Here is a 142,324-nt window from a genome sequence, read left to right on the forward strand (position 1 = left end):
CATATTGCAGTGAGGGTCTGGCAGAGGCTCTTGCATTATTTAGCAATCTGTCTCGGCTGGGTCCAGCACTAGTGAGGGGGGAATAATTATCTCAGGAGAAAGGACTAACTCCTTATATCCATGTGTCCCTTCTTACTTTGGAGGTGAAGCCTTTGGCTGCTTGTGAGTAAGAATCTGACTGTTCTTTATGTCTCTCAGACAAGAGTTCCAGGAAGGAATGCTTACTCCGTATTTCCTTCAAAGGACTTATTTTCCTCCAGGAATTCTCCATCTATCCAGATCCTGGTCAAACAGGTGTCAAAAGGCCTGATGATGTTAGTCAAAGACATGAATTCTCTCTGTCCATATCTCATTACAGATGCTTTAAGCTCAGAAACCCACTGGTGATAGACAGGACAGGTCACACATCGAGATAAAAACTCCTTAAAGTACTGAAAGGAAAGGAAGGTCCATTAGTTCATGGATTAGTGTACTTCCTTCCACTTGACTCTATCAGAACTTATAACAGTTCCCACCCAGCACACTCACTCAGGGTTAGGGGAACAAGGAGGAGTTATTAGTGGCAAGTAGGATGAGAAGTTGTTTTGAAATATAGAGGAACTAGAATGTCTTAGACCCAGAAGGCAAGACTGTAGAGAGATGTATCAAATTATAGACTTGTCAGAGTGGGTTCAAATGTTAACATTTTAATGGTACTGGGTGGTAGCTGTGCAAAGGCTTCTGCTGCCCTTGGATACAGTCCTGACTTATATGCAAGGATATCTGGGAGGGCATGTGAGTTCAGTGGAAAGAATTCCTAGATGGGAAAAAGGGGGTTCAAGGGGTAAAAAGAGGCAGAGGCAACAAAGAGAAGAGTAAGGGACAGGTGCAGGTGGCAGAAAGAGTACTTACTGCAGGGTCAAACTGCAACTTAAGTGTTAGCTGAAGGACAGTAGAGAAACAGGTACCTTTATGACTTGACCCTGAGTCTCCGGGCGGATGTGCATGAAGACACCCTCTGGCATTTTCTGCAACATTAGCACGTGACACTCCAAGAAGCGGACAAAGCCATGTGAACCAAAGAGGGAGGCATTGGTTCTTTTTACCAACTGGCGAGCCTTGGAGAAGTGGTGCTCGAACAGAGTCCACTGTGAATCCTGGGCAAACCTGGAAGAAAAAAAAATCACAGCTCTCAGCTCTGTCCCCTGCTCACCAACCATCTTCCATAGACACATTATTTCTTTAAGGCTCTAAAATTTCCTTGATAGTGAGAACTGTGATGCCGGAAAGTAGCCAAGGCTACTAACTTGCATGCAAGGAGACCAATGATATTCAGCCTTGCCATGGGTTATCTAGCACTGAAATGCAACCCTAAACTTAATCTTCAACCTGTAGGTCTAACACCATTAATGAAAAAGCAGAAAAGAATCCTTCTAATAAGATGGGAGTGGGAAGTAAATGGTATTTAGAAGTGGGTTAGAGATGTGAAATAATGCCTTCATGATGTCCTTAAATTCTACCCTTTCTCATAGACCCCACATTACCACATGGCCAGAGAGGAGTGGATCCCCAGCATGACATTGCTCTGAGAAGTTAGAATGCAGCTATGCTCATAGTATTGAATGAAACGCAGACACTTTTCAAAGGGCCGATACAGCAGTCCTGTGGACAGAGAAGGTAACCAGGCTACTAGAAGGTGTGCACGTAGGAACTGGTTTCGAAGGTGTATGGTACAAGGGAGGAGACGACATCTGAAAGGCAGGCCCCCCCTGAATCACAATGTGGTTCCTAGACTTTATAGAGCCAGGGACTGGGAGCAGAGGCCATGCCAGAGGGACAGGCTCATGACTGCTTCTGTTCCAACCTAGGGCCCCATCTAAGGTCTGAATCCTGCAGGAGTACAAAAGGGCCCTGCATAATATTTACCTTTTCCATACAGCAGCAGATCTAAGCAAGCAGAATAGAAGCAAGCCAGGCCAAGGATATCATGACCCTGGGAAATGAGTGCCCACTGACTGTCCAGCACACGGACACATAGATCAAATCTGCCAAGAGACAGAGCCACTGGGTTCAGCTAGGAAGAGGGGACCATGGTGAAGGACAGGAGGGGATCTTACAACTTCAAAGCAGCCTAACATCTGGTACACCTTTTCTCCACAGCTCTATTTATAGAGAGAGCATCTGTGCTTGGGATCAGAGCTGTCTCTAAGCAAAGGAAGTGGGAAAATACCTCTAAGAGAGTTTCCAGGGTCTAGGACTACTGCAATTCTCTACCTCCCTAAATAAAAATGCAAAAATGTAAAAAAAAAAAAAGTAGCAGCCCAGAATCCACTCCTGACCCCCACACACTTAAGGTAATGCTTCCTGAAGTGACTAGAGAAGAGACAGCCCTGGCTGTGGAAATGAACACCATCTCCCTCTCCTCTATAAACTTCTCTGGGAGATCATACCCTCCCTTCTTAGGAACAAATAAAAATGACAAAAAATGATCTCAATACTTCTTTTTCAGAAATGCAGATCTGAAGAGAACTGAGAGAACCAGATTCTCCAGAGCTGGTTTCTTGAGATGTCTGCATATCTCATGAGCTTGAAAACCTAAGGAGGTAAAAGAGCATTGTGTGAGGTCTAGTTGTGAACTTGGCCTCTAAAGCCTTAAGCCCACCAACCCAACCTCTATTACCCAGCTTGATGGAGAAGTCAAGATGGCCGAGGCAGAGCTTGGTGAAGGCCAAGGCCTGCATGAGCTGGGCTGTGGCCAACAATCCCTCCCTGGAGAACCAACATAGGCTGCTTTTCTGAATGGCCATTCGCTCACAGTGCAGCCACTTCTGCCTGTCACCCACGTTCTGGGAGAACTGGGAGAGGGCCACATAGGTGGAGACAACCTGCAGGGCAACAAACACAGGGCAAAATATTCTGACTGTACATTCACACTACATTTCTGTCTTGTCCCTCTTCTGCACGAGTGCCCACGTTGGTGCCATGCTGCTCATTCTATCTGGACTCCACTGTCCCTACCACTTACCTCCACTCCGGCTATGAAAACATACTCACACTTCTAATTTGATTATTCTCACTGCCTGTTCTTTATACAAACCACTTTCTCAACCTGCCCCTCTTCTTTTTCTCTAATCCAAGACTTTTTCTTTCAAAACAGTGGCCAAACCTTACGTGTTTTCTCTAATTAAGGTCTCTGACTTTAATTCCTCCCAGCTCTTCAGAATTGCTACTAGATCTCTGTCATAAATATGTGCACTTTTGACATAACTGATGCCTCACTTCTCAGAATCATCTTTACTAGGTTTCCAGGACACCATGATCTCTTGGTTTTTCTCCTGCTTCTCTGACAACTTCTCATGTTCTTGTGCTGGTTTTTCCTTATGACCCTGAACCCTTAAGGCTGGATCTGTTCACTCAGTCCTTGGACCTTTTCTCATTCTCTTAGTGATCTTACTAAGTTTCATGGCTTTAAATGCCATTTACACACTAATGATTCCATATTTCTATCTCCAGGCCAGACCTCTCTCATGAACCTCCAGATCTCTCTCATGAACCCCACACTTGTATATTCAACTGCCCACTCAACATCTCCACCTGGATGTCTAATGGGAACCTTGAATTAAATCTGTCCTTGTGGCCAATCTTCCCCCAAATCTGTTTCTTCTACAGACTTCCCCATCCCATTTAAGAGCATTTCTAGCCATTTAGTAGTCCACATTGCAAATCTTGGATTATCCTTTACTCTTTTCTTTCTTTCACATCCTGGAATTAATCCATGAGTGAAACCTCCTGGCTCTCCTGACAGAAAACCACTTCTCCTCTCTTCCTCTGCCACCACAATCCAAGCCAACCACTGCTTGCCTGCATTATTGTAATAACCTCCTAACTGGCCTCCCTGCTTTCTCTCTTGCCCACTTCAGTTTATTCTAAATACAATTACCAGAATAATCTTTTTAATAAAATATTTTATTTGTTTATCTTTAGAGAGAGGGGAAGGGAAGGAGAAAGAGAGGGGGAGAAACATCAAAGTATGGTTGCCTCTCACATGTCCCCTACTGGGGACCTGGCCTGCAGCCCAGGCTTGTGCTCTGGCTGGGAATCGAAACTTCGACCCTTTAGTTCACAGCTGGCACTCAATCCACTGAGCCACACCAGCTAGGGCAAGAATAATCTTATTAAAATGTAAGTAGACACTGTCATTCTCTTCTAAGAAGCCACCAAAGGCTTCCAATCTCTAGAGAAGAGGCTGAAACCCCTATAGTGGTCTACAAGGACTGTATAATCTGCCATCCCCCCCAACCCCAGTCCCTCTGATTTATATCCTTCCTCTCTCTCCTCCCCTTCTTCCCATCTAGTCATACTGGCTTCCTCCCTGTTCCTCAAACACAGAGGGCATGCCTTATGTATTCACTGTGCACTCTGCCTGTACACTCTTCAACCAGATAGCCATGTGGCTTACTTTCTCACCTTCTTCAGATATTCACTCAAATGTCACCTGCTCAGTGAGGCTTTCTCTGACCACCTTGGAACCCATCAGCTCCTAGAACCTCATGTCCCACTGTCTCCATTTAATTTTTCTCCATGGCATTTATTATCACCTAACATACTAAGTATTTCACTTATTTATTTTCTATTTCCCTGAAACTGAGATCAGTGCCTGGCATATAATAGGTATTCATCAGTTATTATTTGTTGAACAAATGGATGAGACAGAGAGACAGAGAGAGACAAACAGACAGACTAAAATTAGGAAGACACGTTTCTCTTCCTTCTTCTTTTCTAAGTCACCAATTTGAATCCTTTTTTAGATCATGAACAACTCTGAGAATCTATGAAAGCTATGACTCCTTCCCAACCTCCCACCACTCCCCCAATGCTCTTATGAACACGCACATAAAGTTCTACATTTAATTCAGGGAGTTCACAAGTAGCCTCATGCCTGGAAAACCCATCTATAAACTGTAAGTTGAGAAACCCCTGCTCAAACCCATGGTGTCTTGTTAAATCTGGGTTATTGTGGAAGCATGCAAACCAGTAAGTTGGCAGTGTCCCTCTCCCTAGCATTTTAAGTTTCTGAGTGAGGTCTGGAGGTAAAGCAAGAACTTTTTTTTTTTTAACCTGGGCTTCATTTGCAAACTCCTCAGCTGAATTCTTCTGCATCAGAGTGGCCAGGCAGGCAAACCTGCGGCTGCTGGCTGTGGCCTCCAGGTTATAGAGCTGCCAGAGCAGGGAGAGGCAGTGCACCTGCTGCTGCAGGACTGCCGACCTCTTCTTACTGTTGTGAACACAGGGTGGTTAGCATACCTTATTCTTTAACAATGCCCAACTATCCCTCCCCACAAGAAATCCAAGTCAAACTCAGAAATATTTTTGGGATACCACTAATTTAAATCCCACTGACTTTTTTAACTCATCCCTCTTGACTAGGAAAAGTTCAGAGAGGTTTTTTATAAAAGTCCATTCTTTGAATTGTTCTTTTGGTTACATATATTTCCTATAAATTATTAGAGCTCAATAACTAGGAAGCAATTTAATATTTTTATATCAGAGAAATAATATTAAATTGCCACCTAGTTATATATCTATGTATGTACACACACCCCTATCTTTATTTGAAAGAGACAGGGAAACACCACATTTCAAAAACAAAAGTCCTCATTCTGTTACATGTAATTGGTTGGGGAAGTGAGGCGAACTAGAACTGTCTGCGATATGCTTGAAAAGAGCAGTCTCGGGTCAATGTGGCAAAACTGTAGGCTGGGGCCTACTTTAGTCCTCTGCGGCCCTAAAGGGGACCAGGGCAACTTGGTCAGTCTTCTCACTTCTCACTAGGATTGTTTGGATGTTGGTTCAGGGAGCAGGAATGCCAATATTTTTCCAGGAATGTTTGGAAAAGAACACCAAACCAGGTCCAAGGGAAATTCCTTTTTAGCAGTCGAAGGGCTTGCCTAGCCAGTTTTTTGGCCAAGGTGATCTGTCCCATGTTTAAACAGACCTGGACATAAGAAAATAAAAAAGATTAATGTAAATGTGGGTAGAATACTATGGATATAACACACTGACTCTTTCATTTTGGGATGTGTACTTGGGGCCACTGAGGTGCCTGAGTGAACACAGCTGGAGCAGAGCCTGTCCACATTAACAAGCATGGGTAGGGCCATGATCAAGTGAAGGAGTGAAAAAATAGGATTAAGGAGAAAGCACCCTCATTTCTCATCTCCCACACACTTGTCAGTGAGCAGTAGACAAAGACTGTGATTTAGAAACTGCCTCCACACTGAGGTAGGATTGGGCAGGGATTCAGATGCTTCAAATGCATCTGGGAATATCGCCACATCCCACACCTCTTTTCCTAAACAGGCTGCACCACCATAGTCATTGTGGGATAGGAACTGGAGACCTCCCTAAAATTATCATATACCTTCATGTTCTAAGGCTAAACCCTTCAAAAAAGTGATCAAGTCTATGGTGATTCTAGAATAATTGTGGGAAGACTGAACAATAACTTCTTATAAAGGAAAGAAATAATTATTTCACTTTGCTCCAAAGACAACTTGGTTAAAACACAAATAATACAATACCATGGACAACTCTAACATTTTCTTTGGCATTCAAAGGCATTATACACATTAGCTTTATTCTCCTAACCAGATTATCTTAAGGTTCACATGAAAATTTGTTTTTATATTTTCAATTAAAAAAAATTTAAAGCTCAGCCCTCTAACAAAACATCTCCATCTCCTATGAGGCCATTATTTATAAGCTGTTAAATAATTATCCCAACACATTACATTCTGTTCAGTTTCATAGTAATAAGGCTTTGAGAAGTTGCTGAGCTGTCCTAAGTTGCTCGTACGCAATAAATAAGTTTGCTCCTATGTGTCCTTTGAAAATGGAGTATCTTACAGTGTGCTTTCCCCAGAGTTTCTTTTTGTTACACAAATCTCATTTCTGGGTGAAATTTGTTATACTATAGAATTATATGATTTTTTTAAAAAAAGGCAAGCTAAAAAAGGAAGGGGGAGCCTATATATATTTATGTATGCTGAGCCCCTCTGATGGAAGACATAAAGACACGTAGCACTGGGGAAGGGGCACGGACTTAGTGACAGGGTTGGGGAGACTTTCAACTGTACGATTTTTTTTCTTCTAGCTTTACTTAGTATTTTTGACACATGATATAGTAATGTCAGTTTAATGTGGGCAATGTGACTTTTAAACTGAGATATAACTGGCATATAACACTTTTAGTTTTAGTTGTACAACACAATGATTTGTTATATTTACATATTGCAAACCATGATACTCACCATAATAAGTTTAGTTAACATCGATCACCTTACATTGTTACAATTTTTTTCTTGTGATGAGAACTTTGAAGATCTACTCTCTTCACAACTTTCAAATATACACTACAGTTTTATTAACTATATTCACTACACTATACATTATATCCCCATGACTTACTTAGCTTATAACTTGACGTTTATACCTTTTGACCACCCTTACTCATTGTTTCCCACTTGGCCCCAACACATACATACTATATATATATTAGTTTATGTATACTGCAATAAGCAAAGGGCATTACTAGGTAATTCACAGAAAAATAAAGGACCAATAAACATGTAAAAATAATACATCATACTAATAAAAAACAGATACTAAAATATAATATAACTTTCATCTATGTATTAGCAAGTTTTAAAAAGGCTAATATCTGATGTTGGTAAGGATATAAAGAAATGGAAAACACCTGAACTGATATATTTTTGGTGGACAATTTGGCAGTATATTTACTAAATGTAAAATCATTCATATCTCCTGCCTTATTATTTCCACATCTGAAAATATCTCTTACAGAAACGCTCTCACAAAAGGAAAAAGAGATATTTACAAGGATATTCACCATAGCAATGTTTATAATAATAAAAAAATCAGAGACAACCTAAATGCACAGGAAGCAGGGAACGGCTGATATATGCATACAATGTAGTACTCGGCAGCTGTAACTATAATTAGATGTACATCAATGTGCACATACATTCAATCTGTACTATTAAAAATAAAAGTCAGCTACAGAAGACAGTAAGCAATAGGATCCTATTTAAAAAATAGAAAAACAGGACTTCCTGTCAAGATGGTGGCAGAGGCAGATATGGCTTGTTTTTTTGTACAACCACATCAAAATTACAACTAAAATAGAAAACAACCATCACTTAGAACCATCAGAAATTGAGTTGAATGGAAGTCTGACAACTATGGAATTAAAGAAACCATATCCATCCACACTGGTAGAAGGAGTACAGACACAGAACGGTCTGGTCCCACGCCTGTGTGTGGTGGATAAAAATCTCGGAGGGCTATCTTGGAAGGAATCCCAGCCCCACACCAGGACCCCCAGCCCAGGGTTTCTAGTGCTAGGATGATAAATCCCCACAACTTCTGGCTACAAAACGCAGCAAGGACGGAGTCAGTGGAAGAAACTTCTGGGGCCCCAAGCAGTTCCTCTTAAAGAACCCACACATAGACTCAACTATGCAGACTCATTCCCTCTGAGCTCCAGCACTGGGATAGCAGCTTGAAAAGCATCAGTAATATACAGGGAGGAACTAAAGTGTCTAGCATCAAAGTAAGCAGAGACCATTGTCCCTTTACTAAACCTTTCCCCAACACAGCTGGCAAGCTGGTGCCATATCTGAGACTCCATTAAACCTGGCTAACACTCTTTGACCTGCCTTGGAGATCCTCAGAGACTCTACCCCATCCAACTTATAAGCCCACCCAAGCTGCTATTTCATATGAATGGCTGGTCTTGGCTCATGCTTCACAACTTCCTAAATCCTATCAAATAAGCAACAGCTGGCCTCAGTGAGCCCCAGGCCAGGTACTAGCAGTAGCCAGCCTAGATTCATAGGTTGACTTCCCCTAGGAATCTCCAAGCCCAGGACAAACAGTAGCCATCTCAGATTGCTTTATAGCTCAAGCAGGGTGCCTCAGGAAAAACACAGGTCAGGGCTGACCTTGGCCTGCACCCCCAGGGAAACCACAGGGCCAGCACACCCAGTGGACAGCTACCAATTACACTGAAGCAGCACCATCCTGCTCCTGCACAGCTGATCCTCCATGGAGGGCAGAGGTTGGTGGTCAGTGGTCACAGCCAATCCTTGCAGCTGACTGACCTGGGTAAATCTCTCCCTTGACATGCCAACAGCAACCAAGACTCAACTACAAGAGGGTGTACTCAGCCCACACGAAGGGCACACTTTGAGTACCCAGTTTGGGTGATAGGAGAGGGTGTGCCACTGGACCCTACAGAACATCTACTACATTAGGCCACACTATCAAGATATGGAGTCAAATCAGTTCTACCTAATACATAGAAACAAATACAGGGAGGCTACAAAAATAAGGAGACAGAGAAACATGGTCCATATGAAAGAACAGATCAAAACTCCAGAAAAAGAACTCAACAAAATGGAGAAAAACAATCTATCAGATGCAGAGTTCAAAACACTGGTTATAAGGATGCTCAAAGAGCTCAGTGAGGACTTCAGCAGCATAAAAAAGATACAATCAGAAACAACAGATACACTAAATGAAATAAAAAACAATTTACAGGGAAACAGCAGTAGAGTGGATGAAGCTGAGAATCCAATCAATGATTTGGATGTGAGGGAACAAAAACCAACCAATTAGAACAACAAGAAGAAAAAAGAATACAAAAACATGCGATAGTATAAGCAGCCTGTGGGACAACTTCAAGAGGTACAACATTTGCATCATAGGGGTGCCAGAAGGAGAAGAGAAAGGGCAAGAGATTGGAAATCTGTTTGAAAAAATAATGAAAGAAACCTTCCCTAATTTGGTGAAAGAAATAGACATGCAAGTCCAGGAAGCAGAGAGAGTCCCAAACAAGATGGATGCAAAGAGGCCCATGCCAAGACACATCATAATTAAATAGCCAAAGGTTAAAGATAAAGAGGAAATCTTAAAAGCAGCAAGAGAAAAGAAGTTACCTATAGGGGAGTTCCTATAGGACTGTCATATGATTTCACAAAACAAACTTTGCAGGAAGTAGAAGGGACTGGCAAGAAATATTCTCAGTCATGAAATGCAGGGACCTGCAGCCAACATTGCTCTACCTAGCAAGGCTATCCTTTGGAATTGAAGGACAGATAAAGAGCTTCCCAGTCAGGAAACAGCTAAAGGAGTTTATCATTGTCAAACCATTATTATAAGAAATGTTAAAGGGACTTATTTAAGAAAAAGAAGATCAAAACTATAAGCAATAAAGTGGGAAAAATATGTATATATCAACAATTGAATCTTAAAAACAAATGAAACAAACAAGAAGAGTAGAGACAGAATCATGGATATGGAGAACGTTTTGATGGTTGCCAGATGGGGAGGGTTTCAGGGAGTGGGTGAAGAGGTCAGGGGATTAAGAAGCACAAATAGGTAGTTACGGAATAGCCATGGGGATGTAAAGTACAGTATAGGAAATGGAGTAGCCGAAGAATTTGTATGAGACCCATTGACATCAACAATGGTGGGAGGATTGCCTGAGGGAGTGGGAGAGCTAGGAGGAAGGGGGGGGGAGGAGGAAAAATCAGAGCAACTGTAATAGCATAATCAATACAATATAATTAAAAAACAGCAAAACAATCATCATCTGACTATGTGTCCATAGCCAGTGGAATTTGCACCGGATTATTAACTACACTTGGGGTAGCATGAGATTAGGGAGGGCTGTTTCACTTTCAACATATATATTTTTATGTTTTGAATTTGTACACCTTTTAATCACATTATCACATTTATAACTGCACGCACAAAAGGGATTTTTAAAAGAAACACCAGGGTAACCCTCAGCGAGAAATAATCCAGACTTCAAGATCAGCCCCCGTCCTCACCTCTGACCGAAGACAGCAGAAAGTGGCCTCCTCAAACTGACAGATCTTCACCTTGTGCTTTTTAAAAAATGAGAGTGCTGAGGGCTGGCCCAGAAGACTGCTTGCCTTCCTCAAATAAAAGAAGGCCTCCGAAGGAGACAAGAGACGGAGAAACTGGATTAGGATTCTGATGATGCTAGCTGTACGATAAGGGTGAACGAAGGCTGCAGTAAGGTTATAATGAGGGTCAAGATTTGCACTTCGCTCTGGTTGGATTTCGAGTTAGAAACGATGAGCTGGACTGCATGTGCGAGGCAGGAGCAGGGCTGCCAGTTGGTGCTCTTTCACTACCTCATCCCCATTCATGTTTTCTGCTAAACCCCTCTAACTCCTTTTGCTTTCCCACTTTCTTTCACTCTTCTCTCCAGGTAACTTGAGAGTAAAAAATTCCAGTTGAACTCCCCAAGTAAAAGAGCTCAGTTCAGGGACAGACTGCAGAGCCTGCTCACCATGTAATTATCTGACAGATCCAAGGAGGCAGCAGCAGCCTCCAGCAGGTAATAAAATGCACATGTGTTTTCTCCGATGACCAGGCAGTGTTGGGTAAGGGGCAGGAGCACTAACTTCAGAATTTCCTCACAGTGACAGGGCTTCACGGTCAGCATGTCTTTCTCCGGGCTGGTCTGAGCCAGCTTCCTGCTCACTTGATCCAGGAACTCTTCCTCTGTTCTTTGTGGGGAGAAGATGAAAAAACGAGGGTGATCAGGCAGCAGCCACTTTTGCTGAAGCATTACCAGGTCTCCGGCCCACTTTTTTCAGGATGTTTTCCTTTAAGATTTATTAATTCTATGTCTAACCTTTTCCTTCATCACTGCATAAATTTTTGAAAGTCAGGGACCTGATCTTACAATGGTAAAGTCCTATTTCAGATTTTTAAAAACCTAAAGCCAATCTAAGTACCTCACAAACTAAATACCTCACAAATTAAATGGATAAATGACCACACCTGAAGAGTAAACTAACAATGTGTGAATAAAAACATAAAAGTAGTACAAAGCAATAACTATATATTTATCTATTAATATATCTGAACTTTGTCACAGCATATCTGAATATTATTTTATATACCACCACCATCTTATCCTGCCACAACCCTGTCATTCTGGCAGGCAAAAGTCACTGCCCTTTTGCAAAGGAAAAAATTGAGGCTCAGACAGCTTAAGTAACATATTTGACCTCATAGCTACTGAATAAAAACAAAACTAGAGCTCACCTCTCAGACTACTGGTCCAATGAACTTTCCACAGGTACCATGAGTTCAAAAGAGGTCAGATCTCTCTGAGATAGAATAATCGAAAAAAAGTGGGCACTGAGGAGGGCTTTGAAGGATGGTGAACATTCTGGTAAGTGGAAGGATATGGAGGTCACTTAGGATTTTAAAAATAGGGAATTGTGAGAGGGATACACACAGGTGTGTGTGAAGGTGAATCATGTTAAGTATAGATAGGTTTTCGTTTGAAAAGTAGGATAGCCTTAGCTGGTGTGGCTCAGTGGATTGAGTGTCAGCCTGCAAACTGAAAGGTTGCCGGTTTGATTCCCAGTCAGGGCACATGCCTGGATTGTGGGCCAGGTCCCCGGTTGGGGCGTGTGAGAGGCAGCCAATGGATGTATCTCTCACGCATTACTGTTTCTTTCCCTCTCTTTCTCTCTCCCTTTCCCTCTCCGTATAAGTAAATAAATAAAATGGTTTTTTTTTAAAGAAAGAAAAATAGGATATCAAGTTGTATAAGAGAGATAGGAAACCATAGCATGTCTGGTGAACTCAAGGTAGGAGTATTTAAAATTGATGGGATAGGCATTCGAAAACCAGAAGGTACATGGCTGGGAAATGTAAGCTCATTTTAATATCAGTTGGGGTCAAAAATAACTGAGAAGGCAAATTTATATCTGAAAAAAATCCTGCTATGTGTACAATACACTTGAGAGCTATTAAAGCTTTTCTTAACCACTAACAAATAATTTCTCCAAATACCATATGATCTCACCTGTAAGTAGAGCCTTATGAACAAAACAAACAAATGAGCAAAATAGAACCAGAGACACGGAAATAAAGAACTGACGGTGACCAGAGGGGCGGGGGTAATGGGGGAAAGAAGGGGAAGGGTCAAATCAAGAAACACGTACAAAGGACTCACGGACAAGGGCAGTGGGGTAGGGGCTAGATGGGGCAGAGGAGAGCAACAGGGGGAAAATGCGGACAACTGTAACTGAACAACAATAAAAATATATAAAACTAGGATGAGAACTAAAGCCATTTTATTGAACATAAAAATCATTTTACCAAAAAAAATAGTTTCTCTACAGAGTATCAGAACTGTCTTTAAAAATCTCTATTTAAACTTAAATTTTAGGCTGACTACAAGAGTCACTACTTCTGGGTGTCAGATGCTTTCCTGTTCTGCAGGTGGGGAGAGTGCCCCAGTTGGACAGTGGGTGTGTCTCACTTTCTGGGCCCCTTCATGCATCTCCACCTACCTGCAGTGCTCACTTGTGAAGGCCTCCTGACTTCTAGATGGTTTTGTCTGGAACTGAAAACAATCTGTAGGGAGAAAAAGATGACTATCTTTAATTATCCATGTTTGTTCAACTGAGGACATTTTAAACCCCTAAGTACCTTTCCTTTGCCGCTTAGTTATGACATTATTGCCCCCCTCACTATAATAAGGATAAATTTAGGTTTAATATTTTCCTACACCCAAAATTAGTATGGTAGCTTGCAAATTTCTTAATGGCATCTATTTGGGATTCATATAGTAACCCCTTTTATTCTCATTCCCCCCAAACCAGTTCCTAATTCGCAGAAGGCACTTGCTATTTGGTAAATAAGTAAGTAAGTAAGTAAGTAAATAAATAAATAAATAAATAAATAAAATGTCTATTTGGTCTGATGGCTACTTCTAACAGTAGAAACCCCTGAAAATGTATAGAACAGATTTATGAACAGATCAGAGAAAATCACAGAACCTATGACCTAGTGAAGAAAATCATGAGAGCACAAGATGTAGCCACTCTGGTGGCCTGCAGAGGTTTTCAACTTTACCTAGTTGGTCTTAATTAGCCTTTGTCCTCTAAAGCTGCCTTCTCAAAGATCAAAAAGCAAAACTGGGAATAAGGTTGACATGTTACATGTTAGGGCTCAGAAGTATGTGTGGTGGATTGAAAGAGTCTAAGAAAACTGCCATGGGGAGGACTGATGCTCAGGACTGACTCTCTGATAATTTAATGTCAAATGAGGTCAGGTAAGGATAAAATGAGGACACTGGAGTTTGGCAGCACCACTGCAATGCACAATCCCTAGGGCACCATAATGTCACAGCCTGTGTGAATAGCACCCTCTAGACTGTGCAGTACCTGTTGTGCGTAGCCATGGACAGAGGCCCGGGGTCTGAGAAGCCTCCTCAGGTTTCAGCTTTGCTGGGAAGGTCTTGAGCCTGTCTCAGACAGATTGATCAGGTTGTCTGATCTAAAGCTGACACTGACCTCTTAAAAACAAAGGTCATATAGGAAGTGTGAATGATAGCACAATTTCATCACAGTAACAGACTAGGACATTCACCGTTATCATCACAAAGTGCAAAAGTACAAATGCTCATAGTGTTTATCAATCAATGACCAATTCTCCAAGTTACTAGTCTACCTTCACAGAGTCATCATACTGTTACAGCTACAAGAGGTATTAGGATCATAGGTCATATCTTTCATTTTAGTCCTTTACCACCAATCCTTCATCATTTCTCTATCCCTTTCCCCTGCCTACACCAATACCAACTTCTCTTCTATCTTGACAGCTGTCTTCAGCTATAGAAGAAGGCTCAACTCTGAAAAAACAGGTGATGTTGTAAGAAGGTAGATTTCATACTGATAAAAAGATGAAAGAAGAAACTTTCTAATAGCTGTTTGCAATGAATGGGATGTTCTGTAAGGGAAACTAAAAAAGTTAAAAGAAAGATGAATAAACTCGTATTTGGAATGTGATAGAAGGGTTAGAGGCTTAGGGGACCACCCGTCCACTAATCCCATCTTCTTCAAGTAGCTAAATCCTACTTACCCTTCAAGTCTAACTCCTGATAGTATCTCCTTCAAGGGACAGTCCTCTCCTACTCATCCCTTAGGAAGGATGACTTAATGGCCCCTTCTCTAGGTACCCACCCTCCATGTATACCATTTTCATCACCAGTATAATATTTTCATGTTATACTGGAATTGTCTGTCTCTGTATCACCCCCTAAAACTGGTCATTTTAGGGACCAAGGCTCATTCATTTTGTATTTTTTAAAAGATTTTGTTTATTTATTTAGAGAGAGAGGAAGGTGGGGAGAAAGAGAGGGAGAGAAACATTGATGCCAGAGAGAAACATCAGTTGCCTCTTGCACGTGCCCCAGGGACCAGGCCTGCAGCCCAGGCAAGCACCCTGACCGGGAACTGAACTGGTGACCTTCGCTTTGTGGGAGGATACCCAACCAAATGAGCTGCACCAGCCAGAGCTCATTTTTGTATTCTTAACACATAGTTGCAGTATCTGATACACACAGACTCCATATATTTGTGCTAAGTGGAATAATTATAATAAAAAATAACTAAAATGTACTGTGTATTAACCATGTGCCTAGCACTATTCAAAGCACATTATATATTTTAACTCATTTAATCCTCACAACGACCCTATCAAGGTGGTATTGTCATTTTTCTCAATGAATTGAGGTTAAGGAATTTGCCTAAGATTGCCAACGAAAACAAGTATGACTTCTAAAGTTCCTTTTAACTTAGAGATTACGTTTTTTTTTTTTTTTTTTTTAAATCTCAGGGATAAATGGCTCTTTCTACCTATTTTTTTCTCTCTAATGTGATTTCAACTTTTGAATGAAGAGCTCCAAGTTAATGGCTAAAGAGAAGTGCTATCCGCATGTCATCTTTCTGCCCCCCTGGGTTTACCTTGGAGAGAAGGCAGCTGCAATTTGTCTGTGATCACTTGTGTTAGCACTGAGCCAGTATCTTTGTAACTACAGAATCGGGATGTCCCTCTGGAGCTCTTAACAGAACAGATGGCAAAACGATGGAAGGGGACAAAGTCCCCACCATGGCAGCTCTCACAGCGGCAGGCCAGATCTCGGAGAAAGCAGGCACACTCAAGATGCAGGGCTATTTGCTGTGCCTTGGGCCACAGCTCCCAAGCAGCTTCCCGTAATAGAGGCACTTCAAATTCTAGCACTTCGGGTTGAGGTAGAGATGGTTCCTGTTTTAGCCTGAGAGGAGAGCCACCATCTGAAACAGAAAAATCCGAGTGTCTCTCTTAGTCTTTGTATGCTACTATGTAGCAAACTCCCAAGCACATGCTGCTAGTTTTTAAGAAATTTCATTTACCATTCCACTTTGTATTACCGCCTACCTTAGAGAAAGAATTTTACACCAATCTGAGAGTGCTATTGACCATATCTAGTATAAAGTACCATGGAAAAGGAATGATCATGGGTACAGAAGTACACTTGGATAGATTTCTTAGTTCCTTCTAAAATGAGCTTTTGTACTGCAATCATAAATGTCAAACCATCAGAAATGCTCTATTCAAATATAAGATCCAAACATATTTCAAAGTCAAGAGGAAATATTTGTGGACTACATGTACTTCAGGTATTCCATGCCACAATTTTATTCTTTCATGTGGAGAATTTGAGATTGCAAACTAATGTATCTTGCTTTGTTCATGTCTGTTTCAGTATCACATGTATTTATCTTCTTGTGAATTTCTAAAATTTGAAATAGTTTATTCTTCTTTCTTATTATTTATACCTAGACACTAATAAAGGATTATGGCAATATTTTGTGAACCCAAAATCAAAACACAAATACTTAACAAAGAGCTAGAATTCTTGAAATTAATATAATTCTGAAAAATACAAGTTACTCATTCACTAAAATCATGGTTCCCTCATGATAAAATAACTGTTTCTCTCCATTTCTTAGCTATAAGCTGTAAGGGACTGAGGCCCTTGATGTATGATACTGATGCTCTTTCTCAACACAGATTCCTCCCAACCCCCACTAAAGGCTCTCTATTTGGGCCTGAGAACAAGGGAGCAACTCTTCCTTACCTGACTTTTTCTTTTCCTCTTTTGATTTTTCAATAATATCAATAGAAGAAGGCACTAATACTGGCTCAGCAAGCTCCTGGGTCTTGTCACACCAGCGGAGCACGTGTGTATCTACAAGAGCCCTCAGCACCTGAAGGAGCGTATGTTTGTCCCAGCCAGGTAGCAGGTGCTGCAGCAGATCTACGTGGAAGGAGTCACCAATGACCGCGGCACACTTAACCAGCAACTGTTCTTCTGGGCTTAACTGATCCAGTTGGTTTACTGCTATTTCTGGCAGAAAAAAGTCAGTAGTGAACAAGCATTCTATCAACATAGAATACATTTGTTGATAATCTGTTCATTTAAAAAACATATGTAAAGGCTTGCTTTGTTCCCACCCCTTCTTCACTCAGCCCAATCTCTTAGAAGAGACTTATCTCCATGTCCTCATTCCTCATTCATTGTTCAACCAACAATTAGATTTTCACATCACTGAAACTCTTCACTCATGGTCAACAAAACCTTTTGTTTGTAAACCCAATGCTATGCTCTGAATCATTCAGCTGTACTAACAATTCTTCTCATTTTCATGACTAGTAAGTACCTAGACTCTTTGCTTCAGACTAAACATGGAGGGCCAGACTTCCTGGTCTTGGAACTCTAATAATTATAATGGTCTTAATAACTTCTAAGCATTAGAGTGAATCTCTCCATACTATGACCCATACATTAAAGCAGTCTGTATTGAACCAGTAAATCACCAAGCCCAAAATCTTGGAATAATTCTGCACCTTTTTCTTTCCCTGATAACCAACTGGTCACCTCACTCATCCTTCTTCTAAATTCTCTTGCATATATTTCCTCCTAATAAGCAGCCATTTTCTCCAAGACCACTATACCACCCTGTTTTGAATATCTTCAATTTCCTATCATTCTTTTTTAAATATATTTTATTGATTATGCCATTACAATTGTCCCATTTTCCACTTAATTCCCCTCCCCCCTGCACACCCCCTCCCACCCACCTTCCCCCCTTTAGTTCATGTCCATGTGTCATAAGTTCTTTAGCTTCTACATTTCCCACACTACTTTTGCCCTCCCCCCTGTCTATTTTCTCCCCACCATCTATGCTACTTATTCTCTGTACTTTTTCCCCCTTCTCCTCCTCCCACTCCCCTATTGCTAACCCTCCACGTGATCTCCATTTCTGTGACTCCACTCCTGATCTAGCTGTCTGCTTAGTTTGCTTTTGTTTTAGGTGTGGTTGTTAATAACTGTGAGATTGCTGTCCTTTCACTGTCCATATTTTTTAACTCTTTTTTCTTAGGCAAGTCCTTTTAACATTTCATATAATAAGGGCTTAGTGATGATGAACTCCTGGAATTTGGCCTTATCTGAGAAGCACTTTATCTGCCCTTCCATTCTAAATGAAAGCTTTGCTGGATAGAGCAATCTTGAATGTAGGTCTTTGGATTTCATGACTTGGAATACTTCTTTCCAGTCCCTTCTTGCCTGTCAGGTCTCTTTTGAGAAATCAGCTGACAGTCTGATGGGAACTCCTTTGTAGGTGACTGTCCCCTTATCTCTTGCTGCTTCTAGGATTCTCTCCTTCATTTTCATCTTGGCTAATGTAATTATGATGTGCCTTGGTGTGTTCCTCGGGTCCACCTTCTTTGGGACTGAGCTTCTTGGACTTCTTGGAAGTCTATTTCCTTTGCCAGATTGGGGAAGTTCTCCTTTATTATTTGTTCAAATAAGTTTTCCACTTGTTGCTCTTCCTCTTCCCCTCCTGGTACCCCTATAATTTGGATGTTGGAACATTTAAAGATGTCTTAGAGGTTCTTAAGCCTCTCCTCATTGTTTTGAATTCTTATTTCTTCGTTCATTTGTTTCTTTCTTCCTTCTGGACCACTCCATTGATTTGAGTCCCAGTTTTTGTTCTATCACTATTGGTTCCCTGTGCATTTTCCATTTCACTTAGTTTAGCCTTCATTTTTTCACCTAACTTGCAACCAAAATCAATCTCTTCTGTGAGCATCCTGATCATCAGTGTTTTGAAACTGTGCATCTGATAGGTTGGCTAGCTCTTTGTTGCTTAGAAGTATTGGCTCTGGGGCTTTGATCTGTTCTGTTTGAGCCATAATGTTTTTGTCTGTTTGCACCTGTTATGTATGAGGGGCAGAGTCTTAGGTGTTCACCAGAGTGGGGCAACCCAGTTGCTGGGTTGTGATACTGTACATGGGGGTGGGGTCGGAGAGGGAGCAATGGTGCTTGTTCTGCTCTCTCTCAAATTTCAGTCCCCTCTGCCACTTTCCACAAGCAAATTGGGCCCTTCTGGTGCTGGTTCCCAGGTAGGTGGGCTTGTGTATGTTCTAGGACCCTGTGGGTCTCTCCGATGAACTGTCTTGTGAGGCTGGAAGCCTCTCCTGGGACCTCAACCCCTGAAAGTTTTTCTAATCAGTGCTTTTAGGCTTTATTTCCCATCGCTGGGGTCCTGGGTTGTGCGGTCTGTCTCACTGCCCATTTTTTTTTGCCAGGTTTATGTGCATGCAAATGTGTGTCCACGGTCAGCCAACCAACCACCCTGTGCACCTCACTGGGTTGGGTCTGCTTGTTTCCTCCCCATGCCTGCATCTGCCAACCACTGCCTCTTTCTGCTGGGACCCCTCTCCTCCGGCTGCTGACTCTGCCCCTCTTACTGGTCTGGATGAATGGTTCATTGTTGTTGGACTTTAGTACAGTTCAATTTTCTATTCTGGTTGTGTTCTTGTTTCTAAATCTTTGTTGTCCTTAGTTTGGTTGTGCAAGGAGGTACAGTATTTCCACCTACGCCTCCACCTTGGCCCAGAAGTCTCAATTTCCTCTCATTCTTATCCCAATAACATATTAGCTATTGGCAGAATTATATACTAAAAGTACAAATATAATCATGTCAGTCTTCTTCTTAAATACTTTTATAACTTATGTGGCCTTTCATAATCTAACTTTGGCCTTTCAATTAGACCTTGGGTTTGCAGACTGAGCCATTCATTTTAGCTTATGAATTAATATAACTTTTTTCCTTCTCTGTGGATAATGCTGAACTTGGGTTAACTTTCTAGTGCTTTCTCAGGATCCTGATAAAATGAGAATGCCCAGCTGAGTTACCAGGTAATAGTACTTACACTAAAAATGATCTCTCCCCCATAGCTAAGGCTAAGTGAGCAACCTTTCCCACCATAAGCTACTAAAAAGACAAAGTTTATCCCTCTGGCAGGGGCTTCGCCTCTGCTCCTTTTACTTCACCCTGCCTGGTCCCCAGTGCTTGCTCAGTTAGCTAGTGACAGGTAAGACTCCTCAAGGGAGGGATGACCTAAAACAGGTACTATCATGGAGCCCCTAGGGAAGGACTTGGGGGCTACAGAAAAGGGTTGATGAACCCTCATCCCTTGGCTTTGACATAGCCTGAGTCCTCATTCTGTCTTCAAGAAGTCTGCTAATCTCTTGGCTGCCTTACTTCTCCTGCCTGATTTAAGCCTGAAGCAATGCCAGTGGTGGGCGCAGCCCTGTGCTGGAAAGGGTGGGTTTCCTAAGGCAGTCAGGCCTAAGAAAGAATATGTAAAATCCTGTGAAACCTGCTTTGTTCAGAATGCTCTCAATTAAATGATAAGGGTCCAAGCAGGAAGTTACTTTGTTCCTCAAAGTTTTATAGCCCTTTAGCTATCTGACCCTGACTCAAAATAGGCCCTCAGAGTTCCTTGTATGTTATCTATTGTTTGATCCTTACTGCCTGACAATGATTAATGAGCTTTACCTAGATCCAATAAAAGCTTGTCAAGGCAAGGGTCTTGGTGCTCTCCTCTTGAGAGAGTGGCCATGCTGTCCCTTTTCCTCCATAGGGGAAAAAATTATCTCTCATTGGAAACCAAACTTGGATTAGAAAACTGTGAATGAACTATAAATATCTAGGGGTAAGCCACAGCTTTGGGATTCCTTGGGTATAGTAAATCTTGTAACAGGTCACGTCCCTTGCAGGGCCTGGAAGTTATGCTGTTATAAGAGATACAACTTTTTACCTGGGGCGTGGGGCTTCTATGTACCTATCCATCATTGTCTCATTCCATCACACCTAAGCTGTTCCTTCAGGCTCCAGAGAAGAGCAGTGAAAACTGTTGTGAGGATACCCATTAAAAAAACCAGCAGCTGCTGTTCTATTATCACGCTGTATTTCCTGACCTGTGTCCTTCTAAGTTAAGAAAGCCATTGCCAAGTGTGGCCTGTCATAGTTGTAGGAGTATGCACTGTGTACATGGACTTAAAACCCCCCGAATGAATAGCTTATAAAAGTTAATATTCACTGAACATTTATTACGTGTCATGACTTATTTCATTTAATCTTTAGCTAACCCTATGAATTAGGAGTTATCATTACCTTCATTTGAATGATGAGAAGACTAAAACTTACATAAGTTAATTTATCTAAGGTTCACAGCCAGTAGAGGAGCCAACAGTCTCCTCCCCTAAGTCTTTCTAACTCCAGGGTCCTGGCTTTTTTTCTTTCTTTTTTTTAGAGGTGGGGAAAAGGGGAGAGTGGGAGAAAAAACAGAGAGAAAGAAACATTGATGTGAGAGAGAAACATCAATGGCTGCCTCCCATATGTTTCCCAACTGGGGATGGAACTCGCAACCTAGGCATGTGCCCAGATTGGGAATTGAACTGGTGACTTGGGAATTGAACCAGCGACTCTTCCGGTACAGGGGACAATGCTCCAATCAACTGAGCCATACCAGTCAGGGTCAGAGACCTGGCTCTTAACTACCATTGTGTTCTGTACTGCTATTTTATACGCATGTCACATATTTTCAGCAAGGCCATCTATGACTTGAAGTATGCTTATTCATCATCATAACCCTCCCGAGGGCTTAATATAGTACACTGCCCACCAAACTCTTGAATATTTTTAAAAAACTCATCTCTAAAAAGAAGAGCATCCCTGTCCAATTATGCCTAACTAATTCTAATGGCTTCTTTATCGCACAAGTCATTATAAACTTACTTTGCACTCTTTTTATTAAACTACTGCTATGTGCATAACACTGTCTCTTCACTAGTAACATAAATTTTCTTAAATTTCACCAACATTATCTCTCTTGCTTACTGTTCCTCCAGCATAGGAATATGCACAAAGGGAAGCTCAGGACATAATTTTTATTAAACAACTAAAAAAACTTTTCCAGATAACCACTTATCCCCAAAGAACAATGTGCTCACTTAAGTAAACCATTACTCAAGTAACACCATAAGTCTTTAAAGGGCTCTCTTGGCAGTATCAGAACTTATTTCTGGAAAACAGGTTTTTTTTTTTTTTTTTTAAAGAAAATGAAGCTGGCATGATGATAAGAGACGTATACTCAATGACCCACCAAATGCCTAATTACATTAACAACTGTCATTGGTTCACTTAAGTTTTTCAAGGGACCTGCCTTTTAACAATGGTGGGAGAAGCACTGTATTCAAGTTCACATCATCCTTAATGATGCAGACATTAAGTTCCTGGTTTTCTTCAGAGCTGGCAGGGGAAATATTATGCATTGTGGATTTCATGGCACTGGCTGTAGAGAAAGAAAACAATGACTGAGGAAATCACCATGCTCAGTGACTGTAGTTTTAATGGAACAAAAATACAAGAATTTAGTCAAGAAACAAACGATGAAGATGAATGGAGCATATCACATTTAAAGTGGTTTACCCCCACCCATCCTGCCTGTTCTCTAATTTTCTCTTAGAAACTAACATTTTCTGCACCATATGGTATGACACTCTCTCTTCCTGTTTACCTTTCAATAGCCCTCACTTCTATTATATCACAACTGTAGGATGCCCTTCTAGATTTACACATACTTCCTTTCTTCTCTTCCACTCTCCTTCCTTCTCCCATTTCAGCCATCCAAATAAATCCTCAAGTCATCCTTCTCTTAAGTAGTGTGACATTCTATATTGAATTTTCATGTTTATAAATCCCCTCTAGTGACTGTCACGTTTCTAGATCCCATTTTCCCATTCCCACCACCTGCGCTGCTCAAAAAGGAATTACAGTAGGTTGATAGACTCAGGTTATCTGAGGCAGGTATTTAGTATTTTCACCCTAGCTGTGTATTATTTATATAGTTCCCTTAGCTAGGAAAGCCTACTCCTACCTATAAGGTCAGAAGAGAATAAGCATGTACCTTATAAGGGTGGGGTGATGCAGCTGGACCAGGGTAGAACCCTGGGAAGCTAGGCTTACCTGAGAGGGTCTCCCACTTGTTGTTCTCCTCCTCCTCCTTTTGTAGGTCATGAAAGAGCAGTATGTCCTTTGAGAGAAGGTCCTGGCATAGGACCTCACAGTAAAGGGGGTTCCCCAAGCATCTGCGGAGAAGGTAGCTGTAGAGATATAAGTGAGCGCTGACTAAAGATACCCACTTGAAGAGAGCCAATCATGAGGGTATTTCATAGTGGGACTTTCTTCTTTTGTTGAAGTCAGCTTTTGATATACACTAACTGCTGCTGAGAAAAGCAGCAGCACAGAAATATAAAAAAAATTCTGATTGGCTATAAAAAGTATTTTGGCAGTAACTATTCTTTCTTAACTATTTTGCTTCTATCAGTGTTAAAACAAACTAAGGTCCACTTGCTAAATGGCCTGGCAGAAACTGGCCTGACTACATATAACTGATACATTAAGTAAGCCATCCAAGTCCTGTGGATAACTGCCCTGTGAAAGCCTGGTGGATAGCCCAGAGAAGTAGCCCCTTACTGGTTTAGGACACTGTCTACCCTTACATCTAGACTTGGGTCTCACCATGGTTACTAATGCCATTCCTCCCTTAATGAAGTGTCCAGCTAGCCCTAGCCACTCACGTTTGCAGCTCTCGGGGGATGCTCACCACCCCCAGTTCCCAACACGCCATTCTCAAAAGTGAGTTTGCTGCTAACTGCGAAATGGGCATCAGCGTAGCCTGAGGGCTCTGCAGGAAGTGCTGGGCCCCGCCACACAGGGAGAAGGTAGGCGTCAATGTCATCACCATGATGATAGGCACACTGGAGAGCAATGTTCCCAAAAACTCCCAGGAAGCTGCATCCATATGCTGTGCCTCGTCAATGAGGAAAATCAGTGGTGTTTCCCTCACTGCCTGGAAATAACAGCAAAAAGACAATGACAACCTCTGATTAGAGGTGAAGTCACCCAATTTGCGAATCTACTGTGAATTTCCCATCAACAATTTAAATAAAATGTCAACACATTTATTTATTTATACAGGCTGAGGTTTTCAGAGTAAAATGTATCCTAAGTCCAGGTAATATTTTACTTTGTAAATATAAAATATAGCCTGTATATTTAATTCCTAAAGAAATCTACTGAGTTCCTTGGACAAGAAAATACTCTGACAATAAGATAAAGTAAGTATCAAAATATTCTCCAGATCAAACAAAGCTTTCAAATATTTCATTTGCAAAGGCTTCAAATTGTGTGGAAATTCACACTTTAAATTAGTAATTTCCAAAGCAGGTTACAAATCAGAATTTCCTGGGAGTGCTGCTCAAACTACCAATTACTAGGCCCCACTCATGCAGACTTCTAAAAAATGTATTTACTTTTATCCACTTTCCCCATTTAATGAAGTGTCCATTTTAATGTGTTTATCATTTAACCTTATGTTTGTATTTTGTTTTATAAGCATGCATGGTTGTTTTGTCAGTAATATTACTTTTACATAAGTGGTACTGTATTGCAGATCCCATTATTTGTCTCTCTTTGTTAAGGACTGTACGATCACCTGTGTTACTGTTATTGTCTATTTCCTTACTTGTAACTTCCCCATTTAGTCCATAGTGTTCATCCATGAGTTCATGTCAGTGCCTCCCTGGCCACCACAAACAAACACTGTAATAAATAGACTCCCTGGAATATATATCTAGGAGTGGAATTGCTGGGTCTAGAAAATGTGTGTTCTTAAAATTTGAGTTATTACTTTTACATTGCTTTCCAGAATGGCTATATCAGTTTCTGCTCTTACAGATTCTATAATTCTGGGTTGAGGGCCTTAGTATCTGTATTTTTCATAGCTCTCAATCTGTACTTAGAAACTACTGTTTTAAATTATTAGAATTTCATTAAGAAACAGGGTCAAAAACCAAAGCGGGGTAGGATCAAGAATGGGAAATGGGATGGCTAGGGTGGGGGGAAAATGGAGACAACTGTACTTGAACAATAATAAAAAAAAAGCTAAAAAGAAAAAGAAGTGGTTAGAAAAGAGCAAAGACCTTTATTGTATGCTGTGCTATATGATGGATTCAAGGTTAAAGACAGAAACAATGAAGATATCAACAAACAGACAGGTGAAGAAATACCTAAATCCAGTTTGATATGGATAGATTAAAATAAGCATAAACCATTTCCATATATTAAGAGTTAATGGTATGTAACAAAAGTACCCACCTTCTGTAGCACTTGAAAAAAACATGCTTTAATTTTCTTTTGTTTGGCCAGGTCATCCATGTGTGAAACTTTGAAGGATAAGGAAAACTGACCAGAAAAATTATTCATATATTAGCATTCAAAATGACAATCTAATAAAAATATACAAGTTCCCCAAAGGAAATAGAAAATTACCCTATTTTGAGTGAGAATGGGTTTCTATAGCACTGGGCATAGTGTCACAAACACCCATATGTAGTGCAGAGGGTCAGACTGGAAGTCCACTGGCGGTTAGAGACAGAGAGCTACTTTCCATACCAGACTCCGGCAAACCCTTTAAGGTCATGACTAATGAATGAAATAATAGGTGGGGCTTAGCAATGTCACCATGGACAGCTCCAGTACCCCAATTATTCCAAGTAAACCAGGATGAATGTATACATGAATCTTATCAGAAACAATTGTCCCTGGCTGGTGTAGCTCAGTGGATTGAGCATGGGCCTGTGAAGCAAAGGGTCACTGGTTCAATTCTCAGTCAGGGCACATGCCTGGGTTGTAGGCCAGGTCCCCAGTAGGGGAAACATGAGAGGCAACCACACATTGATGTTTCTCTTCCTCTCTTTCTCTTTCCCTTCCCCTCTCTCTAAATAAATAAATAAATAAATAAATAAATAAATAAATAAATAAATAAATAAATTTAAAAAAGAAAAGAAACAATTGCAATGGACATCACCTAACATTGTTTCTTGTGCTAGACCAAGGCACATTAGCTACCGTGGACCTGAGAGCTAATGTAGGGCTACTCCTTAACCACGGGCCAGAGCCAGAGCCCTAGGCAAGGCCTATGTTAAGACACGGTTATGCTGAGGGATTGAACAGATTTTAATTTTCTCTATTTGCCATTAAATATAGTGCTTTATAGGCTGGGTAGATCAGGAGAAGTGATGGAGGATAAAAAGATGAAAATAGTGGACCAGGGAATTCTTAGCCTACTCTCCACTGGGTTCCACATGCACCCTAGACCACTGGAAGCTTTTGAGATTCAGCTGCCAGTTTAAGAGACATACTCCATGGCTAGGGAAAGTAAAGGTAGGTTTAAAGAACAAAACATTGCAAACTGACTAGAGAATGCATGAACACAATTCCTGGGGATGCTTGATTGGTCAGGATCATCTTGATGGATTTAGCACTTTCACCTTTACAATGGAATCTCTTATATACCATCATCTTGGAAATCCATGCAAAAACCATATAAATACTACGCTTGTCATTTCTATAGGTGAAAAGAAATTGAGGCTCAGAGAGGCAAAGTGATTTGTGCCAGGACACACAACTAGCAAGTGTCAGAGTCAGTCCTAGAATTCACTCTCCTCAAACAAGAGAAATACTGGACTTTGGTGTCTAAGGGATTTCAAATCTCACTCCTGCCACTGCTAACCATGTGTTCTTAGGCCATATATACATCAACATCAGTAATCCAATTCAGAAAGCCACTGCTTTCATTACCTTGACAAAGAAGAGCTCATTAAAAAGGCAGTGAAGTGGTTCCTCCACCACCCCATGGAGCTGTTTGTATAGGCACTCTTGCCGGTAGTAGGCTGGGCATATGTCGATCTCAAAGAAGATGGCCATGAGGGTCTGGATGGCATAGAAGCACTGCTTGGAATCTGCTTCCTTCAGCTTCAATGACAACACCCTGGTGAATGTTACTATAGTCACAGAGAGTCCTCTGACCCATAAAGAGGTTACTCACTCTACCAGCCCAAGGATGCTAAACCTAATAATACAAGAGTCTCACCAAGAAGGGAAAGGAGCCCCAAGAGAAGCACATGTTAACTGAGAAAGCAGGAGTCTTTACCTGTGCCCTTCCTTCTGGGCCAGTAAGTTTATTTCAGCTAATAGCTGGCTTTTTCCATAGCCCTTTCCACCTTCATACAGAACTGCTTGTCCCTTCTTCTGGTGCAAGCATCCCTGCTGTGCCATTCGGAAGGCTTCCAGTTCTTTCTCCCGGTCTGTACAGAGATAGGCAGCACCTAACACTCCAGTGCTTTTTTCAGTAGACAATCTATTTATTTAAATTAACTTGAAAAATTAAGCCTCAGAATGTGTTCCCATCCACCCCCTCCAGAATTCTTGGCAAAGAATCCCATTCTTTGGTGAGGCTTCAGATATCTTTCTAGAAAATTAACTCTGGACTATACAGACATGTGTGCTGGGCTTGGTGGTTTGCTACAGAGCCTAAGCAATGACATTCTGGACAGTCAGGTACCACGTGGACATATGGCTACTTTATCTTCTTAGCTTTCCATAAAAGTTTCCATATTAACAATTTTAGTTGAAGTCCATTACTGCTATATACAGAGAGTTAATGATCTAATAGATATAGATAAAATAAATATAAAGGTAGAAAATTTGTAGTGTAAGTGGCAACAATTTTGGTTCTATCTTCACTATCTAAGGGCAAGGAATTTCCCTAGAAAGGTGTGCCGCAACAAGCTGGTCGGATCTCAATAGCTGAACTCTGACTCACAAAGATGCTCACGAAATGTTGGTACTTCTCAGGCAAAGTGATTGGGCTCTACCTAACATTGAAAGAGTCAGTATGAAAAATAAATGGTGAGTCCTCTTCAAAATGACCATGAATTCACTAAGAAGGCTGCTATCTATTTTTAATACAGTTTAGAAGCATTCAGTTTTGAATTGTTTTTTAATCACATTAACCATCTATAGCTGAAAAAAAAATACAATTTAAGGTAGAAAAGAAAACGCACCTAACAAAGGGTGATTTTTATTTCTCTCTCTGACCAAATGTCTCTTCCCAAACATTCTAGGGAAAAAGACAAAGGGAAATGTATCTATTAAAAATAGACTGGAATAAATAAATAATACTCATATCTCTAAATAGACAGAGGGAAAATTGTCCTTATATGCAAATACTTTCAGATCACTCAAGAGATGCAGAATTCTGTACAAAAGGGATTTGTAAAATCTAAAAAGTTTTGGGAGAAGGGAAGAAGTATTATTGATTGTTCTAGGTTCAGGGAAGTATGAAGTACACAAAGAAAAAAGAACATCTAGAATAATGAACTATTGCTATTCTCTTCCTATTAGAAAACAAGAAGTTCACTGAGGAACTAGCTAAAACTAAACATAAATGAAGGTCTCAGACACAAAGCTCTCCTCTTATGTCTCTTATTTCAGCAGACTGGTACTAGAAGCATCTTTCTAATTTCATACCATCACTGATTACTCCTATGCCCTGATCTGAATGAATGATCACACAATGACACTCACATACATCTTCTATGGCCAAGATATTCATACATCTTCCCAGGGTTGGAGATGTTTTTCATCATCTTCTCTGGAAGTTTCTTGAAGTTGTATGCAGGTAGCATGGATCTTAGGTAAGTTACTTCATCACAAGACACCAAACCTGGATAAGCAGTTATCATTCTGGCCACAAGGTTCACTTTTGGGCCAATAACTATGTCACGGAGACAGAAAAGAAAAGGATGCAGAATTTTGGATCGCCTCCTCCACCTTTACCCCCTAAGTCAGGGCACTAACAGTCCAGCGTCCTGTTCTACCTGTATATTCATGTCTTGCTATTGCCCCAACCACGCCACAGAACACTGGTCCATTGGTGATACTGATGGAAACAAGCCTGGGGATCAGAAAAGCAACAATGGGTAAATACTCAGTCAGATGCCTATAGGTCAGGCACTAGATCTGCTACTATCTAGATCCAGAAGACTAGTTTTAGAGGCCAGAATGGAAAAGGCCAGAGGCTGCTGTTAGTCATTAGCACATCATGGGTACAAAGTACTGAATATTAGGGAAATAACCAAAAGGAACAAAATGGTCCCTCTAATCCAGGAGTTTTAGTTGGGGAGTAATTGTTAGTAAAAAAACCTAAAAATAGGTTTTATATCTGTCAGATACTTTATAAGCTTTTTGAAGTACTTTCAAATTGATTACTTCACCTGATTCTTTAAGGGATACTTAACAACAAACATGTGAAATATATAGGGCACATATTTGAACCCCATTTGACAAAAAAAAAAAAAAAAAAAAAAAAAAGAACCCACAGGAACAACAAGGAGCTAATTTTCTTTCCCAGAGTTACACAGCAGAAGTCATGAATATAATCAGAATGAGAATCCAGGCCTCCTGACTCCTGGACCAATGTTATTTCTACTATACACCACACTGCCTCAGATAAAACCCCAAAATTAAATAGATCAACAAATGTTAGAACAGAGTTAATGGATTGAATAATGCTAGAATGTCAGAGTAAGGAATAACCAGAAGGTCACACTGCTGATGGAAGGCTTCCTAAAGCAAATTAGATATTAAAATAAATTTTAAAAATTAAATAAAAATTTTTAATCCATTCATACATGCATACGTTCATTCATTTAACAAGCTGAGAAGTATGTACAGTACCAAGCACTGGGCTGGATATGTAAACAATGAGACCTGTACAAATACACGCTTCCCTGGAGAAGTTCAGTCTGGTGAGGAGGGTGGTAGGGAATGAGGAAAGTGAAAAGGCATATTCATAGTTTAACAAGACAAATACTACATATTAGTGATTGGTACAGCAAATTAACAGAGCAAATAGGAGGGAAGCATTACCTGCAGAGTAGAAAAAGTATTTCATAAAGGAGAGGACATGTGATCATACCTTGAAAATGCCAAAGTGGGGCAAAAGCATTCTGTTTAGTGGAAAAAGGCATAGGCTTTGAGGGGTCTGACACGCTTCTGCAAAACTAAATATTGTATTTTGCTGTGTATAATGAGCTCCCCATGTACAGTGTGCACCCACGTTTTTGGCCCAGAATTTCGAGGAACAAATCTTTCATTTTAATTTTTAAATCCAATTATTTATTTATTTATATTTAAAAACAAAATTGATGATCATATTCTAGGATATTATTTTGCATATGGATGTCATTTTGCTTTCTACAGTTATACTTTTAATGCATTAGCATATATAAAAGAACTAAAATCATTTATATAGAACAGAATTAGTACTACCCATGTATAATGTGCATCCTTATTCTTTACTCAAAAATTTGGGCAAAAAAATATGCATTATACATGGCAAAATATGGTAGTTCAATAAGGCTAGAGCACAAAAGGTGTTTAGAGTAGGGAAACATGAATGGAGAAGTGGCTCTACATCAGCCGTGGATGGAAAAGCACTGGAAGTATGAATTATTTTTTAAAAGGGCATATACAGTTCTAGGTGAGGCAAAGGCTCAAAGGTGGCAACGGACAGAGAATAGGTTTACTTGATTGATATGAAAATTTCCTGTGACAGGTAACAAGATGTATGGATGGAGAATGAGGGTGCAGTGAGCAGTTTTAAGTTAAATGTACAAATAAACAATTTTCAGTTGCTCATAAAGCATGAACAGTGACAACATTCCTAGCATTACTGTTTTCTGAGACATTAAAATTCTCTTGCAGAATTTACAGAAATGATAGGATTGAAGACTCTTACCATTCATTCACTGGGCCCATTGCCCAGGATGACTACAAGAGATACTCAAGACAAGAACCAGGCAGTTGGTTCTGCTACCATACCAAGGACAAAACTAAAAATCTTCTAAAGTTTCATCATGCTTCCTTTGTCTAAAACATCGTTTCCCACTTTCTCCACCTACTGAACTTGCTTTCTTGTCAACCTGGCTTGAAAGTCATTTCTATAGTCAAGACATCTCTGGCATCTCTGGTGAGAATTAACTGTTTCTTCCCATAGCAGTTTGTTGCAGCTCCTACAGCATTTTATTCCTGCAGTTATTTTTCTTGTTTCCTTTTAAATTAAATTTATTGGGGGTAACACTGGTTGATAACATTATATAAGTTTTACATGTGCATCATCATCTGCATATTCCACTGTGTACTCACTGCAGTTATATTTCAATGTATTAAAGATAGTTGTTTACTTAGCTGAGGTAAGTAGTGTCTCACTTCTCTATGTCCATGAAACCTAGCACAATAAATGGCTCATAGTTGTGTTCAACCAATGTTTGTTGCATGCATGCAGTTATGCATGCAAGAAACTCAGCTATTCACAAGATAGTGATAAGGAAAAATAATACTTTTCTCACTTGGTTACTTCTTATTTCTTTTTTTTTTTTTGTATTTTACAATCCCTCTGGCAGTCCATGTTCCTTTCTTCTTTTAAAAAATGTTCTTCATTGATGAAGAATATATTCTTTCTTCATTATATATAAATATACAAGTCAATGCACAATTTAATAGCAGAATAGCCCATCACTGGATGGGATGGCCCAGCACACCCACAGTGGAGATAAGATTTGAAAGTAGGTTGTAGTAGCATCTGCAGATCCCACATGCCTGAAAGAAATGTCAACACATATCTGTCTTGGGCTAAGAGTCTGAGTATATACGAAGCAACTGTAGCATCTTTTTTATCTGTAAAATAAGGAGTTGGATCAGATAATCTAAATTTTTTCAATTCTAACATTTTATGAGTATGTCTTTACAATTATATCACATTGGTAATATATGTTATTCTTTTGGGGGAGTATTTGCATTTTATAAGAGGCAGTGGTGGGATAATGAAAATGACAGAACTGGAGGACAGAAGATCTGGGTCTCATTACCAGCTCTGCTACATGCTAGTAATTTCTCTTCTGTGGTCTTAGTTTCCTCATGTGGAAAAGAGGAATAAAAATTTTCACATGAGTAGCATACATGAAAGTATTCTGTAAATTTTAAAGTGCTATATAAATGTGTGATATAATTTTATTTATCTTGAATAAGTATAGCAAGCAAATAAATCTTTAACTTAATGTTAACAGTAGAAATAACTGGTTTTCAAATTCATTCATGTTACACTTTCCCCATAGTTTTCTGGTGGAGGAAAAAAAAGTTATTTGAGAAATTTCAACCAACCTTGTCATTGTGAGACTAGTGGAAAAATGGAATTTTCTCTACCTATATTAGGACTAGGAGTTTATAGAAGGTGGGAGGGTGAGGTAGGTGCATAGGAGGGTGATCATATCAGTGTGGATTCCAGAAAAACTAATGGGTCTGGAAAAGACCAAGAGCGAAAGCCAGAAGGAGAGCATTAACCAGCTGTGGTTCCTTCCTACCTGGGTAACTGCCCCTACCTCCCTCCCTAGTAGGTAGACAGGCAGACTTTGTTCTACGTTCCCTCCGCAAAGACATATTATTTATTTTATATTAATTTACACACCTGCTTGTTCCTTTGCAGTGTTCTCGAATCTTGCTATGTGTATTCTGTTCCCTCCCTCTCTTACCCCAGGGATGGAAACTGATCTTCATTTACTGTGGATATCTAGTGCATTGTTCTGTAACTAATGATTTCTGAATAGATCTTGTTTTCTGACTTCCCTTAGCAGATTCTCTTCCCTTTAGGAATTTTCTGGATATCCTAAAGCCCTGCTACTTGTTACTGCCTCCTACCCTGCCTGAAGAGTCCCCTGGGACCTGAGAAGCTCCCCTCTACCCCACCTTCCTCCTTACTTGGTCTCAGCAAGATTCTCCCAACAGTAGCTGAAGATGCTGAAGGAGCTCTCCAGGGCATGTGCACTCTCATCTGGCTTCTTATCCCCAGGAAGGCCAAAAACACAGAGGAACATGCAACCCTGGGACGGAGGACAAAGAAAGAAAGAATTTACCTGGGGAAGGAATATGGCTTGCCACAAATGAATTGACTCCTTTGAATGAAGCCAGACCCTTTCTTCACTGGTCTTCTGTTGGGAATGTAGGATTCTATGATTCATAAAATGACCACTCTAGGTCACACCAACATGGAAACTTTAAGAAATAAAATCTTAATTTAACTATTCAAAAATTTAACATTTAAAACATGAAAGAAATTAATGCCAAGAGCCTTTTCAAAACTTCAATCTCTAGTGTATACTTTAAGCTAAATCTATGTGCCCACATTGTCTTCATTCATTCTATAATGTTAAATATTGATACTGCCTCTTTTCAAGCTCTTTAATTAACTGAGAAAGAGCTGATTACATTTACTCTACTATTAGAGCCAGAAAAACATCTTTATGCTTTCACAATTGTTTTTCAACAAGAATTGAATTTAAAAAATACAGAGAATAACCCTCGATTACCCTGACAATTAACTATTAGTTACATTTTTAATGTAAAATAGCTTGTTACAAAATAAGTAACAGGGAACCTGACTTATGCCTGTGTTATATGAGAGGTAAACTGGTCATATAAAACCAGTATAATCTAACTAAAGTTATGAGAGATGTCATCACAGTAATTGGTATAGATGGGGAAATCTGCTTGTATACACTGGGGTGCAGGAGACAAATTGGATCAATACAAAAAAGGTCATCACATATAAATGTACACCTGTTTACATTCTTCACTCACCATTACTGTTGATGGGTCAGGTTCCCTTATACTTACTTTCTCAAACATAAAGACCCGGCACAGCTGGCCACCCCCTTTTTCTATAACTTTGGAGATGTATAATGTAGCCTTCTGGATAAGATGACACAAATACAACATCCTTGCTGTCTTGTGGAACTGTAGGCTGACCAGAACCATAGTCACAGTGCGAAATTCGGATATATACTCCACAGGCTCGCCTTCATCAATCTATAAAGACAGTGAGTTACCTTGCCTGCATCTTCAATTGTCAGTATTGTGTTTAGGAATTTTAATTCTATATTCCACGGTGAGTATGAAAAAATAAGTTAGGGTGTCAGACCAAATCTTAAAAGAAAATTCAGGTTTGAGAGATATAAAAGATATACAAACCAGTAAAAGGAATGAAAACTGTTTGACTTTAAACCTAATTCACTGTGGAAACTTGTCAATATTTTATATTTTCTAAGAGTTTGATAACTCTTAGAAAAGAGTCTCCATTAGTCATTACATCTCTTACAAAGGGATTCACATATGTTTACATATAAACAATAAGTCAACACATATTTACCAAGCATATACTTACTACTCTATACCATACCATACAGTATACTATACTAGTATAGTGTATACTATACAGTATGCTAGTTTCTTGAGGGACAAACTGAAAAACAAATACAACTTTTACTTTCTAGGATTGAGAAATCTAACTAAGGTTATGAGAGATGTCATCACAGTAATTGGTATAGATGGGGAAATCTGTTGGTATACACTGGGGTGCAGGAGACAAACTGGATCAATACAGAAAAGGCCATCACATATAAATGTACACCTGTTTAAAATACATGCACAGTTTACACAATGACTCAAGAACTAGGAAATAACCTTCTTCAAAAGATTTTTCATTATGTGCTTCCGCAGAGTTTGCTCAAGTGCAGGGTCTGGATCCAGTTCCAGGGCAGTTCTTAGAGTGTCTGAGAAAAGGAAAACAAACAAGATATCTCCAGTCATGTTGAAAATTAATCTTTAAATTCTGAGCTTGGGTAGAAAGGACAAAGTAACTTACCAGCATTTGTGTGGTAATGTGGCAGATATTCGAGGCACTTGTCAAAATGCTCATCAAAATCAAATGGGTCAATGATCCGCATATCTCTTAACTATGAAAAGAAAACTACTCAATTCTGTGCCTACCCGCCAACAGGATTACCTTTGGTTTTTTTAACACAGGGGCAGAGGATGCCACCCCTGATTATAATTTTTCTTTCCAGCCTTACTGTTCTGCCTTGTGTATCTTTCTGGGAGAATATCCCGCACCTCCTTCCAAAATAGAGTTCCAATGGTTGTTGTTTTGGTCAGGAAGCATGTGACCACCACCAGAGCACTGACTGCTGTGTGTAATAGAATGGCCTTTTCAGAATGGGCAATGGATGGGACCAGACTCCTACCTTCACAGCTTCATCCTCCTTCATGATTTCCACTTCAAACATGTACTGCTCACAGAGCATCCAACAGTGCCAGGACAAAACAATCTCATTTGCCTGGGCCAAACGCTGAGCTAACCGGACATCATCTACATCCCGCCCAGTCACCAAGAGGTACTGTTGCTGCTCATCTCCAACAATAACCTGGGAAATCCGACCTGCAGACAGACCTATTCAGAAAAAAGGGGAGAAGTGATGAATAGCCAAACTCAATTAATTATGCAAAGGAAAAGATATGGAATCTTCATACTGCTTTCTGCATTATGCCAATCTTGTTATTCTCCACAATTGCAGAAGTATTTGGTGAACTCATGTTGAAAAATAATATCTTGCCTCAGATTTCCTTCTGTCTCAAACATACCTAGAGATAGACATTCAAACAAGTCTGCGTTGTATAGAGGAAGAAACAAGAGATACTAGGCTTCTAAGAGTCTTGTCTTTGAGCTGCCTTTTAAATGGACTCTCCTGGTCCATCCTAGGTCTCTCCTGCTGGCAGAGACTTAATGGTTATGCTCAGAAAGTGTTATCATGGTGACCACACCATCCCTCCTTACATATAACCAGGGCTGATGAGTAGGAAATCAGTATTTTAATGGACATGGTCTAAGTCATCCAATCCAGGCTAAAAACAAAAGTTTTGAGAGAACAGCAGAGACATCTCTTGGCCAAGATAGAAAACAGATAATGAATTTTCCATAATGCTTGGAACAATTAATAAACTGATAAAATACACAAAGTAATTTTCAAGATATTGGCATGTCTAGTAATGGAGCACAATGATGCCTGAGAGATGGAAAAACAAGGTGAATCCTCTGATACCCCAGCTACTGTCTGGAGAGTTTCCAGGACACATCTCAGGGAGTAGACACTCAGACACAACTCAGAAGACTTCCTGAGTTGAAAATATAAAGATAGGAGTGAGTCTGAGGAGGCCAAGGTGGCTGGAGGTCACAGGGAACTGTGAATACTGAAGAGAAGTGTATACAGACAGAACTCCAGCAATCTGTACAAGAACCCCCTCAAGTTTTTAGCTGAATACTGATAAGTGCATTGATGTGAGGAAACCACCTCAGGTCAGGGGCAAAAAAACACATGAAAAGATATGAAGGGACAATCCCCAATATCACATAAGGCTGGGAATTGTTCCTGTTCCCACTGGCCAGAGTGTCAAACTTAATAATTCACAGGACTTTGAAGGGGTTTGCCTCAGGAATGGGTCAGAACTAGCCTTAGATTAAATACAACTCTTGTCTCATACAACAAAGTCTAAAAGCAAAACCTGAAAGGATCAAGATACCCAGATCTCAGAATGAAGTTTGAGAGTATTCATTATGACAATATTTTATAAATCTAGCACTCAACAATATAGAATTTATAATGCCTAGCACCCACCAAAAATTACCAGGCATGCAAATAAAAAAGAAAATGTGATCCACAGTGAGGAGAAAAACAATCAATCAAATCAACCCAGAATAATACTGATGATAAAATTAGTAGAAAAGAACATTAAAAAAGTAGTAACTACATTCCATATATTCAAGAACCTACAAAAAACACTGAACAGATAGAGACATGGAAGATTAAAAAAAAGACCCAGATCAACCTTCCAAGGGTAAAAATCACAAGGCTTGAGGTGTAAAATACACTAAATAGGAATGAAGATAATTGCAAAAGAAAAGGTTTGTAAACATGAAAAAATACAGTAAGAGAAATGATCCAAAATGAAAAACTGGGAGGAAAAAACAGTGAATATTGCACCAGTCAGTCAGGGTACAGTTTCAAGCAGCTTAACGTGTATAATTGAACAGAGGAAGAGGAATATAGAAAAAATTGTTTGAAGAAGTAATGGTAGAACATTTCCTAAATTTGATTAAAAAAACTAAAAACCTAGAGATTAAAGAAGATCCCTAAGCATGAGAAAAATTTTAAAAAACCCACCACCAAACAAATAAAACAAACAAACTGTACCTAGGCATATCATAAACAGATGACGTAAAACCAGTGATAAAGAAAAAATCTTAATAAAAAAACTCCTGGCACACGAAAGCCCTGGACTGGCTTCACAGGTGAATTTTACCAAACATTCAAAGAATAACAAACTCCTATTCTCTTCTAACTATTACAAAAATTCAAGAGGAGGGAAAATGTGCAAACTCTGTTTATGAGGCCAGTATTATCCTAATTCCGAAACCAAGTAAAGACACAAGAAAGAAAATTACAGACCAATATCTGATAAACATAGTTGTTAAAATCCTCAACAAAATATTGACAATCTGGATCTAGTAATACATTAAAACGATAATACACCATGATCAAGTGAGATTTATCTCAGGGATGTAATCGTGGGCTGCCCTACCCTGGCGAATACCCAAGGCTCCTCCTCTTACTATGTAACAGGTACACTGAGACAGAAAAAAATGGCCCAAATGAAAGAACAGATCAAAACTCCAGAAAAAATATAACCAAGTGACGAAGAGAGAGCCAACCTATCAGATGCACAGTTCAAAACACCGGTAATCAGGATGCTCACAGAATTGGTTGAGTATGGTCACAAAATAGAGGAAAAAGTGAAGGCTATGGAAAGTGAAATAAAGGGAACAGTGAAGGGAAGGAAACCAGGACTCAAACCAATGGTTTGGTACAGAAGGAAGAAAGAAACATTTAACCAGAACAGAACGGAGAAACAAGAATTCAAAAAAATGAGGAGAGGCTTAGGAACATCCAGTACTTCTTTAAATGTTCCAACATCCAAATCATAGGAATGCCAGAAGGAGAAAAAGAGCAAGAAATTGAAAACTTATTTGAAAAATAATGAAGGAGAACTTCCCCAATCTGGCAAAGAAAATAGACTTCCACGAAGTCCAGGAAGCTCAGAGAGTCCCAAAGAAGGTGAACCCAAAGAGGAACACACTAAAGCACATCATAATTACATTACCCAAGATGAAAGATAAGAAGAAAATCCTAAAAGCATCAAGAGAAAAAGAGAGAGTTACCTACAAAGAAGTTCCCATCAGACTGTCAGCTGATTTCTCAAAAGAAACCTTGCAGGCAAGGGGCTAGAAAGAAGTATTTGAAGTCATGAAAGGCAAGGACCTACATCCAAGATTGCTCTATCCAGCAAAGCTATCATTTAGAATGGGAGGGCAGATAAAGTGCTTCCCAGATAAGGTCAAGTTCAAGAAGTTCATCATTACCCAGCTCTTATTATAGGAAATGTTAAAGAGACTTATCTAAGAAAAAGAAGATCAAAAGTATGAACAGCAAAATGACAATAAACATTTATTAACAACTGAACCTAAAACAAAAAATAAAAATGAAAACAAAAACAAACCAAGCAGGCCCTGGCTGGTGTAGCCCAGTGGACTGAGTGCCAGCTGCAAACTGAAGTGTTGCGGTTCGATTACCAGTCAGGGTACATGCCTAGGTTGTGGGCCAGGTCCCCAGTGGGGGCCATGTGAGAGGCAACCACACATTGGTATTTCTCCCGTCCTTCCCCTCTCTCTAAAAATTAAAAAATAAAATCTTTAAATAAATAAGTAAATAAGATCTTTTGGGGGGTGGGCTGGGATGAGAGTAAAAAACAGAAAACTGTACTTGAACAATAATTAAATAAATAAATAATTAAAAAAACAAACTAAGCAAACAATAGAACAGGAACAGAATCACAGAAATGGAGATCACATGGAGATTTATCAGAGGGGGAGTGGGAGGGGAAGAGGGGGGAAAAGTACAAAATTAGCAGCATAAATGGTAGGTACAAAATAGGGGCGGGGGGGGTCTAAAAATAGTGTAGGAAATGTAGAAGCCAAAGAACTTATATGTATGACCCATGGACATGAACTAACGTGGGGGAAGGTGGGTGGGAGGGGGTGTGCACGCAGAGGGGAATGAAGGGGGACAATGAGACAACTGTAATAGCATAGTCAATCACATACATTTAAAAGTAATCTTGTACATGTGCCAGTTCATATATCCTCAGGTATAGCAATAGGATAAATGTTCAGAAGTGGGATTGCTGGGATAAAGAATAAATGCTTTTGTAATCTTCATAGAAATTACTGAATTACCCTCCACAGAAGTTGTATCATTACTGATTCTCACCAGTACCACATGAGAAGGCTTACTTTTCACAGCCTCAACATCTTCAGTATGTTTAGCACCTGAATTTTGGGGTTATCTATAGGTAAGAAATGATCTCAATTGTCATTTTTCTTATTATGAAGTTGACCATCTGATATATTTCTTTGTGTACTATTTATTCATGTCCTTTGCCCATTTTTCACTTAGAATGTTACTTTTCTGGATTTGTTTTTTTTTTAAATGTCTGTATATTCTTTCTGTATTAGAAAAATCACTCTTTGTCTATGTGATGAGTTACAAATTTTTTACCCAATTTGTCATTTATCTTTTGAAAATTGTTATAATGTTTTTTTGTTTTTGTTATTCTGAAATTGGGCCTCTTTTAGTAGTTACTACCTATCTTTAGCTGCAGGTCTTGGCCTTCTCTGGTATGGTAGACCCCAAATTTCTCCTGTATCTCCAGACTGCATTTTGCCACCAGGGTAATGATGTCCCTCAGCTGATTCTGTTCTACTGTCCAGAGTGCCAGGAGCACATTCCCTGCAGAGACACAAGACAGGTTGACAGTCAAATACCTGGAATCACTTGGCCAGTGTAAGGTTCCCAATAATGAAGAAGATATCATGCAAGGTATCAGGCAAAGTTTCTTGGTCTTACACATTACCATAGGTTAAAATATTGCTTTAGATTCTCAAAACTATTGAGCATATAAAAACATGTCTAGGTAGCCCTGTTGGTGTGGCTCAGTGGATGAAGCACTGGCCAAAAGGTCGCTGGTTTGATTCCCAGTCAGGGCACATGCCTGGGCTGCAGGCCAGTTCCCCAGTTGGGGGCGAGTGAAAGGCAACTGATTTTTTTCTCTTGCACATCAATACATTCTCTTGCACTTCATTTTTCTCCCTCTCTTTTCCCTCCCCACCCTAAAAATAAATAAATTATTTTAAAAAATTAAAACAACATGACTAAGTAGAAGCTGACATATTACTAAGGTTTAAGGATTATTTTGGTAATCTTCCAGTATACTCCACCAGTATACTAAAAGAAGGGCAGGGGTACTAGCAGAGAGGTTCATAAAATGTAGGTTTGTGTTCAAATCTAATTTTATGGCTGGCTTAAGTTTAAATAAAAATATGTGCCAACTCTGTGGCATAAAGCTGTTAATGATCCCGAGTTCTCCAGATAGGAGACTTTTGATTCCTCCCTGTCTTATATTTAGCTCCTGCTACTAATGACCAAGTTTCTCATTAGTTTTCACATGCATGCTTTATAGGCACTTATATTTCTGTCACTCAATCTAAACAAAATGTAAATCAATGTGAGCTTAATATTGGCAATGCTTTTCCATTAGACCAGGAGATCTTTTGAGGCAGAGATTGGTCTTCCTCATCTTTGTTTCCTCAGGCCCAGCACATATGAATAACCAAATAATGCTGAATAAACAAGTATATCAAACTCTACCTAATATAGTTTTTCTCACTTGCAGCCCTTTAAATATTTAAAAAAACTGAAAAATACCTGTAATAGTTAGGATATCCCCTCCAAAACAGAGTACATCTGAAATTGAGTAAGGGAGAGAGAGGAAAATAAGTCAAAATCAGAAGTATACCAGATCACAGAAGAATCATAGATGATAAAGTGACCTACTGAGTTTTCCTCATATCTTTTCTGGTCTATTTGTGTACTCTAAGGCTTAGGTTCCTTCTTTCTTCCTTCTAGCTTCTCCCCAGATCCATTTGTCTTTAGATCATCTCTAAAATGGCAGAATCTGACCAGTCTGGTGTAGCTCAGTGGATTGAGTGCGGGCCTGTGAACCACATGATTGTGGTTTGATTCCCAGTCAGGGTACATGTCTGGGTTGCAGGCCAGTTCCCAGCAGGGGACCCACGAGAGGCAACCATACACTGATATTTCTCTCCTCTTCCCGTCTAAAGATAAATAAATAAAATCTTGAAAATAAATAAATAAATAAGACGGCAGAATCTGTTCTCTTCAAAGCCACCCCCTTACTTTGTGCTCTGGATCCTAGGCCTGCTCACCTTCTCAAGAACTTCACTCCCTCCCTTATCTTCTATTGGATCATTCCTATAAATATTTAAAAAAACCAAACCAAAACACAATAAGATTAACCTACCTATTCTGGACTTTACCTTCTTCTCTAGCTACTAGGGCCATTTTTATTAATTTATTTTTTGCTACATTCCCAGCAAAAAAATTCTCAAGGTTGACTATATACAATTTTCTCCTCAAAACATATTCACTCAAATGTTTTCTCTACCATTCTCTTCTTAGGTTACTGACTTCCATCTCTGCCACCTCACTAAAATTATCAAGATAATAAACAGCATTCATCTTGCTAACTTCAGTATTTTCTGACTTTGCTGTATGACACCTTTCATTTTCAACCCAGCAAGTCATCACCCTCTTCTAGCCAGACTACTTTCTCTTTGGTATCATGAATACCACAATATCCTCCTCATTGGCTGTTTTACAGTCTCTTTTGTAGGTTATTTCTCCCTAATCATAATCCTTCCCTGGTATTCCTCAAGCCTCAGTCTTAGGCTCTCTTTATTTATACTCTTTTTATCAACTCACACTTTGATTTCTCCATTTGAATGCTTATCGATATCTCAAGCTCAAAATATTCAAAACAGAATCTGATTTTCGTTCTCAAAGCTCAGACTTTCCCATTTTGGTAAGTGATGCCACCATCAATTCATTTATGAAAGTGGAAAACTTGAGCATCCCTTTCCTTACCACTTCCCACTGAAATTCCATACATTGGCAAATCCTGTCTGTTAAACCTGAAAAATATATTTCAAGTCAATCCATTTCCATACAGATTCACTGCCATATCTTGAGACCAATGGTTCCAATCTTGACTGCATGCTGGAGTTGCCTGTAAAATGTTAAAAAATATGATTCCTGAGCCTACCTCAAAATATTCTGATTTAATTGGTCTGAACATCAGGATTTTTAAAAGCTCTCCAAGTGGTTATCTAATGTGCTGCCATGGTGAGAAACACTACCCTAGACCAAATCTCTATCATCTTTCCACAACTGTTCCAATGATATCTTCCAGCTTCCATTCTTAGTACCTACACTTCATCAGCACCCTGTATCCCAATCTCCATGAGGCAGCTAAAATGAGCTTTTAAAAAATGTAAGTCAATTACACCACTCCCTTGCTAGAACCCTTCCAGTTTCCTTCTGTACAAACATGTATAATCCAAACTCCTATATAGCTGATACTCTCTAACCTCACCTCAAACCTGTCTCCCTCCACTAGCTATGCTCTAGCCACCCTGGCTTCTCAGTTCCTAAAACATGTCAAGCTTTCTCTCACCTCAGAACCTTTGTACTTGGCATACTTCCATCTGAAATGCCTTACCCTTGGCTCTTCACAAGATGTTCCTCTTATCATTTACGTCTCAGCTTAAATACCACCTATGACAACCCTAATATAGAAACTATCACCCTACAATTTTCCTCTCTTTAGTAACACACCCTATGTATTTCCTTTGTAGAATGTATAATTGATAATCATCTTATTTATGGTCTTTCCCACTAAAATAGAAACTCCACAAAGGCAGGAACTCTGTCTTATTTCCCCCTGTATTTCTAATAGATAGCAGTTCCTGGTGTTACATTTCCTACCTAGTACATAATTTCTATCTCCCCCTTTCATCTAAACTTGGTGAGAAAAAATTGAAAGACCATTTATACTTGTTCCTCAGGGGTAAGGGGTGAGTCAAATTGTTTGTAAAGGAGGATGCTACAAAGTTAGTATTCTGGTGAACCTAAGAATGATGGACAAAAGTGCATGGGGCACTGTCAGTAAAGAATGAGAATGTTCTGTAAGAACTACAGAGTATAAGGCCAGAGTAATTTCTGTTGGGTAGGCCTAACTACACTGGAAGGTCCCAAAGAGTAGGTTTTTGCATTCCCTGCACTGTTACAGTGCATGTCACAGAGTAGGTACTGAAAACATGTTCACTGCACAAATAAGGAGTTTCTTTTGCAGATTATGCAAATATGCACAAGCTTGATACATGGCAGAAAATAAAGACTTATTCCTACTCAGAAGATCAAAACCCAATACCAGCGTGAGGAGATATTTTGTAAATTATATCTAATATACACACACATGAGGCACATTGCATTTTTGTTAGAAGAGACACCCTGAGGAATACCTTATTTTGAAATACAAACATACAAAGTTAACATTAGCTTTTTCCCTGTTTCTGGAACAGGATGTGAGACTGGGCAGAATGGCAGCTACAGGCAAAGATTGAGCTTGTCAGTGGCAACCTGAAGAACTAAGATGAGTAACACTGAAAGAATGACCCTTTGGTATCCCTTTTAAAGCACCCCAGGTCCTGTTCTGCTGCAAACCCTCAGGAGCCCAGACCACACCTTCCTTGCCCCCCTACAATGGTCACTCACGCTCCACGATGTCACTAATGTAATAACTGAAGATGTGGGCCAGTTTGTCCATGTCATGTTCCGACTTGCAGGTCAGGCTGAACCTGTCCATTAATGCTGTAAACCCTAACCAACAAAGCAGAAATGACTAAATTAGCTGTGAACCCCACTTTTAGGCCCTATTCCCTCCGTGTATCAATCTGACCAGACTGATAAAGAAGCTGTAAATAAGCACACCTCCTGGAGGTGAGCAATTCCATTATCCACTAACATGGTTGGGGGGCCAGGCTGGTTGCTGCTGCCTCTGGAGGAATCCAGAGGGCCGTTTCCAGGGGCTGCAGGCGGGGGAGCTCCCCACAAAATCCCCTTTTCATCTGAAGCCAACTACCTCTTTCCCACCACCCTCTGAGGCTCCCTGGCCAAGGGAGCTGTAGGATTTCTCCCCATGTGATAGAGACACCACTGACAAGGGGAACAGATGAATGCTTTTTAGAGAACACATATTTTGAGCTCCTTGAGGAAGGCACCTTGTATCACTTGTCTTCATATCCATGACACATAGAATCCATAACTATTTGTTAAACGATTCTCAAATAACTGCTAGTTCTCTAACTCCTGGAATAGCGGGCTCATAATTGTAGCCCCAGAAAATGAATTAACTGAGCGAATAAGCAGATGAGGAAAAATACTTATTGGAAAATGCTCGGTTTTGGGAGAAACTTGGATTAAATGTCTGCCGTGTGGCCCGGGAGCTCTTTCCCCTTATGAGTCTCAATTTCATCATTTCTGAGGGAACTAAGCCAGAGGGCTCCTAAAGGCGTCCTCCTGGTTCCCTGCGGCCGGAGGCCTGCAGTCAAACAGCGTCTTAGTTTGCCCGGGGCCAGGCCGGTAAACGCCACGGCCTCCAGGAGCTGAGGCTCAACAGCCGCTCCTTTGGCGGTGCGGAGAGCGACGCACCTCCCCTCGCCCTCACCCGTCACGTGGACGCTAAGGAGGACGCCTGGGGTTGTGGCCAGCTCGGGTTCCGATGCCCCGGGCCTCCTAAACACCAGCAGGTCGGGAAGCAGCGCCGCCAACCGGGCTCCCACAGGCCACAAAAGCGGCGCCCTGACCGCACCGCCGGACGCCATGACGGTGGCGTAGTTGCCCGCCCGTGCTCCCTCCAGGTAGCAGCCAATCCGCATCGACGGCCCTGGCGGGGGCCCGCCCATGAACCAATGAGTGTGGGCTTCCTTGTGGTATTGCTAATTGAAGCGGCCTTGGGCCCCGCCCCACTGCTTCTGGCCTAGTTCACCCAGGCGCTGGATTCCGGGGAGGGGCAGAAGACTTGGAAGGGAAGCGCTGGGCCTTCAAAGTGAAATTCACGTTTTTTTTCTTTTCATCTTGAAATGTGATAGTGAAGATGCTTTCACGACAAAACGGATTATCTGGGATAAATACCAATAGGGCCATTTTTGTGCCCTATCATGAGTAGAAACGGGTCATCTCTGAATTTCTAAGGACAAATTCTACTTGCATCTGGCTAAACTCAGGATGGTCTTTAAATTTAACACCGTTAGACTAAGGCTGTTTTACCGTTAGTCTGTTTTGTTAGGGGAGTTTCTTGTTTCTGTTGTCTGCCAGGACAGGTCTATAGGGTCGCTTGTGGGAGGGCTCCATGTGGCTGGTTTTCTCTCAATTCCTGGTTCTGACTTTTGTATAAGGGCACAGTGTAGGTTGCCAGTTTGTTCCTCAGATTCAGGAAGAAACAAAAAGATCTAAAAACTTTATCTTCTGTGTCTACACTTACACACCACCTAGTAAGTCAATCCGTTTTGGTGGGCTAACTTTACTAAAGGAATTCTCTGCATTTTGATTAACACTTCCCATATTAAGACCAAATGTATGATTAGCCCACAGGGAGCAGAAAATACCTGGTTAGTCCGGCGGGAGGGCCAAACAGAAAGGAAGGGATTAAGAGGCGAGATAACTAGGGTCTGGGCACTGCAAGTTTGATACTCCAGTGTTCACATGTCTGTCTACAGAGATCACAATTTCAACATTATAAACAACCAAAACCCAGGGGATGTAGATTTGTCAAAATTCAAATTAACTTTTTAGTATTTTTATAAATTTATTTAAAAAAATGACAATTGCAATGACATCAATGATCAAACCACCTGTACTCCCCCTGCTGCTGAGGGTAAAAGATATATAATTGGAGTCCCAAAGGAAAAGCAAGACATTATTATCAGGCACTCAATAGCCATAAGATGTTGGTCCAGTGGTACAAACACTGACATGTTCAATGTACCAGTACAATTAAAATATATTCATTTACAATTATCCTGGGGAAAGAAAAGCACTCAAGAAGTGGAATAACTATTCATTAAACCAAATACTCACGCATCCATTCACTCTGCATCTAGAAGTCATCACTACAGTCACAAGGACAAATAAAAGAACTTGTAGCAAAAAATAAAAAACCCAAAGCTCAAATCCCCACTACGTGGGATATTACAGTGCACTAAATTGACCACAATAAAAAAAAACCATGAGTTAGCTGAAATGCAATGACAAGATAACAACTGAAGCATTTGATTTCAAACAAAACTCAAATGCATGAAAAAATAATTCTGCAACATTGAGATTGGTATTACTATGTACCAACTTACAAACACAAATAAATAGCATTTTAGAATTGCTATTGGCCTAAATACTAAAAATCAAATCTGAGGACTTTCTTTCTGAACTCTGCATCTTAAAGATTCCTAAACAAACCATACAAATTCCCCATTGTTTTTTCTTTTTAATATTTATTTTTTTAGAAAGGGGAAGGAAAGGAGAAAGGGAGAGAAACAATGTGTGGCTGCCTCTCTCGTTCCCCTACCGGGGACCTGTCCTGCAACCCAGGCATATGCCCTCACTGGGAATTGAACTGGCAACCCTTTGGTTTGTAGCTCGCACTCAATCCACTGAGCTACGCCAGGGAGAAAATTCCCCATTGTTGTTAGTAATCTATCATCTGAAAAGTTTGGAGCTTACTGGATAAAGTTAACATCTGAAACTCTAATATAAAGAGCCAGAAGTTTCTAGTGAGTCTACTAAAAATGATATCCCCGGGCCCCCCCCCACTGGAAGCCAAGAGATTTGATTTCAGAAACTAGAAATACTTCACTTTCTGCTTCCTTTGCATAGCTCTGTACCTCTTTTCTACCATTACAATGATTTCCCTTTGTGGTGTTTTCTTTAGAGAGTGAAATTTATCTTTTCTCTCTTAATATAGAGTAAAATAGAAAAGGCAATCTTTATTCTTGGCATTTAAATCAAACCCAAATATTCCTTGAAAGAATTAAGTTCTCCTTCTTTGTTTCCAGAGTAGGCAGAAACTCTTCTGAAACATTATCTTATTGCTATTAGGGTAAAACATCTAGAAAAGTGAGGCACAACTCATTCCAGAAACTGGCCCAGTGTCTTACACTGCAGGCATCTCTATTTCCAGTAAGTAACTAGTCCCCAGGATGTGGATGCAATGTGAAAACCTTCCTGCACGAGGCCTGTGAAGGGGGCTGGAGGGGCGGTGGTGCACGAACAAATGAAAACTAGAACCAAAGAGTCAGCTGCCGTGGGAAGAATGAGAATGTCTGCTTTCTGGGGCCAGCACAAAGTGCTGCAGGAGTGAAGTCAACATCCACTTCAAGAGGTAACCTGGAGAACACCCAGGACAGCTTGACTAAACAGTGCTTTCCAGAAATTGTCAAGAACCAAATCTCATACTTCTCCCTTTCTGTTCTTAGTAAAATGCTATAGTGTCAATGTAAATTATTCTCTTCATCTTAATGAATCCATCCCAGGCATCCATCCACTGAAGAATCATACCAAATGACAACACATGGGTATAAATACTACTCTCTTCTTCTAGACTGAAACACACACAAACCCTTCTGTTTTCCAAATGCTGTCACCAAGCCTATGATTGAAAACTCTCTAGTTTGGCTCTCTGCTTAGGAGTTACGACCACTGTCTTCAGCACTTCAGCACACAAGATGTATTGTTTTGTTCTCTACTTAGGAAAGGAAGTTTTGAGTTCCAACACCTTCTAAATTGTCTTAAAAGTAGCTATAGTAGTAACTGTGGTCCAGATGACCTGTCAACAGACGGACAAGACAACTGGTCAAAGCTAAAAAAGATTCAGCAATTATTATTTTTAGTGCTTGATTCTTTTATCATTCTATCCCCAAAATTAGCTTTTTCTTGGCTGGAGTCCAAAAACACCAACCTATCATCTGGGTAGACAGAGATTGTTATTATTACCACAGATTAGATGAATGTATCTCAGAGAATTTATTATTTCCATATTATGAGATGGAACTTCCTCACCTGGAAGTCATCTCTGAATACAAAGTATCCATTTACTTAGCCTGAGATCTCTCACCAGAGGGATGGATGGTGTTTAGATTCCATGGGAAGAAGTGGGCTCCACCTTCCCTGAATTCAGTTTAGCTTGAGGTTATTCTCCTCTGCTGAGATAGTTGGCTGGCTTCACCAGTCAACTTAAGTGCTGTGTGTGGTACTGCTGGGCTGGCATGAGTCCCTTGCATCATCCTAATCCGTGAAATGTCAATGTCATCAACAGTCTAAAACAGGTCCTGACTGAAGGGGTGAGAAAGGCTTGCCACTTCAATTTGCCAGACATTGCTGCAATTATAATACTGAACCACTTATTAAAAACTAAGTGGGTTTCTGTCCCATAAAAAGGGCAGAATGTGATCATCAGTGTCCCATTGGAAGAACTGATCAATTTCCTGGAACAATGGCGAAGAACATGACCTTGATCAGGCCCATCACATAGCCTGGGGTTAGGACACTCGGATAATCTGTGTCATGGCTTCTTCATCTGCTTGGTTTGGATCCTAGAGACAAAGAAAGCATAATAATGAGGAAAGTCCTTTACAAAAGCAACAGAAACGTGAGGCTCTCACCACTTTAACACCAAGGGCATAGATACAGTTTTGCCAAGTAAACCAAAGGCCTACACACAAGTCTGAATACATGGATTAAAATGCAGCTCCTTTAGGAACAAAAGGGACAAGACAATAAACCTTATTCTTAAAATATATATATATATTTATTTTTAGAGAGAAAGAGGAAGGGAAGGAGAAAGAGAAGGAGAAAAACATCAATGTGTAGTAGCTTCTCACATGCCCCTTTGTTGGGGACCTGTTCTACAACCCAGGCTTATGCCCTGACTGGGAATCAAACCAGCGACCCTTTGGTTCATAGGCCAGCACTTAATCCACTGGGCCACTCCAGCCATGGCAACCTTATTCTTAAAAGGATTAAAAATGTGGACTGGCACTCCATTACTAAATACTCCAGAGTGGATGGCACACCTGTATTGTGTTGTACCATAATATTTAAGGTTCCTTAGAGGGGGCTAAGCAAAAGACCAAGTGAAGCTATTATCATGCTGTATTTCTGTGTCATTATTTTCTGATCATCGTATTTAAATGCTGAGCATTTAGCAGAGCTAAGTGACACTGGAATTTATTTACTTTAATACATTCACCTTGTTAAAAGGTTATAGTGTAGCCTAAAGGTTATATATAAACCTGATACCCAGATGAAAACACTGATTTACTAGGACTAGAGTCAAAATGTTAGGAACCCAGCAAGAACCAACTCCTAAATCTCTTGGTACCCATTTAATATTCTTGCCACTAAACTTTGCCCACTGTCTCTTACTTAAAACTTGCAGTGTTAAGACAAGAATTTGTCTGTGGAATCTTTTTGCAACTCTCCACAATAACTCATCTTCAGTTCTTTCACATCAAAGCTCTAAAGCCTGAATTGGCATGATCCAAGGAGGAGATGAAATATTTCTGTAGGTGGTAGGACTGGAACTTGATCTTGATCAATGAGTGAGAAAAGCAACAGCATTTACTGAGCTCTCACCATGCACTAGGCTAAGTAGTTGCCTAATGTGACTTACTGCATGAAATTCCCACAACATTCCTGTGAAATAACAATAGTATCTACTTTAAGGTGAATTAAGACTAAAAGAGGCTAGGTAACTTGACTGAGGTCATATTTTTAGTTCATGGAATTAGGAGAATTCCTGGCACAATGCCCATAGCTGGCATCTCTACATCTATATCCTGCAGGAAAAAGTACTGAGAAAGGACAGTAGGAATTCCTACAGGTAGTGATTAATAGCATAGAAGGTAGGAATTAATAGCACAGAAGGAATCATATTCATGTGTGGGGACACTGAGAAATCCTACCATGACTATTGAGAGGCATGATGAAGAGCAATAGCTTAGATATCACACAGAAATAGTTTGAGATCTGATGCAGTAAGAAATGAGAAACTAACATGCATCCTTGAGCAGGGGCCTGACATCATTTAAAAGCATTATCTTATAAAGACTAATATGACAATAGTACAGGTGGGATGTGACAGTCATACAGAATGAAATGTCAGTAAATGCAAGGAATCCATTAGTTCAACCAACATTTATTGAGTGTTTGTTTTGGATGGGGCATTAAACTAAAAGCAAAAACAATCCTCTACTCTTTACACAGCTGACAGCCTAGTGAAGCAGACAACCACTACACAATTATACAAATAAAACACTTCAATTATTATTACACTCTAAAGAAGATGTGGGGAAATAATAGGGTAGGGAAGACCTATTCTGGATAGGATGGGCTAGGGACAGCCTCTCAGATTTAAACCAGAACCTAAATAATAAGGAGAAAGCCATATAAAAAGGTGGAGAGTGAAGAGCTTTACAGATCAGCTATTTTAAAGATAAAGGTTGTAATGGCAGGAGAGAGACCAATAAACAGCGTAGCAAGAGCATAAAGACCAAAGAGTAGGAGAAAATAAAACCAGAGCTAGATCATGCAGAATCTTGTTTGCCAAGGAAAGCAAGAAAGGGAAGGGGTAGAAGGGGTTTAAAAAATACAGTGATATGATACGATACACATTTAAAAAAAGATCACACTAAGATGTGAATAATGGATGAGAAAGGCACGAGAATAGGAGAGATCAGTAGGCAGTTGTTACACTAATCAAACCAAAGGAGAGAGGATTAGACGAGGCCAACAGCAATGGGAGGGAAAAAGCTAAACTGATTCGAATTTTATTTGAGGCAACACCAAGATTCAGACAATTCTAGCTTTAGTGACTGGGTGGATGAACATGTCACTTGTTGAGATGAGTGGTTGGGGCATTAAAAAAAATAAAGAGTTTTATTTTGAATATATTGACTCAGAAATGCCAATACAATAAAATCAGCGGTATTAGATTAAGAACCAATATAATACAGTAGTTACAGAGTAAGTTCTGGAATTATGAGGTCTGTCCGGAAAGTATCTAGCCATGTAATATGAAAAACTGATGCTTATTGAAGAAGACTGAGATACAAGAAACACTGCACAGGACAATGATGTCTCAGTCCCCTTCAAAAGCAGGCACCTTAGGACCTCACATAGTTGTCTGTGTCTCTTCCACTATTCAAAATACTCTGCAAAATCCTTTGTTGGAATTGCCATCAGCTGCCCCATCGTAGTTTCCTGAATCTCATCAAAGGTCTGAAATCTTTTCCCTTTCAAAGGTGATTTTAATTTTGGGAAAAGCCAGAAGTTGCAGAGTGCCAAATCTATTTTGTAGGAAGGCTGAGTCACCTGGGTGATTCGATGTTTTGCTAAAAAACTCTGTACAAGACGTGGTGTATGAGTGGACATATTGCTGTGATAAAGCTGCCAATCACCAGTTGCCCATAGCTATGGCTATTTTTGTTGTATTGTATCTCTCAACTGATGAAAAACATTGAGGCAGTATTCTATTAATTGTTTGGCCTAAAGGGGCATACTCATGATGGATAACACCTTCCCAATAAAAAAGAAACCCAAGACCAACAGTTAAGATGGTCTGGATCTGGCTGAAACTTTGCCACACCTCCCTTCTTTGGCTATGGAGAACCAGGTGACCTCCACTGGGACAACTTGGCCTTTGTTTCTGGACCATAGCTGTAGACCCACCATTCATCTCCGGTTATGACCTTCTTGAAGAAATCTGGTTCATTGGTAGTAGTTTGAATCAAGTCATTAGCAACTGAGGCACAATGTTCCCTTTGCTCTGGTAGTAGAAACTGAGGAATGAATTTTGCCACAACACATTTCATGCCAAGATCCTGCACCAAAGTCTCAGGCACAGTAGTTTTTGGAATCCCCAGATCAGCTTCTAGTTCTCACATAGTCACCGATCTTTGTTGATTGCAGCCCATACACGGTCAACATTGTAGGGTGTGCTGCTTGTTGTGAACTTTCCAGAACATGGATCACTCAACAGATTCTTGGCCATTCATTGAAGTGTTTGTGCCACACTTGTTGTTCTACTCAGTCATTTTGAATGTGACAGCCACCCAGTACACATGTTCATTCACTGGCATCTACTGCCTCTACAGTGAAGTTGTCACTGTTCACACACGCACATTCCAGTCCACTCTCTGTGGCTGCCAGGTTACATCAATGTCATAAGAACTGTTCTTGTTATATAAACAATGGCTGGACTTTTTCCAGACAGACCTCATATACTGCCTGGGTTTGAATATCAGTTGTATCATTTTACTAAGTATTTTTTTTTTTTTTACTTAAGGCAAACAATTTTGCAAACTACTTAACCTGTCTAAACCTCAGATTCAACTGTAAAATGGAAAGGTAATTCTTAACTCATGGGGCTTGAGGTTGCTATAAAGACTCAGTGAGAAAAAATGCTTACAAAAGTACTTAACATAATGGCTGGTACATGGCAGTAAAGTATTAGCTGGATATTATTTTCTGAAAATCAAGACAAGTGAGTATTTCAAGAAAGAATTAATGTTAATAACTGGCAAAGATGGGGAGAAAAGGCCACTGGGTTAAAGACTTTTAAGTTGAAGGTACACAATGTAGCATTCAATTTAGAGAATAAAATTAGTCCTTAGTGTCAAAATAGCAGAGGATAGGGCCAAAGCTTGTACCCACAAAATACAAAGTAATATGAATGAAAGGTGTAAGTCTTCTTACCTGCATATGAGGACTATCTTTTTCCTTTGGAGAGAAAAATCGCCCACCTTCACCACGCTTCCGTGCCATTGCATGACGGTGCCGAGACTCATGCAGGTATTTCTAAAACAAGAGAAATAAAACCATTTAACTATTAGCAGCATAGTTATCTAATGCAGATTCCAAATTTAATAGTTTAGAAAAGCAGTGATCAAAGCCACCAGGGGTAATTATGACTTTGAATTATGAAGAAAGCTTTGGGAAAAAATGAGATAGCTGCTAACTATATATAACTACCATAAAGCTGTGAATGTTACACGAATATAATAGTAATAATAATAATAGACTCCTCAATGGTATCATGGAAATCACTACCTTCCTCCCAATACACATATCTTCTCCTTCGCTGTAACAGACCAAATTTTAGTTGGGCAAATGGTTACTCAGTAAAAACACTGCAGTTCCTACCCTTATTGACAGGTAAGTGTGGCCATGTAATTAAATATCTGCTAATGAGATACATAAAACTTCCTGAAAGTTTTCCTGAAAGACAGCTGCCTTTTCTATCCCATTTGCTCCTGGGCTGGAGCACAAGCAGCTATCCTGGACTACAATGAGCTCACTAAGAATATTAGATAGTGTTATTTTGTTTTTACATTTGCAGCTGCATATAGTAATAGCAAATGCTAACTAGCTTTCTACCTTTAATTGTTTTAGAAGGTACTCAAGGAAACAAATCATATAAGAAGTAATTAATTCCCAATTCCCAAAGTAGAACCCTGGTATTCTTTTTCTACAGGCTTCACAATAGTACACATACCCTTCTTTCCTTTGGAATTTTCCCTTCTGCCTCTAGTTTGGCCCGGGCTTGCCTCCTCTTAAGTATGCGATGGTACTGTTTGGCATTCACATAGAGAGGCTCTTCTTCAAGCATCTCTGCTCCAGGTAGAGGGATCCTTTGGATAGCAGGAACAGAGCCAGCACCAGGCACCATCTGTGTGAAGAAAATACCCGTTTATTAAGTAGTTACATGAAGTATGGATATAGAAAACAGTTTCTTAATCCCTATTAATCTATTTTCTTCTGAATGCTACTAAGAGTAGCTTTTACATGGCATTCAGTTCAACACATTTCCTGAAGAATTATACTAAATGCATTTAAACAAACATTACACATAATTGTTACAGAGGGCCCAGGAGCTAAGAAATGATATAACCTGGTCCAAATTCTTGTCCATGCATGACTCCATTTTCTAGGAATGTCTGCTGCCATCTAATGTCCAGAACAATAATCATAAGACAATAAAACAGTATGAAGAAAAATAGGTACAAGTTTATTACAAGTTTATTACATGCTAGCTGTCTATAATTACACAGCTAATTAAGTTACTATATGATTCTAACTTTTCAAAGCAAACAAAAACAAAATACTGTACTGTACATACAGTATATGTATGAAGAAACAAGTCTCTTTTGCCTCACTCCCTTCCCAACTGTAATAACTTTGAGTGGTCTGCATTGTTTCTTCCCGTAGTTTACTCCACCTCCGTGTAGGCTTCTATTAGTCAATTCTTAACTTACTCATTTTTGGTACTATGTACTGACATCCTGTTTTGATAGATGAGGATTTACCTTTCACACACACCACCCAACCCTCCTCCCATATCTTCCCAATATATTTATGTCACACAATTTTTGCTTTTTCTGATACAATCTTTCTAATTTTTAGTTTATTTCTTGTTTCATTCTAGGAACAATGTATTTTCCAGTTGCCAAAGATCAGTAGTCTAATTGTCCCTTCATTATTTGAATTCCAAATAAGATCACATAAAAGCAGACATTTACACCTGTTTAACTACTATTGTATCTCTAGCACTGAGAATAATGCTTGGCATGCAGAAGGCCCTCAGAATAAACTATGGTTGGCTGTAATGTTTACTGTAAAAGTGGATGTCTGAAAGTGCCTTAAGGATCAATTTCAGTTCCAAGAGGTCAACATTATAAACAAATTTTATAACAGACATCAAAATGCCAATTCAAGAATTTCTCAAAGACAAAGAGATACACAGAAAAATAAATTACAGATGAGAACAGTGAGCTGAAGAATCAATATTCTTACCATGACCATCCCTCCTGAATTGACCACATTGCCTGCCACTGGTAGAGTCACAGTGACAGTCCCTTGTCCACTGCTGGTTGTATTGGTGTTGGCTCCTGTCTGAACAATCTGTGCTCCTGCCAAACTGGCTGCTGGGATGGTGATCATGCCTGAAACAGGGACTGTAACTTTAAGAAAATAAAGCAAAAAACAGGCACACAGAAAGAAGGGAACACAGTTAGTCCCTCTTCTATCTGGCACACATTCATTCACCCTGGAAAAACATACTAAACAGCACAAGGTGGGGGGAAAAGCACACACTCACTCTTTGCCTTGTTTACTAAATAAAACCCATATAATCACAATCCCTGAAATTCTATTAACTGTCTGGGTTCTAGCTCTAAATAAATCTATCCTTAAAATGGATACTTTCTGGACATTTCAGTAAGTTTTCAATGGGTGGTGAGGCAGTTTGGAGGCCTCCCCTTTCATGGGTTGGTCTTACTATAGCTATACTCACTGTTTTTGTACATATATACAATCTGCTTCAGGATGGAGATTTTACAAACTTACAAACTCTTCCTCCTAACTGACAATGAACCACTCAGTTTCAGGTCTAAAACTTAAAATTAAATCAAGCATTCCAAGTCCCCAAACTATCACCAGCAGGTGAATACCACCTTAAGAGGTATTCACCATTGTTTTCTTGAGCTCCTGCCACTGCTCAATCTAGTTCAGGCCCTCTCCTGAGTCATATGAGAGTGCATTGTCACTGCATTGGCTCGATCTTGTGTACTGCTAAGTTTTGATCACAAGTCAAACCTATAGTCATGGAATCTGAGACATCCTTTTCAGATTTAACTATGACAAATGCTTCCAAAAGCTCTTCAGTTTAGTTTGAGCCGTCTCCTCCTCTGTCTGAAGTACATTCTCCTCTCAAGCCATATTTCATCTCTCCCTTCTTTATGCATCATCTAGTCCTAGTACATACCTCTATCAGGGCTCTGCACTGTATTTGTTCACATGCATGCCTCCTTTATTAGACTACAGACTGTTGAGATGAAAGCTCTTCTTTCTTAGCAAAGTTCTACGTACATTGTAGGCATATGTTAAGTATTTTTTGGAATAAATTATGAATGAAGTGGCCCTGAAAAAATACACCTAACAGCAACAATACCCAAAATGCCAAGCTGACTTCTGATCCATGTCTCCCTCTATCAACAAAAAAACTCCTATTTCCAATCTTCCTATTTAAATATATTTCTTCCTAGAAAAGAGTAAAAGCTTACAGAATCCTTAGGACTAGTCTTTTAACAATCACTGTAGGGACTTCTACAAATGGAATTGATGTTGGTCATGTATTGGTTACAAGGAACCAACAATCAATGGAGACAAGGAACCAACAATCAATGGAAACTTGAAGTCTTATTTTCTTGTTCAAAAATGTGTCACATAGAGGTCACCATGAAATTTCTGAAGCATCATTGCTCAAGAGATGAAAAAGATACCCCCCAAAAGCAGACAGAAATGAATGGGCACACTCACCTTGCTGGAGAATGGTGCCATCCGCATTAACTGGCTGATAGACGATGGTCTGCCCTTCAGCAGTCTGTGCTACCTGCTGCCCCTGGACAGCAATCTGTTGCTGTGTCTGTAGCAAATAAATCATGACACAATTTATTAGATTCTAAGACATCACCTGCGAAAAAGACCATGTAGTCTTTCTCCTAAAAAATACTTTGATAGTTCCCCCCATTTCTACTACATGTGAAATACTAGGCTGAGCTGTCTGAGCCTTACAGATCAGCTATGCTCCTGTGATCACAGAGCTAGTGGAATTACCTGAGTCTGACCTGCTGTGACAGCGGTCTGGGGCTGCTGGATGATGATCTGCTGGGTTTGGCCCTGCTGGCCCTGTACCTGTACAGCCTGCCCACCTTGGATCTGGATCTGTCCAGGAGGAACCAATTGTATCTGTGGAAGACAACACAAAGAAGGGTTAGTACTCTGTTGACACTGGCCTCTTTTGGCTCCAAGTGCTAGTTACCCAAACTCCTCTACAGAGTGGAAAGTGCTCTAACGAGGGGGAATTTTGACTACTGTCTGGATGATATTAAGGAATCAATGTCAGTTTTTAAATGATAGCGCTGGCATGATCATTTTATTTTTTTAAATCATGTTTATTTAAAAATATGCTCTGAAGTATTTCTTACAGATGAAGTATTTCATATAGTCAAAATAATTCTTGAGAAAGTAGGTAAATGCAGATGAAACCAGAAAGACTGATTATGTATTGATAACTGTTGAAGATGGGTATGGTGATTAATCATACCATTCTCATTTTTGTCTAAGTTTTCTATTATAAAATGTTCAAAAAAATAAATCACTACTAAAACTGGTGACACTCCTTATATTTTATAAATTTTATAAAAATGGTACCATATTGTTTATTATAATTAATTCTTAAATATAATTTATTATTTCTTAGTCAATATTGTTTTCAAGATATAGCTAGTTGAAATAAAACTAGATCCTTCATTTCACTTGATGAAAAGTATCACGTTAGATAATCGCAGTACAACACATTCATCCATTCCTGGTAGTATTTGGGTTTAGTAATATCGTGGCGTGGCATCCTCTAGGGATCCTGGAACATCTCCCATGAATAAGGGGGACTACTACAGTTTTCAGTTTTTCAAAAAAAAAAAAAAAGTCTTTCTCTACCCCGTAACATAAAGAAAATTCTCCTGTGACGAGAATCTGTAAGTTTCCAAGTATGCTTTCCTTACATTTATTTAATTTACTAACAAGTTATTATTATTGTTTTTAATTCTCACCTGAAGATATGTTTATTGACTGTAGAGGTGGGGGAGGGAAGGAAGGAGAGACAGAGAGAAACAGAGAAAGAAACATCGATTGGCCGCCTCACACATGTGCCCTGACCAGGGATTGAACTTGCAACCCAGGTATGTGCCCTGAACAGGGATCAAACCCGCAACCTCCTGGTGTATGGGGCAATGCTCCAACACAGCCACCCAAGCAGGGCAATCTAACAAGTACTTTTGTATCTACTCTGAGGCAGAAATTTTCTTTTTCTGTACCATTCTTTTTTTTGTTGTTTACATTTTTTAAAGAAAAAATTAGAGCTCATATACATTATAGTTTCAGGTGTACAATACAGTGATTCGACAGGAGTACATACTGTATGAAGTGATCACCACAAGTCAATCTAGTAACTGTCTGTCACCATAACGTCATAGCGATATTAACTGTATTTCCTATGCCATACATTACACACCCATGACTTATTTTATAACTTAAAGTTTGTAATTCTCAACCCACGTCACCTTTTTTGTCCTTCCCCTGCTGCCTTCCTTTGAATAACCACCAGTTTCTTCTCTGTACTTATGTCTTTGTTTTTTATTAGATTCCACATATAATTGAAATCATGTTTGTCTTTCTCTGACTTATTTCACTTAGCATAATACTCTAAGTCCACTGTGTTACATGTATATCATTCTAAAACCACTACTTCACTATTATTTTGAATTATTTTTCAATATTCTTCAATCTATTTCTTGACTCTCTATTCCAGTTCCATTGTTTATATCAAGCCAGGGATCTTCACCTAAAATTGTATGCAAAATTTTCCATGTATCTGGACGTCTACACCTTTTTCTAAGAGGGCATAGGGTCTCAGTGGAATTCTAAAATAGAGAATACAATATAAAAAAGCTTAAAAAGTATTCTCCTGAGACTTCCGCCAAGATGGAGGCGTAGGTGGAAGCACTGCGCCTTCACTCACAACTATGTTTAAAAACAACAAAGTTTTAGTAACAAAAATGCAGCCAAACAACAGGAAATTGAACTACACGGAAGTCTGACAACAACGAACCCTACAGCCAAACCGGTAAGAGGGGCAGAGCCTGCAGCAGAGAGGGGTCGGGAAGGAGAGATCCACTGGACCAACCTGGGCATGCTACCCAGGTGCGCCAGCAGCTGTGGGCAGATCCCAGGTGTGGAGAAGTGGGTGGACCCACTGAGGGCAAAAGGCGGTGGATCCACTGAGGGCTGCTCATGGTCACGGTCACACATTCGCACGCAGATAAACCGGTGAAGGAACTAGCAGTGAGATGGACCACGAAGGCACCTGTGGCAGGAAGCAGCAGAGGGAACCACCATCGTCCCTCTCTGACCCCGCCCGCACATACAGCATCACAAACCAGCGACCTGGGTGGCCCGGCCCTGGTGAACAACTAAGGCTCTGCTCCTCATATGTTAAAAGGCATGAACAGATCAAAACATGGCTCAAGAACAACTCAGAGCCCCAGAGCCAATGAAGAAATAGCCAAACTTTCAGATGCACGGTTCAAAACACTGGTGATCAGGATGCTCACAGAACTGGTTAATTTTAGCCACAAATTAGAGGAACATATGAAGGCTAAACTAATTGAAATGAATGGAAATACACAGGAAACTAATAGTAATGGAAAGGAAACTGGGACTCAAATCAAAGGAGTGGACCAGAAGGAGTAAAAAAATGACCAAACAGAAAAGGATGAAGAAAGAAGAATTCAAAAAAAAAATGAGGAGAGGCTTAGGAACCTTCAGGACATCTTTAAATGTTCCAACATCCGAATTATAGGGGTACTAGAAGGGGAAGAGGTACAGCCACGAGTGGAAAACTTTTTTTGAACAAATAATAAAGGAGAACTTCCCCAATCTAGCAAAGGAAATAGACTCCCAGGAAGTCCAGGAAGCTCAAAGAGTCCCAAAGAAGTTGGACCCAAGAAGGAACACACCAAGGCACATCATCATTACATTAGCCAAGATTAAAATGAAGGAGAGATTCTAGAAGCAGCAAGAGATAAGGGGACAGTCACCTACAAAGGAGTTCCCATCAGACTGTCAGCTGATTTCTCAAAAGAGACCTTACAGGCAAGAAGGGGCTGGAAAGAGGTATTCCAAGTCATGAAATTCAAAGACCTACAACCAAGATTGCTCTATCCAGCAAAACTTTCATTTAGAATGGAAGGACAGATAAAGTACTTCTCAGATAAGATCAAATTCAAGGAGTTCATCATCACCAAGCCCTAATTATATGAAATGTTAAAGGGACTTATCTAAGAAAAAGAAGTTAAAAAAGATGAACAGTGAAAGGACAGCAAACTCAGTTATTAACAACCACACCTAAAACAAAAGCAAACTAAGAGGACAGCTAGATCAGGAGCGGAACCATAGAAATGAAGATCACATGGAGGGTCAGCAAGAGGGGAGTAGGAGAAGGGGGGAGAAGGTACAGAAAATAAGTAGCATAGAGGGTAGGTAGAAAATAGGGAGAGGGCAAGAATAGTATGGGAAATATAGAATCTAAGGAACTTGAGACACATGGTCATAAACTAAAGGGCGGTAATGGTGGGGGAGGGGGTGTGCAGGGTGGAGGGGAATAAAGGGGGGAAATAGAACTGTAATGGCATAATTAATAAAATATATTTTAAAAAGTATTCTCCTAAAATAAATGGTTATTCAAAAAACAATAATGAGAAGCAACCTCTTATAGAAAAAATTGGTATCTTAAGTATTCTAAGAAAGGCTATGGAATCTTACCTAGAGCCTTATATATGTAACAAAAAAACAATTTTACCTAGATGGTTTGATTAGTTACAGTCCATCTTGGAGGAAAATATAATAAATCACCCTGTCAGAGACTCTTAGAATAAATAAATACACACATATATTAATCAAATCCCATAAAACATAGAATTTAGAACTGAAATAAACCCTTGAAATCACCTGATATAAACTGCATTTTCAGATGAGAAAACTGACAATCAAATGACTTGACCAAGATCCAAAAGACAATGTCTAATGGCAGACCTGGGAATGAAAGGTCAGGTCACTGTACCCCGAGCACACTGTTGCAAGCACTGTATCACACTGTCTCCATTTAGGAGTGAAAAGGCAGATGTGACAAGGGAGGGCCAAAGAGGAGACAATGAGAGGAAAAACAGAAATGAAATAGCAGTGTAAAACAGAGTAAAGCACACATACTGAAAATATATTTAAAGCCTCATACACTCATTCATGGAAAAATGTGGAAACTATTTTTAATCCTAATCACAACTCTATCGTGGCAAAAATACGCCAACAGCTTTAAAAATTCTCCTACCCCCTATCCAAGCAATGCCTCCACTCCAAAGAAACTGCCCTAAGAATTAACTCAACTGAAAAATAAAACTATCATGCTCAAATAAATTTGCAGTAACCTTACCTATAAAAGCAAAAATAAATACATAAATGAAAATAAAGGAAAAAACCTTAAATATACTTTTTAAGTTGCAAATTCTGATTCTTCAAATTGACCATTATGAAAGAATTTAAAATAAGAAAATTAGCCCTAGCTGGTGAAGCTCAGTGGACTAAGTGCTGGCCTGTGAACCAAAGGGTTGCCAGTTTGATTCCCAGTCAGGGCACGTGCCTGGGTTGAGGGCTGGGTCCCCAGTTGGGGGCGTGCCAATAGGCAATGGATCCATATATCTCTCTCACACTAACGTTTCTCTCCTTCTCCCCCCCCCTCTAAAAATGTATATAAATAAATCTAAAAAATAAATAAGCTTACTTAAAAAAATCAGGTGGAGATACAGTAAATTAAAAAAAAACAAAACAAAACATAACTACATACATGATACAACCAGGCTCAAAAACTATGCATAAAAACGAACTCCAAGAAAAAAGAGTGGGGCAGGAATTTATAAATTAAAAATATTCAAGGGGCATCTCATCCAATTTCCATGTGTGAACATTACTGGAGTCTTGGTTAACTTTTCAAGTTAATTGTATTACCTGTCTATTTGCCTATCTGTTTGAAGTTTTCACAGAAAATGAAGGTTGAAAAAAAAGTATGCATACAAACTATAAGAGAATATGGAAAACTTAAATGTTTAATTTATTAACCTACTTTTTGTTCATTTTCTTTTCCTAACTTCCTATGAGAAATACCATTCATTTGAAAAAAAATTAAGTATTTAAGGTTATAAAATTTGCTCCAAATATAGTATTAGGTGTGTGTGATGGATATGGACTAAAGTATTTTCTTTTTCATTACTTGCTGGATAACTCAATTATTAATTCCATGGAAAGAAAAGAGTAACATTTCTAAGCAAAAACAAAAACCTCAAACAGACTGTAAATTCCCTTCCTCCCTGACTAAAAATGCCAACATGGGTCACCCAATGAATTATTTTCATTAAACTAGATTCCCATGTTTTTACTCTTTACATTGATTCAAAATTATGCCTAATGTAGTCCTTACCAGAGATGTACAGTTTCAGTCTAGTCCTGCTTTATCAGGGGTACTTAGACATGTGAAATATCAACTAAATGCAAATAGAAGGTAGGAAGCAATTAAATGCAAAGTACCAACTGTCAAAGAGTTTGTAATATTCTTTAATATATTTTATTGATTATGCCATTACAGTTGTCCCATTCCCCCATTTCCCTCCCCCCTGCACACCCCCTCCCACCCACCTTCCCCCACTTTAGTTCATGTCCATGGGTCACAAGTTCTTTAGCTTCTACATTTCCCACACTACTCTTGCCCTCCCCCTATTTTCTCCCCACCGTCTATCCTACTTATTCTCTGAATCTGTATTTGTTTACTTTTTGCTTTTTTGTTTAGTTATGATTTGTATGAAATATACTGGGGTAACATTGGTTAATAATATTATTATAGCTCTGGCTGGTGTAGCTCAGTGGACTGAGAGCAGGCTGCGAACCAAAGGGTAGCTGGTTCAATTCCCAGTCAGGGCACATGCCCTGGGTTGCAGGTTGGGTCCCCAGTAGGGGGTGTGTAAGAGGCAACCAAATATTGATATTCTTCTCCCTCTCTTTCTCCCTCCCTTCCCCTTCTCCAAAAATAAATAAATAAAAATCTTCTTTTTAAAAAAGCTTACCTTTGTCAAACAAAATGAGGACAAAAATAAAATTAAAAAACTTTTAAAATATATTTTATCGATTATGCCATTACAGTTGTCCCATTTCGCCACTTCATTCCCCTCCCCCCTGCACACCCCCTTTAGTTCATGTCCATGTGTCACAAGTTCTTTAGCTTCTACATTTCCTATACTATTCTTGCCCCCCCCTCTATTTTCTACCTACCCTCTATGCTACTTATTCTCTGTACCTTCTCCCCCTTCTCCTCCTCTCACTCCCGTTGCTAACCCTCCATGTAATCTCCATTTCTGTGGCTTCGCTCCTGATATAGCTGGCCACTTAGTTTGCTTTTGCTTTAGGTGTAGTTGTTAATAACTGTGAGTTTGCTGTCCTTTCACTGTTAATCTTTTTTAACTTCTTTTTCTTAGATAAGTCCCTTTAACATTTCATATAAGGGCTTGGTGATGATGAACTCCTTGTATTTGACCTTATCTGAGAAGTACTTTATCTGCCCTTCCATTCTAAATGAAAGCTTTGCTGGATAGAGCAATCTTGGATGTAGGTCTTTGGATTTCATGACTTGGAATACCTCTTTCCAGCCCCTTCTTGCCTGTAAGGTCTCTTTTGAGAAATCAGCTTTTGACAGTCTGATGGGAACTCCTTTGTAGGTGACTGTCCCCTTATCTCTTGCTGCTTCTAGAATCTCTCCTTCATTTTAATCTTGGCTAATGTAATGATGATGTGCCTTGGTGTGTTCCTTCTTGGGTCCAACTTCTTTGGGACTCTCTGAGCTTCCTGGACTTCCTGGGAGTCTATTTCCTTTGCTAGATTGGGGAAGTTCTCCTTTATTATTTGTTCAAATAAGTTTTTCACTTATTGCTGTTCTTCTTCCCCTTCTGGTACCCCTATAATTCAGATGTTGCAATGTTTAAAGACGTCCTGGAAGTTCCTAAGCCTCTCATTTTTTTGAATTCTTATTTCTTCCTTCTGGTCCACTCCATTGATTTGAGTCCCAGTTTTTGTTCTATTACTATTGGTCCCCTGTTCATTTTGCTTCATTTCACTTAGTGTAGCCTTCATTTTTTTCATTTAATTTGTGACTAAAATCAACCAGTTCTGTGAGCATCCTGATTATCAGTGTTTTGAACTGTGCATCTGATAGGTTGGCTATCTCTTTGTTGCTTAGAAGTATTGGCTCTGGGACTTTGAGCTGTTCTTCTGCTTGAGTTTGGTCTGTTCACACCTGTTACATGAGGGGCAAAGCCTTAGGTGTTCACCAGGGTGGGGCAACTCAGTCTCTGAGTTGAGACGCTGTATGTGGGGGCAGGGTTAGAGAGGGGGCAATGGTGCTTGTTCTGTGCTCTCTTGGATTTCAGTCCCTTCTGCTGCTTCCCACAAGCTGACACCTTTCCAATCAGTGCTTTTAGGCTTTATTTCCCGTTGCTGGGGCCCTGGGTTTTGTGGTCTGTCTCACTACCAGTTTTTTGCCAGGTTTTTTTTTTTTTTTTTTAATTTTATTTAGTTATTTTTCAAGTACAGTTTTTTGTCTATTTTTCCCATCCCAGCCTCCCCCGCCCCTTGCTCCCCACCTCCCTCCCATTTCCACCCCCCTTAGTTCTCGTCCCTGTGTCCTTCCTATTTGTTCCTCCAAATCCCTCCCCCATTTTCCCCTTAACTTCCCTTCCTTCTCCCCTCTGGTCACTATCCCCTTGTTCTCTATTTCAGTGTCTTTGTTTTTTGTTTGTTTGTTTTTTCTGCTTGGTTGTTTGTTTTGTTGTTTAGCTTCCTGTTAAAGGTGAGATCATATGGTATTTGTCTTTCAACCCCTGGCTTATTGGAATTCTATGCTGCAGAGAGAAAGAAGGAGCTACTACCCTTTGCAACAACATGGATGGAACTGCCAGGTTTATCTGTGTGTAAATGTGTGTCCGAGGTCAGCCAACTGCCTTGGGCATCTCACTGGGTTTGCTGGATTCCTCCTTGCACCCGGTTCTGCTAACCACTGCCTCTTCCTGCTGAGACCCCTCTCCCCTGACGCTGACTCCACCCCTCTTACCGGTCTGGATGAATTGTTTGTTATTGTCAGACTTCAGTACAGTTCAATTTTCTGTCTGTTCTGGTTGTGTTTTTCCTTCTAAATCTCTGTTGTCCTTAAATTTGGTTGTGTGAGGAGGCACAGTATCACGCCTCCATCTTGGCCAGAAGTCAATAAATTATTCTTTAAAAACCTCTATTCTAACGTTCTGTCTGAACACTTTTTCATACCACTCACCTGCTGCAAACCCTGTGTTCCAGATACAGGTACTTGCATGATGGTTTGACCTTGTCCACTAGGGACAGCCTGGACCATGATGGGTTGGCCAGTTGATGTGATTAACTGGCCTCCACTGACCTGTACCATTAATGGCTGCCCCTGGACCTAGAATGAAATAAAATAAGAACAATGAAATAACTTAAGACACAAAATGGGTTTCACTAAAAGTGAAATCACTGGAACTATTTTGCTGCCTTGCTAGACAAGTAGGGGAAAAAGGTAGGAGAGGTCCAAAGATAATAAGTCTCAAGTCCTTGTCCTCAAATTCACTCTTCTTCAAGCACTTACTTTATCTTTGACTAAAGGCCAAGCTGAATGCTTTAAAGTCAGATATAATGGAGTACATCTAGTCTTTGTAAGTCTCAATACATATAAGGCATTTATCAACAAATACAGGCTAAATCCACAAGAAGCATTTAATCAAAATGTTAAGACTATTTGCCTTTTTAGACTAATATCCAATAATGGTCTCTAGTAAGTTCTGAAAAGGAGGCAATGAGACAGGTAGGTGATGGGGGTGATGATGGTTAAGTACAAATTCTAAATAATCCGAAGGGAATAAATCAAACTGTATCCTGCAATGACTCCAGGAGGCAGGGTAGCAAGCTACTCTAGAGTCTTATGTAGAAGACCCTTTCTCCCTAGTTTCTCAAGAATAAGTGAAATGTACATCCTTTGCCCTCTTCACCTTACTCTGGGAATTCTAGTCTGGTGGTTGTTTAAGGAGCCCACTAGTAAAAACTGTTGAGAAATATTTTCTGGCCAGTTTGCAGTATCTGGTGGAATTCTTCACACTGGACCCTGCAATGCCTGCAGTTACTTTAACTTTAACAGAAGCAATGACAAATATGCAAATTACACAGAGCATTCAAATATACCAAAAAAATTCCCAACTTTCAAGTTCCCATAAACAGAAGCCAGGACATTGTAAGTGCTCTGCAACACCTTGAGTCCCAATATAAAAATACCCAATAACTAACAGAATGCTTTCTAGAAACCAACCCCCCCAGGCCATTTGAAAAGTAGAATCAAATTTTCAACAGAATAGCTAAAAGTCAAAAACTTTCATTTTCCGATTCTTTGTTTTGAGAAATTACTTGCAATATTACAAAAAAATATTCATAAGACTAAAGTACTCATTCTTAATGCTAGTGAAAGACTGTTCAAATAAAATTAATCACAAGATCAATCAGTTATAGAGCAAGATAGATATTAAGGAGCTCCTCCCAAGTATACCAGAATCTTCGGAAATTATTCAAACTCCTAGGCTTTGTTAAGCCATTCCTGGAGGAATTCCACTTCAGTATTAAAGATTTTATAATCTGATTCTCATGCTTTCTCCTTCCCTTACCTCTCCACCCCAAATCAAACCCCCTTTGCTACACCAATGTCTGCATGTGCTCTATCAGAAAACATTTTTTCCAGAGTATTTATTGCACGAATAACTGAAAGAACTACTTAAAATTCTCCAAAATAATAAGACCCTTAAGAAATGGATTCCATTATTTCCATTTATTTTAAATAAAATCTGCATAGGTAAGGAATACAAGTTTTAGGCTACAACTACTAATATTTTTCTGGCTATTCTTCACAGCTTCTCCCCTTGTTGACATGCTGTAAGTGCACATAATAAACCATTTGGGACTCCAAGGAGCCACTGTATTTACAACACATAAGTAATTACAAAGACACATGCATCAAACAAAAAGCCATACAGTTAAAAGCATGTTACATTCCCATTCCACAAGTGGTTAATGACAATATTTTACATATCGATAAGGTGAAACAAGCATGAAAAACATGAATTACAAGCTGCTGTACTCTGAGATACAAATATAGGTAGGGAAAACTTACAAGTTCAAGTTCTTTCAGCTAATTTTATGTTCAGAATTGGCTGTATATCATCAGTACACAGCATGGGTGGCAGATGTGAGGGTGGGCCCAAAAGATAAAAGTAAAATAATTACAATAAGGGGTAGTTAACTACAGAATGTTTAGCAACTAGTAATCAAGTGAGATGCTGCTTTTACATTCTACGTCCAACTTTGAAATATTTCCATTAAATGAAAAAAAATATATAAAGCACTCAAATCTTGACAGTTTCTCAAAAATATGGTAATTTCAGTAAAAGTAACCTGGAGACACAGAAGAGACTAATGCTTCTACCCTTCATTTTATGTAGAAGCTGGTCAAAATATCAGTCCAGTTTAAGATATTTAACTTGGACAACATCATGTTAGGGGACTGCCTTGTTTAAGTAAGAATTCTTAACAGTGGCTCTAACACCTAAGACCTATGGAAAGCAGACCCCACTTGTGTCCAACCTGGAGGGACAGTATAATCTTTGCAGATCTAATAAAGACAGGTCATCTCCCCAGGAAACAGTAAAAGGCAGCGGTTAGGAGAGTAACAGGATTTAGTCGTTAGATAAAACTTGCAAAGTACAATGATTATTTTGTAGCTGACTTGTCCTTTTACCGAAACGAAGCAAAATTTAGCTTAGCTAATATGCATATATTTTCTTCTCTACTATTATAATTCATGAAATTTCACCACGCAATTTGATATAGTTTGAGCTCTAAATAAATTCTAACATCACTTGTAACAATTCTTTCCAAGGCATTCCCAAAGAAACACACCAGCCAAATGCCATTTCCAGAAAATTCATACTAGAAGCACTATATGACTTGGCATGAAACATTAGAAAACTGGCATGTTATAAGCCTCAAAGACAAGTTAGCATCAAAAACATGCAGCTGACTTTGCCATTCCTCCCTGAGATCCTACCACAAACAGCACCAGACATGAGGAAAGGAAAAGTTCATGCAGTGCTTACAGAGAGTCAGAGAGGGCACCACTACCTGGAGGGTCTGGACTTGCTGGCCTGAGGCGGATGCCACCTGGGCCTCAGTCTGCAACTGGACAGCAGTGACACCACCCTGCTGCTGAGAACAGGAACAGGAAGAGCTTGAAATGTGTCAGGAAGGAAATGTATAGTTCAAGACAGGAGATTGCCTTACCTCATAAAGTAGAGGGAGTTTGTTTCAACAGCCCCACCCTACACAGGACTTTCAAATTATATAGACTCCCTACCTGGAGCTGTTTTGTAGAAGGTAGCAGGATTAAAGATATTAAATAAAGATATCTGTCCCCAGAGTGGAATTCGAAACATACTTCCACAACTCAAAAACCTCAAAAACATTTGTCATCATTAACACAAATTTTTTAATGCAGACCCTCCCTCTGGAGATAGGCATTTGGTCCTTTTGCCTACAAAGTTATTTTAATGCTCTTTTTATTTCCTCAAATGAGTTCACAAGAACAAAGGTTTTAACAGCTTTGAAGCTACAATAAAGAATTTCTGGGGCTCAAATGCAATCACCAGAAAGGAAGAACAAAGCAATCACTGTGAACCAACATCATTTTCATGAGGTTGCTGCTTCCATATCCCAAAACTAAGATTACTTATACTTAGTTGGACTACCTTAGAAGCAATTTTCAACCTAATTTTTATAACAGGAAAAAAACTCACCCACCAGGGCATTGGTGTGAATGGAGGGCCCTTTGTGGAATCCCTATTACAAAGAGAGTAGTTGAAGGAAGCTGCCAGAGCCACAGCGGGTATACAAAAGGAAGTCGAGCAAAGGAGTTTGTTTAATTAATCTCTTTATCAAGAGTAGCTCCTTTCCTTGATCATTAGACAAGACAACTCACCATTAAAACTTCTTGTGACCTTCCTGCTAACTACTTTTCCGTATTATTTTAACTCCATTTTAGAAACAAAATATTCCCAATCTTGGCCTAAGATTAAATTGATGCCTAATAATTTCTTTTATTATAGGGAGAAAAACAAGTGAAGTTTCACTAAAATCAGATATAAGCATCAGAAAATGTAAGCGCTGTATAAATTTTAAAAAGCAGCCCATTTAATAGTAGTAAACCAGCACCAGGGAATTCGTTTCTACTATGTGCTTATCCAGAAGAGTGGCTGTCTAAATATCATCCTTATGGTAAACTAGAACTTTTCAGAGTAAGTACTGTGGTGCATCAAATCAAAGAGCAGTGAATTTCTTAGAAGCTGACTATCTTGGTTTGTATATTGTGGCCAAAGCCTTACTAGATCACACACTAGCATGATCAAGAAGAACAACCAAACTGAATCCAGAAAAAACCCCAAACTCCAAATTTCCGTCTGAAAACAGACTAGGTGTTTTGACTTTTAAAAAGATCAAAGGGGCAATTTACTATTAAACCAGGCTCCCATGAAGAGCAAATTCTCAGTAGTCATGAACTGGATACAAAGTTCTGAACACAGAAAACAGGAGAGAAATCACAACAAATTCAATCTTCAAAAAGCACTTCAGCACAAGTCATCAGACCCATCATTTATAAGATCTGGTACCTCTCAAATAATATCCCAACTGAGTAGTGCTGTTATCAGCTCCACTGCTGTGATGTTTACAGCGATCTTACTTTCATACCTGCTGCTGAATCTGTCCAGCCTGTACAACAATCTGCTCTGTTGAACTATTGCTGTTCGTTGTATACTGCTCCATGGTCCCTCCAAGTTGAAATTCGGCACACAGTGAGTTTCACTCTGGAGAGTATAGAAGACTGTGAGATGCACTCCTATTCGAAATGTTGAGAAAATAACAAGAGTGGGATTTGTCAATAAAGGCCTTGCCAGATGATTAACCTTGATAACTGATCATTGTACTTTGCTATTTCCCATGTTTTAAAAATGCTTTTAGTCACTCCATTGGCAACCTAACCTTTCGATACTAAAAGAGCAACACTTGCACCTTAGAAATATTATGTTGTGATGTCACTTTGTTGCAAGGTTCACTTAGCAGATTTTTAAGTCTGCACATGTCTTTAGAGAACAAACAGTTTAATTTATAACACATATTTGTTGCCTGCCACATGTTACTTTAGCTCCCTACTATAGTAAGCAATTTAAAACTCTAGGGTTTATTATTTAGTAAGCAAATTGCCCAATCTGAAGCCAAATGTTTATTTTGTTTACCAAACCTCCATTAAGTGGAGCTAAGAAAGAAAGCCCTAGCATAGATTTAGGGTCTGCATTTTATTCCAGAGCTAGAAATAAAAAGGAATTTCCAAATATTAATGGCAATAATGATTATTTACAGAAGGAAAACATTTTAAATGGCTACAATTTTCTCTAAAAAGAGCTAGTTTTCCCCAGTCCTGAATTTGAATGCTTAATAATATACCACCCTTTACTGTATAATTTTAACTTTTTATTATAGCAATTTTCAAATATATACAAAAGTAATGATCATTATAATGAACCTCCAGAGCCATCATCCATCTTCAATGATTCTCAACCCACAGATCCCAACCACTTTCCACCCACCCCTGGATTTCTTTGAAGCAAATCCCAGGCACCATATTATCCCTGCCAAGTCCACAAATACTTTAGCATCCATCTCTAAAGAGTAAAGACTCTTTTGTCTTTATCATTCCACCATAATGATATTGTGTCTCTATAATATCACCAATAATATTAAGGACTTATTAAATTAATATCAAATAGCTAGTCAATGTCCAAATTTACCATTCTTATATACTTTAACAATTGAATACTCCTTTTTGAAATAAGGACACAATTGGGTAAATTGAAGTGATATTTGAGAACCTTGAATAATGACTTGATTAAAAAATGTAAAGGTAGTCACCTTGGAAATATGGGGGAGGCACAGGTATATAAACAAAATGTAGATAAATATTTTTCCTCAATTTTTCTCTAAAACTTGAATGATAAAAATTATGTGAGCTAACTAAGTTGCACATTATAGCAGCAAAGTATGGCACCCCTCTCCATAAATATACACATGGTGAATGAGGTTACTTACTCACCAGGTGTCTTGATATTGTGTGAAAGAAGGCAAAATATATTCAAGTGCATGTCCAAATATTTAGGAGGAAGTGTACTGATGTCGAAAATTTACTTGAAAATACATTTAAAAAATAAGATAGACTGACGAATGAATGGGTGTTAAGAATGAACAGATATCTGAAAAGGCAGGTATGTTATTGTACCATGTTAATGGTAGACTCTGGGAGGAGGGTACACTGATATTGTGAAATTATTTTAACTTTACTGTAGGTTTGGAAAAATTTAAAACTAAAATGTTGGAAGAAAAAATTGAACAAAAATTAATTAAGCTTATCATTTACAAATAAAACGGTATGTGATGTATAAGTCATAAATGAATGACAGGATGACTATGTCATCACAGCATTGTGCATCTGGTCATACGATCCTCTAACTCACTACCTTTGCTCTAATGAACATACCAAACAAATGTCTAGTTTTCATTTGGATTTACATATAGGTGAGCCAATAAGCAGCATACATGATCAAGAACACAAGTAAATCCAATAGTTACTTTCTCATTACACACTGACGAAGTGACACTCTGATCTTTATGTCAGCCTCTTCTGAATTGGTTGACTGAATCAGCTCTAGGAGATAGTGGGAACAGTATGGATAATCAGGTTTTCAACTAGACTAAGTGACTGCCAGGGAAGTAAAAAGTCTCCCCTAAATTATATCTTGTCTCTAACTGCGGTACACATGATACATATGTACATTTAAAGAACTAAGGGTCACATTATAAAAGAGTACGTATGATTTCATTTATATAAAACTCTGAAAGGACAATAGTAATCTGGAGACAGAAAGTAGATCACTGTTCCCTGGGACTGGAGGGGGTGTAGGGGGTGTGGTGAGGGGAGGGGAAGTGGGAGATTGACTGGGATAGAGACCCTGGATTTTTCTGGAGTGATGGAAATGTTTTGGATCTTCACTGTGGTGATTCCATAGGTGTATAAATTTGTCAAAGTTCATCAAAATGTAAACTTAAAATAATTACCCTCTGTATCTAAATTATATCTCAATAATCCTCAATGATTTGGAAATCAGGATCATGAAGGAATGTCTTCTATATTTCAATACCTCCTCCACCCCAAACCCCCTTACTGTATGAGGTTCTTTCCTTGACCATTAATTTCCTGAAATTTGTATCTTACTCAAACAGCATAGGGATTACCAATATATAGGTCATTCAGATTTTAACTAATTTATACCATAACACAAATGCTCCAAATGAAAAACATTTAAACCCGCTATACTTTGCAGGGTAAAAAAAAAGAAGGCAACTTCAAATCTAACAGCAGTTCTCTCTCACATTAATGTGAAAGTGATTCCGTCTGGAATGCGATATTGCTAATGGTGAGTGCTGTAACAACTGGCTTCAGTGAAGCCCTATGTTCCTACTACAGTGAGCTTCAGTTAGCACAACTGCAATAAAACCTGACACTGTCTTTCCTCAAGTGCTTCTCTGCCCAAGATTCTGACAAAATTAAGTCATCCTGATTTACTCTGTCTAGTTCTTGCTTCTAACTCAAAAGTTTTGAACTTTCCCCCCCTCACAGTGTGTGTTTATTCTGGCTAGCAGAAAAATTCACTTCTTTCCACTTCAAGGCATAGGTCCTGAAATGTAGCTAATTACTATGAATCCATTTTATATGGATTCACATACATTTTAGAGCTAAAACTTCCAGAAAGTCAACTATAAGCACATGACAAGCCCTCACAATCACATTTGATAATCACTACCAGGTAAAGCTTAGAATAGTGGCCTTTGAACTTTTTTGACCACAATTCATAGTAAGAAACACATTTTATTATATCACTATACACATCAAAAAAGTAACTGAAACAAAAGTTTCATGAATACTTATCTTTTATAAGATATATACTTTGACATTTTCCAACTTATTACAAAAAGATCACCATCACTGGCCCACTAAGTTGACTCTACAACTTAACAAATGGGTCCTGGTCTTTGATAAAAGACTATGGAGCTCTCCAGCTTCCTCAGTGTCCAAGGGGTTTCTGGATTCGAGTTCCTAATTTGCTTCTTTTCTCCACTAATGATGTAGCATGTCTCAGACATTGTCCTAAAGGTTTTAGAAATAGAAAGAAAACTCTGACAAAGATCCTAACTTCAGAGTCTCTGAGTTTAGTAAAGGAGTAAAAATCTGTACTGGAACTTATGAAAAACAAAGTAATAAGGAAATCTGGAGAACAGAGATTTCTTCCAGCTAGGGAAAGATAAATCAAGGAAGACTGTAGGAAAAGGTGGCAAGAAAGATTTGTATGTGATGATGAGTGAGCCGGTGGAGTACTCCCAATGAAGAATCAGCATAGATACAAGGACACAGGCCCTGGCTGGGTAGCTCAGTTGGTCAGCATGTCATCCTGATACATTAGTGTGGTGGGTTGGACCCCCCTGTCAGGGTACACACAAGAATCAACCAGTGAATGCATAAATAAGTGGGACAACAAACTGATGGTTTCTTTCTTTAAAAATCAATAAAGATAAAAAAATAAGGCACAAACATTTCAGCATATGAACAGCAGACTAAAAGACCCCACATGTCAAGTGAAAGGTAAGAGGCTAGACTCCTGTCTCAAAATTCAAAGCAAAGTTCTTCTGCAGACAGGCAGGCGCTCTAGGTGTTTGGCAAAAACATAGCCAGACTATAACTGTCTTTTAGAAAGTCTAGCAAAAGTGTTTGCCGCGTCTATAAATGTGGATAAGAATTAAAGAACACTGGATTAGGAGTTCACTGAAACCTACCAGTTGTGTGACCTTAGTAAATATGATTAGAAACACAGGCACCATATACACTAAAGACCCACTCTATACAGTAGGGACTGCACTTGGTGCCTCACATAAGTAAAAACTTTATTTTTTGTTATTATTTTTTATTTTGAGAGTATGTTTGTTAAAGTTTGGGACAGTGAAGGACAAAGGGCAGGCTTGGGGTAGAAGAAGCAACAGGAGAGAGCCTGGGTGGTGCTCTGCTTTGGCTCCCTAGCAATATTATAGGAAAGAAGCAAGCCACGTTGGGCTGCTGTTAGCTCACTGCAAAGTCAGACAAAAAGGGGCTTTGGAGACAGATTCAGGGGGTAAGTGTGGGATGAGAGGCTGTGTGTTTCAAGTCTCCCAGGGACCCTTAGAGTTTAGGAGAGAAAAGTAAAGATGCACATTTGAGAGGGAAGAAAGGCGAGGGCATGCTCCAAAGAGCTTGATAATAAAAAAATTCAAGTCCTAGGGATATCTCCCTTTCTCCCACCACAAAAATCCACTGTTTTGGGACAAAACCCCACCAGTCAGAAACTTGTTTCTTCAATCTTACAAAATATTCTTTAAGATGTACAAGTGATTTATCAACTGGGCTGTCCAGCCTAAACTCTTTACCCCTACTGTCCACTGCCTTTATTCTATCTTCCTCGTCAGGGACACAGCAAAATCTGGTGCCTCTTTCCAAGTTCTCTCTAAGCAATGTTCTTTCCTGTTAAAAGGAAATCCTATCATCCTGAGGTCAATCACAAGTGTGGCTGTATTAAGTCTCCCACCGGAGGTAACTCATGTATCAATACCATACTTCACAAAACTGAACTGGGCCCTATTATAGCACTATCCATTAGGTATTGATTAGTTGTTCACATGTCAATCTCCCCCAGGCAGGGAAGGTTCTTATTTACATCTACCCACTCCCTCCCCATCACATAGATGGGGAGGCCTGGTACATGTTAACTGCTTTATACCTGGTTGTCAACACATTTCTTCTCACCCTAAGGAAAACCCCACAATAAAAAAGTTAATATGGAATTCGAAAGTGTACTAGAAAAATATAAACCAATAGTTGAGAAATGAGCCAATGAATCAAGCTTGACACGTTCAAAGTTAACACAGAAAGGTGAAAGAAAAACGAACTGTACATTCTCAAGGGAGGAAGAATTCACAAGATGAGCAACGGACAGAACTAACAACATGAAAAAGCAAGTCGTGCAGCCTCCAGGTAAAGGATCGCCAAAACCTTGCAGGTTCCAGGCACGAGTGGACTGGCCTTAGCGCCCGGGCAAGAAAGGGGAGACCGCTTGCTTAAGACTCCAAGACTGAGGTGTGTGGTTCTGCCTAGCAAGCTGGGCGGGGAGGAGAGGAAATGACGAGCCAAAAGTGGGTGGTAACGGCGCCGACCCGGGAACCCGGGCTGAGCCTGATGTAAGGAGGGGCCCCGGAGGAGCAAGGGGGAGTGGGCCCACTGGCTCACTCCCAGTTCCCCCTCCGGGAAGACGGCAGGGACGGCCAAGCAGAGCGCCGAGGTGGGGACAGGCCATCTCCTTCTCCTCACTGCACTTGAGGCCTTGCGGTCGCAGGAACCCATCTTTTCCAGGCCTCCCTGCAGACCCAGGAGGGCTGGGGACAGACAGACCAACACGGCTCACGGAGGGCCGGGGGACGCCGGCGGGGGGGCCCCAGTGGGAAGGTTTCCCGTCCGAGGGTCGGTCCATGGAGAGTGCAAGGGCAGACTTTTGGGCTTAAATACGAGGCTGGAAAGACCAAGAGGAAACTACGGAGGGGGGCGCGTGTGTGTACCTGAGTGTAGGGGTATTCGTGGCAGGCAGGCATCCCAATCATTCCCGAGCCTGAAGCCTGAGAACCTTGGTCTAAGAGTCGGGGGAACCGGGACACATCCCCACCTTGCACTGGCACCCTGTAGGAATCTGGACCCCAAGGTGCCTGCCCCTGGGGGCGCCATTCCTGCGCGGGGCAGCCCCCTACAGGCCTTGGCCGGGAGTGCCCCGCAGAGCTCGCAGGCCCTCGGCCGGGGTTGCCTGCCACCCCACTCGGCTAGGCTCAGCTCGACTCCCCGGGCTCGACGGGCATCTGGGCCTCTCCTGAGTGGTCAGCGAGACCCGCCAATCGGGGCGCTGGGGCCGGCTCTGGGCCGCTGGATATTGGCTCCTCACACTCACCGTGCCTCGCTCCCCCGGTTCGCTGCCCGCGCTGATTGGCTCCAGTACCGGACTCCGAAACCCAATCAGAGGCTCCAGCCGCCGCCGCCGCCGCCACTACCGCTGCCTGGCAAAATGGCGAACCTGAACAAAGGGGAATCGGGCCTCCCTCCAACCGCCTCCGCGCAGGCGTCTCTGTGACCACGCCCCCTAACCACCAGCCACGCCCCCCGCTCTGGGTTTGCCCCACTCCGATTGGAAGAGCATTGCGCAGGCGTCCATGAAACCACGCCCACTGCCTTGATTAGCTAGCATTCCCGACAGAAGGAATACGCAGGCGTCTTCTTGACGCGTCAGACGCTTGGGCTCGAATACCTCCCTGATCATATTACTACGCAGGCGCCAGCTAGCTTTTTTTGCCAACTTCCCACCCACTTCTATGCGGCTACTGGAAGCACACCCCGGGCTAATGCGCAGGCGCCGTCCCTCCTTGCTCGTGGTTGGCTATCTCGTTACGCAAGCCCGGGTAGCGGCGGGAGACTCCACGGTGTTTACCGCCGGAAGTTCGGCGGCCGTCACCAAAGAGTGCAAGTTCCGCTAGCTAGCTAGAGAGGCTTATTTCCTTTTCGCCTGGGAGTGGTGGGCGGCCATGTTAGGTGCGTGTTTTTAAAGGCTATGGCGGGATTGGCTCCGCCTCTGGTCTTGTCGGATGCTCTCCACCTAGCAGGGCGGGATTTGGAGGTCTTCCCCGCGGGGTGGGTTTTGTTAACGGCCTTCTTCAGGTGAAGGGTAACCCCGGTACAGTGGGGCTTTGAGCGATCTTTCCCGCGGGACGGCGGGACAGGTTCTTCACCCTCGCTGACCCGCCCCAGGGTAGGAGACAGTGGGAGGCTTCTATAGATTCTTCCGTTACCCACTCCCCTCCCTGCAAAAAGAGGGGAGTAAGCTTTTCTTGAGGGTCCACCTCCATGCGTCGGTCAGCACACTCCCTAGTTGCGGTCTCAAGTTCCTACTTTTATTTTCTAGGCCAAACCCACCGAGTTTAAGAACTGTACTAAACCCGCCGGGCTCGGAGAAAGGAGAAGGCGTGTTTTAGGGCCGTCTTTACTTGCCGGTGGAGCTAGCGCTCCGGAACAGCGCGAAATACGAGCGGGGCACGGTCCTTTTTGAACCTAAGGCTTTTTTCTTTTTGCCTCAGAAGAGTTTTGCATTATTGCTTACAGGCTGGACGAACTCACATTTATTGATAAACGTTGGGAGGAAAAATAAAGTGGGTGGTCAGGTTGAGCAGAATGTAATGTATTTAGGCTGCCTAAGCATTTCTCCTTCCTTTTCCCTTCTCCTAGCTGAGGAAACATTTCAGTTTTGGAGGTAGCAACTCGATATCATGGCCGGCAGCCCTAGTGAAGATGCAGAAGGAAGCAGAGTGCGTAATAACTATTAACTTATGGTGAACTGAAATGAGAGTAATTGAGGTTAAACGTATAAACACTTTTTAATTAAACCAGTAATTGAATTGTCTTTCTTTTCTTCAGCTGTTTTATAATACAACCTAGGCAGAGACCAGCCATCACTTTCCTTTTACACATGCTTTAATTCGTAGTGGTTAACTCGTTAAATTCTGACGGTTTGGCTTTAAATCAAGAAGGTGGGGGAGGGGCAGCAGACTGGAAAGGAAAACAAAGAAATAGTTTAGTGTTTTTCTGTATCTAATAAAACATTTCTTTCCTTTGCACATTTTAGATCACTTATGTAAAAGGAGACCTTTTTGCATGCCCCAAAACAGACTCTTTGGCCCACTGTATCAGTGAGGATTGTCGAATGGGTGCTGGGATAGCTGTACTCTTTAAGAAGAAATTTGGAGGGGTGCAGGAACTGGTAAATCAACGTGAGTTCTGAAAACAGCTTAACTTTTATGCCTTAGCTAGAGCATCTTTTGGCCTCCTGTTATACTTTAATTATTAAACAAGAGATACATGTAAAGAAGGTGTTCTTAAGCACAGTACTTTTAATTCAGATTTTTTTCCCCACAAAAATAGCCTCTAGTTTGGGTCCTTATCACACTAAGCTTGACTTCTAAATGCTTCTCATTTCTTTCTATACCCATAAAGCCTATTGGTAATTGTCCACTTCTCAGAAAACCTTAATAACTGAAGTGCTTTGCAAATCCACAGGTATTAGCTTCGTATTTAAGATCCTTTGATCACCCGTATTGTATATAGGAGTTCAGAATCCTTTGTTACTCTCTTTCATCACTTTCTACCAATGATTTTAAACCAGAGGTGTGTATCAGAATCTCGTGGAGCTTCTGGAACAGTTGCTGAGACCACAGTCCAGGCTGAATCAGGATCTCCACTGGTGATTTTGATTCCAGCTTTTAAAAAACAATTTCTATTTGGTACTGTAGTTATATGTGAACATAACACCTTCTCATGATTGGAAACTCTTATGATTAGGAACCTTTCTCTATACCTAAGTCCCCCATAATTATGCTTAAACATTAGCTCTTTGTATCTACAAAGGTTATTGTTGAATGAACACAACTGGCAAAGAAAAAATGTGAGTAAAACATGGTTGAGAAAATGATAAAGTGGGAAGCTAAGGAATACAGTATTTAGGAAGGCAGATGAAGAGCAAAGTGTTCATAGGAGACAATAGATTTCTTTAGAGTTGAAAATGTTCTGAAGTAAACATCTAAAGATTTTTTAAAATCTAAGAATGGAGATAAGTGTTTTGATTTTCTTTTTTCTTTCTACTATTAAATAACTTTTTCTTAGAAAAGAAATCTGGAGAAGTGGCTGTTCTGGAAAGAGATGGGCGATATATATATTACTTGGTAAGATGGGGCCAATTCTCAATAAGTTTTAAGGATTGGTGAACAGATAGGCTGTGCTGAATTTGTGATGATTATGATATTCCATTCTAGACAACCAAAGATGTTGAAAAGCTTCTGATCTCATACCAACTCAGGTCCAGTGTTGTTGGCTCTTTGGACCTCTGGGTTAGAAAGGAAATTGCATCCTAGCTCCACGGGAAAGAGTGCTGTGATGTCTACTAAAGGCCTTTGTTCAAAGACTTGCAAAAGTTAGGGATGTCTTTCATCCTTTAATTCCTTCCTTGACATAGTAAGATAGAAAAACAATAATGTGTCAAGAGACAGAATGCCCAAAGGAGTTTTTCCTCATTCTTCCTTATCAAATGTACTCCATTGCTTTCTTGCCTACTTCCTCAGTGTGGGATTCTTCCACTGTCCAAACGGTCTTTGGCTCTGGAAAGGGTGTGGCTTATTGGCGATGGTCCTGGTGACTTACAACCCACTACAAGGATTTGGACGGCAGACTAAGTGGGGTCATTTGAATGCGGTCTTTAAGGCTGATGTGACTTCCAGTATTACTTGGAATGCTACCAGTGTATCTCTGCTTTTATAGAGAAACAAAAAGCAAGCAAGCATAATTCTTAAATAAATAAGCTTAACAGGAAATTTTCAGGTGGTTTGGGTTCTTCCTTATTACAAATATGCAGTAGCTTATCTCTTGGAAGAGGCATAAAGACTTTCACCTACTTTGCTTAGAAATAATACACAATAGGCACAGTTCATAAGCCTCTTGGTCTTGAGAAAAGGAAGGATTATATACATGGTAGTATCTGGGTTTCTCAGACCCTATTTAGTTGATATTCCTGAGAGCCTCCCATAACTGGAAGGAACATTATGACATTTGTCATCACTGCTGTAGACTATTCTGTAAAAATACACTTGTTTTACTTAGGATGTTAGGACAATGTGATGACTTCTTTGGCTGTCATTTTGGACTAATAGAGTTTGAATTTTTTTCTTTGTACTCAGATTACAAAGAAAAGGGCTTCACACAAGCCAACTTATGAAAACTTACAGAAGAGTTTAGAGGCCATGAAGTCCCACTGTCTGAAGAATGGAGTCACGGATCTGTCCATGCCCAGGCAAGGAAATGACAGGGCCCTAAATGAAGATTTAATTGGTTGGTGGGGCTTATTGTCTTACCCAAAGACAAATGACTTAAAAGCTTAATCTAAAATACGGACTGAAAGGTAAACAAATTACAGAACTTAAAAAAATCACCAGTGAGTCCTGGTTGGGTAGCTCATTTGGTTAGAGCAGTGTCTCAATATGCCAAGGTTGCAGGTTCGATTCCTGGTCAGGGCCCATGAAAGAATCACTAATGAATGCATAAATAAGTGGAACGAGAAAATGATGTTTCTTTCCCTCCCTCCCTCTTTCCCTCTCTCTCCCTGCCCTTGTTCTCTAAAAATCAATAAATTAAAAAATTTTAAAAATCACCAGTGAACCAGTTGTCAGATCTTAGGCCAGGGCATACCCTGGGTCTTAGCCTGGGTTGAATGAATAAGGATAAGTAACTTAAAATACACACCTGCCTCAACCTTTGTAGTAGAGGGGAACAGTTGTTAATCACATTTGTTAAATTTCCAATCCTCTCCTTGAAGCTTAGCCATGTTTTCTGAAGCAATGTAAACTTAAGAACCAAGACCAAGCAAGTGTGATTTCCCTTTGGGCCACTTCAGGTATCCCAAACCTGTTAATTTTGTGCAAAGAAAGTTGTCAATGATGACTACCTTTTAAACTTCATGCTTGTTGGTGGTCACCTTGGGCAGTAGCTAGAGGATATGTCCCTGATGTAATGTCTTAGGTTCTATCTGTTGGAAACTTAAAGAATGATGGGGTTTCAACATCCCTTTTGCTGTGTCTTAGGAAATAGGCTTGGGCTTACCTTTCCCTGTCTGCCTAGTTTTGAGTTAGTGCTGACCGTATGTTCAGGTTTATTCCAAGCTCCAAGTTACTTATGTGGCTACAGGGTCTCTCATCTTACATTGGTCCTTTATGTACTTACGGATTATGTAGCAGAAACTTTTTTTGATTATAGTTTTTTTCAGGGACTTACCACAGTATATGCAGTTAGCAGTTTTAAGCCTCTCTTTTCCCCCTAGGGATGTTGAGGATCAGTAAAGTAATATCTTAGAAGAAAGGTGCTAGGTAGTAGAGTTTTATGGGTCGAGAAAGGTTTTTTACCAGAGTATTGCAAAGACCTGAATTGCACTCATCTTGGCATTTCTCAGCATTCCATCTTGATTGCCTTTTTTCACAGTTTCTGCTCCTTGACTGTCTTATCTTCCATAACTTTCCATTATAAGTGTGTTTTTTAAACGCCATCCTTTTCCTACCTATCCACAGCTAGTTTTCACAAGTAGACATAGAAAGATAGTAAGTCTCCCATGTCATGCAGTTATACATTTATAAATGTTGCTTGAAATAATTGGGAAGTGGTAACCAGTAGGCAAAAAAGAAGTGACAGCTTTGGAATGTTAGGGCTGTTGAGGAACAGTCTTGGGTGACTCAACAGGAATTAACTTCCAAATTCCCACCATGGTTGCCAATAAGCATGAAATCAGATAATGTGTTCTTATGCTTTGGGTGAATGCAGTCTAAAGAGGGAAAGAGTGATTTCCTAGATACCTTTATCACAACCAATGGAGATGTTTTGTCTTTTTCAGGATTGGGTGTGGTCTTGATCGTCTGAAATGGGAAAATGTATCTGCAATAATTGAAGAGGTGTTTGACGAAACAGACATCAGAGTCACTGTGTATACACTCTGAACAGATGAGCATTTTGGATGTGTCTGCGTTTTCCTGTATCATCCCTACTGGGCTATACGACTGGGCAAAATGACCTTAAAAATTGTCAGAGGAAAGTTTCATGTCAAGTTGTCTGTGTCACAGGCCATGGTTAAAGTTTCCATATTTCCATGATTGGACTGGTACTCTGGAGGAGAGATTGCTTGGGAAATGTTGCTGTGATTTTTCTCTTTTCTTTTTTTTTCTTTTTAGGAAGGTAGGTAATAAATAGCCTGATAAGAGTTGGGGAACAAGATGTTCGGCCAGAGGACCCCTTTTTGTTCCAGGATGCTACCTGATTTGTTTGGCTTGTCACTAGGTGGCAGCATTGATTCTACTCTACTGTTTTCAGAGAAATTTCAGGAAGGATGAACATTTCAGTTAATTTTGCATCTTTTGGCATTTGTGCATTTACTTAGTGTTATCTTTATGTCATCAGATTTATCCTAGGAGAGAATTTTGAGGGGTTTTTTTGTTTGTTTAAATTACAAAAGCAGACTGCTTCAACATTGTTAAGGAATTTGTAGAGACCCCCAAAAATTGGAAAATAAATATTTTTTCTTGGGTTACAATGAGGTTCTGTGCACATGTCTGACTTGTTCTGGACTTGGATAATGGAGAATTCACCTATAACTTAATTTGGAAAAGTCGGAGAGGGGGGTGCAGAGGGAAGAGCGGCCAGGTGAGAAGAATGGACAGCATCGATGGGTCAACATACTGAAAAGGCAGGTTTTTAGAATATCCTCATGGTAAACTCTTCTGTCCACTACGTAGTGTCTGTGATTGAACCTGTCTGAATTTAATCATGAAACAAATAATACGCGTTAATGCCTTGCAAAGTGCTTAGTGCAGAGATGACTCATTTCTCAACGAAATCCATATGCATCTTCTTTAAAAAAAAAAAAAAGACCCACCCCCCCCCCCCCCAATTTTATTTTGATAGTTGGGGGATTAGGGAAGATGAGTAGGTTTCTTTGTGTTTTTAAGCTCTGGGGGTATACTGAAGTGTAACCAGCTAAGAGAGCAACACTTTGCTTGTGTTTTTGCAGTGAGAGAAACAGGTTCATGGATTTATCCAGTGGTTCAGTAGCAAAGGTATTGGGAAAAGTAGTGGTCTTTTTCTCCCCCACCCCTAACCCCCTTACTTCAGTGTTACAAGTTAAAACAGCCAGACCTAATACTGATTTTTCTCCCTTGAGTGAATTCTGGGCCTTCATAGGACTTGCTTTCCCAAGTGTGAAAGAACTAGATTTTAGAATAGGCTTGTTGAAACACTAGGAGAGCAGTGGTTAAATATAACCTTTGTACTTTAGACTTATGTTCTTATCACATTGCAGCCTGATATGAGGCAGCAGTTTAAAAAAGTATTTCATGTGTTTTGTGCCTCTGTGTGGAACAGACAGGTTCTTCATGTTACTGGGCTGGGGTAGTGCAGGAGCAAATTCATTTTTAAACTTTCGGATTAAAGCTTTTCTTGAAGCTTTGCTTCTGTGCATTATTAATAAAATTGAAGGGGAAAAGAATGTCTGAATACATAAAACTGAAAACGAGAGTGAATGATGAGAGGAAACTTAGAATTAAAGTATTTTTACTAACTATGTAAAACATTGGTATGGAAGGCTACTACACTGAAAGGGATTAGGGTGAATTTTTATATGGAGTATGAACCAAAGCTTAGTGTTGTGGAGGACTGGGTCTAAGTGGAATTCTGGAATTCAACAGGGATGTGATAACATGCTTTGTCATTTGCAGAGAGTCTTGGGGTCAAATTCCGATGACTTATCACACTCAAAGCCTGGGGAAAGGCATTGCCTTGATAATCAGAATAAACATGTGATTCCTGGAAACCTAGTTAGAGTTTGGCAAACACTCAGAAATTCACATGTGAAATTTTACTTCTATAAGACTGAAACCTTTTAAGAAATAAGACTTTTACATTAGCCTGCCATCAAGTACCATGTGTAGCCTACCCTTAAATTGTGTATCTGAGCATTGAAATGCTCCTGCTTCTCCCCTCTGGTTAATCAAGAGGCTAATTGCTTATTAATTGGCTGTTGGGACATGGATATTTTATATACAGATTTTCCACGCCTTTTGTTTTACCCTCTATCATATACTTTGTCTTTAGAGAAGGCAAAAGGCACTCAAGGAATCTCAGAAGGAAATGTTTTACGGAGGTCAAGACCAGGATGAGAAGTCTGCATGAGAGAGTATCCTGTGTTGCCTAGACAAGTCCTGGTTTAAATCTCCCTCCGTTATATATGGCTTGGTTCATAGCTTGGGAAACACTATTCTTGGGACTTGATCACTGTCCATAGTTAACTTCTAAATGTCCAAGTTCCTTAAAAATCCTGGTCACAGAAAAACCACACCATTTCTTTTATTGTTGCTGCTTATTTTTCTTTAGAAAAAACACAAGTGAATTTCTGGACATATTTCAAAGATCTGCACAGATCTTGGGTCTGAGGTTCTGCCTTAGGCAGCCCATTTTGCCTAATGGTTAGAATCCTCAGCCCCATGATACCTGGTGCCCATATTTGGTTGCTGTTTCTCCTTGCAACTCACTTTTTTTCCCCTGAGAGCAGCCTTAGAGAAAGATGCACAGCTAAGATGATTTACAGCATGAGAAGTGTATTTTGAATCCTCATAGGGTCTTGGGCAGGAGGATTGGTTGGTGTCGAATGGTGTCCAGCTCCAAGTGGTATTAGGAAGTCAGACGTCCCAGGTGGCCATACCTGTCACTGCTGTCTTCTGGCAGCAGGCAAGCCTTAATGAGAAAACAGAAAACGTTACTGAGAGCCCTGCTGACTCCAAATAATGAAGAGTTCTCTTATTGAATTAGGGTTTCTGTGTGCCCTCTCCAAGAAGTTCCTAAATTTTTCCATAGTCCGTGACTACTGGTTTACCCAGAGTTGGATTTGTTCCATTTCTGTTTTGGTATGGTTCACCCAGAGAAAGCCCCAGAACAGATCTGCGTTGACTGTTGGAGTTGAATACATGGTTAAATCCTCATCTGTTGTGTTTTTAAAGAGATGGAGTAAGAATTAGGAAATCTTTCTTTAACAAATGCCCATTTCTTGGGAGTATTTTAATTAAACAGAGTTGTTCTTTTGGGCTTTTAGATAACATCTCTTTTTCATGCCAGTTTTTTTTTTTTTAAACTTGGTACATTTTAACCTTTTCCTTTGGTAACATGAACAACTCAGATAGAGTGCAGGAAGTATTTTAATAATGGGTCCAGAAAATACAGTTATGCACATGAATGGAAAGAGGTTTATAATGTGGAACATGTCCAATGATATTTCATTAAGAATAATTTGACTTAGAAATGGACTTTTCTATCAAACCAATTTATCTGTTTTATTTCTTTTTAGATTAGCATAAGGTACAACCCTCAATTATCCAAAATTAAAAGCTCTTTTAATTCTCCTCGAAATGTTTATTTTTATAGCAGATTTAGCTATCTAATTTGATTTAATGGGGGGAAAAGCGAAAACAACCCAAATCCCTGAGGACTTGCTAGTTAGGCAGCTAGGAGAAGTGGCCCATGACTCTGAAAGATGTTTAAGAAGCAAGTACACTAGGGTAACAATTAAGCTACCAGTCATCACTCTGTAGAATCTATGTAGAGCTTATAATTACAGTGATAGTACCGACACTAATAAAATCTTCAAGGAATTTAAAAGCTAATTTTGAATCTTTAGAGGTCACCTTGAGAAATCTATTTTTATTACCACTCACCACCACTCAGAGTGGCGTTTTATTTTATAGGAGCAGAGTACCACGAGACATTACCTGACCATAGTCTCACTGAAGTCAATGCGTGGGTCCTGCTATTTGTAAGACATGGCTGAGAATCCTGCCTTCATGGACCGGCAAATGCTCAGCTAGAGAATTATCAGGCTCCCCCGAGTGCACGTCTAATAGCAAACACCTGCCAACATCAATCTCCAGAACATTGATATTTTCAAAACATGTTTATGAAGTGACATTTCTTAAGAATAATAGTGAGAGACACCAAACATAAATTGAATCTTCACAGAAGCATGCTACTTTTGTGTTTTAGTAATATGTTTTTCCAGAATTAAGGTGGTGAAGACCCTGTATCTGTTACTGGAGGACTTTGAACAGCAACTCAGGCCTAGTGAAGGGACTTCGTCATAGCATTGTTGGGGGAGCAAAGTAGATTAGACCAAACTCAAAAAAAGGTAGTAAAAGATTCTTTACCCTCTTTCCTGAGGGTGATTGGCCTGTTTCTGTAAGAATCTAATTTACCCTCAGCAAGAGGCCAAATTGGCCTTAATTGTGCCCTAATTATTTGCTTAAATAGCTAATTTTTTACTTCCAGTTCTCCTATCCCATCTTGATATCTGCAGGAGGCTACTTTTGAGCCGTTCCCTAGTTTACAAACATCTTTTTAACTCTTTAAACATTCCTGCATAGAAGAACGTGTTGCTGTATTATCCCCATCCCCACACTCAGCAATGTTCTATGAGTTCTGAGGTCTTCTCAACATAAGAAAAATGTTTTTATACTATACATTCACACAGCAATTATTGGTCTCCCTCAAAAAGGAATAATTTATTTGAAAACACGAAACCTTCTCTGGCCAAAAAAAGCTGAAGAGTTTCAAAGGTATCAAAAGTGAAAAAAATAAAAAAAGCCCACCCCCAGGAATGAAACACCTGATTTAGAGGAAGAATGGAATGGTAGGGTCGCAATTAGGGGTGGGAGCAAGGCATCACCAAAGTGTCTGGAATTAGTGATTCTGGAAACATGGACATGGGTGTGTGTGTAGGGGATTGGAATATATTCGAGGCTGTTGCTCAATAGCAGCACTCAGACCATCTACATCTTTCACTACAGAAAGTTCCATTGAATCAAGGCTTTTAGATTCCTGTTAACCTTAAGTATTGCATGTTATGGGGAAAGTTAGTTTGATATGAAAGTAGGTATTAAAGGATTTAGGGAGAGGAATTTCAAGGAAATAAAAGGAGACAGGATCTTCTAAAATGTTTTTACAGTCAGCCCAAAGCAGAAAAATGAAATCCTTCCCCAGGAAAAATCCAACACCACTGGTTCCACCTGGCCTCAAACTACCCAATTAATGGAGTAATGGTGCCATGACTCACGTGAGGCTGTGCCCAATCGCCTACTTCAGAATGTCAGCCAACTTTTCCTCGTAGTACAGGAAGTTCTCTTGAATGTCCTCCCAGGGCTCAAAGGCCTTGGATTCACCTTCTTCCTGCTCTACAAAATTCTGCCAGATGTACTCGAAGTCCTGGGGCTTCATGATGCGCAGTTTGCAGCCAGCTTCCTTCAGCTTCTTCAGAGCAGCCTGGATTTCGGGCTCCTCCCACATGAAGAGGCGCCCCACCAGAATGAGCAGGCGCAGGTTCTTGGTCTTGTTAAGGGTTTTGATGATGCGGTCAGCACAAGCTGCGCAGGGGCTGGAGGACACATACCAGGTGATGTTGTATCGCAGGGCCGGGTCGAAAGCTGGCACAACGGTGTTGAAGAAGGCCTCCTCTGCATGGGCAGTGGCGTGCTCGTCCTCTAGGTATCCCCGGGATGCCTGCACTTGGCCTCCCTTGTCTTGCACTTCAATCACATAGCAGAGAAAGGTCTTGTTCCGGCCAGAACTGTACTCCACATTCCGAAACTGGAACTTGAAGTAGTTGACAGGCAGCCGCTCCCTGCGTGTCAAGGAGACAAAGGGACAACGATGAGTTGTTTCTAGGGCCAGCCTGGAGTAGGTAGCTATCCAAGATCTCAACATCAGTGACAGAAGGGCATAAAAGATCCCAAAGGGTTTATTTGTAGGAAAGAGAATTTGGGGTGAGGCGTGCATTCTGGTCACCCCACCAGGAGGGGTGTCCAAGCACTCCACCATTGCTCCCAGTGCACAACACACACCTACATTTCTAAATCAATGACTCTTTAACCTGGCTCTACGTTAGAATCACCTAGAAGACCCTACAAACATTGCCTGGGCCCCACATGAAACCAATTAAATCAGGACATCTAGTGGGGACCCAGGCATGGGCGTTGCTCTCCAGATGATTCTAATCTGTGATCAGGTTTGAAAAGCAGTGTTTAAACAGTAATTTTACAAAGTAGCAAACGTAAAATTTCTCACGGCAGATCAAAACAAAGATTTCATAGAACATTTCATGCTTTCATTCTTCTCCTTGTCACTCATTTGTGCTGCATCTTTGGCCTGGAATAGCCTACAGTTTGCAGTGCCATGCTCTCCTAGTGGTGTTGCTCAAGCCTATTGTTTCCCTTATGTGGAAGAAGGGTGGTCACATAAGTGTCCAAGAATTTTTTTATCTTTGAGGCCACACTACCTAAAGGTATCTCAATGTGATGGAGCTTGCATGTAGTATTGAATCATTTCAGAGTCATGGACGATTTGGCCTCTGCTCTCCAGATGCTTATAATCTAGCTGGATTCTAACCGGACAGAGATGATATAAATAAGATGGCTGAAAACAATAGAAAACTTCTAAAAATGAATAGGTAGAGTGAAGGATATATGAAGGCTCTTGAAAGTTTAGCTTTGATTCAGGAGGCAATGGAGAATCACTACAGGTTATTGAGTGGAAAAAAAACATGTAATAAAAGTCATATCCGTGGAAGAGGACTGTAGTGCTTTGGGCAGGCAGTGAAGCTGGGGAAAGCCTGAAATGAAGACAGCCCAGTTGGTGTCTGAGGAAACCAGACTTGGTGATGAATATGTCCAGCGCCTTCCAGGAGAAGATGCATGATGAGAAAATGAAAGCAGAAGAAAAAGGCCAGTATTTTTTTTTTTTTAAAAAGTTCAGTAGTAAGAAGGGGAGGGAAGAGCAGAGGGACTAGAGAGGGCATCAGAGTTAAAGATCATTTTTTATCTTTATGTATATGCATGTGTTTTTCTAAAGTAGGAGGATATGTGCAGGTTTGAAGGCCAAGGAGAATAGGGAGGCTTTAACAGGAGAGATGGAAAATGCTGGAAGGAGGCCTGGCCAGGTGGCTCAGCTGGTTGGAGCATTGTCCTGTACACCAAGAGGTTGCAGGTTGATTCCCGGTCAGGCCACACGCCTAGGTTGTGGATTCAATCCCTGCTGGGAGCACATAAGGGAGGTAACCAACTGATGTTTCTCTCTCATGTTGATGTTTTTCTTTCTCTCTTTCCCTTTCTTTCTTTCTAAAATGAATTAACAAACAAACAGCTCCACCATATCCTCTGATAAGGATTAAAAAGGAAAGAAAATGCTGGAAGGAGAGCAAGGGATGAGTACCAGCTGGACAGGCCGAATGTTCTCTTTTTTAACAATGTAATCTCCGGGGAGCATTTGAGATCTTGCTCCTCAGCATATGTCATCCTTTTAGCTCAAATAAGCTCTTGTAAAAATAAAAATAAAAATGTAATCTTTGTGGCTGCCCAGAAGATACCCCATGGCAGCCATTAACTTCGCTGTTTCTTCTCTCCCTACTGTCTGTTTCCCTGAAAAGGTCAAAGAGGTCACCTAACTCCCTGGGTTGCAGGGGAGTCCCTGGTATCCCAGGGCCTTGGCTTCTTAGTAGTAACCAGCAGGTGCCAAAGAGCTGAGTAAACTAGAGCTATTTCCCTGCAGTGTTCCCTTCCCCCATCACCAATTCTCTACCCAAGTTCCCATGTCCCTTGCTGACAAGTTAAGTTTCCACTGCAGAGATGGATGTGTTTGAGGATCCAGCCCCAGGGATTCCATCAGGTACTATACTTAGCTCTCTAAGCCCCCTCTCTCTGCTTGGATGTGTTTATTATTTACTTAACATTTTGGGAGAATGGATGCTTGACGATTTCCCTCTTCTCTTTCAATCCCTGCTGAGATTAGCTCTCTCTAATTGATCTCCCCTTCCCCCAATCTCCCCACCTCAGACCACTCCTGAACTTTCCTGGTTGCTAAATGATCCCTTATTTCCCTGGAGTTTTTTTTTTTCCTTCCCAGGAAGTACAGAGCTTATCTTTCTTGCCCAAACCCTTTTTTTTGCTTTCAAGACCTGCCAGACCATCCCACCTCACCCCAAGTCTAACCCAGAGTCACTTTTATGATGGATTCTCAAAAGTCTTCACTAATGTTTTCGATAAGTCCCGTGGCTTTAAACAATACAATGTATAAGGAAACCAATTTTACCATAGGCTAATTGATATAAACAAAACTTAAATTCCTATGGCATCTCATCAGAATTATAATGAAATGTCATTGAAAGAAATGTGGTTGTTTGAGGACCTAGTGCTACATTCACGATAGTGTGCAATTGGCTTGGGGGCTTCAGCAACGGCTGTCTGTGGTCCTTCAGGTTTCCTTCTGGGACCACCAAAACTATTGCTCCCACTTGGCCAAGTACAGCCCCATAGAGTATGAATTTGGTCCAGTGTGCAATTGCAAGTTGGCTGGATGGTCTGAGGCTGCTGCTTTTCTCTGCCCCTCTTAAGTTCTGATGATTTCCCTCCTCCTCCTCTCCTCTGGGAGGACCCAGAGAGATGTGAAACCCAAGGGAGAGGAAAAAATTTCACCTCTATAAATGCTGTTTTCCAGCCCCTCTTGCCAGCAGCCACATGGTCTACCCCATCCCCCAGCAGAGACAGCAAAGTAAGACAAAAGAGTTGCCTCAGGAAGGGCAGTGCTTTCAAAGGGGCAAAGGAAAGTCAGGGAAGGTCTTGGCTCTCATCTCTATTGGGCTTCCTCAGGGACTGAGTTTGCCTGGCTTCTCCTTTTTGGTCTTCTGGAAGGAGCATAAAGATGGAAAGAGGTTCTTTGGGAATTCCTACATACTGAAACAGCTAGGCCCTTCAGGGAAAGCAGGGGAACAGCATTGGTAGAGGCCTGAGAATTCCCCAGGGAGCTAAGCCAACATGGTCTTCTTTGGTGATATTACAGAATCACAAAAGAAGTCAATGCTATTATGCCCACTGGTAGAAGGAGGGAAATAGTGACACTTCTTAAATAATCACATTTTTTCTAGTAGCATGGCATGATATGCACAAGGACCGCATTCATTTACACTCTCTACCTCAGCAGACATTTTACCGCCAAAGTGGGAGGTGTGTGTGTGGATGCTGGAGTGGTGGACAGGACAGAGATGAGGATGACAGGTTTTTCTGCCTGGGCTCAGTCACTTCTTCAGGCACCGAAACCAATAGCATTATTCCTACTCCCAGTCTCAGACAACACCACTTTAAGCACCACTTCCTCATACTTTATGCAAGCAAGACCACTCACACTTCATCTGCTTAGACCTAGGTTACTGGACATTGCAATTCTGTAGGCAGGAAATTGAGACTCCAAATATCTAGAAAAAACTGGGATGATGATCTGCTTGGTGGAGGGGAAGGGATGTGAGTAAATCTGTGTGTGTATGTATACACACATGCACACTCACACAGAACATATATATGTGCATATATATGTATATGTGTGTATATATAGAGAGAGAGACACACACACAATTTCCTACATCCTGAATTTCCTCGTGAAGTCCTCCCTGTGATGAATTCCCTATCCCAACACCTGACAGAGAGCTGAACACACAATAGGTGCTCATCATTAGTTCATTCTTTTATTCACATATATTTATTGAGTACCTCTTAGGAGCTAGGTACTATTCTTGGTAATAGGGACAAAGGAATTAAAAGGCAAAATTCCTATCCTTGTGGAAGTTAAATACTAGGAGGAATACTAGAGGAAATGGGCGGTAAAGAAATGATTCCTATTCAGTAAATATTGGTTGACTATAAAATACTCCTCCTTATGTTGTTTTAGCCACAGTGTGATGATATGGAGTCAGACAGTCCTGGGGGTTCATGCTCCGCTCCATCCACTAGCTTTGGACAAATTATTCACCCTTCCAAGATTCTGTTTCCTTATCTGAAATATGGGTTGAGTAATCCAGCCCCTCAGAGTTTGAACAGCTGTTGACACTCAAGAAATTAAACCTAGTATTGATGGGTGGTGTCCTTTGAGACCCCAAAGGGGTCTCAAATCTTATCCCTCAGAGCACCCTCTTAGGTACTACCGAAACTCATCCCTTCTCTACTCTTCCTCATTTTCAGAGGGTCCTCTCAGTGGGGTGCTAGTTTAGCACCCAGCAAGTTGAAAGAAAGAGAAAAAAAACCCACACTGATTTCTAACTTTGCTGACTTCTGTAAACACTCTCATTATGGAGACTCCAAGAATGAGAGCAGGGAAGAGAGATGCACAATGGACTCTGCCAACGTGACCTGGCTCGGGCACACCAACTGCAGCGTGAGACCCTTCTTTAACACTGTCCACCGTGTTGTTTGTTAATGTTCTTAGGTCTGCCTCTGTCCTGAGTGCCTATTCAAACGTGAATCATGACAAGCAGGATATATGTCTCCCTTTATTCCTACCTGGAACTCTTCCCTCCCTTCAGACTGCTGAAAAGCCACCTGCTTTCCTGCTAGTTTGTGGCCCAAGTTTAAGGAGCAGTATGGACAGACCATTTCCTATGAAGTCTAGGCCAGGAGACCTGCTTGAGACTCCTTTGACTCCAGGGCATCTGGACAGTGAAGGAGAGGAAAGCCGTCTCCTCATCCTGTCTCTGCACAGACACAGCCGCACCTCTGAGCTATTTTAAGCCATCTGTTTACCCCAAGGGGCCCAGGAGGCAGATCTACCGGCTGTTACTTGTGGCCAGGAAACACTCAGGGCCCCACCTCCCTCCTGATCTGCTCTCAGAGCACCCAGAAAGCTGCCCCCTCCCCCTGCCCTCGTGCCTCTTTTCTGAACCTTGGGTCAGGGAAAGCCTCTGAACCACACTACCCTTGCAGACAGAGACAGATGGAGCTCTGTCTGGTAAACCTGGGAACCAGAATGAAGAAGAGGATAGTGGAAAGGGTACTTGGCCGGAGTCAGAAGACCTGCCATTTATGGGTTCTGAGGTCTCGGACAAGTCTCACAATCTCCCTGACTCTCGATTTCCCCATCCGAGGGTGGCAATACTGTGTCTCCCTCCCCCAGCAGTGTGCTGAGGGCTGAGTGAGCTCGGGCATGTGAAAGTATGCCATGATTACAAAGACCCGAACAGATGTAACCCTTTGGTATCCACCACACTCCAAGGCCTATTCAACTCAACAGTCTAATTCTGATATAGACCTACTGTGTCCTTGTGCTGAGAAGATCACACCACTGTACAGAGTGGGCATGCGTGTGCGTGTCCGTGAACAGGGCAGCATGGACCAGTGTGCTCAGGTGTTAGAAACAGGATTTCCTTCCACAGAGAGCTCCTGGAATCAAGGACTCTCAGGTCTGGGGGCCCCGGGCTCTCCCCCTGTTTTTGTTAATTTGTGCCTATAGTTTTTTCATCCTAAATTGAGGGCGACATTAGTTGGTTGGACATGGGAGAATACAAGTTCGGAGGCTTTATCCTGAACTCTTGCCTCCAGAATTCGGAAGCATTTTCCCTCAGGTTCTCTTAGATATCAGAAAATATCTGAGCTGGAAGGGATCTTAGGAATTGGCTAATGTAAACTGCTCATGTTACAAATGAGAATAAGGAGGCCTGGACTGGAAAGCCACTTGCCAAGCTTAAGACAGCAGGTCCAAATTGCCCCCCGGGGCTCCTCCTGCCTCTGGAAGCCAGTACACCTCCATTCTTTCTGAAATTTTCAGCGCGGCCCCTACTCTGTCTGTGGGCACTGCTGGCTCCCAGGAAGGAAATCTTGGGGCTCAGGAGGAAATGTGGCCCCTTTTTTGTTCTTTTTGCTTAGGATCTTAGCAGGGTCTTCTCTGGAAGGGACACAGAGGGAGGAGGAGGAGAAAGACCACTCGGTGTTATTCCTGGAGACTGCATGGTGTGGACCAGACAGAGGGACCCTGTATGCAGCCCCCTCGTTGTGGCCTTGAGACCCTTTGCTCTGGGTTCTGGTTCCCCTGGGCTGTGGCTGCAGGGGTTCGAACATCTCCTCTCTCCAGAAGCTCCTGCCCTGGCCTGTTACGTGTGCTGTGACTTCCCTGTTCCCCCGGGGGTGGATGCAGACAGTCCCTGGGGACACTCAGAAAAGATTGAACAAGGACAAAACTGCTCCTCACTCAGGCTTAGAAAAGAATGAGTCTGTCTTCCCTGCCTCAGGATCTTCTTCTGAGAGGCTCTAAAAGAAGGGGTGAGAGACATGCAGATAGAGGAGAAGCCCGCTCAGCAGCAGAGAGAGAAGTGGAGAGAGGAGGTCCTCTGGGGCCATAGTTAAATGTGTCAGTGTCATCCTATGTACTTACCAGGTTCCCTGGGGCTAAAGAATCTCTACCCAAAGAGGCAGGTGATGTCCCAAGACCCAGAGGCCTCAGAGGTGGTTTCATTGCCTCCAAGGAGCTACTCCTGCCTCCCCTAATTAGAGGGTCTGTGGTATCACCCCAAGAAGCCAAGCAAGATTGCTGTGTCCCTAGAAGCCCCCCACTGTGCACCCTGTGCATGCTAACAGTTTGACCCTGACTCCTGCTATTACCATCCTAAATTCCCCCAGCCTGTCCCCAGCCTGTGCTCTTCTAGGGAGGATGACCCCAAGCCACACTGGTTCTCACCCTGTGACGATTTCAAAGGGTGGCAGTTCAATCAGCTCTTTCAGCTTCTCTGGGTCATCCAGGTTCTCCAGATCCTCGCCATTCTGGGAGGCAGGCGCAGAAGCCTCAGCGTCCTCTTTTTTCTGAGCCATGGAGGGGCTGTGGCTGGGGACATCCTCTTTTTTCTGAGCCATGGAGGGGCTGTGGCCGGGGAGTCACTGAAAGAGAGAAGAGGCAGCAGTCTGGGCCAGGGCTTGGCAGCAAAGTCCCAAGCAGCTGTCAGCAGCTAAATCTGCTGGGGGATGGCAGGCAGAGGACTGGGCAGGCCAGGTTGAGTGTGCTTACCCTTCACCACAGGCTTTATAAGCAAAGGCCTCCCGCCCCTCCCCCAGGCCCTCTCCCTCCCTCCCTCTTTTTTAATTGAGTGACAGCGGGTGCCAGGATGGGGGAATGGAAAATCTGGCCATGAGTATCCCCTATTTATCAGTAGGCAAAGACAGGAAGCTGGCAGGTGGGGATGGCTTGACCTGCTCTCCCTCCCCACACATATTTATATTCTCTTACTCCTCTTCCCTCACCTTATATCCTTCCCTTTGTTTCCCACCCAATTTCCCCAGCTCTTTGTTGGAGGGGGGGGGATGTTGTGGAAGGGGCCTCAGGGCAGGCACCCTGAGATTTAGGAGGAAAGCGCTCTCGGAGGTTTAAGCAGGGTGAGGCTTGTACTAAGGTTGCAGACACCCAGGCCAGTGTGCTTGAGAAAAGTTGGGCTCAGGGTGGGATAAGGACTGCCAATGTGGACAGAAACTGTGAACCTCTACGCAAAAGGATTAGATGCAAATTTGCCTGTTATGGACGCATAATGAGATGACAAATTTGGGAGCCTCCAGTAGTAACAATGCTGCCTGCCATTTACTAAATTTAGAGTTTTAGTGGTTTATAGGTGAAATTGGATTTAATGCTCTCAGTGGCCCTGGGAGGCAATGTATCTTATCCCCAAGTTATACATGAGGAAACTAAGATACATAGAAGGGTAAGGGCCTTGCTTAAAGTCATAAGCCCATGAGTGGCAGATTCAGGGTTAAAACACAGGCTTTATTTTTTTTATTATTGAATTTATTGGGGTGATATTGGTTAATATGATTATTTAAATTTCAAGTGTATAATTCTATAATATATTACCTGTACAGGGTGGGGCAAAGTAGGTCTACACTTGTCATAGGAAAATAATGCAATAATTAAAATAATAACACAAGAATAAAATCTGTTTCACGTATTGACAACTGGAAACCTACTTTTGCCCCACCCTGTATATTGCATTGTGTGCTCACTGCCCAAAGCCTCATCTCCTGCTGCCATGTATTTATTTACCCTCTTCAACCTTCCCCTCCCCTACCCTCTGGTAACCACCTGTTGTCTGTGCCTATGAGGGTGTTTGTTGTTGTTGTTTTTGCTTGTTTGTTTTCTTTTGTTTCTTTCTGTTTTATATCCCATCTCTGAGTGAATCATATGATTCTGGTCCTTTTCCATCTGACTTATTTCACTTAGCAGCCTTAAGATCCAGCCGTGCTGTCGAAAATGACAGTACCTCATCCTTTCTGTGGCTGAGTAGTATTCCACGGCGTCCATGTTCCACAGCTTTTGCATTTGACCATCCGCTGGAGGACACTGAGGTTGTTGCCATGTCTTGGCAACACTGTGAATAATTCTGCAGTGAACATAGGGGCACATATATCCTTACAAACAAATGTTTTCAAATGTTTCGGGCAGGTCCCCAGAAAAGGAATTGCTGCTTATATGGTAGCTCTATTCTTATTTTTTTTAGGAATCTCCATGCTGTTTTCACTAGTGGCTGTATCAATTTACATTTCCACTAGTAGTGTATGGGGGTTCCCTTTTCTCTACATCTTTGCAACACTTATTCTTTTCTTATTGATAACAGCCATTCTAAAAGGTGTCAGGTGGTATTTCATTGTGGTTTTGACTTGCATTTCCCTGATAGCTAGTGCAGTTGAGCATCTTTGCATATATTTGTATGTCTTCTTGGGAAAAGTGTCTGGCCAGGTCCTCGGCCCATTTTTTTTTATTGGATTGGTTGGGTTCATTTTTGTTGTTGAGTTGTATGAGTTATTTCTATAGTTTGGATGTTAGCTCTTTATTAGAGGCATTATTTGCAAATATCTTTTCCCATTTAGTTGGTTGCCTTTTGGTTGAAAGTTTCTTCTGCTATGCAGAAGCTTTTTAGTTCAATGCAGTCTCATTCATTTATTTTTGCTTTTACTTCCCATGCCTTTGGAGTCAAATTCATAAAACCCTGTCTAAGACCAAGGTTGATAAGTTTAGTACCTATAGTTTCTCCTATGTATTTTATTAAAACCCAGCTTTTTACTCCAGAGGCCAAACATTCAACCACAAAGCTATGTTTCTTCTTAGTTTTTAAATTCATTTGACAAATATTTATTGAGCATCTACTGTGTGCCAGGTGCTGCTTCAGATACCAGGGATATAGCAAAGAACAAAAACAAATGAAAATCTGCTCTTACAGAGAATGAAGGGGTTGGACAATAAATAGGACAAGATCACATCACCAAATATGATCTATTTGGTGGAGCTAAGTGCTAAGGAAAAAGGTAGGGAAAGGGGACAGAGTGATGAGGGAGGGGTGTTCAATTTTTGTAGGCGAGCCAGGAAAGGACTTTGAATAGGAGACAATTGAGAAAAGATCTGAAGGAGGTGAAGGAAAAAAAATATGGATATCTAAGGGAAAACTGTTTCAAGTAGGAAAAGAGCAGATGCAAAGGCACTGAGGTGGGAGCAAGCAAGGGCACCTATGTGTCTGCAGAGTCCTCAGAGATGAGGCCAGAGAGATAAATAAGGGCTAAATAGGCTGGAGCCTTATGGGCTCTTTTTCTCTGAGTGAGATGGAAAGCCACTGTCTCTGAACAGATGAGACACACAATCTGACTTAAGTTTTTACAGAATTGCTCAGGCTGCTTGGTTGAGAATAGACCAAAGGTGAGAAAGAGCAGAAGCAGAGACACTACTTAGAAGCCTATTGAAACTAATGACGGATGGAGTCCCTAGAGAAATCCCTGAGCTGGCACACAGTTGGATGATGGATGGATGGTTTTTGCAGTTCACATGAGAGGTCCTTAGAAGGGGCACGGGTTTTCATGTTTGGGACAGTGCAAACACACTGGAACGCTCTCGGGGCTACAGAGGGTGGGGTCAGAGTCACCCAGAGGTTGAAAACAGGAATGGAAGAACAGTGGGAGACTGGGCTGAACAGAGCTCCTAATGGGATTGGCTGGGGGAGATAAGAAGGTAGGGGACCTTTCAGTGGCCTGGCTAGAGAGTGAGAGTCAGGGTGGTTTGGAGGATCTGGGCTCTCTTCTCCAGAGAATTCTAAGCAGCCTGGTGCCCAAAGATGCCCAGGTATTTTTGTTTGCCTGAAATGGTCATAGTTTATACCTGTCGTCCAAGCATCATTACTACTGGTGCCCCTCACACTCTGAATTTGGCCCAGTATAGACAAAAACTACATGGTCTTTGGGGGTTTATTACTAGAAACATTCTTACCTACGGGGTTTATTACTAAAAACATCCTTATCCAGAGATTTTTTCCAGGTATATTTCCAGGGGCACAAAGCCCACAATAGTGGTAGGAGAGCCTGTGTCCACAAAGAAAAGGCAGCGTTAGCTGATAAACAGCAAGCACATGTTATTATTATAAGCACACAAACACCCAGCATTTAAATGCAAAAGTTGGTTTCATTCTTTTACTGGATCCATATTTACTATAGTGCCAGAGACTGTAGTAAATACCAAGAATACGGAGATGAGGAAGACACTGCCTCACCAGGAGCTCCCAGTCTTCATGACATTTGCAGCACCATCAAGCAGTCCACGTGCATTATGTCATTTAGTTCTCACACCTGTCTCACACCGGTGCGTATTATGGGCCTCGTTTTGCAAGTTAAGGACGGGACTTGTGCAAGATTCCACAAGGAGGTAAGTCCAGGTCTTCTGAGCCTGAGTTCTTATTTCCAGAGCTGCACCCAGCTAGCTCTGATGAATTATCTGTGTACCATTATCAATGTCACAGCTACAGTGATGTGCTCAGTTCAAGAGAGGAAGAGTAAAATGTCTGGGTGGTGGAGAGGGGTCCTTTCAGTTTGCTGTTCCCGTGGGAAAGACTTCTTCCCTTGGCTGTGATGTGTAACTCTGGACTGGGAGAAAAGAAGAAAATTCCATGTTTATATCTCCATCTCAGCCCTTGATTCACTGTGTGGTTTTGGTCCCATCAGCTAGCATCTCTGGGCCTCAGTATTTGCACCTGTGACGCAGGCTGAGCTATTGCTTTCTGTCCCAGCATAGTCAGAGGGGTGGAGACGAGGAAGCAGGGCTGGCTCCAGGAAACCTGCAGGGAGGAGATGAACAGTACGGTGAGAATGTGCTGACTGAGTGGTGCTGGGAGGTGGTGCGGAGGTGGCCTCCGGCTGGTGCTCTCTGAAGAGGTGACCTCTCACTCCCACCGTACTTGTGTATAGTTTTTCCTTTGACACTTGAGTGAGTGCCCTAGACCTTCCCCAGGACTGATGACTGACAGCTTCCTTTCTCTGCTGCTCCTTTCCAGTCCCCCTCCCCCATCTCTGGAGGCCCTCTGACAGCTCTGGCTATTTATGGCACCTCCTGGGGGCCTGAATTCCTGGCTGGTCCTTGTCTCTTCTTTCCAAGTAAGACCAGTTTCCCTTGCTGGCTCCAGAATGCAGCAGCTAATCTGGGGGATCAGATGCCAGGAGCTGGACTGGACTCCTCCTCCTGCAGCTGCCACCAGACTCTTTTGAGGGCAGGCATTCCCAACCCCTCTTCCCCTCACCCCCACTACGGTAGCACTTCTGAGTAAGTTTCTATCAATATCACCTTCCTGCAAGGGAGGAATCTGGGGAATAAGTTATCTAGTTTAAGCACTTACAAAGAGTCAGTGGGATGCTGGGATTTGAACCCAGTCAACCTCCAAGTTCCATGCTTTTGCCACCGTGTTATCCTGTCTGAAATTCAGTCACAGTGAGAGCTGTCACTAGCACAGCCATGACTGAGAACCTGACACTGGTCTAAGCGGGTCACACAGATTAACTCATTTCATCCTCACAAGGATGTTGGGGTAGGTAGTAGTATTATCCTCATTTGTGTGTGTGTTTGTGTTGTGTGTGTGTGTGTGTGTGTGTGTGTGAGGATATTGAGACCAGAGAGGTTAAGAGACTTGCCCAAGGTCAAGTAGCTAGTAAGAGCTTTGTGCTTCCATAGTCATGCTAACCCCCTCACCATTTAGTGCCTACTGTTACCAGGACTCAGGGAGGCCAAGCTCTGAGGGAAGAGGGGCAAGAAGGCGACTTGGAGAGAAGGAGTTCTTGCAAGCAGATTGGGCTCTGGAAGCAATTGGTATTTGAGGGAGTGGGTATGTGTAGAGAGTATAGGCATAGAGACACCAGACAGCTGGTGAGTGGGGATGGAAACCAAAAAGGGAATTCTCCCAATCTGTCCCTGTGGGCCCTAGCCCCTTCTGTCCAGGTGGCAGTGGCTGGAAGGAGCTTGGATGGGCCAAGAAGAAGCCACGACCTGCCTCTCCCTGTCCCATTTCCCATAGTCACTTCAGGAAACATTTGGAGGTGCTTGGAGCGGGTGGAGGAGGAGGGAACAGGGCCAGGCACAGCTATTTCTTGGGTCTCGGCTGGATGCCGAGCTGCCCTCATGGGGAAGGCAGTAGAGAGGCCAGGAGGGTGCTGGTGGAAAATAGTATCCTCACCAAGGGAAGGTTTAAATTCTCACCCTGTGAAATGAGACACCTTGGGAGCATGCTGATGGAGTGGGCGCTTTATGTGCAGGAACAGCTGGGACCCCAACAGCACGTTGCCCCAGAAACCCAGCTCGAGAATGCCAATTGCTTGGTCACTACTGAGACGAGGTACACAAACAACACGCTGGACACCCCCTGGCGGACAGGAGCCTGCCGCTTCCAGCAACCGCTCTGTTGACATAAACATGGGAGTGTCCAGAGCTTTGGCTGGGTAGGAGGAGGGGCCAAGGGTCTCCCAGAGTCTGAGGTTGGGCTCAGAGAAAACACTAGAATTACATTGGAGGTCAGAATTTTCATTGTCCTCTTACACAGGACACGGTGCTTGGCTTGCCATGCAGAATACATTACTCTGAAACAAATGGTGACTCCTGGGACTTTAGTCCTGGTTACCTTGATTCCATTCTGGTGGCAGCTCCCAGAACTGCCCAGCTCCCTTCGCGGTGTCTTTGAAGAAAGTAACCTGATAAGAATCATATACATTATGGTGACTAATAGTGTTCCTCTTTGAAGGGGTGTTTGCAGAGTCCAAGTATCTGCTCGGAGAGAGTGAGAAACTTAACAATCAACTTCTGACTCAGAAAATTTCCACCCTTAGAAATGTGTAGGGGTAGGTGCAGGTGGCGAGGAGAAGGGTTTTTCTGGTACTCCCGAGCAGATAATTTCCAGGGTGTGCTGGGGACCTCGGAGATATAGACAACTAGAGGGACAAATGAGGCTGAATAAACAGGACAGAGCCCCTAGTATGACAGAGAGGTTGCGCCTTGCTTGTACGTTAGGAGAGAGCCCTAAATGTGTGAAGGGTCCTTGTGAGCCAGGAAGGGGGCAGGAGTCTCTGCGGACTCTACCTGAAGATGAAAGAGGGCACCCAAACCACAAAGGTCCCCATCCAAAGATAGGCTTTGTTTGGATGGGTAACTGTGAGACGCTATGGAGGATCAGCAATAAACCCTTAAAAAAGCCTTGTGCTTGCTTTTTGGAGCTACAAGAAAGGGGACCTCTGGGAAGACTGAAATTGGGCTCAGTGTGCAGGGGAAGCCTAGGTGATACAATGGATGGTGGTCACCACAGAGGAAGATAGACTTTGGAGCCCTGGCCGGGCCTGACAACACAAGGTGGGGCGGGGAGCTTACCTTCCACCACAGCATCACTCAACCGGCCTGCAGGGAGGCGGGAACAGAGATGCACAGAGAAAACCCTTCCTGCATTCTGCCCCACTCTCGGCCCCACCAGCCTTTGTCCACTGGAGGTATCCCCATCAGTTTGCTCTCCTCACCTTGCCGCTGGGCATCTCTATCCTGCAGACATTGGCAAAGGGATGAAGAATGCAGGGTTCAGGGAAGGAAAGGAGAAACTAGAATACAATAGAATGAGACATACCGCCTCCAGGGCTGCTCCCCACCTCTCCAGACATCGGGCGGGACAGCTGCATGGTGGGAGAAGAGCTGTCTCTCCCCTCCCCATCCAGTAAATCATTTTCAGACACATGTGCCCACTCAGGGGCAAATGGAAAACACTGCCCAAGGACAAAGAAGCACACACGCATGATTTGGATTGTGGAGTCCTGGGACACATTTGGCAAAGACAGGAGGCAGCTCTGACTCTATTTAGGCACAACTCGAGGTAACAAGAGAGGAGGGGCTGAGGACAGTGTGTGCTCCAGGCCAGGTTCAGGGCTGGGAGGTGGGGTAGGAGAGGAGGCCCAGGCAGGCTGGGAGGCTGGGAGATTAAAGCCTCCCACCCAGGAAACAAGTTACTTGTGCAGAGGAGGATTTTAAGAATGACTTTGGGGTCAGATGTTGAGAGTTTGGGGTTGGAATCCTGCCCTTTCCAAATGATTCTGCACAAAGTCAGGAAGTCCTTTAGTTTGGCTCAAGCCATGTCAGGTAGTCATGCTATTCCAGGGCTTGGGACACGGCCCAAATCAAGCTTCCTTCTAGGGCCAACTTTCTGAAATTGGAGGCCTCCAGCACCCTGGCTTTGTGACATGAGCTCACCCTGGAGAGGTCGAAGTCATGATAGGCAATGGTGCATCTTCTTGGAGGGTCAGTTTTACTTCTAGACTTAGTTGGTAACAGGAATAAAATTGGCAGCACATATTTATGATGCCTATATGAGATGATGATAACAATAATGACAAATATCTGTAGCATGTTCACTTGTCTAAGGTCACACAGCAATAGTGGAGCCAGGATAAGAACCCAGGCAGTGTGGCTCCCAAACCACCCTCAATCAATATTTATAGATTACATGTATAAATGGAGTTGTAAATTCAACTAAAGCTAACTGAGGTGAACATGTAAGATAAAGAGCCAGTGATGTTGTGTGTTTGGCACTGGCCAGGCTAGTCCCCAGATCTGAGGGCAGCTCACTCATTCTACTGGCTCATAGAAGTTTGGAAGTACTGCAGAGTCTTGAAGCAGGGTGGGTCTCCAAGTGTTGCGTGAATCAGAACCATGTGTGCTTTATAAATGGGTGGCCTCCTGGGTTCCCCTCCTAGAAGAGTTAACATTTGTTATGCACTTTCTCTGTGCCAGACATCTTTTTATTCATTATCTCATTTATTTTCCCAACAATTTTATAGGTCCCCATTTTACAGATGAGGAGAATAAAGCACAGACAGTGAAGTAAGTTGCACCAGGTTACTAGTTAATAAATGACAGTATGAACTCCAAGCCCGGATTTTTCTGTCTCCAGGGCCAGAACTGCAAACCACTGCACCCCAGGGGCCTTATTACCTCAGATGGTCTGATTCTCTGGGTCTGAAGTCCAGGTCTCAACAAGGGTCCCAGGAGGTCACTGAGCCACACTTTGAGAGGCAACTTCCTGTGGCAGCTGTTCTCAATCCGGCTGCACTTTAGGACCACTGAGAGGTTTCAAAAACTATTAATGCCTTTCCCTTCCCCAAAGAGAGGCTTTTTTAAATAGGCCCAGAGTGGGGTGCAGGTCAGCATTTTCTTTTAATGGGACAAGGTCTTCATTTAATCAATTAACCAACCGACCAACCAACCAACCAACCAACCAACCAACCAACTAACCAATCACTAAAGGAATCAGCAAAGATGTGTGAAAACCTGCTCTGTGCCCTGTGCCACGTGCCACACGGGGGCTGAAGATACCAAGGTGGGAGAGACAGTGCGTGTGTGCCCTAGGAGTGCAGGTGACCAACCTGCCTGCTGGGCAGAGCATGCCCCAAGTGTGGGAGTGCGGTGGGTGCAGATTCTTTCCAGCTGTTCTTCCCTGGCAAGCTCCAGAAAGAGCTAGACTCTCCAGATGATGATATCCTTCTGACTATATGAGATGATGACCTCCCTCTGTGAGGTCCTTGGCCCCACCTGAGAAGACATAGTTGGGTCCAACCCCAGAACTTAGGTTACAGAAACAGGTGTCAAAGAAATAAGGGCTCCGAGAGACCCTCCCTGCCTGGAGCTCTCAAAGTTCAGTGAGTGGCTGACTAAAATGCTGGGAGCTTGTTAAATCTAAAGATGCCTGGAGCCCATCCCCAGAGTTCTCACTCCTAGGTCTTGGATGGGGTCTGAGAAATATACATTTTTAATAAGCTCTCCAAAGGCTCCGAGTCATCCTCAGCAGTGGTTCTCAGGGGGGCCCGCCCTTGGAGAGCCTGGGCAGTATTTTATTTTTATTTTATTTTATTTTATATATATCTTAATCATCACCTGAGGGTATATTTATTGTTTTCAGAGAGATAGAGTGAGAGAGAGAGAGAAACAGACAGACATCATTAGTTGCCTCTTGTATGCGCCCTATGCAGGGACCAAACCCACAACTTTTTTGGGTACATGATGATGCTTCAATGAACTAAGCCACCTGGCCAGGGCCTGGTCAGGATTTTTAAAAGCTCCCAGGGCACGGTGTGTGGGCCTTCCAGCTGGTTGAAGTCTTTGGGTAGGTAACATTAGGGCTTCGAAACAAGAGGAGATGAAAATAAGAGGCAGGAAAGACTGAAATGAAGATGCCAAGGAGCAGGTTTACAAAGAGAGAAGCAAGAGAGAAGGCTGGACAAGAAGCTCCTACTGAATTCACTTATCAGCACCAAACCTTACATCGCCCTTATTCACAACATTTTTCTCCATTATAATAGTTATTAACTGATGTAAAAATTTAACAGTATAAGTATATGAAAACAAAACAATGATCTATAATATTACTTGCAATAATTACATACAGCCTTAGTATGTCATATAATGTATATCTTATAACCACATTATATGTTAAATATGGTCATTAATATAATTAATATAATATTAATTGGGGGCAGGTTTGAGAGGATATGTGAGTGGAGTGGAGATGATACATGACCCTCCTCATTCATGTGTCCATACATTTCTCCTCGTGTACACACATGCACACTTAAACGCACACACTCACACGTGTATACTCACACACTCACATCCACACACATGCACATCTACACACATGCATGCTCACACACATCACACACACTCACATACCCACACTCACACATGCTTACACACATGCACACACACTTCTTCCACCCCTTCTCTGCGGCCCTGGACATCATACACTCAAATTCATATGTATCCTTCATATCACACCCTCAAAATTATTCTTAGGGTTTTATTAATTGATATTATGAATTAATATTTATCAATACAGAATTTATTAACTTGCATTAGTGTAAAATAATTTTTCTTCCTCTTCCCCATTTCTCTAAATTCTAATGAAGAGTGGCACCAGGGGACCCAGGGCAGTGGCCACATTGGGGTGAAGTCACCTTCATGACTCATCAATCCCTGGCCCCTTCCTCCTCCCCCCAGAGCCTCACAGCCTGCCTGCAGTCTCTTCCACCCTTCCCTGGCCTTCCTCCTCCTTTTACTGAGCCCTGGTGGCTGAGCCGCTCTTCTCTCCTGTGGGCTGCGGCTGGTGCTCTGGACAAAGGCTGTCCCTCCACAGGCGGTAGGCGATGGAGGTGGTGACGGTGAGCCAGGCCAGGTAGGGCAGCAGCAGAAAGGCGGCCAGCTTGTTGATGGGGTGCCAGATCAGCGCCATGCTCACGACCAGCCCGTAGAGCAGCAGCAGGTGCAGCAGGGCCTGGTCCAGGGGCAGGGCAGTCAGGCAGGCTGGCCTGGGAACCAGACCCCCGACCTTTCTGCAGCACCCTGGCCCCCATGAGCCAAGTTCCTGGGACTCTGTGCACTCCACTAGAGTTTGGAAGGAGTCTGCCCACCTGACACCTGACCGCCCCTGATTGAGCTGCTGTGCTATGCTTCTGGGGCCTGGTGGTCTCACCAGCTCCAACATTACCTCCACTGCTGAGCACTGTACCTTACCAGACCAGGGGTATGGGCTGCAAAAAAGAGAATCAGGGCAGTCCAGCTGATAGCGAGCTGCACAGCGTAGAGGCCGAGAGGAAGGGCCAGGGGCCGTCCGAAGCCCCCTCCCATGTCCTTCCACACCAGGTAGGAGGCATAGCTGTGAAGAGATAGTGGCAGAAATGCTCAGGAGGAGGATGTTCCGTGGCAAATGGAGGAGGCACTCTGGCATAAGGACTCCTGGTTACAAAGAGAGAACCCTTGTGGGCTGAAATGAGGGCAAATGTGTCTAGCAGCATTTGAGGGCTGAGAGGAGATGGTGGGAGCATTTGGGCATGGTGAAGAGGGGGAAGGGTGGGGGAACTTGGAGAGGACTGGCTGGAAGCCTAGGCAGACACAGAAGGAACCCACCATACAGGGCAAGATGGGGTGCCACCCTTTTGGAGGTCAGTATGCAGCAGTAGCTCAGGTGTGGGGGACTCGTTCCCACTCCAGTGAGTAACCAAGGCCATGGCATGGGGACAAGTGCTCACCCCATGACAGAGTAGATGGCTGTCCACACAAGCAACAAGGCTTTGTAGGATGGGCACCAGGGCAGCTTCCTCAGGCTGTCACACCAACCAGACAACTTATGCGGGGCAAGGAGTCCGACCAGGATGGGCCCCAGCTGGGGCAGGGCCACAAAGCTGACCCCTTGAGGCCACATTCTCCTCAAGGAGGCAAAAACTGGGTGGAGAGCAGAGAACATGCTCATGGCGAGCCTTCCCCTTCATCCTTTCCTGTGTCTCCTTGTCTGTCTCCTGCTACCTGACACTACGCCCTGGTCTGAGCACCCTGTCCGCTCCTTGCTTCTTTTCTGGTTTCTATGGACTTATTTTTCTCACACCTCTCATTTGGCACTCAGAGGATACTGTCTGGTATTGATAACTGCTTCTGAGGTAAAGGTCCTCTCCCTCAACAAAGATATGAACCCTGCAGCTCAGATCCATTTATGACCATCCATCTTTTTTACCTTCCACAGCAGGTGGCACCTGGCAGGCACTCAACAGGATCAGTGTCTTAGGCTGAACTCAATAAGGTGACATCACTGACCTGGAAGGACCATGTTCAAAAGGTGGAGGCCTGAGATCCCTAAGGGTCTTTTCTTGCCAACAGTGGGCCAGCCCATCTGCCCAGGGCTTATCTTACTGCACCAGACTGGCAAACCCCAGGGACCCAGCCCGCTGGACCTCCTGCCTGAATTCAAACTCGGCTGAGTGACACTGTGGGTTCTTTTCTCTGAAGCTGTAGGTCTCATCTAACCCTCAGGGACTGTGGGAAGTTCTTCTTATGCCTATTTACTTTCAGAGGTTAGGTGCCACAAACATGCATGCCCAGATTTCTCATGGCCTGATTTATCAAGGAAACAAACTCCAGATCTTTGATTAAGAAGCTGCATGCTCACTTGCATGTTGCTGTGTATGCCATGCCCATGCAGGTCAATGCATAGCCCCTCCTCCAGCCAAGGCCCCCAACCCATATTATTCTTCCCATTTGCACATAATAGGTCAGCCTCCTCCTCATGATCAACAGGATTGGAAAGAAAAAAAAGGTAGTTATTCTCAGGGTTCTGAAGTAACTGACTGCCTACTGCATACTTGCCTGTCAAGGGCCGCTGACCATGTCTTGGCAGTTCCAGGGACCGTGCTGACCCGTCTGCCTGCCTGTCCATCCTTCTATCGATTTTTTTCTGCGCTTCATTGTTTATTGGTTTGTCTTCTGCCTTCCTGTCTCTCTGTCTCTGTTTTCTATTATTCTGTCCAGTGTTGGAGGCCCGCCTCACCCTCCCACCCCCATCCTCTTTTCTCCTGTTCTCCACCATTCCCAGTGCCTCCTTATTCCCAGGCCTGTGCTCCCCTTACCTCAGACAGCACACCTCCCAGTCTGGGTGCCTGAGGACATATGATGTATGAAAGGCAGAGGAGGGTGGGGGAGGAGAAAAGGGTGGAGTGGGGCTCCTAGCTGGCCTGCCCTTCTCCAGTGACAAGGGTGGTATCAACTTGAGAGCCCAGGTTGTTGCTTGCACGGCCCTGAGGGGCTATCTCAGACCAGGGTCCCTGGTCTGCTGGTTGTGACCACTGGAGGAGCCCCTTGATGAATGATTGAGACTTTGGCATTGTGAGACTTGGATGTCCTGAGACAGCTCAGCCCCAGGTTACAGGGCCACTTACAGCTTTGGTCTCTGCATCCTGTGAGTTAGCTTTGTGTGTCTACAGGGTGGTGAGGGACCCTCAGATTTCTGTAGACCTTTCCTGTAACTGGGATTATCCCCAAGCACCAGCTTTAAAACTGAGTTCATAATTAATCCGTGGACATGGCCCCTGGTTATAGCTTGCTGGTCGGCATGGCCTTTTCTGGCTTGGAACTCAAGCTCGACATCTTCCACAAACCCCTAGAACTTTATGACCCAGAGGAAAACACAGCCTTCTGTGTGACTCAGACAGAATTTCCCCCAGGACAGACTAACCTCTCCCGCCTTGGTCCCCATCAAAGTTCTGAGTACTCTCCGTTGCTTGTACTTTACACATGAGATCCCCTTCCAGGCTGGCTGCTCTCCACCATTCCTTTGCCCACCTCTCCACTTTGTGGGCCCTGGGAGATGTTTATCCCACCCTCCTGCCTCTAATCAGGAGAAGGCAGCAAGAGGGAGGGGTTGCAGTTAGGTGCAAGAGGCTAGAGAATCATTAACTGAGATGAAAGCTGTGGCAGTTCCTTAGTTCTTTATGTTTTAAAGGAGATAGAACTGGGGGATGGGAGAGTTCACTGTGGCTTCTTCACTGCAGGAGGCCAGACCATGGAGATAACCACTTACTGTGTACCATTTTGCAGTGAGTGCTTTATATTTATTAGCTGAATAATGACGATGATTATCTCTTACAAGGTAGATATTATCTGCATTTGACAGACAAGGGAAATGAAGCTCAGACAGGTTGAGTTACTCACCTAAGATTACCTAGCTGACAGGTGGGTCACCTGGGTTCAGTGTCGGCAGTCTGAATTCAAAATGCGTCTTTTCTCTTAGCTGGTCCATGCATTCATTCAACAAGTCTTTGTGGAACATCTGCTCTGAACCAGGCTGTACCAGAGCTAAAGATACAGCAGCAAACAGCTAAAAAATAATCCTTTTTTTATCGGGAGCTTTCATTCCAGTAGCAGTATCTTTCCTAGACAGAGTTTGTTTCTAAAGAAGGACTAGGGCTGGCAAATGGCCTGAAGTTCAGCTCTTCCTCAGTGTCAGCTCAAAGTATGGGCAGTGGAAAGAACACTGGGTGGGAGCAGACACGCCCTCTCAGTGCCTCTCTGTCATCTCTGCGCAGGGATGGGCTGGAACTGGACACTAAGCTCCCTGGCCTTTGCCCACTGGCAGCACCTGGGACCTTTTTAGAGATGCAGAAGCTCAGGCCCCACCCCCTAACTATGGGGCCAGAACCCACATTTTAACAAGATGCCTAGGTGGTTCCTGTGCACATTATAGTTTAAGAGGCTTTGGTTAAGTCTCCCTCCTTTTACATTCTGCCATTTCAATAGCCTTTGGTGGGGGAAAGCCACTCACCAGCAGAGGGCACTGTAGGGAGGGCATTCTCCTGTACCTGGGGTGCACCTGTACACAGGTTGTCTCCTCTCTGTCCCTGCCCTTCCAAATCTACACTGGCAAGCTCACTGACTTCTGGGATCCTCGGCTACTCCCCCACCCTGGTTGGACTTTGCCAACAGTCAGGGACTGGCTTCCCCAAACCAATGTGGGGCGGCTGGGAGGAGGACTCTGCCGGGAAGCCCTGGGCCACTCCTGTCTGATTCTCCACCCACCTGCACTGGTCTGCTGGCCTGGTGACGGGGCTGGCTGACCTCTATTTTTCTCAGGGAAGAAAGTACTGTTTCTAAATAAGCAGGCAGCCTCTGGGAGCACCTGCATGGTAAGGTAAGCACGCCTCTAGGGCAGCTGAGGTTGTGTTGGGGCCACCTGGGGCTTACAGGAGGAGTCAGGCCAGCTCAGCCAAGGCTGCCAGAGACTCTGTGCTGGAGGAGAGGCAGAGGGGCTTGGGATATGGCCACTGCCCAGTGGGTGTGAGGACCAGGGGTGTAATTCTGTGTACTGTGGACATGTATGCTATGCTGATGAATGCTACCCATGACTGAGGTTTGGACTCTTCCATCTTGGTACATTTCATGTCCTTCAATCAGTGGAAATCTATTAGGGTTGAGTAGGCATGGTAAGAGCCAGTGATGTGGGAGATGGGTTGAGAATTTCCTCAAAGGAGATGAGCAGAGCTTTGCAGCAGGAGCCTAAATCTTTGTGCTAGCAGAGGTGACTCCCTAGGGACAGGTAATGGCAGCATTCCAAAGGACCTGCATCTCGGGAACTGGGGGCTGACACTGGGGTCAGGCATGGGGTTGTGAAGCTCCAGTCTACATTGATGTAGTGGCGGCCATGCTGTCAATTCAGGACCCTCCTGGGGCACAGGGGAAGATGGAGGGGGGGTGCTGAGGCAGACTGGAGAGGACAACTGTCAGTGTGGGAGGATGAGGGCTGAGCTGGTGGAGGCGTTGACCTGCTCCAGGCCAGGTAGTGAGTGGGATCCATTTGAAAAGCCCAGTGAGTCTTTGGGAAGCAGTACATACCAACTGGTCCAGTGTGGGAGGCTGGGCAAGGGGACTCTGCTGTGCCACATAATGGGGTGGAAGGGATTTGGACTCTGGTCTTTGGAGCACAAGGAAGGTGGTGCTATAAAGCCAGAGTGGAGCTGTACCTTTCTTTCACTTGGGCTGTCCCATCCCTGCTGCTGGTACCTCGCTGGGCGGGGGTGGGGGGTTGTATCTCACTGTGGAACCAAGGATGTGCCTTTAGTTTCTTCTGTTTGTCTTTACTTTATTTTTGTTTACTTCTCTTCCAACTTCATTTCTACTAAAAGTGGAAAAGTAGAGACCTGGGGAAAAACAAGAAGCAGGAAGAGAAAGGGAGTGTTTCCAGAAGTCCTTGTCATCCCCGCTCATTCTCCTGTCTTCGGTCGTGGTTTAATAATCTCCCATCCGTCCTCACTGTGGGGAGAGAAGTTGGCTTCCTTGTCTGTGAAATGGAAACATAAGGAACACCTAGCTCACAAGGCTGCAGTGAGGATTGAATTAGAGAGGCCGCATAGAGTGCTTCAACACTGCAGTGCAGAGTACATGTTAGCTGTTATTATTACAGTTATAATCCCAATGATCTTTAATGTGGAAGAACTCAAAGGCATGGATGGGATGTAAAGGGAAGCTTCTCATCTCTTTCGGCCCCATTCCCACCAGATGCGGGGCATTGCCAACTCACCCGCTTCACTCGTGTGCCTGAAAAAGGCCGGCAGCACCATCTGCACAGCTGGGCCCTGTGACAAAGGGAACAGTGCCCCACCTTCCCTTCCCGTCTTCATTTTCAGGGAGGACACAGGGAGACAGATCCTCCGTCCTCAGTCCTCAGGACACAGAGGAGCTTCTGTCCCTGTCTGGGAGGAGCTAGGAACGGGGCTTAGGCTCCATGGGTCCCAAGGAAGGAAGAAGGCAGGTGGGCAGTGAGGGAGGGGGGGGCTGGGCAAGGCCTCAGCTCCCCGGGGTGGTTTGAGTGTAGGGAGTGGGGAGCATCAGATGCCAGACACTTGTGAATCTGCCATGTAGTGAATGAGTCCCTTTCCCCCAGAAGCTTCTTGAGAGCTGAAAAGGATGCCATCTTCAGGAAGACTAAACTCGCAGTGCCTGGTAGGCAGCTGGTCCTCAGAAAATGTTCATTTGAGGGGGGAAAAACACACGTGACCAAAAGTTACTGAGTATGATGGGACCGCAGCGTAGGGAGATTCTGGAGGCATGAGGCTGTCTAGGGCTGCTGAGCCAGGAGCGGGAGTAGGGCTGGGGCTTTATTGAGCAGGAGGGGTCCAGGTGAGGTTAAAAGGCAGGTAGGGAGCACAGGTGAGGAGTGAAAGAGAGCAGTATGAGCAGAAGTCCGAGGTAAGAATTAATGAGATGTGAGGAGTTCAGTCTGGCTGGAGTAGAGAGTACTGGAAATCAGGGGAGGGAGAGGCAGCAGTTTCTGGAGGGCTTCAGGAGGAGCTGACATGTGTGCAGGAGGCTGCTGGAAGGCCCAGGTCCCAGTGTGAGCCTCCCCGCTGCCGGTGGGTGGCTGGGTAGCCAGATGAGCAGGTGGTCAATTTATGCTTTACCCCTGCCTCGTTCCAGCCTCACTGGAGGCTGCCAGCTTTGTTTTTCTCTTTTTGCTTTCACTTTTTAACTTAAAAAAAAATATTTTACTTATTTATTTCTAGAGAGAGGGAAAGGGAAGGAGAAAGAGTGGGAGAGAAACATCAATGTGTGGTTGCCTCTCATGTGTCCCCCACTGGGGACCTGGCCTGCAACCCAGGCATGTGCCCTGACTGGGAATCGAACCAGCGACCCTTTGCTTCATAGGTCCGTGCTCAATCCACTGAGCTACATCAGCCAGGGCTCACTTTTTAACTTTTGTTACTTTTATATTTTCATGTATCCTTGTGGGCTCCCTTCCAGCCTTTCTGCAGAAGGCGGGGGGAGGCATAAATGAACAGGCATATTTGGATAGGGCTTTATCACCTACACATGCTTTTCACATGATCTCATGCCATCCTCAGAATCACTGAAAGGTAACTTTTTTCCACTTGTAACAGCTTTTAAAAAGCATTGCAAAGTTAATATAAAATACATGCCTAGTTTGAAAATTCAAAGGAAACAGATAAAAGACAGTTGAAAAAAGCTGGTTTACACCTCCCGCCCTCTCAGTTTCTCGTCTCTGTCACTGAGGAGCACACTGGGAATGTGTTGGGGGTTGTCCTCTCAGACCTGCATGTCCGAGACAGGAGCCACTAGCACCTGCGGCCGCTGAGCACTTGACACGGAGCAAGTCCCAACAGTGATGTGCTGTAAGTGTGAAATGCACACGGCGTTCAAAAACTTACTGCGAAAAAAGGATGAAAAATATATCTCATGAATAATTCTATATTGATTACTTGTCACAGTAATACTATTTTGAATATATGGAGTAAAATATATTATTAAAATTAATGTCTCCTTGTTTAACCTTTTTAAATTGGCTGCTAGGAAGTTTAAACTTACACATGTGGCTCACATTGTATTTGCATTGCACAGCACGACTCCAGACCTTTCTCTGTAACTTAGTATCTGGGGTTGGCAAAAGTCAGTTCACAGCTGTGAGTATGAAAAAACAGTTCATTCTTGTATTATTTATTTATTAATTATTGTATGATTTATTTGTATTATGTAAACTTACTTTTGCCACCCCCATATATACACTTATAAATATGTATCTATACATATATATGGTTTTGTTATTTACATTAATGAGACCAGAGGATTGTAGCTCCCTGTGAATTGTTTTTCCACATAAGATTTTTTCCTATATTGGCTTCTGTAGATCAAGGTAGATAGTTTGACAGACAAGGGAACCAAGGTACATTAATGAACATGACAAGCACACTCAGCCAGTGACCAAGGTGGCATTTGAATTCACATCCTCTAAACCCAAGCTCTTTCTGCCTCAGGGGAGTTAAATTTGATGTTTAGGTCATGAAGCGCTATGGTTGGTTCTTGAGTAAGAGAGAAATGGGTGAAGTTCTGTTAAAGGAATTCATCTGACTGGGTATTCGGAGCACACCGGGCTTTGCTCTCTCATTGCAGTCATTTGGAAGCCAAGTCTTGGCCTCTACAGCATTGAAAAGTCTTAGACAGGCACTGACCTCCTTCCCTGTCCTGCCCTTGGCCTTGGCTCTTACAGGGGAGCAGGGGAGCTGGCTGCATCCAGTGACCAGGCAGATGTGCTTGCAGCAGAGTTCCTTCCAACCTGCCCAGTTCCTACTGCTGGTGGGGGTTCTGGTGGCAAGTGTCCTCCTTCTGGTGCAGTGCCTTCGATGGCACTGTCCTTGCTGGACGCTGCAGGCTTTCTGGAAGCTGGATAGGCAAGAGGAGCCAGTGTCTGAACCCCTGCCCCTACCAGAAAGCGAGTCCTCAAGGCCATGCCCACCAGCCACCCTGTCGGAGATGGCTGCTTTCTACCAGGAACTGCACATGCCCACCAAGGGCCACACCGTCATCCGTCAGCTGATGCACAAGCTGTTAGTATTTTCAGCTCGAGAGGTGGATCACCGGGGCGGCTGCCTGATACTCAAGGACACAGGCATCTCCCTGCTCATCCCGCCAGGTAACAGCACCCCAGCTCCCTTTTCACCATGTAGTTGTTCAGACTGAGTGTTGTACATTGGAGGGTGCGTCATTCATAGACATCTTCCTAATTTTGAAAATTATTTGTACTTTTAGTATGACTTTATTGACTCCAAAGATGAATATACTGTATATTTTTGTGACAACTTCCTGGCAGGTGGAAGTAAAGTGCCCTGTTCTAATGAACAGTATGCTATGACAATCCTCCAATAAAGGAAAATAAAGTGGAGGAAGAGCATTTTTTGCAAATTCACACACACCCTGGAAGGGCTAGTGGCAGCCCTGTAAGAAGGGCAGGTGACTTGTCAGCTCACAGTCATCTTGATCTCCACCTGTACTGCCTTCCCGTGTGGGCACCCTCTACCCTGGGCTCCTGCCCCCCTCCCCTCCAGCTCTGGCCTGGCCTTCCCTGGGGCTTGGGTGTGCCTGCTTGTCAGGCTCCTCCCAGGTCTCTGTCTCCCCAGGTGCTGTGGCTGTGGGTCGCCAGGAGCGGGTGTCACTGATCCTGGTGTGGGACCTGTCGGATGCCCCATCACTGTCCCGAGCCCAGGCGCTGGTGAGCCCCGTGGTGGCGTGTGGACCCCACGGGGCCTCCTTCCTGAAGCCCTGCACCCTCACCTTCAAGCACTGTGCACAGCAGCCCGGCCACACCCACACCTACAGCAGCGACACAAACCTGCTCGAAGCTAAGGCCTGGAAGCCCCTGGGACAGTCAGGGGCCCACACTTCCCTGGACGAGTGTCGCATCAGCCTCTCCCACTTCAGGTAGGCACGAACCCATCGGCCTGTCCCTTCTGCCCTCTCTCCTGTTTGCCCATCCTCATTTCTCTGTACAGATTTGCCCCTTCATCTGTCCCAGATGGCCTGCAAATCCCCTGTCCTGTTGTGTCCCTTTGATCCCTCTGTCCTGGAGTCTCTGACAGCTTGTGTCTCTCCAACCCTGTCCAGGACTGCCCCCACCCCCCCGCCCATGGTCTCTGCCTGTCTAGAAGGGCCTGACTTACCCCCGTCCTCTTTCTGGAGGGGACCTGTCCTTTCCCCACCTTTGTCTCTCTAAGGTTGTCTGTCTATGCCCTGCGCCCTTGCTCAGGATTATCCCCCCACTGTCTAGGGCGGTTTGTCTCCTCCGGGGCTCTAAGAGCCATCTCACCTCTTGTCTTAGGCCCTTCTTCCTCTCACTTCCCTGACACTCGTTAACCAGAGCAGGACCAGCCATCTGTGGGACCCTTCTGAAGCGTGGTGGCCCTGAGCCCTCCTGCCCACTGTCCTGTGCTGGAGGATGTTTACTGGCTCTTCTCCCATACTCTGTGATGGTCACTGAATGTGACCCACTTTTTGTCCCCTTACCAACTCCCCACCTCCACCTACTCCCTCTGCACATCCCGGCCTGCTGTCCCAGGCTCCTTGAAGGGCCACACAGAGGCCTCTAGCACAGCAGGAACTGCATGGCTTATGTGCTTGTCTCTGTCACTCTCTCCCATTTACTCTGCAGCCTCTACACCTGTGTGCTGGAGGCACCAGCAGGCCAAGAAGCTCGAAAGTGGCTACAGCTGGCAGTGTTCTGCTCACCACTGGCACCAGGGCAGACCCACCTGCAGCTGCGTGTCTACTTCCTCAACAACACACCTTGCGCCTTGCAGTGGGCCCTGACCAATGAGCAGCCCCATGGTGGCCGCCTGCGTGGGCCATGCCAGCTCTTCGACTTCACTGGGGCCCGAGGGGACCAGTATCTAAAGCTCAAGTACATCTCTGAGGGTGAGGGAGGGGTCTGGGCCTCCCACTGGGGTAGAAATCTAAGCGCCTCAGGTTGCTTTCAGAGACCACTGGGCAGACGCCAAGGGGGGCCCTCTGGCTTCCGCTGCTGCCTCCAGGGGCCCCAGGCTCTGCCCACTTCCTCCGTCTCTCTGGGGCTCACTCAGCCCCGCCTCCTCCCCGGGAGGACAAAGTGACGCAGAGTGGGAGGAAGGGAAGAGAGACGTGGCACAGTCAGGAGGGAGGAGGACGCTTTTATTGTTCCACCTGGATGGAGCTCACGTGGAGGAGGAGTCCCAGCCTTCTCTGCTTGGGCCCTTTCCTGTGTGGCATGGGCTGTGGGGACTGCCCCTGGGACCTAGGGCATCTGTATGGGCACACAGACGTGGAGTTTCTGGGGGTAGTGGATGAGCGGGGGATTTGGAGGGGAGGGTGCAAGGGTGGGGGGTCTGCGTGTTGTGTATGTGTAGGAAGTATGTGGAGGTAGAAGGAAGACCACTCACAGGGTCTCCTGCCCAGGCTCTGTGGACTCCCGTTCACTGGAGACCCCCCTCTTGACTTCGCTCCCTCCTCATCCCTCAGCACAGTACCCTGCATAGTACCCGCCACAGAGCAGGATTCCTTAAACTCCGTGGAAGGCCCCGCCCTCTGAGACCTTCTGTTCTCTGTCACCTCCCCAGGTTGGGAGAATGTGGATGACAGCAGTTGCCAGCTAGTTCCCCATCTCCACATCTGGCATGGAAAGTGCCCTTTCCGCTCCTTCTGCTTCCGGAGAAAAGCAGGTAGTCTAGGCACCCAAGCCCACTTCCTGACCTCTCCTTTCCTCTCCCTACCTGGGCACCCTGGAGCTCTGCAGCTCCGCATTCGGCCACGCACACAGACCTGTTCACAGAGAGGAGATGGTGTGTCCTGCCCAGCTTCCTCAGCTCTCCAGGCCCTACTGTAGAGCCCCTTTCAGGTCTCCTGCTCTTACGCCAGGACTTTTCTTTTGTCACCTGCCACATACTCTCCTTTTTGTAGCCAATGAGAATGAGGACTGTTCAGCACTAACCAATGAGATCATTGTCACCATGCACACCTTCCAAGATGTGAGTTGGAGCTGAGGCAATGGAACGTTAGGGCCTGGGGGGAGTGCTGGACAAGGTGAGAGAGGAATCTGGTGCTCAGTAAGTACGGCCCTAATCACATAATCGAGCAGGCGAAGATGGTACCTGGCCTCCAACTTACTCCCCATCCTTGACTCTTGTCTGTTCATGGATGAATCCAGTAGGAGGGTAAAAGAACCAAACCTCTTCTTAACCCAGGGGAATCTGAGCATCAAAGAGATGTGGTTTCTTTCTAAGCTGATTGTCTTCACCTGAGAGATGATGTATATCTTCAGTGTGGAGAGTGGCCAGGAAGGCGTCTTCATTAGGTGGGATTGGAGTTAGATATCCCACTCTCTTAGGGAAGATATGAAGAAATGAGGGTTGGTGGCATCTTAGTGGAGAGCAGGCAAATACCCCTCAGGGGTGTCAGCTGGGGAGGAGAAATCAAGGAAAGGTGGAGTGGAGGGAAGGGGACATGTATGCCTGAGTTCAGTGTCCCAGGACCCCACCCAGGACATCTCCTGGCATCTTAGGATGCACTCTATTTGGTCTTCATGCCCCAGGTCCCAAAAACCACAGCACAGAAACTTATGGCTGAAGGTTCTGGGGTCAGAGAAGCAGAGGGTGGGGGTCCTGTGTGGGTTGCATCTACTGATAAAGTAGCCCTGAGTGACAGGCTGAGGGACAACATGAGAAATGGAGGTAGGTTCCCCAGCTTCTTGCTTAGATGTCTTCTGATCCCTAAGTGTGTCCCTGGCACCTCTGTTGGCGCAGGGCTTGGAGACCAAGTACATGGAAATCCTCAGATTCCAGGTATCAGAGGAGGAATCCTGGGCAGTGCCACCCCCTGTCTCCCAGCCGCCTCCATGCAACAGGTGAGATAGGGGTTGCTCGGGCTGCTGCCTGAGGGGTGTTTGGGATTCCCTCCCAGAGCCTGTGGCATTTGGGAATGTGTAGAAGCAGACTGGGAGTCTTTGACCCTCCCCTCTGAAAACACCCTTTCCTGGGTTCTCCTCAGGTTGCCCCCCGAGCTCTTTGAGCAGCTGCAGATGTTGTTGGAGCCAAACAGCATCACAGGCAATGACTGGAGGAAACTGGCTGCTCACCTGGGGCTCTGCGGCATGAAGATTCGGTAAGAAGGGCGAGTATGTGGATGAGAGAGAAGGGGGGGCTCTTAGGACGCCGGATAAGAAAGAAACTTAAAAGGAAGAGAATGGCTACTTCCATCTACCATATTGTCCATAAAAGGGCAGGTCTTTCCCTTTTCCACTATATTTTCAGCCTAGAATGATGCCTGGCTCCTAACAGGTGCTCAATGAAAACTTAAACATAAATCAATTAACATGTAAGTTACATATGAATGCTTAACATGCTGTACCCCGAGGTACAGACTGTAAAACAATGTGTATAAGGCATGCAGTTGAGTGCCTGGCAAATGTTAATAAATGTTGGCAATAATGGGGGCAATGCAGCCATGGTCTCTGTCAAGAGAAACCAGTAGAACAATTTTGGGCTAAGCCCCAGAACCCAGACTGTGAGTGCAGTGCTCAGGGAAGAACTCACCTAGGAGATGGGACTAGAGCTGGGTTCAGCTGGAAACAGGATGAATTTTAAAATCACTCATTTATTAAACATTTATCAAGTACCTACAATGTCCTGGAGAACTTTGCTAAGCTTTAGGACACAAGATGAATGGTCCTAGCCCCCAGGAGCTCACATTCTAATAAGGGATACAAATTGCTTAACAGAATAAAGGCAAGTGCTCCTTGAGCCTTAGTGCTTGTATCCTATATTGCAGAGCAAGTTGAAAGTGGATAGAGGCACAAAATAGTTAAAGGAAGTCGTGAGAGCAGAATGGTCTTCTTCCCCTGGGAGATGGGAAGGGAGGTTGGCCATTCTATTTGCGAGGAGCAGCAAGAGTTTGTGGGCAGGTTGTTTGCAAAGTGGTAAATGGTTAGCCTGAAGAAGGAAGGTTCAGGATGGGAGCAGGAAGGAAAGGTGAGGAAAAAAAAACAGGGCAAGGCCAAGTGGTGGATGAGTGGGAAAATCAGGGGTGTGAGCTTGGTGAGCAGGCAGAAGAGACTCTGAAAGGTTTTTGAGCAGGGGAGGGTCTTGGTAAAAGCCATGGTTTAGAACAACTGTTTCCCCAGTGGTGGGCAGAATGTTGGGGCCTGGGAGGGAGGAAAGAGGAAAGCAGAGTGTGGTGGGGTGGGGGGGAGGGTCGCTGTTGGAAGTAGAGAGGGCAACTACAGATCAGAGCTGCAAGCCACCTCAGGTTCTCAAGCCCTCGGGGTAAGAAGAGGAAACTGAGGCTTAGAGAGGAGTGACCTTTGAGCCACTGCAATCTCAGATTTCAAAGTCCTGGGCCCTCCCTTCTTCCCCGCCACCTTGAGTCTCCTGGAAGGCAGCAAGAGCAGGATGAGAACCAGAGCTGGGGGCAGGGTGTGGTTCTCACTGCAGTGCTTCTTGGCTCCTCTCCTTTCCTCCCACACCTGGGACCAGGTTCCTGTCCTGCCAGCGAAGCCCTGCGGCGGCCATCCTGGAGCTGTTTGAGGAGCAGAACGGCAGCCTGCAGGAGCTGCACTACTTCATGACCCTCATGGAGCGGCTGGACTGCGCTTCTGTCATCCAGAACTACCTGAGCCAGACGAAGGTCGACAGCCCAGCCCCGGTCCGCGGGAGCGCCTGGGAGAGCCAGGGCCTGGAGCTGGAGATGGAGAAGCTCTGAGTGCCCAACCACCCGGGGTGAAGGGCGGTCCGCAGCACTCTACGAACAGGGGTGTGCCCGGACACCTAGGGAGAACATAGCTGTTGTTCCTGGCTGTGCCCGCCGACCTCATCAAAATCCCCACGCCTATGGCCACTGTGAGGCTAGACTGCCATCACCCGCCAGCCTCTCAGGATCAGGAGCTCCCTTGTGATCCGCTTTGTCCTGCATGCAGATCCCCTCCTGGACGGCAGGGGGCGCAGGAGGACGGGAGATGGCCTCACTTGGCTGCGCTTGGGGAAAGCTATTTAATAGACCAATGGACTGCTAGGTTGCGGTGTTGGCACGCCTGGGGGACTGGTCAGCTCACAGTTCTCACCGAGCACCTCGTGATACCCAAAGTTGGATTGGGTATCATGCGGAATCTTGGAATAAATGAGAGAATTAGGAGACTTGACAAGCCTACAGTTCTCTCGTGGGAGTCAAGATGGGCTCGTAGAAGCTGAGGGCAAACTCTAAAACAATGCATGCAGGGTGGGGGAAAAGCAGCTTTACAGTTGTGAGTAGCGGAAGAGTTTACTCTTGTGTTATTATTTATTAGTTATTGTATTATTTTCCCTAGGAACAACCGTAAACCTGCTTTCGCCCCACCCTGTGTATCCTGTGATTAGGGGATGTGGGAGCGTAATGAGCTGTACTGCTCCAGGGGTCGAGAAGAGAGGGAGCTGAGTATGGGCTGGAGCAGTGAGGGTGCTGGACATGTGAACCTGATTCAGAGGCCTTTGGGTGGGGGGAGGGGGAGATGGTGACTATACTGAGGGTAGGAGCCAAGAGAGAGCACAGAGGGCTGAGGCATTGAGGAGCTTGGCCTCATGGGTGCGAGGTGAGGGTCCACAGGGGTTCAAGGCCAGATCGATCATACCTAGCTGTCCACCTGTCTCCTTTGCCTTTCTTTGTCTTTTTATCCTTGCCTTGTCTTTCTCTCTCTGCCGTTATGTCTGTTATAAAACATCAAAGCTGAAAGGAAACTTCAAGATTATCATTCTTGCCCAACCTTTTATGTCTTTATTTCAAACTGTGAGTTTTAAGTCTCAGTGACTTCATTTTGCTGCCACAATCTGCTGCAGTCCTTCATCCCTGAATCTGTCTCTCTGTGACTCTGTGTCTTAGCATCTTCTTTTCTCTACTTTGTTACTGCATCTGCCTTTGTGTGTTTCATTCTCTGAAACCCTCTGTCATTCCCCTCAAGCAAGTGTTTCTAAAACCAATGTTATATATCAAGGGCTACGCAAAGACACTGGGCTACCCTAGGAATGGATGGGTGGGGATTTGACCTTATGAATCAAGATCCAGTTTAGGGTCAGGAAACAAAGAGATTAAAGAACAACCCCCTGCCCCCAGTCAAACAAATATTTTATTCAGCACCTACTATGTGTTAGACACTATATAGAAAAGAAGTTGATAGCTGGGTCCTGAAGAGGGAACAAAGAGTTTGACTTAACTCTAGCATTCTTTTGTTTGCAAACAGGTGTTAACTTTTTCAAGGGCAGGTGAACAATCTCTTTGGCAACATTAACAATTTGCTTCTGTATTTAATTTAAAAACATTAAGCCTTTTTCTATGATGAACAATGTTGTATAATAAAATATGAAAATTGCTCTTCTTTGTTACTAGCTGTATTTTGCTCGGATTGATACATTGGGTTGTGGGTATAAATGATTTTATTTGGTAAAATTGTACTGAGAGGGGCAGGTTGGAGGGAGCATTTTGTAGGTTGTTCTTCCAGTTTGAAAATTGTCAGGGTCCAGCATGGTAAATCAGGGAGGTTCACTTTTCTTTCTGTTGGAAGCAAGTGAGGCCCTTCCACCTTCTCCCTCTTCTCTTAGCTCCATCCATCCTCCCCCACCCTTGTCATTAGCCCTCCCATCCCACCAGGGGCTGCCAGCCACGCCAGGTTGGTACCTTGGCCTCCTCCCCCTGCACTTGGCTCAGGATTGGTCTGCCAAGAGCATTTCCACCCTGGAATTTCAACACAGTTTCCCCCCTTTCTCCCATCATCTCGTCCTTGCTTTCCACACCAGCCAAAGGCATCTTTATTTTGTGTTCTTCCCTGACCATGAAGAAATCACTTTAAGAGTTTTAAGTCTTCTGGGAATGTGAACAAAGGCCAGGAGGGTTTCTGTGATGGGACTGATGCCTCTGGCTCCTCCCTTCCCTAATTCCTCAGAAGGGGCTGGAAGTGGAAGTGCCAGGAAAGGGAGGCTTGGAAATCTTGGGATAGGTGGCAGGCTGTCTGATCCCTGTATGCTGGGTTTTGCCTTTCCCAAATCAAACCTGATTTGCGTGTATCTGCTGTCACTTACAGCTGAGACATGTTCTAGGGACATTAAGAGACTTAGCGCTCAGGCCTGGCCATAGCATTAATTAGAACAGCTCTCATTTCTCTGGCTGCAGTCTTAGAATGAATCAGCTGTGTTACAGGCTCTCCAAGGGTCTTCTTTGAATTCATAGCATTGTGCAGAGATGGCACAGGGGTGACCCAGGGGACATACACTTGGAGATTTTTCTTTGCATATGGCCTTTAAATAGAGCAATTCGTCACTGCCTGTGGCCTTACCTCCAGCTCTTTCTTGATAGGTTAGTGTCACCAGCGTATGTTGGTGACATAGACTTTCCTATATGTCAGCTGGGTAACTGCTGGGCTAGCTGCCTGCTGAGCAGCCTGGCACCAAAGAATAGACAAGAGTCACACAAAGTAACTATGCTTTTCACTCAGCATTTATTGAATGCAGGTTCAGTCAAAGTAGAACATCAACACACATTAATATCCTACTCACACTCTAACAATCTAAGAGAATTATAACACACACACACAATCAAGGGGGGATAATGAATCCAAGTCCCAGAGTCTCAGTCTGCAGGTGTGGGAGACAGCACAGTGGGCAAGGGAGTGGCAGTATCTTGCATAGAAGGTTCTCTACAGTCAGGTGGACAGCAGGGCAGACAAAGTCTTCAGTCCAGCAGGGCAGAGCCTTCAGTGGTCGATTCCAAAGGGAGCTCAGCATGGGGTGGAGCAGCGCTCTGGTGTGTGGAGCTTGGCTGTCTCAGCCGTGGTCTGGAATTTGTCTGTTATACCTTAACAGTGGTGTATTCTACCTTTCTGGGTCTTTTAAATAAATGTCTTGGCATCTTTGCTGTCGAATATAGAATTGGCCCAGGAGCCTATATCCATGGGTGGTCCCACTCTGCAGACATGGCTACTCTGATCACATGTACAGATATCTTGGGTGTGTCTCCTGCCAGATGTATCTAGTGTGACTTTGGTAGTTTTCCTCTTGAATCAAAGTGTCATGGGTGACTGATAGCCATCTTTGGTTGACATGAGTGATTCCATTTTGTTTTATGTACTTTATGCTATCTTGATTGGACCAATGCCATTTTATTGATCCTGCTCTCCACAGTTATCTGCCTAGTTCCTAAAAACAGTAAATTTGTGACTTCTGCTTTCATGCATGTTGTAGAAGCCCATGCCTAAACTTATTCCTGTTGTGTTTAGAGCTGGGAGGAGAATGAGCAGGAGAGGTCAGGTCTTTAGGGTGAGACACTCCCGTGCTCAGAGGTAACGTGTGCTCGGCACCCTGTTTATCTGCTGAGTGACATTCATGCCAGTATCCAGATTTGTGCTGACCAACAGAAATAGAGTGAAGTCACACATTCAATTTTATATTTTCTAGTAGTCACCTCAAAAAGTGTAAAGAGAAACAGGTTAAGTCACTTTTAATAATATATCTTATTTAGCAGAATATATTCAAAGTATTATAATTTCCATATGTGATCAATAAAAAATTATTAATGGCATATTTTACATTCTCTTTTTCTTAAAGTATTTGGAATTTCATATGTAGTTTACAGTTATAACACATCTCAATTTATAGTGAAAATGTTCTCAATTTTTATCAGAAATATTTGATCAGTATTTAGCGTTTATAAAATTTATAGCATAAAAAGTATTTACATGCACAAGTTAAGCTAAAAGTGTTAGGAAAGCATACTTGTTCTGTAGGAGCTCCTGGAATGGTGGCAATGGAGAGAAGGGTTCTTTCCTTCCATCCCTTTCCGCACTCCATGTGACGCAAGGAGGACATGGAGGAGGCTCAGGCAGACCCTCTCTGCTGTAGAAATGGCTCACACGGCAGTGTGATGGAGAGGCCAGGGATTCAGTCAGGTGTTCCTGGTCATCCAGCACATTCCGTGGGTTCTCGGCTGCTGACAACAGATTTCACCATGGTTGGCTGAGGCAATCAGAGGATTTTACTCTCAAAGATAAATAATAACTCGGAAGGCTGTAAAATTGAGGTAATGGAGAAGTAAAATCGAGGTACTGTTTCCAGCAATGATGCCCTAAACTGTGCTGTAGGACTAGCCCAAGTGGGAGAAACTGGTGCTGCACTAGTGAACACTAGGTACTACTGTGCCTGCACCAGTGAGCACTAGGTCTCAGGAACTGCAGGTGCTCCTGCCCACCCCTGCAGATCTCATCACTGGTTCTGGAAGCCGAGGCCTCTGCTGCCATCCATGTCAGCAAACATGGAAACTCCATGCACTGTACTGCCTGCTTTTTCACGCTACCCATTTCTGGATGAATCTCAAATATGGGCATCAATCAGATTGGCAGCACTCTGATTGCATGCCGAATCCTGGCTGCAGAGTCTGCAAAGTCGAACTCTGACTTGAATATTGGGGAGGTAGGATTCATTACATGCAAATATTCCCAAATATGGAAAAATATTCAGAAGTTGATTGAGAGCCATGAACATGACAGATTTCTATTATAGCCAGGTGTTGTTAATGCTCTGGCCCCAGGCAGCAAAGTCTCTTCCCAAAAAGAGTCGTGATCTCGGCAAGTGTTGGTGTTATTCCCTGACCTTCAGAATCATCTCAATGAAGTATGACTTCACACATCCCTCAGGATATCCCTCTGATCCCTGCACAGTCAGGGTTAGACCTTGACATATTTCATGAGACTGCCACAAAAGCTCACCAACAGGAGTGAACTGATTTTCTAAGTTCCTTCTCCAGCCCCACACACATTCCTGTACTGCAGAGGCTGAAAAGGAAACCCACATTTCCTGGATTCCTTGGCAGATGGGGATCCAGATATGTTTAGTTTCTGTGAGTCAGCTGAACTCAGCTGAACAGGGGGGTTGAACAGGGCACGAGACTCCCTTATTTTTGAGGAGCTGCAGTCCAGGAGCCAGCAACTGTGGCAGCACCGTCCTGACTTGGAAGCTTCCTCGGTGCCCTGGTTCTGTGCTGTGGCTTGGGGAAGTTTTGCTTAGAGTCTGTTCCTTCAACCTTTCCAATGTTTCTGTGAACTATCTAGACTCTATATTATAGTGTCTTGTGCTTAAACTAGCCAGAAGGGGATTCTATAATGTACAACTATGATCCCTATCCAATATGCTCATGATTCTCTTTTGGAAAGACTGTTCCTTATTCTGTGCATATACCCTTCCTTCTTTGTTGGTGTCAAAGGGGCTATCATTTTATGAATATATATTGATAGAGATGATAGTTTTATTAAACTATTTTTACTTGGCAAAATAGAAAGTTAGTGATTCTGTGTTGATTTTCCCCTTCCCAAATTAAAAAACCAAACCAAACCAAGGACTGGTATTTGGATACAGAAGCCTAGGCCCTGGCTTGTGTGGCTAAGTGGACTGAGTACCAGACTGCAAACCTAAGTATCACTGGTTTCATTCTCAGTCAGAGCACATGCCCGGGTTGCAGGCCAGGTCCCCAGGAGGGAGTATGTGAGATGCAACCACACATTGATGTTTCTTTCCTTCTCTCTAAAAATAAATAAATAAATAAAATTAAAAAAAATACAAAAGCCTGGGAATAAATACTCATTTATGAGAACTTTTATCCTTACTCATCCCTTTTAAAGCCTTACACAAGTATGTTTATTCATCTGCTCAGCACATATTTGAATATTTATTATGTGCTTAGAATCATGGTGTCCCTCATTTACTTTCTTATCTTTAGGCAATCTTTCTCATGCTGTCTTAATTCTTGCCTGTGCTAGTTTCCTCTTGGCCAACAAAAAGCTAACATCAATAGTAGCTGGTTAGTGTCATAAAGACATTGCCCCGAGGACAGGAGTATGCTTTATATTAACTATCAGCCTTCAGGTGGGAGTAGATTTGTTTTGCAAAAAAGCTAGGAAAGATGCAATCATAAAATTAAGAATAATATTTAGGAAATGCTGAAGTGGGTGAATATGGGATTTTAGAAAAATTCCTTAGTCGGGTGGAAAGTAGAGATGGGGATATGGAAGGATCTAACACCTACTCTGGGGAGGAGCTGGCCACCCTGTCCCTTGGAATCTCAGAAAAACATAAGACATGGGTGTGACAGAGAAGGGGACCCAGTGTCACTGGCCATGTTGGATGTCTATGAAGGGAACCTTCACATCCTGCTTGTGCCTGTTGTATACTCACCCAAAGGCTTCCCCAAAGTTGGGCTTCTTGAGCTGGGGCTGAAGAGGCCATCTGTGGTGAGGTGGCAGAAATGGACAACTTTCAGTGCACATGGTCTTAGCCCTTGGGAAGCTCCTGTTTTGGGAAACTCTCTTTCTTTGTGTGTTTGCGTTGTCCTTTTTGCCTGTGACTACCCCCTTCTTTCTGGACCAGGCTGGTCAGATATGACTGGTACATTTCCCGGTGGGAGCACATCAGGTGACCCTCTTCAGCTTTTGTCTCTTTCTCTTAATGAACTCTTTTGAACTAATTTGATTTCATCAAAGCAGAATGCAGTTCCATTCTTTGGGGGCTCAGTCTTGGCAGCCTGGTAACATGGGACAAAGTAAGAGCCCTGAAACTCCACAGACTTGAACTTAAAAATCAGCTCTATCACTTTTCATAGAGACCTGGGCAAGTTACTTGATGTGTGTGAAGTTCCATCTCCCTGTCTGGATGATGGGGATAACAACATCCTACTTGAAAGACTGTTGTGAGGATGAACAAGCCCATGAATGTAACACACTCAGCCCACTGCCTGCATTTTGTTTGGTTCAATAATATTTGATGTCTTTCTCTTGATGTCTGTAACACCATGCAGTGACCCCTGGGTTGGAAGTTTATGGATTCCATCTCCCTCTCCAACATCACCCCAGTTTACTTTCAGGAATCATCTTTCCCCACAGGGAGTAGTCTTAGAGGGAGATAATATCAAGGAGACAGATTCTTTCTTTCCTGCCCTTGGTGTAGCCAGGGGTCTGGGACACATCATTATCACTCCAGATACTGACTCCTGGGACAATTATAGATTGAGGACTTGCCATAAAATGAGTGTCTGTGTTCTTGAAATATTTATGTTTTAAAATATGAACACTCAATAGGATGGTATTAGGAAGTGGGGCCTTTGAGGTAGCGAGGACACGAGGGTGGAGCTGTCCCAAATGGGAGTAGTGCCCTTACGAGAAGAGACATGAGACATCTTGCTTCCCCTCTCTCTGCTCTGCTCTCTGCATGTGAGGATGTAAGAAGAAGCTCATGTGAAACTGGGAAGAGCTGTCACCTGACACCAGATTGTTGGCACCGATCTTCGGCTTCCCAGCCTCCAGAATTGTAAAGAATTCAATGCTTGTTGTTTAAGCCACCCAGTCCATGATGTTCTATTATAGCAGCCTGAACTGACTCAGACAGGCTGTGTGGAATGGGTAGTGGCTCCTCAGAGCCATGGAGGTGTGCCTACCTGGGTATTCCTCTCTCTGTTGCCCTGGTTGCTAGGACCCCCTTCCAGAAACTTCCCCTTTGGCTTACATTTGCCAGAACTGGTTTCTCTTGGAACCGAGAGCCCAGTATGACACCCCTTAATCTTGTACTTTAGCCATGAATTAGCCTAGGCTCTGTATTAGTTATCTACCACTGTATAAGTTACCCTCCAAATCAGTGACTTAAACAACAATCATCATTTACTAGCTCTCAGTTTCTATGGGTCAGAGCAGTTTTTGGTTCAGGGACTCTCTAGACGTTGCATTGCTGGAAGGTTTGACTGGGGCTGCAGGATCCATTTTCACGGTGACCCATTTACATATGGCAAGTTGGTGCTGGTTGTTGGCCAGGGGCCACAGTCCCTATGCCTATGGGGCTCCCATAGGACACCTTGAGAATCTTTACAGTGTGGTGGCTGCATTGTTGATTCTAGATGTTCTGACGAGGTGGTCGGGGGTAAAACAACCATGACCTCTGGGGTTTGGAACCATCTGTGCCAGGCAAGTCAACAACATTCTTCCTCTGAAGTTGTTTCTAAGCAGAGAAGGCTTATTTTAATCTTGGCTAATCCTAACTGTTTTGTTCTCCAGCTGCCTAAAGCAGGATTCCCTTAGCAGAACTTGGAGCAATGCTGTTTAATCTTTTTCAGAAGACTTTGAAAGGTCATGTACTCCTTGGCAATCGTTTCTCAGTGGAGCATCATAACAACCCTATAGGGCAGGCAAGGATGTAGTGACCCCAGTTCACAAATGAGACTGAGGCCTATGGCTGACAAGTAAGTGATGGTTAGTCAGGCACAGAGGCACAGTATCAGAAGAGAGAGGCCTGGGTTTCAAGCCTGAGTCTGTCATTTACTAGGTGTGTGACCTTGCATGAACTGCTTAATGTATCCGTCTGCCTCCATTTCTGCATCTGTAAAATCTGGGTAACAATAGTGCCACAATAATGGTGTCAGTCTTTGGTATTGTCAGGGTTAAATTAGATAGCTTATATAAAATGCTTAGTGTAGTGTCTGACACGTAATAAGCACTCAGCAAACGTGAGCTGTTGTAACGAATATTAGCTCAGACTAGGGCGGATTGTGTATTTTAGTAATTTGCACAGTGGGTTGGTTTGTTCTCACTGGTGAGCACACTTTTTGGTGCTTGGAAATAAGAAAGACAACATATCCCCCTCCTCCTTGTCTCACCCACCTCCTTATGGCTCCTCCTTCTCTCCTATTCCTCCTCAGTTGTCTTTTATACTATCCTGATATTTGAAGAATTCAGGGTTATAAAAATTTATAGGGTTCCTGTGTAGTATCCAATTTACTGCAGGCCTTCAAAAAACTGTGTTCAATAAGTACTTGTTAACTCAATCAAAAATCAAGTCATCCATGTGGAGTAATGATTAGCTGCCCAGCTGGCTCAGCAGCCCACACACACGCTCCTGCAAAGCTCCTTCAGGCTCACCTGTGGAAACCTGTTCACTTCAGCCCAGACCTTGGGCTGCATCACTTGTGGCCTTCCCAAGGGGCAGCTTTGGTAGTAGGCTGTGCAGCTCCTCTCAGACCGAAAATAATCCCTTGACGTGTGACAACACTTCTGAGCTCAATAGGCCATGCCACATCCATTATTTCCTGGATTCTCTTCTGCAGACAACTGAGGGCTGAGAGAGCAGTTCAGTGATTTTCCCAAGTAGAGGCCCTGGACCGAAATCCAAGCCCCTTTGTTCTGAAGCCTGGACAATGATGACACTAGAAAATTCTGTCCACATCCTCACCCCTGTTAGAGCTAAGTCCTGCATCTCCATTCGACCCCTGTAAATAAAACATGTAAAACACACATTTTATCTGTAGGGCATCCAGCTGTACATCAGTGGCTAAAATTGTTAGATGAGAAGCTATTATCTAGGGCAAGTGTTCATCCATAGGTTCATCTTTGGGTGTGATGAGTGGAGGCAGACAGCTGTTCATAAGAACACATTTCCCTCTTCTTCACTGTAAAAAGTTGCAGTGGGCACACGTTTTCCAGTGTCCCTGCAGTTAGGTGAGACCATGTGACCAAGTTCTCACCAACAAAATGTGAGGGAACTGACCTGGGAGACTTCCAGGTGCCGTGCCCTTGGGCAATCAGTGTGTGTCCTCCATGTTCCCTTTCTTTTTCCCACTGGCTGAAAAGAGACCTGGCAATGACCCAGCTTCCACTGTGAGGATGAGGACCATGTCTTGGGGGACGGCAGAGAAACAAGCTGGAGAGAGGCTCGTTCACTGACCCTCTGCCTGAAGCAGAGCTGTCTGCTGGCCAGGAAGACTCCCTCAGATGTTATATGAGAGAGAAACGAACTTCTAACTTCTTTAAGCAGGGTCTCTTTGTGATAGCAGTCTATCTATCTGTCAGAATTAGATGAGTTTACCTACATGAACTGCTTGGTATGGGGCCTGGAACTTAGTAAATGCTCAGTAAATGTTAGCTCTTACTATGACTCATTCGTGTATCAGAAATTTGTATGTATCTCTGAGACACTGAGTGGAGAATTCAGGAGTGGTTTTCACAAGGGTTGGACATGGTCTGCCCTGCCCTGTTGCCCCTGTGCCTGGGTCACCGAGCATGGCCCAGACTGGGCTTCTGTCCTCCTATTGCATGGAACATTGACAGGCTTCAGGCTGGGGAGTGAGTGGACTTGGCTGAGTTTGCTGATTTCAGGAGGTATCTCCATTCGTTTTTGAGTCCATGCCCTGATGACCTCTAGGCCTGGTAGAGGGACCCCTGTGAGGGAACACCGTGGAGTGCCTGAGAACAGAGAGCATACACAGATGGGATGTCCTTGAGGAACAGAACATAGGAACAATGAGTGAACTTGTGCTGCACACTTCAAGAGGTCCCCAGTAATAAGGATGAGATTTGGGGTGAGGCAGGAGCTCTGTAATAGTGAGTAGGGACAAACACTGGTGAAACATGGGTGATGCCCTTTACTATGAGTCCCTCTGTAGACCGGTATGGCTGGAAAACTTGGGTTACCTTAAAATAAAGTTTCCCTAAGACAAAAGAGTTTACAAAGGGGGCAGCTATGACATCTTATACCTCTTCTGATTGGAATGAGGGCTCCTACTGCATGATTAGTGTTTTTGTGCTGTTCTTTACTTGATAGGAACTATTTAGAATCTCCCCACTCCACCTTGGCCCTGTATTTTCAACAGGATGTTTCTATATGCATTCTTTTGTATTTTCAGTTTTTCACTTTGAAGGGATTATAGACTCATAAGAAGTTGCATAAAGGGTATAGAGAGCTCTGATAGCCTCATCACGTGCCCCCCACGAGTGACATGTTACTAACTGTGGAGCATCAACACAACCAGAGAATAAACATGGGCAAAGTACAATCAACCAGACCACAGACCTTACTCAGATTTCACTAGTTTTTGCAAGTACTCATTGTTTGCTATGTCTGTGTGCAAAATTCTATTGTATTTTATCACATGTGTAGATTCCTTTACCACCACTGCCACATCTCAGTATTTTTTGCTTCATAGCAGCAACAGGTAAGTGTGTTACACACCAACAGTGCAGTGAGGAAGAGCATGAACTTTGTCATCAGCCAGATCTGGTTTTGAACCCTGGCTTCTTCACTGGGTAGCTGTGTGACCTTGGATAGAAATGATAACTGAATCTTTTGGAGCCTGTTTCCCCATCTGGGGAAGGGGATGATAAAAACAGCACCTGCTGTCTGGGTTTTTGGGAAGATTAGATGAGGTTGTTCCCAGCAGAGTGCGTGCACTATGTTCTGCTGTATCAGTATCCTGGTATTGCTGCCTTTTGACTTCACAACTCGGGGTTGTTGACCCAGTATCCGGGATAACTAAGGTTCACAAGAAAGAAAAGGATGTGGGAGAACCTGCATGTGGAATACTCAGCACGCTGGGGCTACACTTCTCAGCTCCGCTCTGTAGGACACTTGCCCGTGATAACGCCATCCCAAGGTCACTGCCATGAGCCTGGATGACACATGTCCCACTCTGCTTCCCCTCACATATGCCATGAGTGGGAAGCTCCTCAGAGGCCCCATTTGACTCTTGCCCATGTTTCTTTATTTTTCCAAGGATCTTTGCAAAACTGCACCTCTGTTTTGCATCTGCCTTGTCATCTTTTCCTACTCCTTACCCCCACTTCTTTGTTTTTAAATCATGACCAATGAGAACAACTCATGTTCCAAATGTGAGACTATGATATACAGAAACACACATGTGCAAATCAGGATTTTATTTAAGGAGAACTTGATTGGAGAGAGATTACTATATTCATATCAACACCTCTTATTAGACTGTGAACTCTCTGAAGGCAAAGATTCTCTATTTGAGTTGTCATGTTGCATTTTGGGTAGCCATCCACCTCCCCCCCCAATAATAACCCCACACAAATAAAGATAGATTTCATTGGCTGAGTCCCTGCCATGTCCTTATCAGAGTGCTTGAAGCTCTAATTCCTGTAACATCTTGCAAAGTAGGTATTATTATGGTCTCCATTTGTGGATGCAGGAACTGAAGCTCAGCACGATTCGATGGCCAGCCAGAGACGTGTTCTGTTCTCTCCCCAGAACAGATGCACCCTGCACTTCAACCTGACACCTCTCCATGGATGTCTGCTCGACTGTGTCATCTACACAATGGCACTATGCCTTTCTGTCTGGTTCCTGTCACAGGATCCTTAGGGGGGTCCAATGACCTGTGAAGGTGGGACTACCCACCAAAACATGGCACTGTAAACAGCATGCATGCACAAAGGAGCCGCTGTCCTCCACTATTTGTAGGATAGGTGCTTCTTACTTCTTCTCTTTTATTCAATCTGCTGTCAGTCCCTAACTTTACCCTGCATGTTCTCCAAGTCATGTAGGAAAAAAAAATTCAAGTGCATCTTACAGGCCACAGAACGGTGGTTACCACAGGGGAGGGGAGGAGGAAGACAAAGAGGGTAAAGGAAGTCAAATACAAGGTGACAGGAGCCTAGACTTCAGGTGGGGGGTACACAACACAACATACAGATGTCAAGTTATAAAGTCGTACACCTGAAATTTACAATAATGTTATTTTTAAAAATAATTTAAAATATTTTTAGTTTTTGTCCTCATTTTCTTTGACAAGGTAAGCTTTTTTAATAAAGATTTTATTTATTTATTTATTTTTAGAGAAGGGGGAAGGGAGGGAGAAAGAAGGGGAGAGAAACATCAATGTGTAGTTGCCTCTCCCACAACCCCTACTGGGGACCCAGCCTGCTACTCAGGCATGTGCCCTGACTGGGAATTGAACCAGTGACCCTTTGGTTCACACCCCATGCTCAATCTATTGAGCTATACCAACCAGGGCTATAATAATATTATCAACCTATGTTACCTCAATACATTTGATAAAAATTATAACTAAACAAAAGAGCAAAAATTAAATAAATAAATTCAGATTCATCTTACATTTATTGAGATCTTTCTTTGCTGTAGCCGCTTCCTCATGGGCCTTTTCCTTTCTTTTCTTTTTTGACACATCTCAGTGAATGCTCACAGCAGTGCTGAGATATGGGTATTATTCTCATCTTTTACATATGGAAAAACCAAGGCTTGAGGAGATTAAAGTGACCTACCTGACATCACATAGCCAGAGGACTTGGGTTCTGGATCTAGGTCAGTGCTCTTAAATGAAAGTCTGTGCATTTTCAACATTTTAAAGTTCATACCCTGGCTGATGTGGCTCAGTGGAATGAGCACTGGTCTGCAAACCAAAGGGTCACTGGTTCAATTCCTAGTAAGAGCACATGCCTGAGTTGCAGGCTGGGTGAGCACACAAGAGGCAACCACACACTGATGTTTCTCTCCCTTTCTTTCTCCCTCCTTCCCCATCTCTAAAAGTAAATAAATAAAGTCTTTAAAAAATTCAAAATGTGCAAAAGAGAAGTTGGTGACTATCTGGTCTTTTGGCCTCTTGGTTCCTCTCCTTAGAGACAATATTATCATTTATTGAGTGTTCTTCCAGAATTATTTTAAGCATAGTAACTAGATATGGGAGTATATTTCTTTTTCTTATTTTCTGCATGTTGATCCATACTCTGCTTTTTCACTTAACAATGGATCTTGAGATCTCTTCATAGTCAGTTCATAGGTATTTTTCATCTTTCCCTATAGCTGCATAATATTCCATAATTTATTGAACAAATTAATAGATATTTAGATTGTTTCCAATCTCTGTCATAAAAAATAATCCTGCAGTGAATAACCTTGTGCTTACATCATTCTGCATATATGTGAGTATATTTATTTTAAAAATTACAGAAGTGAAATTTTTGGGTCATAAGTGAATGTGCATTTGAAAATCTGAGCATTCTTAGCACTTTGCTCTCTGTAAGGGTTATGCCAATTTATGTACTCCCAGTGCTCCTTCCTCTTCATCATGCCATCTCAGAAAAGTTGCCAAGCTCAAAGGCAGTGGGATGTGCTTCTGGGACACATTCCTTTCTGCTCCCTGGCAGGTGAGGCATCCTATCTTCATGTACTCCACCTTTTGCTCCACCAGGGAAGTCATTAGCTATTTTGTTGTAAGAAAAAGGGGAGATGTTTTGCCCAAACAGAAAACACAAATGTATTAGTTTATAAGTGATTCACACCCAGAGCATCAGTGAACCCTAAGGTCCTTGAAAAACCTGAACAGAAGCTCACACCTGGAGGTGCTAGTGGTGGAGGCAGGCTGCAGGCCTCCTCTAAATATTAACTATATTAAACATGTAGTATGCATTTCCTCAGGGCTGGGAACTGTGCTAGGCACTTTACATGGATTACTGTGTTGAAGCCTCCAGATAACCCTGCAAGATGAGTACTGTCATTATCCCTGTTCTCAGGATGAAGAAATGGAACTAGTGGGATTGAGTTAAGTTTCTCAAGACCACATAATTAGCAGAAGGTACTGCTGGGATCTGAATTCTGGTTGTCCCATTCCGTAGACTATCACTACCCCAAACCACAGCTCCTAGGAGAGCAGAGAATGACCTTTTTGACTCCTTTGTCTTCCATACTTGGTTTCTATCCTTTTAAGAAACCTTCTACCTTCCCTCCTCCTTCTCTATCTGGGACTGCCTTTTCTCTGACAAGACCCAGCTTGTCCCATCTCCTTCTCCCTCCACCAGCACAACTGACTCCTTGTTTGTCTCAGTTTCTAGCTTTCCACGGGTATAGTGTTTATATTAATAAGAAGTAACAACTATGTGGGTCTCTACTGGATCTTAATGTGGTGGGAATTTCAGGGGCTAAGTTTAGATAGTGGGAGAGGTCTTTTTGAGACTTCATGTGTATGTATGTGTCTTTTCTGCCCCTTATATCTCACTGTGTAAGCAGCTGCCACTCAGAGAAGGTTGTCTGAAGGGCTTTTGACAGGTTCAGGAGTTAGTTTAGAAACATCTGTCTCTGCAGAAGCAATGTTGAAGAAAGAGAGATCTCTAGTTGCTGGTCCCAACCCTTCACCCATTGGCCTGCATGGATGTTCACCAGCAGAGGTGATGTTGAGAAGGGCAGAGGGGAGAGCCCAGGTCAGCCTGGTGGCAATGGAGCTGAAAATGTGGAAGGAAAGGATGGTGCCTGGGTAGCTTTGTCTCTGCCTTCCAATATACCTACATCCATCTGCTCCTCCTTTCAATGATAAAATAAAAGCTTTGCATGGCGATTGAGGAAGGTGAGCCTTGGAACTTACTGACTATGTGACCTCTGGCAGAATGGTTATTCATTATAAAATGGGGTTTATTATGCCATGCTCAAGGATGACAGAGGATGAAGTGAGCTGAGCTGAGCTGAGCTCAGACACGGTGTCAACCAGGTACTGCATTTGGGCCAGTGCCTAGCACAGGATCAGAGCTTAATAAATGGTTGTCTTTGTTGTTGCTGTTATTTTGTTCAATGACTTTCATTCTTTCCTCCATTTTAGCCAAGTCCTCCCCCTGCTTCAGAACATTCATTGCTCCTTTCCTTTCCTTTGGTTAACTGGGGATCCTGGAATGCCCGCATGACCCTCTTATTGTGTGAGGCCATCTAAAGCCTCCCTGGACACATGCTCTGACATTCTGGAGGGAGAGACTCTCGGGAGGATGAGGCTCACCATCCCTGGAGTCTCTGGGGCCTGCAGCGAGGGCCTGAGTAGTAGGGAAATACCCAGTCCTGGTCCTAGTCATAAAATAAGACATTTCTTTCCCCAGTTTCACTGAGAAATAATTGACACATGTCATTGTGTAGGATTAAGGCATGCAGCATGGTGGTTTGACTTACATCTATTGTGAAATGATCACCACAATGGGTTCAGCTAACATCTATCGCCTTATATAGATAAAATAAAAGGAAACAAAAGAACATAAGAAAAAAAAGAGGAAAAATTTATCCTGTTGTGAGAACTCGTAGGGTTTACTCTTTGAACACCTTTCCTATGTAGCAAATGGCAGTGTCAGCTCCAGTCATCACACCGTGCATTACCTTCCTAGGATTTATCTTATAACAGGAAGGCTGTACTTTTGACCACCTCCTTCCATTTCCCTCCCCTCCCCTCTGCCTCTGGTAACAAGAAGTCTGATCTCTTTTTTATGAGTTATGCTTTTTTCAGATTCTACATATAAGAGAGATATATAGATGTTCTCTTTGTCTATGTCTGTTTTATTTCACTTAGCACAATGCCTTCAAAGTCTATCTGTGTTGTCACAAATAGTAGGATTTCCTCATTTTCATGCCTGAATAATATTCCTCTCTGTGTGTGTACTGGTATTTTTATCCACTCATCAGTGGACACTTAGGTTGTTTCCATGTTTTGGCTATTATTAAAAATGCTGCAATGAACATGGGGCTGCAGGTATCTTTTAGAGTTAGTATTTTCATTTCCTTTGGTTGAAGTTCCAGAAGTGAAATTGCTGGATCATACCATGGTTCTACCAACAGTACACAAGGGTTCCCTTTTGTCCACATTTTCTCCAGCATTTTTACCTCTTGTCTTTCTCATGGTGGCCATTCTAACAGGAGTGAGGTGATATCTCCTTGTGCTTTTAATTAGTATTTTCCTAATGATTACTAATGTTGAACGCCTTTTTATGTATCTGTTGACCTTTTCTAAATCCAGAAGGACATTTTAACTGATTTAAATTAAGCAGATTTTGACTGAGAACTAATTATGTGTTAGGGGGACCTAGAGACAAACAAAATAAAAAAAATAGACATGCCATTTGGGGCTTCTCATTTCATTTAGGATACTTTACTGGGGTAAAGAACTCCTACACTGGAAGCTGTCTACACTTGCTTTCTCTAATCCTCTCTTCCTATGTCCTCTAGGGCCTTCTCCAGCCTGGGCTTCTAGGACCCCCTCTCCCTGGACCTCCTCCCCACAAGCTGGAAGCCCCTTCTTAGTCCCTTTGGCTGGTTTCTCCCTGTCTCCTCCCTCAATGACCTCATCTAGTCCTGTGGCTCTAAAGACTACCTTGATTCTGAGGACTCCCAAGTTCATGTTTCTGATCTCTTCTCTCTCTGGGCTGAACCTCAGACTCATCCAGGTATCTGCTTCCTATCTCTGTCACTTTCTGATACCATTTTCCTGTGACTACATATTTATTTACCTGTTTGTTTCCTCACACCACTGTGTAAGTTTCATGGAGGCAGAAACTTTGTTCTATTTACTGCTGCATCCTCAGTGCCTGGAACATAGCAATGATTCAATAAATATTGATATTTATTGAATGGATGAGAGAAAGAGTAAGAGCAAGAGAAAGGCTGTAATGTTATAGGAAGTCAGGAGAGCAACAAAGATTGCTACCATTTATTGATACCTACTAGGAGCTGATCACTTGAAATTCATGTTTTTTTAAATCCCTTACAACAACTTTGTAAGGCAGGTATATTAACTTCACTTTACAGACAAGGAAACCGAAGCAGAGAGGCTACACAGTTTGCTTGTGGTATCCAGGATCTTAGCCCCAATCTGTACCAGTCTGCCCACCTCTCCCTCACCTCCAGACTGGGCATCTAGAAAGGTTTATGGGAGCAAGGAAGTGTCCCCGAAGAGAGTCATTCACATGTGTTTGTGTCTTCCCAAAATGCTGTATCAGGGGAGACCTCCCCAAGAAACCAGTAGAGTCATGCGCATGTAACACACAGAGGGGAGCTTATGCAGTAGAAGCGAGCAGAGCGAGCACCTGGCACAACATTTCCATTGCTGATGGCGTCTGCAGGTGGAGAGGTGGGTGTTGGTCTCAAGCAGCGCTGCGTGGGGATGGTACAGCCAGGCTCAACACTGGGTGGGCAAAAATTGTTTCTAGCCCCGTTGACATAGCCTGAATAACTGTCATGGCTAAGGAGTCAAAAGAAGTTCACTCTGCTCTTGCTCTATACATCTTGTGAACTCCTGGTAGCCTCTTCTACAGCTACTAGGAGTTCCGAGGGCTACCTTTTCTTCCCAGCCCACTCTTGGTAGATCCTGCCTTGGAAAACAAAGCCAGGCCCTGGCCACTTGAAACTTCTTTTTCAGGCCTGGAAGCAGCAAGTACTCAAAACTACCAATGAAAGGTTCTTTACTAGATGCTATGGCTGGAAGGTGGGGTACTGGGTAGGAGGCTTCTGGTGTTTTGAAGGTCAGGGAGTGCGGAGAGGGGCCTGGCTGCAAGTAGGATGGGCTAAATCATGTCTTCCCACCACCCTGTCCTGAAACTCAGATGTTGAAGTCCTAATCCTGACTGTGACAGTCTGGAAACAGGGTCTTTAGGAGGTAATTAGGGATTAGGGTTAGGAGAGCTTGTGAAAGGATTATTGTTTTTACTAGAAGAGACACCAGAGTGTACGTTTCATCCTTACTCGTACTCTCCCACCCCCCTTACACACACCCTATGTGAACGCAGCAAGGAAAAGCCACGTGAGCACACTGAAAGAAGGTGGCCATCTGCAGGCCAGGAAGAGTTGCCTCCAGAAACCACAGTGGCCAGCACATTTGGCTTGGACTTCCCAGCCTCCAGATTATGAGAAATAAATTCCTATTGTTGAAGCCACCCCATCTATGGTATGGTGTTATGGCAGCCCGAGCTGACTAAGACATCACCCATGGTGTTATGGCGGCCTGAGATAAGACATCTACCATCTCCATTTGCTGGGATTGAGGGTTTCCCAGAATGCAGGACTTTCACCGAAAGTGAAAAGGGACAGCAAGAACAAGGTGGTTGCCCTAGCTGTTCATGTCACTAGCCACAGTGTGCTGAGGTGAAGGATGTGTGTCTCAGACTTTCCTGCCTTTCCTTTCTCAACCCCTCCCCACATCTCCTTGCCCTTAGAAAGGCAGAGTCCTCACACTTTTAATAGCTGAGGTCTGTGAAGAAGACACACTCTGGGGGCACACACAGTTCTTGCACACAGGTAGGCTCTGAACCTTGCAGAGAGATGACAACACACAGCATTATGTGGAGTGGGGGATGGGGGACAAAGGGCTTTTCCAGGACTAGTGCAGGGTAGTGGAAAGTGGCTGAGGTCCCAGAGGTTCTGGTTTCAAATCTTGGGGCAGCCACTTAATGGCAGTGTAGTCCTGGGCAACAAGTCTCCCTGGGTCCTGCATTGCACAGCTCCAGGGGATTGTCTGGTTTTCTGATGGCTCTGCCTGCCATTTGCACAGAAAGCAATGCAAATGGTGGTGCCTTTCAGCCTTGTGCAACATGACGGGACTGAATCACTCTATCTCAGAGTCCTTTTGCTAAGCTTCCTCAAAAGAAAAAGATAAGAGCTACTTCATGGGCCTGCAGAGAGAATTCAACAAGATAATGTCTTAGTAGGTGCTTGATAAATATTAGCTCTTGCTTTCCTTTCCTTCCCTTAAAGCCTCCTACATGAGCAGTAAGGTATAGCATAGTGGTTGAAAGACTATGGGCTTTGGTCCCAGATTGCTAGGGTTCAAGCTGTGTGATGCTGGAGTCTCTGGACTCCAAGGAGCCTCTGCCCACAACATTCCTCAGACCTGTCACTCTTGATGCCTCCCCCAAAAGGAACTAGATTAGCTCTGGCTGCCAGGAACTCAACTCCACTGCCACCCTGCGCTGCCACCTCTGGGTAGGAACTTGACATTGTATGCCAAAAGCAAGAAGCCTGAGCTACCAGCAGCACAAGTAAAATGGATACCCCACACAGAACTTTGTATTTGCTTCTAAATGGGGTCTCATGAAGATTCTCCCCACTGTGGCCACCTGAGTCAAATGCCTGACCCCAACTACAAAGGTTGGTAATAAATTCCAGTTCTTTGAGTTCTACCTTGAGACAGCAGTTTCCACATGTCAGGAACTCCAGCAAGCATCAGAACAATACTCAAAAGGCGCCCGTCAGACAACAGGACACAAGTCCCTGGAGCCCAGATGGTGTGCAGCATGGCTGTCACCAAGAGCTGGGGCTCCACCCTGCAGATTGCAAGCCCTGTTCTGAGGACCCAGGACAGGGAACCAGATGGGCCAAACTTGGATCAGATACTCTCCACAGGCTTGCTAGCTTGGCCAGGGCCATTGGGTAGAGCAGTGTGTGAAGGCAGTCAGGGCCCCACCTGCATCCCTTCAGAGCCCTTGACCAGCTCCTGGTGTGTGTTCACCTGAGTCAACCAGCACCCTATTCTCTGTGTCAGAGCACAGCTCTGGGGCTGCCTCACCCCTGGAATTTACAACCACCTTGGACATTAATCAATAAGAGACAAAATGAGAAGTAAGCATACTGCATTCCCACCCCTGCCATGATCAGAACAACTCCCAAGTGAAACCTACACTGTTTAGAGAGGTCCCTACAGGACTGAGCCAAAATTTCCATGGAATTTGCTTTATATGCCCTTCTCTCCCCCATCCCACTTCCCCACACCCACAACTGATTATTCCTGGAAACCCTCCCTGACTGATACTCTATGTGAAAATTTATCTCAGGGTCTGCTTCTGGGGAACTGAGACTGAAGCAGATCAAATGTGGCTGCCAGAGGTCCACAGTGGTAAACCAGGTATCAGTACAGAAGGGGCAATGAGAAAACCCCCAGCATGCCCATCTTCCCTCTGATTTGACATGTTCCAGACCACCCTGGTACTAAAAGTGGGGACCAGGCCTCCAAATTTCTGCTTTGTCCCTGCCCCAGTCCAGGACAAGAGCTGGGACTCAAAACCAAATTTCCTGAGAGCATGCACACCTTCCATACTCCTGTTGGTGAGAACATCCCAGCCCACTGCACTGCAATCTCTAGGGTTCACTCTTTTCCCTTTTTGAATGACAAGAGCACATATGCTCATCTTTTGTCTTTGAGCACAAATTTCTTCCTCTATAATTTATCAAAGATTAATGACATTGGCTCTGAAATCACATGTCAAGTTCCTCCAGGGCCACAGGATGTAATTCATCAGGCTCAGAGCCCTGAGTTTGTTACAGCTGCTGCAGCTGGCTTTCCTGCCTCCACACCTGTCCTTGACTTCAATCCCCTCTTTGCAGTGTTCTCCCTACCCTTCCCAAGTGGAAGACTGCTTTCTTCTCATTGGAGAAGAAGGAGGTAAACTGGTCATTAGGCACCACTGTCCTCACGCTGTCTTTGGCCTAAACATTAAATTGTTTTCTCAATGCAATGTCTGTCCTTAATCTTTGCCTGCTCAACAGGGATAAATAGGATTCTTCATAGAATTCACAAGTCTTAGCTCACTCAAGGTGTTAGCCTTCCTGCCTTTGTTCTTAGAAATAGGGACACACAGCTAGATTCAGCCCTTGCCCTGTGTCATTTAAGGGAACCTAAGGACCCTTTGACAAAAATCTGACCTCTGTGGCCACTTTTGAATCCCAGACTAATTGTCTTGGAACCCAGACTGCTGCTTCTCTTGCTGACAGGTGTCTGTCCTTCTTTACCCCTTGTCATTTCCTTTCTTAAGAGCCTAACAGTTCTTAGTCATAATCCTTGACCCATACGCCACTCCCCTTTGCCTTTATTCCTGAGGGCAGGGCTCATAAACTAGCCCCTTTCACCACTTTAAGGGGAGGCCCACCTGGACCCACCTTTGGGAAGCACTCATTTCCTGCAAGATTGGCCCTTGGCAATTGTCTTTAGGGCATCTGAGTTTTTGAGACTCTCTAGCCTGAGCGACCTCCTGGGTCCCTGGCTTCTGCTATATATGTTCCTCCATTTCCTACTATGATTTTTCTCTTAATTATTGTACTATTTTCCTTTCATCTAGACTGTAAGAAAGATTCATCTAGTTTCTTTAGCTCAACTTCCCTTTCTCTCCTCTGCTGGATCAGTGCCAGGAAGAGTAAATGAGGATCTAATGAAAGTAGTTATCTGCAGGAGGTGTGTAGAAATGTTGTAGAAATGGTAAAAGCGAGACTTCACACACACACACACACACACACACACACACACACACACACGTATAATTTTTAATGTATTGACCATTTAATGTTTTACATGTTTCAAAAATTAAATTAAACCAACAACTAACTCTATATAAAATCATATAGAAAAAACATAATTCTAGTAATTTTGGACACAGTAGTATCCTCTGACAATATAACCTTAATGGGATATATCCTAAAGAGAAAAAGAACTACAAAGAAGCATTAAGTCTTCTTAGTGCATTTGTTGTTTGTAGTGTTTCTGGTGCAGTAATTCTAAAAGTACTTAATGTAGATTGCCAGATAGAGAAAGTTAGTAATATGTTGACATTGTTGAGAACAAGCTCCCACTGGGAGAGGAGGAAACATCAACGTGGAGAGTGAAAAGGAGAAGAACCTGTGGTGCTGGATTTGAATTGAAAGTATCAAAGTGACTTCAAGATTTGTTTTTTAAAAAGCATTTCCTAGGTCTGTCCACTGAGCAGACCTAGAAACAACAATGCCCTGACAATAATGAGCACACTGAGTCCCCAGATCTTGGTTTTTAAATACCATTCTTCATTAAAAGAAACCAAGCAGGGATCCTTGGAGAAATGACTGATTGAATTCAGCAGCAAAAGTACAAAGTAAGCCTAGAACATCAAGTTAAACTAGAAATAAAAAAATGCTTAAATTCTAATGAAGACATGTCAAAGGAAAACAGGAGCCAATTTGAAGGGGCTCCCACTGACAAAACTTGGGACAATTTGAGCTTTAATATTTATGATGAATTATAAAATTTGATATAAATTTTTTGAAGTTCATGGTGATATTCAAAAGCATGAAGAAACTCCTTTTCACAGAAGAAAGTGTTAATGATGTAGAAAAAATGATAGAAGTAGAAAAATTATCATTTACCATATTACAATGTTATAATCTACTCCGCTAAGGATCATCAGTGTACTTACTCTCTCACCATTGGGTACGAGGTTGGTAAAACAGTCATACAATCAAAATATA

At 42.8% G+C, this 142,324-nt stretch overlaps 6 protein-coding genes across 22 annotated transcripts; 2 read left to right on the forward strand and 4 right to left on the reverse strand.

The window, feature by feature from the left end:
• Window positions 1-221: 221 nt before the first annotated feature.
• LOC119055665 (adenylate cyclase type 10-like) lies at window positions 222-45,006 on the reverse strand. The gene is made up of 31 exons (XM_037153915.2): window positions 44,796-45,006; window positions 43,844-43,948; window positions 40,916-40,954; window positions 39,797-39,940; window positions 35,285-35,490; window positions 34,906-34,996; window positions 34,725-34,813; window positions 33,879-34,070; window positions 32,964-33,085; window positions 29,027-29,103; window positions 28,734-28,923; window positions 28,211-28,266; window positions 27,298-27,451; window positions 26,946-27,135; window positions 25,461-25,547; window positions 23,882-24,153; window positions 23,268-23,404; window positions 22,465-22,593; window positions 17,024-17,293; window positions 15,867-16,196; window positions 13,410-13,473; window positions 11,384-11,603; window positions 10,896-11,021; window positions 5,802-5,974; window positions 5,098-5,254; window positions 2,660-2,864; window positions 2,478-2,574; window positions 1,906-2,024; window positions 1,524-1,641; window positions 948-1,146; window positions 222-431 (listed from the first exon to the last, which is right to left on the reverse strand). Exons 1-31 carry the CDS (start codon window positions 45,004-45,006, stop codon window positions 222-224), a joined length of 4,779 nt encoding a protein of 1,592 aa, XP_037009810.2.
• Window positions 45,007-48,126: 3,120 nt separating this feature from the next.
• Window positions 48,127-76,201, reverse strand: NFYA (nuclear transcription factor Y subunit alpha). Of its 10 annotated transcripts, none has more exons than XM_037155256.2 (10): window positions 76,057-76,201; window positions 69,680-69,827; window positions 68,057-68,143; window positions 65,157-65,303; window positions 56,795-56,926; window positions 56,498-56,603; window positions 54,974-55,122; window positions 53,676-53,849; window positions 52,877-52,978; window positions 48,127-48,714 (listed from the first exon to the last, which is right to left on the reverse strand). In XM_037155256.2, exons 2-10 carry the CDS (start codon window positions 69,752-69,754, stop codon window positions 48,661-48,663), a joined length of 1,026 nt encoding a protein of 341 aa, XP_037011151.1. In that variant the 5' UTR covers window positions 69,755-69,827; window positions 76,057-76,201; the 3' UTR covers window positions 48,127-48,660. The 10 variants fall into 10 exon arrangements, with proteins under 10 accessions (XP_037011151.1, XP_037011124.1, XP_037011136.1 ...); XM_037155229.2 differs by having other exon boundaries at window positions 54,974-55,140; window positions 69,680-69,795; window positions 76,057-76,200; XM_037155241.2 differs by having other exon boundaries at window positions 54,974-55,140; window positions 68,057-68,140; window positions 76,057-76,200.
• A 169-nt stretch (window positions 76,202-76,370) lies between these two features.
• OARD1 (O-acyl-ADP-ribose deacylase 1) lies at window positions 76,371-82,590 on the forward strand. 5 transcript variants are annotated; one of them, XM_053671017.1, is made up of 6 exons: window positions 76,371-76,691; window positions 77,382-77,461; window positions 77,779-77,923; window positions 78,813-78,871; window positions 79,880-79,992; window positions 81,580-82,590. In XM_053671017.1, the coding sequence occupies exons 2-6, from the start codon at window positions 77,423-77,425 to the stop codon at window positions 81,680-81,682; spliced, it is 459 nt and encodes a 152-aa protein (XP_053526992.1). In that variant the 5' UTR covers window positions 76,371-76,691; window positions 77,382-77,422; the 3' UTR covers window positions 81,683-82,590. The 5 variants fall into 5 exon arrangements, with proteins under 5 accessions (XP_053526992.1, XP_053526996.1, XP_053527003.1 ...); XM_053671021.1 differs by having other exon boundaries at window positions 76,372-76,691; window positions 77,062-77,461; XM_053671028.1 differs by lacking the exon at window positions 76,371-76,691 and adding an exon at window positions 76,698-76,790.
• A 1,465-nt stretch (window positions 82,591-84,055) lies between these two features.
• APOBEC2 (apolipoprotein B mRNA editing enzyme catalytic subunit 2) lies at window positions 84,056-94,576 on the reverse strand. Its single transcript, XM_037155343.2, has 3 exons — window positions 94,263-94,576; window positions 86,833-87,396; window positions 84,056-84,467 (listed from the first exon to the last, which is right to left on the reverse strand). The coding sequence occupies exons 1-2, from the start codon at window positions 94,433-94,435 to the stop codon at window positions 86,853-86,855; spliced, it is 717 nt and encodes a 238-aa protein (XP_037011238.1). The 5' UTR covers window positions 94,436-94,576; the 3' UTR covers window positions 84,056-84,467; window positions 86,833-86,852.
• Window positions 94,577-98,062: 3,486 nt separating this feature from the next.
• On the reverse strand, window positions 98,063-107,323 carry TSPO2 (translocator protein 2). 3 transcript variants are annotated; one of them, XR_008392663.1, is made up of 6 exons: window positions 107,028-107,253; window positions 105,920-106,112; window positions 105,405-105,546; window positions 101,226-101,390; window positions 100,486-100,555; window positions 98,063-98,658 (listed from the first exon to the last, which is right to left on the reverse strand). XR_008392663.1 is itself a non-coding variant. In XM_037153763.2 (4 exons), exons 2-4 carry the CDS (start codon window positions 106,090-106,092, stop codon window positions 104,947-104,949), a joined length of 534 nt encoding a protein of 177 aa, XP_037009658.1. In that variant the 5' UTR covers window positions 106,093-106,112; window positions 107,288-107,323; the 3' UTR covers window positions 104,689-104,946. The 3 variants fall into 3 exon arrangements, 2 of the variants coding, with proteins under 2 accessions (XP_037009658.1, XP_037009633.2); XM_037153763.2 differs by lacking the exons at window positions 98,063-98,658; window positions 100,486-100,555; window positions 101,226-101,390; window positions 107,028-107,253 and adding exons at window positions 104,689-105,165; window positions 107,288-107,323; XM_037153738.2 differs by lacking the exons at window positions 98,063-98,658; window positions 100,486-100,555; window positions 101,226-101,390 and adding an exon at window positions 104,689-105,165.
• Window positions 107,324-109,279: 1,956 nt separating this feature from the next.
• Window positions 109,280-120,816, forward strand: UNC5CL (unc-5 family C-terminal like). Of its 2 annotated transcripts, XM_053670893.1 has the most exons (9): window positions 109,280-109,344; window positions 113,212-113,634; window positions 114,119-114,419; window positions 115,147-115,409; window positions 116,087-116,188; window positions 116,427-116,494; window positions 117,269-117,369; window positions 117,513-117,626; window positions 118,997-120,816. In XM_053670893.1, the coding sequence occupies exons 2-9, from the start codon at window positions 113,250-113,252 to the stop codon at window positions 119,220-119,222; spliced, it is 1,560 nt and encodes a 519-aa protein (XP_053526868.1). In that variant the 5' UTR covers window positions 109,280-109,344; window positions 113,212-113,249; the 3' UTR covers window positions 119,223-120,816. The 2 variants fall into 2 exon arrangements, with proteins under 2 accessions (XP_053526868.1, XP_053526869.1); XM_053670894.1 differs by lacking the exon at window positions 109,280-109,344 and having other exon boundaries at window positions 113,191-113,634.
• Window positions 120,817-142,324: the final 21,508 nt, after the last annotated feature.

Source organism: Artibeus jamaicensis, unplaced genomic scaffold (genome assembly GCF_021234435.1).
Source record: "Artibeus jamaicensis isolate MK-2021 breed Jamaican fruit bat unplaced genomic scaffold, CSHL_Jam_final contig_1803, whole genome shotgun sequence".
In the NCBI taxonomy this organism is placed as follows: Eukaryota; Metazoa; Chordata; class Mammalia; order Chiroptera; family Phyllostomidae; genus Artibeus; species Artibeus jamaicensis.

Coding starts and splice junctions, on each gene's coding strand:
- LOC119055665 (XM_037153915.2), bottom strand. CDS start 45,006: ATGCGGATTGGCTGCTACCTGGAGGGAGCACGGGCGGGCAACTACGCC. Junction 40,955..43,843: donor CATTAGTGACATCGTGGAGC/GTGAGTGACCAT, acceptor ACTCAATTTCAG/ATGTACTCTGTTTTGGAGGG. Junction 1,147..1,523: donor CACTCCTCTCTGGCCATGTG/GTAATGTGGGGT, acceptor TTTTTCTTCCAG/GTTTGCCCAGGATTCACAGT.
- NFYA (XM_037155229.2), bottom strand. CDS start 69,754: ATGGAGCAGTATACAACGAACAGCAATAGTTCAACAGAGCAGATTGTT. Junction 68,144..69,679: donor CTGGACAGATTCAGCAGCAG/GTATGAAAGTAA, acceptor TCCTGTTCTCAG/CAGCAGGGTGGTGTCACTGC. Junction 52,979..53,675: donor AAATTCCAAAGGAAAGAAGG/GTATGTGTACTA, acceptor CTCTTGTTTTAG/AAATACCTGCATGAGTCTCG.
- OARD1 (XM_053671017.1), top strand. CDS start 77,423: ATGGCCGGCAGCCCTAGTGAAGATGCAGAAGGAAGCAGA. Junction 77,924..78,812: donor GCAGGAACTGGTAAATCAAC/GTGAGTTCTGAA, acceptor ACTTTTTCTTAG/AAAAGAAATCTGGAGAAGTG. Junction 79,993..81,579: donor ACGGATCTGTCCATGCCCAG/GCAAGGAAATGA, acceptor TGTCTTTTTCAG/GATTGGGTGTGGTCTTGATC.
- APOBEC2 (XM_037155343.2), bottom strand. CDS start 94,435: ATGGCTCAGAAAAAAGAGGATGTCCCCAGCCACAGCCCCTCCATGGCT. Junction 87,397..94,262: donor CCCTTTGAAATCGTCACAGG/GTGAGAACCAGT, acceptor CTTGACACGCAG/GGAGCGGCTGCCTGTCAACT.
- TSPO2 (XM_037153738.2), bottom strand. CDS start 107,247: ATGGTGGAGAACAGGAGAAAAGAGGATGGGGGTGGGAGGGTGAGGCGG. Junction 106,113..107,027: donor TGGTCAGCGGCCCTTGACAG/GCAAGTATGCAG, acceptor CTCTCCACCCAG/TTTTTGCCTCCTTGAGGAGA. Junction 105,547..105,919: donor GCCATCTACTCTGTCATGGG/GTGAGCACTTGT, acceptor ATCTCTTCACAG/CTATGCCTCCTACCTGGTGT.
- UNC5CL (XM_053670893.1), top strand. CDS start 113,250: ATGTGCTTGCAGCAGAGTTCCTTCCAACCTGCCCAGTTCCTACTGCTG. Junction 113,635..114,118: donor CTCCCTGCTCATCCCGCCAG/GTAACAGCACCC, acceptor CTGTCTCCCCAG/GTGCTGTGGCTGTGGGTCGC. Junction 117,370..117,512: donor CAGCCGCCTCCATGCAACAG/GTGAGATAGGGG, acceptor GGTTCTCCTCAG/GTTGCCCCCCGAGCTCTTTG.